This window comes from Diadema antillarum, unplaced genomic scaffold (genome assembly GCF_040938485.1).
Source record: "Diadema antillarum isolate AM-2024a unplaced genomic scaffold, OU_Dant_1.0 seq00001728_RagTag, whole genome shotgun sequence".
NCBI lineage: Eukaryota > Metazoa > Echinodermata > Echinoidea > Diadematoida > Diadematidae > Diadema > Diadema antillarum.
Window position 1 is genome coordinate 52,559 of NW_027272415.1, and position 144,179 is coordinate 196,737.

Here is a 144,179-nt window from a genome sequence, read left to right on the forward strand (position 1 = left end):
TATGGTTGCTTTCTCCGAAAAATGTTTCTTATATTTTATATTAATTAATTATTGTAATTTATGCATAAAATCAGTTTGGGGCTCTAAATCACTTATTAATGCTCTAATTAAGCTAATTTCTTCTTAAAAATGTTTCTTGTATCATTCTCCTGAGACATAGGATAAAAAAAAATCTGTATCGAAATTAATTTCTTATGTATTTGATTGTTTTTTTGAAGTTCTTATGTATTTCCTTGTTTTTCGATTTTTTGTTTTTGTTTGTTTTTTGGCCAAAATTTGTCACAGACATTTTTCGAAGCTTTATCATCCTAAAATAAATTAATTTCGTCCATTCTAAGTCAAGATATGAATTTTTATGTGAATTAATTGAAAAAACACAATTTGCATTGGATTTGTACACAAAATCACGTTTTGGAGCAATTTTGGGGTTGACAAATTTTTTTCGAACGGGCGTCGCGTCAAAACGGTACGCGCGGGCGCAACAATTTTGGTCTCAAAAGTTGCGCGATACTTGAAAGAAAAAAGTCATGAAACATCGCGGCGGGAGCTTATCGCGCTGCGAAGATATTGCGCGAAACGTCGGGGGGGGGGGGGGCGGATTCCGCCCCCCCCCCCCCCAGCCTGATTAGGGTTAAGCCATCGTACTCTTGTAGCGTCATTATCAGGTGATCGTTGTTTTTGTCATAATCATTGTCATTGTGAATATCATCAAAATTGGTACAATTATTGTTCTGCTTGTTTACGAATAATCAAAATATCCGGAATATTGAAAGCGAGAGAATATCAAGCAGAGGGGTGAAGTCTGAGGTGTGAATTTTCTTCAATTTGTCTCCCTCAATATCCGGAATATCATCTGGTAGTAATAACAAGCACGCTAAAATCTGTACAGTGTTGGTTTGGTGGCTAATTTTGACACAAGACACAACCAACAACGCGCTCGATATGTTTTCTTCCTTGGAAGACATCAGCTTAATTGATTCATGATACATGATTTAATGTTCACAGCACCGCTTGGCTGCTTGCTTGTTTTTGTTTCAGGCATACTTTTCCGTCACAGCGATATTTTCAGCTTCTACCAACCGGATGGGATCAAGTATTTTGAAGAAGAGGGTGTTGGATATATCATTACGGCAAATGAGGGCGATAGTTTCGAGTACGAGCTCGGTTCTGAAGACTGGGCCGAGAGCCAACGTGGAAACGACTTTTCAGCAGGTACAGGGTAGACATTTTCTATTGTGGCATAGTTATGAGGAAATGCAAAACATCTGTGTGAAATTTACGGAGGTATTAAAGGTAGAGATAAAGGGACCATGAAAAGGTAAGATTACAAATGTTGATATGTTTATATTTTGTTATTGATATAATAATATGATGATATGATGCTATATGATAAACTGGAGAATGAACCCAACCACAGGGGAGAATATCACGATCTGATGCGAGCAAAGAGAAAACGTTGAAAAAAGATAGATAGATAGATAGATAGATAGAGAGAGAGATAGATAGAGAGATAGATAGAGAGATAGATAGAGAGATAGATAGATATAGATAGATAGAGAGATAGATAGATAGATAGAGAGATAGATAGATAGATAGAGAGAGAGATAGATAGATAGAGATAGATAGATAGATAGATAGATATAGAGATAGATAGATAGATAGATAGATAGAGAGATAGATAGATAGATAGATAGAGAGATAGAGAGATAGATAGATAGAGAGATAGATAGAGAGATAGATAGAGAGATAGAGAGAGAGATAGATAGATAGAGAGAGAGATAGATAGATAGAGAGAGAGATAGATAGATAGATAGATAGATAGAGAGATAGATAGATAGAGAGAGGTAGAGAGATAGAGAGATAGAGAGATAGATAGAGAGAGAGATAGATAGATAGATAGAGAGATAGATAGAGAGAGAGATAGATAGATAGATAGAGAGAGAGATAGATAGACAGAGAGATAGATAGATAGATAGATAGATAGATAGATAGACAGACAGATAGATAAAGGGAGGGGCAGGGAGAGAGAGGGAGGGAGGGAGAGGGGGGAATTGAAATGACAAGAGAGAAAAGGAACAAATGTCGAAAAAGCCAAGATTCATAAATTGTTCGACATTTGGAAGAAGATGTTCGATAAATAATTTGATGTATTTTATCTTTATTATCACAATGTGAAATAAGCCACGACCTGAACAGGTACAGAAGCACATAGAAGAAGTATTATCACATTTAATGATTTCATACGTCAAATCAAACGTTTCTGTTTTCCGTATGAAAGTCGTCGTTTTTGCTTATTTTTTTTTCTTTTCATTTCCAGACGATTACGTTGCAGGCGTCGGAGCTGATCTCATTGCTAATGTCAGTGACAACGCTATTCTTGGTGAGAGCAGTTGCCGAGTTGTCAAGTGTTTGTTTAAAAATAGTGTGACACGATGAACCTGTGTTAAACTTTCATGTAAAATTTTGCTGGAATGATCGAAGTATGCACGATAATTGTTTTCAAGGGTTCGAGTGTGCACAGGAATTTCAGGGTTGTATTTTAGTGTCAAAGTTACTTCGAACAATTGTCACTGTTGATGAATTAGCTTGCCTTGCGTTTGGATTAGCAATTAATTAACTCGACCAACTGCAGAGCTAAATAACCGCCTGTTTGATGATGATGATGACGGTGATGATGTTGGTGGTCGTGGTGGTGGTGGTGATGATGATGATGATTCTGTTTGCCACTGTCGCCAATATGGTACCTTCAGCCAATCAGGGATTGATAATCAGATGAGGATTAACACTGACCACGTGACCGAGCGATGGTGATTAGCTCTTGCTCGCCCGTAAGAGCAGAAGAGGCTACGACCGTCCTCTCCAGTAGTCTTCTTTGTTAATCAAGTTGACAACATAAAACAAAATCTTACTCCATGACTTGTGTTTGTGCTTCTTCTAGGCCGCCTTGAATTCAGCACTGTCGATGGACTCAGTGAAAGCGAGCCTACTAAGTACGAGAAGCTCTACTTCTTCGGCGCTCGAGGCTTCTCCATCTTCCGCGCCGACAACTTGAGTCTCGTCTACGATAGTGGTGACGAGGTCGAGCGAACGATCGCCCAGTATTACCCCGACGTCTTCAACACGAACACTAAGCCAGATGACGCGGATGTAGACACCCCCGCCTCCCTCTTCGACAAGCGGTCGGACAATCTGGTAATCCACAATTCTCTAAAGTCTTTACCCCTTTTCCCACCCCATCTTTCTCCTCTATACGTCCTGAGCGGACCCACAAGACACAAGAACTAAACACCCGTTTTGAACTAATCACCCCTTCAAATGATATGAGTATGATTTGGTAGTCGTACATGTAACGTGTTCAATAAAGATTCCAAATCACATTTATCCTGCTATGGCAACCATCCCCGTTCAGTTTGTCTATTCGCTGATAGTTTGCAACATAGTATATCAATTAACTTTTCTATGCGTGTCCATTAGTAATAGTTTAAAGGACTTACGTGAAAGTATGGAATATGAGGAAACTGATCTAACACAATAACTTTAGAGTGCAAAACACACAAACAGATTTCTAGTAACGTATCTTTTTTTTTAGGCTGCGCCATAAAATATAGGTTTATTAGTTTTAGTTTTGCTTCTTTATGCAGTTGTGATGTTGATTATCGTGTCGTAGTATTTGTATGTGTGTTCGTGTGTGTATGCATAATAATATGAAGAGTTTGTTTGCAAAACCCGATAAGTCCATATTTGCCAAATGGAGATATTTGCGATTGAAGGTCAAGAAAAATAAAGAGAATAATAAGGACATTTTTGCTTCTTTTGTCCATAACTTCAAAAATGTACCTTTATGTAGTGACCAATATATCATTTAAAAGGTATTATTTTGTACTTTATAACAGAGACCGTACTTCAAAATCTTCCAAAATGGACTTATCGGTTTTTGCAAACAAACTCTTCATTTAGAGAATAACCCCTAATGTTCATCTCCACCTGACAAACATTTCCGCTCCCTCTTCTGTAGGGACCCGAATGCGAGTCTGTTGAGCTCGGCGAGATCGACGGCCGTCGCGTCCTTTTCATTGGCGTCGATCGCACGGCTGCCATTTTGATCTACAGCTTTCCCACCGGCGAGGTCCAACCGGCATTCGAAAGCGTGTACCGCGCCGGCGGTCGGACAGAGACGTTCCAGGAACTTCTCGACTCCAGAAACCTCGGCGATCTTGACCCGGAAGATCTTAAGTGAGTGACAACGCGGCCTATGGTGGCTATATGTGATGCGACGTGGTCTAGGCTGCAGTGCGACGCTGGCATGCGACAAATACAATGGATAAAGCATTTGAAAGAAGAAATCCACTCCAATATTTTACTCAATTATTTCGTAAGAAAGAGGAAAGGAACCCCTGCAGAACGGTGCAAAAATGATCAAAATCGGTTGAGAAATAAGGAAGTTATGACATTCTGAAATTTCGGTCTGTTTTTCCGGAAAACCTTCTAGACCAGTCGTTATGAATATTCAAATCCGAAAGTTAATGATGTCATGCTGTCACAATCTTTTATTCATTTCATATACGGAAATGACAAAAATCTCATATTTCAGCTGTATAGGTGTAAAAATTGCCTTAAAACCACCCAAAATAAAAAAGAACAAAATGTTAAGACTGATATATTTGGTATATGAATAATGTTTTTACTTGTATAAGCTATTCTTTGTAATTCATGTATAACATACATGAAAAGTTGTAAGGGCGTGACTTCATCATCTCCCTCATAAGAACTGGTCAAGAAATTATTTGTTGAAAAAAAATTGTGAAATTGCAAAATGTCATAGTATATCTTATTTTTCCGATTTTTTATTCTATTTTGGCAACGTTCTGTAGGGAATTCTTTTCTCTTCCTTTTGGAGTTTGTTTATTTTTGGGTGGATTTCATCTAAAGGATTAAGTATCGTAGAATAATCTGTCCTCCTCTAAAGGTCTTCTGGTTTAATTATGGTTTTTTCTTCCTCGTGTGCGAATACAAACGATGAACTAGCCCTTTTATCACTTCATTTCTTAAATCATGTCCAGATTCATTTCGGCTTCAGAAAGTGCCACCGGGAGACCAATGCTGATGGTTACGAGCACGGTGAGCGGCACCCTGTCCCTCTACGAGGTCTATGACGACGAAGTTACGACAGGTGAGAGCGAGAACATGTGAATTACGGAATATGAACTAATTACATGTAATACCATTTCCATCATTTATCTACTTAGCGTTTATATTAATTCTAACCTGGGAGGAGGTGGAAAATGGGGAGGGCATCCCTTTCATCAAAATGTAGGTGCCCATTGATCACATCACAGTATTGGCATTCGGACAGCCGGTGCCACTACGATTACACTTCGTTATTCTGAAGGATCCTCATTCCCAGGGTTCGTTCATCCGAAAAGAAAATAAGGTTAGAGAATTCCGAAGGTTCGTTCGGAATAACAAACCTTATCTAATTTTCGGACTAACGTACATTGGGAATAACTAACCAACGGAATAACGCCACAAATGTTCGGATTAACGATCCCTATTCCATGTTTTGTCAAACGAACAGCTATAGGAACACAGAATTCGATCGTGTGTTTCAGAATGCCGAACCTCTGGGATAACAAACCTTCGGAATCTCGAATATTACCCTGCACTGCAGTAGCAGTTATATATATATTTGTATTTATTCATATTTATTTGTATCTGAAACTTGTAGGAGTTGACTGAGAAATATGGGGTAGATGCAAGAATTAAGCCGCAAACTCATGATATATATTTCATAGATTGTGTTTCACTTTGTGTGTGTGTGTGTGTCTTAAAAATGATGAACAATGAAGAACACCTGAAGGACAACCAGGTTCGGGGAAAACCTTTTGATACACATCTCACATTGATAATACACATCTCACATTGATAGTGATTCTCTCACGTCTGTTCCATCCCATACACAGCGCCACCACCGGAAGTGACGACAGACAGCGAGGCACCAATCACAGTGGCTTCTTGCCTGGTCCTAATGCTGAGTCTCCTTGCAAGCCTGCTTGTTCAAATGTAGAGTGTGCATGCGCGTCGCCGCTACCCCTCGTTCCGAAAAAAAAACCAAAAAAACAAAAACAAAAACAAAACCCGGCACGCTGTGATATGATAAAGATGATAAGGAAAATTGAATAAGCTGAGAGAAGACATGAAGAGTACGTGCTCAGGTCATGCCGAGCAGACCTGTACAAGACAAGAAAACAAATCAGAAACACAAAGGGAGAAAATACCTTAATAATACATCATAATATATATGAGAGAAATTTCCTGCGTAACTGTCCATAATCATTATCTATTCTAGATCGTTGTGATTATATGATCTCGATTAATCAACAATCGTGGACAGTTACGCAGGGAATTATTTTCTCTCGTATGTACCCAACAGATTGCATGCGCAATACCTATGTGTCATTTAATCCTTTCTTATGATAAGAATCAAATTAATGTGCTTTTTGAAATTCATGAAATTCTTCCATCGAGACGTTTTATCGCAAATGATTGACATCAGTTATACTACATCGAGGATAAGGATTAGAACCGGCAATTGCTGTCGGGCGGAAGCTCGGTGGTCGAGTGGAGATGACGCCTGTCCGGAGATCAGGAGGTCGTAGGGTTCGAATCCTGCTAAAGATAGTATGTACGCCCATGATTTCTTTTATCATGGCTACTACTAAAACACTGATCAATGCAGTGCTTATATTTACGTCGATGTAGGGCAATTTGTCAATCAGTTGCAGTAAATGTGCTTGCCTTGTAATTCAAATTGTATAATAGAGTCCGGAATTATCGCACTATCTATACACTTATAGATATTTTTTTTTTTTCGAGAGATGTGGATTTCTTTGAATCCCATGCATGTATTATTTTGTTATCAATGATATCTAAGGCTGGATTCCAGGATAATGGAAGACAAAGTGATTTCTGATTTTTTTTTTTTTTTTTGATGCAGCTGTGAACAACTTTGATGACTGGTAATGATAAAAATAATAGTTATGATAGCAATGATAATTAAATAAAAATCGAGCTTTGTTTATTAAAATGATTCGCCTCATCGTTATTATATAAGTTATATTTCTGAAGATGGAGTAAATTGGAAATACAATTTTTAAAGATCATGCTAACGCCAGCATTTTAACAACTCGATGTTATAAGCTTATTTATTGAATAGGACTTACTGGTCTTGGAACTATAGTTACATTAACCATGTAATGGTTATTTGCGTTGACTTTTTATTTGGGAGAACTGGAGTTTTTTTTTTCTCTTTTTTTTTACATTATGAAAACAAGAGTGTTTGGTGGAAAAATGGCAACGCCAAATTTGACGTCTTTTAATGTCCTAGTGTGTAATACTGTTCCAACCCTGCCAGAACGGACTGTGGGGGACGAACGATTATGACGTAAGCTGCATTTATGTGATATGCTTGCTGATTAAAGGCCTTTTGGGCAATCTTATTACAAATAATGTTGACGGTATCAGTGTGTCGTTATTGCTAAATCTTTCACCTGTATTGTGCAACTTTCATATAGACCTACACCCTTCTTTTCCATAATCGTCAACTTTTATTCATCTTATTTAATTAGTGCTGAGAGTCTTAATATTGACAAAATGGCAAGATATCATCTATACGAAAGAGCAAAAGACATTTTTATAGTGTTCTGTGATTTTTAAGACGCTTGATAACAATCAACACGGATGCAGCACAAATACATTAACTGATAGCAAGTTCATGTTTAGTCAAGAATCGTTCATGTATATAATTTTAAAGCACTTCTACATTTCACGAATCGCTTCACATATCACGAAGGATCGTCTTCTCGATCCTTACATGCACGGATATCCCCGAAATGTTGACAGGTGACTTTTGCCTGTGCTTGTAGGCGCTTACTTGATAATGTATCTTCCTCGGGTGGCATGCCTTCAGTATGGCAAGCACACCAGAAAAATCTACAATACATAATCCTTACTGCTTGTCGACATCATAAAGATGATACTCTTTTGTGACAGAATCTCTCTTATTTTTAACTCTCAAAGCTTGGCTTCTCGGGCCATCACTTTATACGTACAGTATGAGAAATTAAAGGGTAAACTCTGATGGGGAAAGTGTGAGCAAATTTAAAGAACTTTACAAGTTTGTATTGGTGTAAATACCGGGTATTCAGTCCCGGATGGAGCCGGTGCTAATACCGACGTCCCAATGTCTTCAGGGAATGTTCCGGAATAAATATGGAGGCAACAGGGAGTAGACAGTGCCAACAAGGAAGAATACGGACTGTCTTATTCATGATGTCCGGGATGAAAAAAAAAAATTGAGTATATGAATATAAGAACGACCCAAGTCCATGGAAGACCATTTCGAATAAACTTAAAAAAACTTCATATCTTTTTTATTTGTCCAATAATATTCTATTTAACTGTGATGGGAAGGCAACATTTATACAAATTAGAACATATATTATCATGACAATTAACATTTACATCAATTGTGGAGAGGCCATTTTGTGTGATGGACCTGGGTCGTTCTTTGATTCATATGGACTTGGGTCGTTCTTTGATTCATATGCATGATATTCTGCTATAGAGATGAGAGAAGGACGAGAGAGGGCGCTATAATATGAATGTAAGAATGACCCAAGTCCTTCATTCTCACATTCATATAAGATTTAACTCATTTATTCCAGGCACTTCCGGGGGTAATTAGGATTTATCATTTATACACAAGATGAGTCCATGCATAAGCTACACTTTCCCATGTCAAACTGAATTTAGCCAAAAATTGGACTTGGGTCGTTCTTATATTCAGGTCTTCAATTATTATTGTGACCCTTCACAACAAAACCAGCAATAAGTCGCCAGACGTCAGGGGCGTCACCAGCTTTTTTTCAAGGGGGGTGCGTTTTGACAGTAAATTTAAACTGTGAGATTTTTTTTAAATTGATTTATTGGCTCCTGTGTCATCATGTACATTTACACATACTCTATAGTATATTGTACATATTATACATGTGATTGTATGTATACACGAATCTTTCGCTATGAAGGACTATACGGGGGTACATTATGTGACGGTGTGAGATCCTCGGCGATGATCCATTCCGCTCCTTCAGTGCGGAGGGTGTGGGAGGGGGATACCCCCTCCCACGATAGGAACTTTTTGTAAAAACAAGAGTGTAAAAGTCGCGTTTACAGAGCATAGTGAAAATAAAAATACTATGAAGGACTATTACGGAGGTATATGTGACGGTGTGAGATCCTCGGCGAGGGAGCGAAGCAACCGAGCGGGAGAGGGTGTAGGAGGGGGATACCCCTCCCACGGAGGGACTTTTTGTAAAAAGAAAAAAAAAAAGGAGAATTGCATAGCAATTAAATGCGAGCGAGCGGAGCGAGCGAGCTTGAAAATTGTGATACAATGTATTTTACAATCCCAAACTGCGGTTTGTAGCTATATTTTTTCGCTTTGGAAAATAATGAAGGGGGCGCACCGGGCGCAACTGCTGGCAATTACTGGCAGCAACATCAGGAGCATGGCACAATGATTAAATGCGAGCGAGCGAAGCGAGCGAGCTCGAAAATTTTGGCATTTCACAGTTTTAAAAATGCAGTTTTTAGCTACATTTTTTCGCTTTGAAAATTTAAGTGGGGGGGGGGGGGGGGGGCGCACCGGGCGCAACTGTTGGCAATTACTGGCAGTAACATCAGGAGAATGGCAAAGCGATTTATGCGAGCGAGCTTGAAAATGTTGACATTTTACATTAAAAAAAAATTAATTACCGTCTGTAGCTATATTTTTTCGTTTTCGAAATTAAAGGGGGTGGCGCACCGGGCACAACTGCTGGCAATTACTGGCAGCAATATCAGGAGAATGGCATAACGATTATATCGTCTGTATCACTTCAGTCAATCAATTTTCCATGCAACGTTTTTGTTACCCCAAAGTTCCGCAATTAAATTGGGTTTTTTTCAATTTACTTTGTTTTGATTATGCAACCTTATTCTATGTTACCAAAGAAAGTGAAATGTTTATGTTCTTTTCGAAAAATGAAATAAAGTTTGAATTGAATTGAATTGATTAAAATGCGAGCGAGCGGAGCGAGCGAGCTTGAAAATTTTGACATCTTACAGTCTAAAAACTGCCGTTTGTAGCTATTCCTTTTCGCTTTCGAAATTAAAGGGGGTGGCGCACCGGGCACAACTGCTGGCAATTACTGGCAGCAACATCAGGAGAATGGCATAACGATTATATCGTCTGTATCACTTCAGTCAATCAATTTTCCTTACAACGTTTTTGTTACCCCAAAGTTCCGCAATTAAATTGGGTTTTTTTCAATTTACTTTGTTTTGATTATGCAACCTTATTCTATGTTACCAAAGAAAGTGAAATGTTTATGTTCTTTTCGAAAAATGAAATAAAGTTTGAATTGAATTGAATTGATTAAAATGCGAGCGAGCGGAGCGAGCGAGCTTGAAAATTTTGACATCTTACAGTCTAAAAACTGCCGTTTGTAGCTATTCCTTTTCGCTTTCGAAATTAAAGGGGGTGACGCACCGGGCACAACTGCTGGCAATTACTGGCAGCAACATCAGGAGAATGGCATAACAATTATATCGTCTGTATCACTTCAGTCAATCAATTTTCCTTACAACGTTTTTGTTACCCCAAATTTCCGTAATTATGTTGGGTTTTTTTTTCAATTTACTTTGTTTTGATTATGCAACCTTATTCTATATGTTACCAAAGAAAGTGAAATGTTTATGTTCTTTTCGAAAAATGAAATAAAGTTTGAATTGAATTGAATTGATTAAAATGCGAGCGAGCGGAGCGAGCGAGCTTGAAAATTTTGACATCTTACAGTCTAAAAACTGCCGTTTGTAGCTGTTCCTTTTCGCTTTGGAAATCATTAAGGAGGGGTGGCGCACCGGGCGCAACTGCTGGCAATTGATTGAATACTGGCAGCAACATCAGGAGAATGGCATAGCGTTAAAATACGAGCGAGCGGAGCGAGCGAGCGTGAAAATTTTGACATTTTACAGTCCAAAAACTGCCGTTTGTAGCTATGTTTTTTTTTTCGCTTTGGAAATTAAGGGGGGGGGGGGGGGAGTGCGCCACTGGTAGTCAAGGATGTCGGTTTGTGTTCATGATTGGGGGAGGTATGACCAGCGAGGGGGCGTCGAAGTGACCAAGCGGGGGAAGGATGTCCAAAATCTGCACTTTAGAGCATCCCCTAATTGTTTGTGTTTGTGTGTGTGTGTGTTTTATACATGGAAAAGTTGGGAAATAGCCCAGGTCAAGTCTTATTATTGGCAATGCAAGGCATTTTTATATAGACTATAGTATGTAAAGCATCACTCAGTGACTGATCTAGCTTTGATATAACAAAGTGTGAGGTACAGAGGTGTACATTCTACATCACATTGCGCAACATTGCAGCGACTCTTTGCCGTTCGGATGTTCTGAGTACACTGCTCCATCCTGCTTATCATTCAGAATGACAACCAGGAATCACGCTGAATCACAATCTTTTTTCGGCTCCGAGCTTTTTGAACATTCTTTCACGCTATTGATGCCTTTTTAATTATGGTTAAAAGAAATCTTAGAGGAAAAAAAAAATGAATTTCTTGCTCACCCTTTTATGTCAATTTCAAAAGCAGTTTACCAACCCTTGAATTACCATTTTGATTTTTTTTAAACCAGCGGATGGGGGCGGGTGGGGGGGGGGGGGGGTACGTGCCCCCCCCCCCCCCCCCCCAGTTACGCCACTGATTGGAGACCTATAGCGGGGGAGGGTGTAGGCGGGTTATCTCCCTCCCATGCGACGGAGCTTGTGTATATTCTGAACTGATAATCCGTTGCACAATGAATGAAATATACCTTACGTATACAGTACGGGCGATAGATAGTAAACACGTGATGTATGTATAGCATCAGTGCTGCCAGAGCCGGGGTGCGATTGTTTTGTTTTTTGTATTTGTCTTTGTTTTGTTTTGTTTTTTGTTTTTTTTTTTTCCTCCTGGTGCAAAATAAAAAAAAAAATAAGAAGAAAAATTAAAAAAAGAACAATTATTTAGCGTCCGGCGTTGAGGTCGCTTGTTTTTTTGTTTTTTTTGTTTTTAGGTTCTGAAGGGGGGTGCGTTCGCACCCAGCGCACCCCCCCTGGTGACGCCCATGGACGTGGATTTTTAGTTAAGGGCAGATTATAGAAGCAATAAAAGCAGACTTTAAGCTTTAAAATGATGTATAACTTGACTAAAATGGACTCTCCTAACCTATTCTATTTAATGGAAAGAAAGTCAGCACTCTGGAAAGTGTGAACTGAAAAAAGAGGCTCTGAAGTACAGGGTCGATTCAAGCGTTTGATCTTTACCAAGCCGTGCTAGCAGTGCGATAAATGGAACAACCCCCCCCCCCAAAAAAAAAAAAAAAACAAAAACAAAAACAAAACAAAACAAAACAAAGACAAAAACAAAACAAAACAAAACAAAATACCCAACAACAACAACAACAAAACAAAACAAAAAAGGATGTAAACCACTGAAGTAACGATCTAGGAATTACTAGATTGAAGCTGAAATTGAACGTGTTTTATTTTACACATCCTGTCCATGATTACTGCCAACTTTCAAAGTAGTAGCATTGCCTTTTCTTAAGCAATTAGAGTTGAAAGTTAAGGGTGTGCATGGGGATTTTAAGAAATGAAAAGGGGACTCTTTATTGACACACCTTACACTATTACTCTACAAAAAAAAAGTGCTCAAGAAAAGCTGCTAAAAACGCAATTTCCTGTTTGTTTTATGATCCCAAACTTTAGCATAAAAAATAAGAAGATTTGCTCTTGCTTTCAATGAATATGGAACACTCAAAATCGGCTAGGTTGACCCGTTTCACCTATGTTTAGTCCTCATACAAAAACAGTGCGTACGACTTTTCGTTGGTTTTGTGATGTGCGGTCACAATTAAGCAAACTTAATTATTTTTTTTTCCACGGACATCCTAGAAGACCAAGGATTATGCCGTTTTGTATGCCGTATAGTACGAATGAACCCGGAATGACGATCCGTAATGATCGGTAGTGAGATCCGTGAAAGTGTAAATCTTACACTTAAGACTTTACACTTCAGGGGCGTCACCAGCTTTTTTTCAAGGGGGGTGCGTTTTGACACTAAATGTTTACGAGATTTTTTTGACAGACATTTGGAATATAGGAAGCTCTCAATCCCTAGACTTTTACTGTTTTTTGAGGGAAACCAAGCGGGGAAAGGGCACCGGCGCGCCGGTAGCTAGGATTTCATCTTAGGGGGGGGGGGGGGGGGGGGGGGAGGGGTTAGTATGCGAGGGAGCGAGCAAGGGTGGGGGGAGGGTGTGGAAGTGCCGGAGAGGGTTGTACCCCTTATAAATGGATTATGGAATGACGGTGTGAAACGACAAATTACTGGCAGCGATATCAGGAGAATGGCATCACGACTACGTGCGAGCGAGCGGATCGAGCGAGCTTGAAAAATTTGACATTAAACAGTTCCAAAACTGCCGTTTGTAGTCATATTTTTTGCTTTGTAAATTAAGGGGGGCGCACCGGGCGCAACTGCTGGCAATTACTGGCAGCAACATCAGGTGAATGGCATAATAATTAAATGCGAGCGAGCAAAGAGAGCGAGCTTGGAAATTTTGACATTTTACAGTCCAAAAACTGCCATTTGGAGCCATATTTTTTCGCTTTGGAAATAAAGGAGGGGTGGGGGCGCAACGGGCGCAACTGCCGGTAATTATTGGCAGCAACATCAGGAGAATTGCATAACAATTAAATGCGAGCGAGCTTGAAAATTTTGACATTTTACAGTCCCAAAACTGCCGTTTGTAGCCATATTTTTTTTTGCTTTGTAAATTAGGGGGGGCGCAACGGGCGCAACTGCTGGCAATTACTGGCAGCAACATCAGGTGAATGGCATAATAATTAGATGCGAGCGAGCAAAGAGAGCGAGCTTGGAAATTTTGACATTTTACAGTCCAAAAACTGCCATTTGGAGCCATCTTTTTTCGCTTTGGAAATAAAATAGGGGTGGGGGCGCAACGTGCGCAACTGACGGTAATTACTGGCAGCAACATCAGGAGAATTGCATAACAATTAAATGCGAGCGAGCGAGCGAGCTTGAAAATTTTGACATTTTACAGTCCAAAAACTGCCGTTTGTAGCCATATTTTTTTTGCTTTGGAAATTAAGGGGGTGGGGGTCGCACCGAGCGAAACTGCTGGCAATTACTGGCAGCAACATCAGGGGAATGGCATAACAATTAAATGCGAGCGAGCGAAGAGAGCGAGCTTGGAAATTTTGACATTTTACAGTCCAAAAACTGCCATTTGGAGCAATATTTTTCCGCTTCGGAGATAAAGGAAGGGTGGGGGCGCAACGTGCGCAACTGCCGGTAATTAGTGGCAGCAACATTGGGAGAATTGCATAACAATTAAATGCGAGCGAGTGAGCGAGCGAGCTTGAAAATTTTGACATTTTACAGTCCCAAAACTGCATTTTGTAGCCGTATCTTTTTTTTGCTTTGGAAATTAAGGGGGGGGGGGGGGCGCACCGGGCGCATCTTACTGCTGGCAATTACTGGCAGCAACATCAGGTGAATGGCATAACAATTAAATGCGAGCGAGCGAAGAGAGCGAGCTTGAAAATTTTACATTTTACAGTCCCAAAACTGCCGTTCTTAGCCATATTTTTTCATTTTGGAAGTTAAGGGGGGGGGGGGGCGCACCGGACGCACCTGCAGGCAATTACTGGCAGCAACATCAGAAGAATGGCATAAAGATTAAATGCGAGCTTGAAAGTTTTGACATTTTACAGTCCCAAAACTTCCATTTGGAGCCATATTTTTTCGCTTTGGAAATAAAGGAGGTGGGGGGGGGGGGCGCACCGGGCGCAACTGCCGGCAATTACTGGCAGCAACATCAGGAGAATTGCGTATAACAATAAAATGCGAGCGAGCGAGCGAGCTTGAAGATTTTGACATTTTACAGTAAAAAAAAACCAAACAAACAAACTGCCGTTTGTAGCTATATTTCTTCGCTTTAGAATTTAAGGGGGCGCATCGGGCGCAAGTGCTGGCAAATACTGGAATCAATATCAGGAGAGCATATTGATTACATTCGAGCGAGCGGAACGAGCGAGCTTGAAAATATTACATTTTACAGTCCAAAAACTGCCGGTCTTTTCTTAGCCATATTTTTCGCTTTGGAAATTAAGGGGGGAGGGGCACCGGGCGCAACTGCTGGCAATTACTGGCAGCAACATCCAGGTGAATTGCATAACAATTAAATGCGAGCTTGAAAATTTTACATTTTACAGTCCCAAAACTGCCGTTCTTAGCCATATTTTTTCATTTTGGAAGTTAGGGGGGGGGGGGCGCACCGGGCGCACCTGCAGGCAATTACTGGCAGCAACATCAGAAGAATGGCATAAAGATTAAATGCGAGCGAACGGAGCGAGCGATCTTGAAAATTTTGACATTTTACAGTCCCCAAATTGCCGTTTGTAGCTATATTTTTTTGCTTTGGAAATTAAGGAGAGGGGAGGGGGCGCACCAGGCGCAACTGCCGGCAATTACTGGCAGCAACTTCAGGAGAATGGCATTACGACTAATGCGAGCGAGAGGAACGAGCGAGCTTGAAAATTTTGACATTTTACTGTCCAAAAACTGCCGTTTGAAGCTATATTATTTTTTTTTTCGCTTTGGAAATTAAAGGGGGGGGGGGGGGACGCCCGGTGAGCCCGGTGCGCCCCTCTCCCTGGATCCGCCACTGGTAGTCAAGGGTGTGGGTTTATGTTCATGACTGGGGGAGGTATGACCAGCGAGGTGGCGTCGAAGTGACCAAGCGGGGAAAGGATGTCCAAAATCTGCACTTTAGAGCATCCCATAAACTAATTGTGCGTGTTTGTTTGTGTGTGTGTCTTATATGTACAAGGAAAAGTTAGGAATTAGCCCAGGGCAAGTCTTTTTATTGGCAATGCAAGACATTTTTACATAGACTAGTATGTATAAAGCAACACTGCAAAATCAATGATCTAGCTTTGATATAACGAAGAGTAAGGTACAAAAGTATACATTCTACATCACATTGCGCAACATTGTAGCGACTCTTCGTTCGGATGTACTGAGTACACTGCGCACATCCTGCTTATGATTATGCAGAATGCCAACCAGGAATCACGCTGAATCACAATCTTTTGTCGGGTCCGGGCTTTTTGAACAATGTTTCACACTATATACCTATCTAATTATGGTTAAAAGGAATCATAGAAAAATATCTTATTTCTTGATCACCCTTTCATTCAAAAGCAGTTTACTAACACTTGAATCACTATTTCGGTAAGTCTTTTTTTTTTTTGCCAGCGGATTGGGAGGGGGGCGCACCCCCCTCCGTAGTTACGCCACTGCTTTTGGGTGAACTAATTGGACAGATTTCTTGAATTCTAACAAAAAAGCAGAAAATCTTTTCATTGCGGGAATTATGATTATGTGGGATGGGGCAAACGTGTATAAGTGCTCCGTATCGTACGGATGTACAGTACGGTCGATAAATAGTAAACACTGTAGAATACTAATAGATATGTACAAAATCAGTGCTGCCAGGTGACCAGGGGTGCGAATTATTATTATTATTTGTGTGTGTGTGTGTGTGTGTGTCCCTGGTGCAAAATATAAAAACAAATTAGAAAAGAGTAATTATTTAGCGTCCGGCGTTGAGGTCGCTCGCAGCCTGTTTTTTTTTTTTTTTTTTTTTTTTTTTTTTTTTTTTTTAGATCTGAAGGGGGGTGCGTTCGCACCCAACGCACCCCCCCTGGTGACGCCCATGCACTTTCACAGATATGAGAGTCCACTTATTATTCAAAGTGCAGAGGTTTCCAGTTTCCAAAACAAATCGTGTATCATATTAATATAAGTAGACAAAAGTTCTTACACCATATGGATTTTTTTGGTCTGTGTGTGGTTACATTGCTTTCTACCTCATATTAAGATGGTAGGACTAGGAGATGAGAATTAGGCTTTTAACTTTTTGCGAGATACCAAGAAACCATTTATGAAATGATACAGAGCATACCATTCTACGAGGAATTCAAAGTTTATTTGATGAAAATCGGTTTTATAATGGCTGAAACATCCAAAAACAATGTAAACCAAAGTAATCGTAATAAAAGGCCTGTCCCACCTTTTATTCGAATCGCTCTTCCGTATTTTCGATATCTCAGCCATTTCAAAGCCAAATCCAAACCATATCAAATAAACGTTGTATTCCTCTTGGAATAACATGCTCTTTCATATTTCATAATAGGTTTCTTATCCATCACACACACACACAAACACGCACACACACACACACACACACACACACACACACACACAATAAAATGTTAAAAACCTGTAGTTACGTCTCAACCAAAAGTGTACGATCCTTTGAAATCATCTTACATTCAGATCTTCATTTTATAATCTTATGTGGATGACACAATTTATTGTTCGCCCGCATTTTTCTTTGACATGTCGATTGTTCAAACGCTAAACATTACATTATGACGCCATAATAGCAGTATATGTTCGAATCCCGTTGTGCCCTGGACCATTACAGAGAAAAGAAACCTCATCCCTCTCGTTGGTCTTGACACTTTAAGGATGGATTTGCTATGGCAAAAAAAAAAAAGCAAACAAACTTCTAAAAGCCTGATGTTTGGTAGATTGAAAATTATAGGAATAATAGCATTTGGTCAATCCATGTGTGCATGCCTGTATTTGGGTGTGAGCTTATTGGTGTGTGTGTTTGTGTGTGTGTGTGACAACAAAACATTATTCATAAAATGCAACGCAAGAGGCCACTCATCAGGGGCGGATTCAGGAATTCCGTAAAGGGGGGGGGGGGGGGGGAAGGGAGGGGGAGGAGGGGCGCAAAAAAAAAAATATGGGTGTCATTTCCCGGTTTAATCAGCTGGTGCCACTACTATCGAAAATTAAAGGGCGCAAGCGCCCACTTTCATTTTTTCAATTTTTCATATTTTGTAAAAAAAACAAACAAACAAACAAAGGGGGCACGCCCGGTGCCCCCCCCCCCCCCGGCCCGGAGCCACCACTGCTCACTGCATCCAACGTTTATAAGAAGGAATTTCAAAGAAGGTGGGACCCAGGGATGGGAGAGACTATAGTCGAGAAAAAAAAATCAGTGGCCCGAATGTAGGAAATTATTATTAGGTGTCCATTGTTCTTAGTACATCGGATATTTTCAGGGACAAAATATTCGTTTTCAGCGCCGAATCGTGGGTTTAAAACATTTTTTTAATTTATTCTTTATTTTGATTCTTTTGCGAACTTGTGATTGGTTTCAATTTTTCATACAAATGTGTAGGTCTAACGAGCAATGGGAAGTGCTTGAAAAAAAGTTTATAGTGTGATTAAAACTAACAATCGACATTTCTTAAACAAATAGGTGATCCGGCCGTAATCTGCCTTCTTGGCTGAGAACTATAATGGTTGTTGTTGTCGTCGTGATATTGTGCCTTGATCAAACTGTGTTTCAAACACTTGCTCTTAAATGAGTTGCTACGTGGCTCTACTAGGACATTCGATTCCACCCAGGAGAGACGCACAGCTCTGTTTACAGGTGTGATATTTTTTTTTTTTTTTCAGCCCAGCTTCCTCTTTTCACAAAGCAGACACACAATGCCATCGCCCGCACAATGGAAGTGCTGCTGCACGATGAGAGCTACTGCTATTATGACGTACACGTGAATATCACAAAGAGTATTGCACAGTCCGACTAATGTTAGCCTCTGCTAAAGTCACTTGGTTGTGGAAGCTAGCGCCCAAGATTACTTTAGTGAATTAAGCCAACTAACAGCTATTCAAGCTCTTTGCGCCCGTGTGGTCAATTGAGACAGACTCCCGCTTGCTACGCTGATTTTACTCTCTCACACATATCACTACTACAACGTCTTATTAAAGAGAATACAGAGCTGTAAAAGATTATTATCAATTAAGTATTAAAAAACAAACATTTTTAAAAGCCTTGTAAACAGGCTAGATTTATTACGGAGGCAACAACAACCTTTGGACTTGTCATGCACACTATGCCAGGGAGGTGGAACCGTGCAGGGAGGTGAGAACCGTGCAATGCACTCACCAATCTGCAAAGAACACATTTTACAGCTAACACGCCGAAGAACATCAATGCCCCCTTCATACCTGCAGATAATTAAATACACGTCAGACTCGTGTACAGACTCGCCGAGACTGCCTATACCAATCTACTTAGCTCACAAGCTGGTTTAGAGAGAAACAAATAGCAGTCATGGCTTCTCCTGCTTACGAAGTCATGAAAAATGAAGAAGACACCGACCAGAAAAGGGTGAGTTTGCGAAAGTCTGGACTCCCTTTCCAGATCAAATTAACATATGTCAATGTAGACATGTCAATCTAACTTCGACTGGATTTCGCGAACCTTGATCCTCCGCTCGAAGTGTCGCCATTATCAGATGTCACATATCATTATATTGTTCCCGTAGTCTCTGATAATTCTGTGTTTTTTCTTTTCTCCGTTTTTCTCCGTTTTCTTGTTTTGTGTATATCGCCGCAAGAGGGAAGTTCTCGGAATGTGTAGCTCGATCACAGGAGCGCTTAGACAAAATAAAAATTACATTTACAACTCTGTTAATATAAAACTGTTGCCATGGTTGTGCGAATGTCATAGCACTAGCTTCGACTGCAATTATCTTGTAGATATTAGTCATGTAGATCATAATATGCTATAACATGGGTCTTCGTAAAGTGACGAGTAACTTTTTCATTCAGTGATAGTATATGAATGTAAACATAATAGGCCCACATATCTAACGATATCAATTATCTTGCTCATAACCGATCTACTTATATGCAATCCAGTGTGCATCAGTGGTGATTCATTTTATATTGGTAAAAGTCCTCTCAGCCGGCTGAGGGTTGCTCATCACAATATACCAATATCCATGTGCCATTTTCGTTGCATGAAATCTTGAAATATCCAAAGTGTCAGGTGGTACAGGGGCGTGTCCGGGAATTCCGTAAAGGGGAGGCGCTTTGACGAATTTAAAGAGGGCGCGAGCGCCCCCATATTTTTCTTTTTATTTCTTTTGTTTTAATAAAAAAGATAAAGGGGGGGGGGGGGGCCTGTGCGCGCCCCACTCTGGATCTTCCACTGTGGTATAATGAATGCCTGGGAATTCCATTGCGCTCTTTTTCTGGAAGGTTCAGATAATTCAGCCGACACTCTTATAACGGACAGCAGCATGATAATAGTATAGGTCTACTAGGCCTATACATCTCTGATATATTTGCCTTCAATGACCCTTTGTAGTCTTTTTTTATAGTGTATACGCACAGCATTTCATTAGCTCAAGGTCCATGTATGTAATCTCACGACATATAGATACTGCATGTGCAGCACCGATGTCCCCCCATACGATACAAGTACATGAGTTTCGTCCGTCTATGATTTATAGATGCAATACTGCTTTCTTATCTCATATCATCCTGAGCTCTCAGGCAATTTATGAATAGCCAAATATTTACATTAGTTCATTGCCAATTCTCAACGTTTATGTTATCTATCTAGAGTTGTCGATTGATGCTTACATTGAACAGAGAGGTTATGGGTGAGAGAGAAGGGGGGGGCGAGGGGGATATCCTGATTATTCTCTTTGAGTTTTACTTTGTGAAAGTGAAAATAAAATAAAATAAAGTCGAGAAGAAAAGAGGAACACAAAGGTAAAAGTACTTGAAAAGAGATAGAGACAAACATGTCATACAGCCAAAGAAAGAAAAAGAGATATAGAGAAAGAAAGATATAATTGCAAACACGACTCATGAAGTTGATAAAGCTTTCCTTTAGCTGACGGACCTTCGCGAGTAATCTTCATGTAGCCACAATGCTTATCACTGTAACAAATCTTGACAACAGAAACTCAAGAAAGAAATCTTCACGTGATTATCTGTCTAAGTGAGTCCAAAAGGTCCAAATGCCTGACAAGGTCGTCATGTATCTCTTCACTAGTTCAGAGAACTTTTTAGGATTGTGATGTATTACGTCAATAGGTATATGCGATTAGATTGCAGCGGTAGAAACTAAAATACCATTGGAGAAGACGGCAATGTTGCATGTTATTATTTATTTTCCTTCATTTACCTATTGACCTCTTTATCGAGAAATGAAAGCAAATAAATTCGTTAACAGAACGTCTTAACTATTATCATTATTGCTGTTCATTTGGCAGTTCAACATAAAACACAAAACAAACAAAAAATCATATTACATGATATAAAAATTGTGGTGATTCTAGGTGCATACCGCTGGTATACCGCGGAAAAGGCAACTCGAGACGAGTACATGCCCCCAGAATCAGCTATCTCAATGTAACACAGTTACAAAAAATATAATGATAGATGATTACACCAAAATATTGCACTGAATTCAAATACAAGTAAATACAAATGTAAAATGTATAAGTATAAATGCAAATGAAATAGATACAAATGAGGTTACTTGAACTATCACTGAATGAGAATCGTTTTCTTACTGTTGAAAAGTAATAGTTATTCAACGTAAACTAGGTTTAGCACAATAAAAAAATTATAATCTGTTGAGAGTAAAATAAAAGTAAGAGGGGAAGAGTATCCAGAGACTAGAAGAACAAAATATATAATTGTAGAAGAAAAAAGAAGAAATTACAGGATAGAGGTTTTGTCATCATGTATGGCCTTCAGGGAGTGTTCCCTCAACCATTATTCCTCTGAGTTACCGTTTCAGAAGGTTGAAGAAAGGTTGATTTCTATTGGAGATCATTCCAATTACAGCTGTTCGGTCTATGTAAACATATATTGCTTTCTTGGCGAAGATGGATATGCAGAAGGTAAAATACGTCATTGCATATCGAGTAGGATAAGAATATGGATAAGACTATCTCATCTGTAATACATATCACAAGCAACTTATCTGAAACATCTCTGACATTCGGAATATTAGGTAAATGAAGTCGTATATGCTCGTCTTAATTTATTTCTAGCTCTTTCTTTCTCTCTCTCTCTATCTCTCTCTCTCTCTTTATAAGCTACAATGTATATGAAGTTTATGTACTACTTGTATTCATAAGAGGTCACAAAAATGTTTGCATACTATTTTTTAAGTATAAAGGTCATCATCAAAATATATTCTCATGGCTAATTTCATCTTCCATTATTGTATATGAAACGCATTCGACCTCATGAGTCGTAAAGTATTTACAAGCATTGCTTTTAGTTGGTTCCATCATATTTCACACTTTTATTTGTAACGAATTAAAGCTTTGACCTCGTCATTTACTCACAGATAGTCTTGTGTTATCGACTCGCCTGATATCATTGCATTTAGCTTTGTAGCAATACGTTTTTCCTTCTATGTTTTGGATTGTAATCTGATGATTTTGATATTTTTTTTTGTCCAGGGATATGTATTGTATTTGGTTTTGTTATGAAAAAAAAGAAAAAAGAAAAAAAATAATCTTACCAATACATTGTATAACTGCATTCATTTCATAACAAACAGTTTTGGAAATGCAATGTGATATTATCAATATCACCACAGAATAGTTCGAACGTTTACTTTATTTTCAGCGGGTCCATCTCAAATAATATCTCAAATTGATGAAAATGCATATTCTAATCAAGCTCTTCGTATCACAGTCTTATGCTGTCCATTGCGCTTTCCAACAATGACCACAGGACGCTACCACATCACCCGCAAACCCCAACGTGCAGGTTGCAGGTTCGATACCACCTGTTGCGTATGCGGGTCAAGGACAGCCAATGATGGTTCCGGGCCAATATCCGCAGCCGGGAGCAGCAGGTGTCCAGTCGCCTATGGTAGTCGGTCAGCAGCCGGGTGTACCCGTCCAACTAATGCCACGCCCTCCACCTGTACCGGGCTGCCCCCCTGGACTTGAGTACCTTTTGCAGCTAGACCAAGTCCTCATTCATCAGCAGATCGAACTTGCGGAAGGTAAAAAGGTCGATAGGTCTGCATGTATTATTTGTTATACGCACTGTAAATAGTTCATACTTTTTTCCCCTTTTTCTCAAGAGATCACGACGGCGGCGCCTGATGATCAATGCTCAATGATTGTGCATTGTACATTCAGCCGTCGAATGGAGTACAACCACGTACCATGTATAAGATTATTGGTTTTCATGGAACAGTCGACTTCCGTTATAACGAAGTCCTCGTGAATGGCACTTTTCTTTCGTTATATCGAAATTTCGTTATAACCGAATAAATAAACAATAAAGAATAAAGAGCGGACAATGTTGGGGCATGATTTTTTTTTTAGTTCGTTGTAACCGGAATTTCGTTATAACCATGTTCGTTATAACAGGAGTGCACTGAATTAGAACTACGATTAATGTATACTTTTTCACAGCTTAGACAACCTTAGGAATGTATATTGCATCATCGTCGTGATCAGTATCAATATCGAACAAATATGAGCAATTTTCTTCTTTGCAGTGTTCCTGAACATCGACTTTGCAAACAAGTACATCATCAAAAACAGCTTTGGCCAACAAGTGTTCTTTGCCGCTGAAGGTAAGAAACATTCTTTTTCTAACCAACTATGAAGTTGGTATCTATATGTTTGAAGTTTTGCATGGTGAAGTAAATGAGGAAGAGAGGTTTGCAGTAACGCCTATGGCCGGCGCCACGTTTTCAAAAGTGGGTGGGGGGGGGGGGGGGGAGGGGAGTCCACTTCAGACTTTTGGTGCCACTTCCGGGTTTCATCGGCTAAGAAGCAAAAAGAAAAAAAAAAGGAAAAAAAAAGTCTTCAGCGCAACTTCTTCCCTAGGGTGCCACTTCCGAGTTTCTTCAGCTGACAAGCCTGAGAAAAAGAGGTCTTCAGCCTCCCCCCCCCCAAAAAAAAAGCCTTACCGCGCTCACACTTCATGGTTTCTATCTATTTCTTTCTAGTGCCACTTACGCACTTCCTGGGTAAAAAAAAAAAAAAAAGGGGGGGGGGGGACCCCCCCGGCCAATCCCATTTCCGCCGGCCCTGACACCATGTGTAGGCCTAGTTAGTCCTTATCTGGACCGTTGCTTGGCACAAGAAGATTCCAGATCGAAAGAAGAGAGTTGAGGAGGGAAGCGGAATACGAAGAATACAAGTTGCGCTATCATAATGAAGACAGGAAAATAAAGGGACAGAGAGAGAGAGAGAGAGAGAGAGTTGTAATGGAGAATAGAGTGAAAATCCGGTAAAAGGTTCGGAAATGGTTGTGAAAAGAAAGGCGAAACAGAAAGGAGGAGGAAGAGACGAAGGTTGGAAGATTGGAAAATCATGGAGATAAGAGTTTGAGTTCAATGCTACAAATGCTTTGCATATTTATTATATTTCGATTATAGAACACGTTGATGTTGATGATTTTATGCACATGTATTAATTCATTTACCGTAAGAAATTAGTATCTATGTTTCTGTTGGGGGTTAAAATGAATGAATGAAAAGAAATGAAAAATCTGCAGTTAAGAACAAACGTGTTAATGATAATTTAAATCATGATGATGATTTATAATTGTTATTATTCATACTTGATTATTATCATTATCATTATTATTATCATTATTGTTAATGTTATTTTTAATCATCATCATATACTGTATGTTCTCCTGAATTATCTACAGAGTCAGACGCATGCCATCGCATTTGTTGTGGTTCGGCCCGCGGCTTTGTCTTTCACATCACAGACAACATGGGCCAGGTAGGTGAATGTGATATGTGTGGGAAAGGGTTGTTATACTTCGTGGTTATCTTAAAAGAAAGGGCTGATAAATGTGAAGTGGATAAGGTTTCTGAACATCAATTCCTGAGGACGGGCTGATTTTGCTGGAGCACGCATTTCCTACAGACATGCACTTGCCCAAGTATACTGCAGACTGATTTTCAACGGGTTGAAGATTATCAAATTCAATAGCAATTACATAGTACATAAACAGGGGTTTTGTTTCTTTGGGTTTTTATCGTCATTTTTTGCCTACAATGCCTTTCTCACGTAATTTTTTGGTTATCTGACAGTTTTGTGGACGGTTACAGTTCGTCATTTCGAAGGTTCGTTATTCCTAATGCTTGTTACTCAGAAGGTTTGTAATTTCGAAATTAGATATTTTTTTTTAATCCAAAAATGAAAAAAAAACAACAAAAAACAAAGGTTCGTTACTAGTATACAGAAGGGTGCATTAATCCAAAAATGGAATAAGGTTCGTTATCATCAAGGTTTGTCATTCCGAATGTTTGTTTTATTTTCGGACTAACAAACCTTTGGAATAACGAACAACGCCAGTTCTATAGCTTGCCTTAAAGAATATTGCCACTTTTTCAATGATTTTGCGAAAAATGAAAAAAAAAAGAAGGTCAAAACAAAACTTGAATTCCTAATACAGGAAGTGATGAGAGTGGTGCGTGAATTCAAGTGCTGCGCTGGTTGCTGCTGGTGCGCCGACAACGACCACTGCTCCTATTTCATCGCCGTAGAAAGCCCGCCGGGAAGCGTCATCGGCTACGTCAAACAGACGTGAGATTTCTTCCATTCAATTCATTTCAATTCAGTTCAGTTCAATTCAATTCAATTCAATCCAATCCAATTCAATTCAATTCAATTCAATTCAATTCAATTCAGTCCAATTCAATTCAACTCATTTCAACTCAACTCAATTAAATTCCATTCGATTCAATTCAATTCAATTCCACTCAACTCAATTCTATTCGATTCAATTCATTTCCATTCAATTCAGTTCAATTCAATGCATGTCTCTGTTTCTTCAACTTTACTTAAATCGGAAAATGAAATAAGGTTTGTTACTCCCATCCAGGGATTGTCATTCTAAATTACTTCACATAATACAGTTGTATATAGAAAACATAAACTCATCTCAAATGCTCAATGTTTGACTGCCTATGATAAAATTTGTAATGAACAAATTGAAAACATGTATATGCATAGTTTCAATTCAAACTTGTTACATTATCTATATGTCATGAGAAAAAAAATCAGAGGGTCCACTACAAAAGCATGGTACATGGTGTATATATTTCTCCTCTTCTCCGGGATAGGCAAAGCTTCATGTCTCCCCATTTTGACGTCCTGAACTCCGAGCGCGACTGTGTCCTCAAGATCCGTGGTCATTGGTGTCGATGTCAGACGGTGTGCTGTACAGACGATATCGACTTCAAGGTATCGATAGCGTTGTGGCTATTGCGCCATGTAGTCTTTGTTTGCGGGTCTTAAACGGTTATACATGTATACTGAAAAACGCAAACTTCTTACATCCCGAGCATACTACAGTCGCTGTACGTGGGTTCATAGTGTACTAAGATGTAGTCCTGATAATTTTGGCATTCTAAAACAAAAAGAAAAGAAAAAGGGAAATAAATGCGCGGACAAACTCGTATTCGCATGAAAGTACACAGATATTAACCATTTACTTTTGCTTTGCTATTGGCTTTCAAAAAGAAGAACTGCAATCCTTGTTTTTTTTTTTTTGTTTTTTTTTTTTTTAGGGGAAGGGGATCGACCGTAGCGATCTTCTTAATTTGCCCGCAATGCAATCGTATCATAACTGCTCAATACCTCAATACGTCAGAATCTCTTCCCTCCAAGTTCTGTCTATTGTATTCACACACAAGATCATCGAAGTAGTAAACTTTGAAGAATCAGACTCATGACATGTTTTACAACAATCCACATTTCTCTGTGACCGCTAAACCAAATCAAATTCGGTTTTATGCAAAATAGAGCTAAAATGTTATATTTTAACACCCTGAAGTAGCATTTAGACAGTTTAATCACATTGGGTGTTATCAATGCGAAAATTTGATTGTATTTTTTGCGGGGACATACTGCACAATATGTGAGTAGACGTTATTGAACTTTATACCAGCATACCTTTATTCGATTACAGTGGCTAGCGTCTTGAATCCCGGATGTCGATTTTATGTTTCCTTCACGTATATTTTGTCGTAATGTGTCTAGTCGTATACGATGGAAGGCTGTGGATTACGGAGCTTACTCTGTAAAATAATATCGCAAGTAATATGCAAGGAATATAAACATGAACTTAAATAAAGTCATAAGTTCATCAATATCTAGTTTGAGTTGTGTGATTCAATATGCTGCCAGTCTCTGTTTATGAAAGATTTAGATTTAAACATAAAACTTGAAATTCTTAAAAACACAGAAATTCTCATAGTGACCGGATTTTCTTACCCAACATATCCCATAGACGGTACTGTCAGAATGCATCATCCAGTAAACTGTTTATTAAAGTGGCAGTATTCTGTTCTAGACAAGGCTCTTGTCCTTTTTGTGTGTGTGTGTCCAATCCATAGAGATGTATACTAATATATACTAGAGCGCGGACTGCGTGTGGCGCGTACGCATTGCTCGTGTGCCGAGATGAAGAGGCCGCGCGCCATCTTTGTCCGGGCAAAAACAAACATCGCGTCCGGGCAGCGCAGTAGTGGTGGACACGTGAATACGTATACACAAGCGCTCAAACACGTATTGGCTTTCAGCAAGATGAGGGGGTCGGAGATGAGAGAAGGAAACAACTCAAAAATTTAAGTTGCTAGCAATCTCTTACTATTAGTGGTAAAGAAAATGAAAATCAAACAACATTTTACTTTATTCTCCACGAGGTAATACTTTCAAGCCGATCAACACGACCATGGCCCATGCAATACAAAGGGTTTTCTTGGTCTCTAGACAGCCGGGTGCCCCTTGTGATACAGTATACTGCGTCAATTTTTGTGTGTATATATATATATATATATATATATATTTTTTTTTTTTTGCAATTATATTTTTTTCTGTATGAGGGGACTGCATTCTATAGTCCTATCTGTGTATACGAGTGTTTCATTGAATTTCTTTTTTTTTGTGGAAATGAAATAAATCATTTTTATAAGTACGTGTAGGCATATTGGTTCCATGACATATCAAGTTCAAGCTCGAAATGCTAATGTTGAAGCTTACATAAACCCTAACCCAAATCATAACACCTAACCCTCATCCTAATCCTCACCCTGCCTTGAACCAAAAGACCAATCAGACCCCGGTGATGCTAATTCTATTTTCAGAAAGATATCAAAGCCGGAGCATAATATGTCCTGTTACCAGGCATATATTACGTATTTTCCCACACTATCACCATAGTAAAATTAACTGCTGGTATAGCAAAGGGTGGAAGAATGTTTTTTTTTTTTTTTTTTTTTTTTGGGGGGGGGGGGCTCAAGGGTCAAATAGGGCACTTAAAAAAAGGAGCACTTTTTAAGCTGAAAAAGGGGAGGTTGTTTTTTTAATGGGGCAAATGTCCCCCCCCCTCCCCCGTTCCGCCGACCCTACATATAGTTATGTACTGTATTAGCTATCTATATAGTAGCAATATAGATCGAAAATGGCTGAGGGAGGGCGGAGTGCCCCCTGACGAATTTTGCAAGACCTTTTCTTTTCTTTTTCTATTTTTTGTCTTTAATCAATCTGTTTAACACACACTACAAATGTAATTTTAGTTACTTGTGAAAGGAAACTCCGCTCCCCTTCTTTTCTCCTGTTTCTACATCCAAAAGCAGCACATGTATGAACCAGGCATTTTGCAACATAGATCCATGCTACTTTAAGTAGAATTTGCGAATTTAAGAACATTTTCGATTTCCAAACTCCTATGGAGACCTTGGCATAGATGCTAGCCTACTGCCGTTGCATCCCGTCGTCGATCTCCCTGCATGTTCCGCTAGCGCTACACGTTATCGGTACGGTCGCTAGTCGAAATTTGCCCGGACCAAAATGGCGAACGCCTCCTTCTATCGGTCACAGGGATTTTACGGAGTCCGCCCTCTAGTGTTCTTAGTATATATCTCTATGGTCCAATCCTATGTCGCCCTCTCGTGTTCGATAACCGCATAAGCATATCGCACCGCGCGGCGTACGAATCAATAATGACACCCCACAAATTGCTACCCCACGGGGTTGCCTCTGTCTACGAGCCCTTTCTGATATTGAGCTACAAAGGGCGGTTTACTGTTGATAATAATTGGGGGAAAAATACCACCCGGGCAGCGGGCTATATCTGTTCATGAATATCTCTATAGTCTTGTAGCATTCAAAACGCATGTATGCTATCGTGCGTTTGTCATTATGAAGGCCAATCAGCAATAGTAATTCAAATTTTGAAAATGAGTCGCCATATTATTCAAATATTCGTGATGTGAAAGATATATATTGACCATTTATGAAGTGCATTGTATCTCTGTAATATGTTCGCTCTCTATACAGATCCTTACAAACGATCTGGAGACTCAAATTGGCAAGGTTTCGAAGCAGTGGGGTGGCTGGGTGCGAGAGTCCTTCACCAAGGCAGATAACTTCGGCGCACAGTGTAAGTCTGTCTGTAAAGGAGGTAAAGAGTACCACACACAATACCTCCTTGGTCTGCGATAAGCAAGCTTTATAGATCTGCAACGAGAACGCTGAAGACGACGCTATTCATAGGCAAAAATGGTGTTCTGGATATGTGAGACAGCTGTTTCCTGGAGAGGAGGCGTCGTCTTAGCGTTCGCGTCGCAGATCTTAAGTTCCCTGGTAACATGCCATACTGTGGGATTTCTGTCTCCACTCTATCAGTCAGTCAGTCTTCTAACTTTGAGACACTGTTGTGCAAGCGGAAACTGCATTTGTGATTTTATATACGTGCAACATAAGAGAAGATGTAAACAAATTGAAGACCTGAATATAAGAACGACCCAAGTCCAATTTTTGGCCAAAGTCAGTTTGACATGGGAAATTGTAGCTTATGCATGGACTCATCTTGTGTATAAATGATAAATCCTAATACCCCTTGAAGTGCCTGAAATGAATGATTTAATGAAGAACTTGGGTCATTCTTACATTCATCTTATAGCGCCCTCTCTCATCCTTCTCTCATCTCTATAGCAGAATATCATGTACATATGATTCAAAGAACGACCCAAGTCCATATGATTCAAAGAACGACCCAAGTCCTTATGAATCAAAGAACGACCCAAGTCCACCACACAAAATGGCCTCTCCACAATTAATGTAAATATTAATTGTCATAATAATATATGTTCTAATTTGTACATACAATGTTGCCTTCCCATCACAATAAATAGAATATTATTGGACAAATAAAAGAAATAAGAAGGTTTTTTTTTTTTTTAAGTTTACTCGAAATGGTCTTCCATGGACTTGGGTCGTTCTTATATTCAGATACTCAATTAGATGTTCTCATGAGGTAATCAACTCCCAGCTCTCAAACCGACATATAAACGACAACATCTATAGGCAATGTTTTTATAGCCTGCAAACTGTATAAATCTAATATGTGCTCGTTTGTATTTTGATTCGATGCCTGTTTTCACAAGAATCAATCAGGATGTTACAAATGCACTTCTCTGCAGGCTAAACACAGGCTAAACAAAGACGTTCTCGGATTACGTAGACTAACTTGTTCTCACTATGTACGTAGCGAAAACGTAAAAAATGAAAACCTACCTCATAATTGATATCTTTCGACATTTTCCCCTATTTTTGATATCACAGTTCCCGTGGACTTGGACGTGAAAACGAAGGCAACAATTGTGGCAGCCACCTTTTTGATCGTAAGTTTTACCATGCTCATCCCCATTGAAAAGATATTTCATAAAAGAATTAATTACCCGCGCTGTGGACATTGCATTTAGTTGTTAAGCAAAACGTGTCAGTCACTCGTGTTGAATACTTTCCCAGTATTTTCTAGGAAATAATCACTTTTCTCTTCGCTCGTGCTTGACGAGCTCAATCTGGTACCGATATCAAATTGAAGCTGCAGCTGCTTGAATGAAAGAGAGAGAGAGAGAGAGAGAGAGAGAGAGGGGGGGGGGGAAGCTGGGAAGAGAGAGTCCGGAAATGTTTTTTTTTTTTGATAATAGGAAATACTTTTTCGTACAAGGATCCTTTGCTCATTCACTTAAAAAAACCCATACAAACAAACATATAGCAACAACAACAACAACAACAACAACACCCAAAACCCTCAACTCGTGCAGCTAGTGAAGACGACATTTAATGTAAAATGTCCTACATGTACATTCCAAACGTGAGTGTAACAGACTTTGCGGTCCGCTTGATGTAGGCGAATATAATCATTTTTGATTATCGGTATAATTTTAGGATTTATTACGTAATCAAGTTCTTTGTTATAAATTTGAATTTGTTTATCTAATCTAATTTCCATTTTCCTGCAGGACTTCATGTTTTTCGAGCACCAGAAGAAGAACAAACAGAGATATTAGAGGGGGAGTTCCAGTCTCGATATACTGCTCAACGATGAGCGACTTGAAAGAGTGATTGCTGTTCAACAAAAATTAATTGGCGAAATACGAAAGAAGAAATAGAAGAAGAAGAATGCGTTGTATCGATACGCAATCCGCACTTCAAACACTCCACAGCGGTACATCAAAGCGGTCAACTGGATATAGACAAGCTGCTGCCCTATAATGACTGTCAAAAGAACTACGAACACAAAAATAAAACACTGCCATTTTTATTGCCTTGATAAATCAAGAGAGTTTTATGGAACGTAAAATATCTGGTTGTATCTGGTAAGTTAGAAATAATGAATCCACATGTTTTATACTCATGTGCCCAGAGGTAGATCGCTGTCACATGGTATGCAAATCATTTAATGAGATGCTAAAATTGTGCGATTGAATTTCTTCCTTTCGCTTCCATCATGTCCATACACATTTAAACATTTACCTTCTCTCACCTTATTGGTTTTTAAATATCAATTCAAGAACACGAAATGATATCATAAAAGCAAATGTTTGTGGAGTAAATGTTGCGACGATTTGTAGCAATGGCTTTACAAGGAGAAGAGGGTTTGGTTGATAAACTTTCTACTGAAATAACTGTCATACAATATTATTATTCTATTTACGTAACATTCTTATCTTCGATGGAGTTTTTGTCTGTCTATCAAAGTCAGCTTGATCATGGAGAATAATGTCACTTAATGGTATATCATCATTTTGCTTTCAAAGAGGAAAATACTCTCTTTTGCAAGCCTCTTGATTAGATTTTGATGTTTATGCAAACACTTCATCTTTTCGTGTCGTGATATGCCGTAAGATGTGCATACTAGTATCAGAGTATGCCAACCTGTAACCATACCCATTCAGTATATGCAGCTATTTTTTTGTTGTTTTAGAATTGTTAGATTTAAAGTTTTTGTCTCTGTTTATATTCAGTGTTTCCGAAAATGTGCCAGTATTCTGTTAAACGAGATGATGTGTTTGTAGTTATCATGTACATTAACACTGTGTATATAAGAAACGAAAACATTACAAACATTAAGCGTAAACGTCAAAGAATATAATTGTTTCACCGTTGACAAGAAATACATTATCAAAATACAGTATCATGTATAGATGCCTCTGTTTTTCGTCATCATTGTGTGATATATCTAAATCCCAGTAGTTACTTTATTATGATGTTACACAATATGTGTGTCTAAGTTTATTCATAAACATTTCGTAGCTCATTGTAAATAGTTTGATATTCGCTGATAATCATAATAGGTAGTACAGTCCATCAGTGTTAACAAGCAAAGGGATATTTTCCATAAACATACAATGGGTCACTGACGTTAATACATTCAGGCTCATGTTAAGTTACATACTGAAATCAAGAGATTATTTGAGCAGAAGATGAAGATGTGCTACAGTAGGTTTTAATTAGTTGTCTCCCCCTGCCCAAAAAGAATTTTGTAAAATCTCAAATGCTGATATTATATTTTCAAACCAACAGAGTCTGGGTATTCGTTCCAAGTTCGTCGTGTCACTACCGGCAACGCAGGCACAGCCTGACAGTAGTGTCGCTGCCCAGAAAGCAGCAAATGACAGGTTCGAGTCCTACTGTTTCCTTTTCCTGACTTTGTTAAAATAATAGATCAGCAGTTGCGACCTTGCAAACACATTTGTACAGAGGGAGACAACATATTGATTAAATTCTTTCATAGCACATAAGCTATACATATTGTTTCTAAAGATATTCAATTCTTTTCATGTTTTATGTTGTTGGTTTTTTTTTCTGAGGAAATACTGATTTTTGCCTTGCTTGATAAGATTGGACGATTGGCTATTGTAACAATAGCAATAATGACGATGATGAGACGTGCTGTCTGTTTTGTCAAAGAAGAAAAGAGAAAAATTATGTCCTTGAATCCGTATAGTGAAGGTATCATTGTAATTATAGCTCCCAAAAGATTTTTGAAACTCAATTCAGAGTGAATATAATGGGCTATCTTGTTTTTCCTGGTCCTCTAACACCTCATTAGTTATGATAATTTCGCCTGCCCATACCATGTATACGGCGTTCACAAGCATAGTTAGGGATTTGAGGTTTTAACAGCTGTGCTTTCATGTTCATACAATTATCATTATCTTTTCACAATTAGCCAAGAGATTATTATCGACCTAAATATCAGGTAACTAACTGGTCAGTGGGCAGTTGAATTGTAGATAATTGAAGTGTGAGTGTATATGTGTAGTTGTGTGTGTGAGTATGTGTGTGTGTCTCGGATGTGTGTATGTGTGTGTATGGTATTAAAATCCCCCGTCATTGTTCAGATGCTTAATGTACTTGATATTCATTTGGTACGATCCTCATGTGCTTATGGATAGTCTGTTATTGCCAGGTAGTTTATGATACTTTTGCTGCAGTGCAAGTTACGTAACAGTACATACTCTTTATTCTAATGGTTTATCTCCTGTCTGTCTATCAAAAGGATCAGAACATTGCATTTGTTTTGTATATACATGTACTGCTCTTGCATAGCTTTGTTGATAACTTTGCTTGACCGGATATAATCACAGAAAGACTTCAAGATAAACAGGATACAACCGATGGGCCGCGATGTTGGCCAAATGTAGAATAAAGAAAGATTATTTTCAGATCCGACTATGGTCGAAGGTTGAGAAGCACGGATGTAGAATGTTTCCTGGAGATAGTGAGCCATATAAAACTTGAGTGTATGATCTGTGATGTATTCTGAACAGGAAAAGTGAAAGTAAACATTAAAATGTGATGCTGAAGACATAATTATCATTATAAATCAATTATGCACATATTGATAAAAAGGTGACGACAAAGAGACAAACCACGTGTACGGCTATAATGCTCCCTTTTAGAGACAAGATCATCCTTGTATGGCGTAATGGGAACCAGATGAAATTCCGACAAAATGATTTTCACCACCATTGACAAGAAATAAGAACGTTATAGATTCTATTGAGAAAAAAATAATCTTAGTTTTGTGAGCTATAATGGGATCTTTGATAGTTGTCAAGTCAAATACGCGAATTGAAGGAACGATAATGTTAACAACACTGAGAAGTCTCAAATTGATTAGTGCCAAAAAAGATGTTCACAATAGACTAGAATCGACATCAAAGGGGTGACCCGGGACCACCAAATATCGATGTCTGGCCGCCGATATCCATATTAGAGACTATAATGATGGCCCGATCGGGCACTAACTATTCACAATGGAGTGTTAGTTTCCGTTTATATCGGACCACTATTTCTTTTTTTTTCACAACAAAATTTTTAGTTTAAAACATTTTGAATGGCTCAAACGAAACACAGTGTCCAGCTCTGGTACAGATATCCGTTTTGAGAACAGACGAGCTTGTTTCCTGTGTATATTATGAAATGATTGAATAGTACATTGTAATAGTGTTATAACAACAACAACAGCATTTAACACGTTGTTTAAGATCGCTCTCTTTTGTGTGAAAGGGAATTGCAGCTGATGATTTATCGACTATACATCGTATTTGATATCATTATAAAAAAAAATCTTCACAATGCTTCAAGTTTGGTCACGTAACAGGCTATGCGCCATTTCAACTAAAAAGCATCTTAAAGGGGACCTCCGGATGATTATTTTCAGACTTTTACATTTGAACAAATATAAATCAGTTAAACTGAGTACAGAGTTTCAGAATTCACAGCGACTGGGTGAGTGTTTTCAAAATAATTGCAATGAACAAGGATGATGACATGGCAGCCTCACCACAAGAATGCATGAGTTGGGGCTCAATGAAGCAGAACAAAAGAAGAAGGCATGCATAGATTCTTCACAGGTGAACTTGTTGAGCAAGTGGTATGGTAATGGATTTGCACTGCTACATTTCTGAAATATATGAGGCTGTGATGTCATCGACACTGTTCAGTGTAATTTGTTAAAGATTTTCAATTTTTTGGTTTCTCTGCTCTAGGACCACAATAAATTCCACGAATCTATACATGGAGCTGTTGATTTATGTACTACATGATGTGAAATTATAAAAATCGTCCGGAATGTCCCTCTAAAAGTTCATCTTCAGCTAAAGCAGAATGCAACCAAAACAAGGCAATCCTAATAAAAGGTGGTACCCACCTTTTATTACAATCACTTTGTTTTACCTTGATTTTGGATGTTTCAGCAATTTCAAAACCAAATTTCGTCAAAAAAAAACTTTGAACTCCTCTTAAAATGGTATGATCAATACCATTTAACGAGTGGTTTCTTGGTATCTCGCAAAAAGTTAGAGGCCCAATCCTTATCTCCACCAATACTATAACATCCCTTTAAGCACGTACATCCGTTTTCCTGCCATCATTCACGTTTTGTCCCTCAAGTTGGACGAATTTGCCACAAAAGTGGTTAGGAATAACAATTAAGGATAAATATCGTCACGCAATTTCTAGGAAACATTGAACCATTAATGGTTAGGTTCTCTGATATATAACTGTTTTGTTTATTCATCCAATAAAAACACGAAAAGTATGGACTGAAAATTTCCAAATTATTATGCAGTAGTCTCCGTATTATTGGGTATATAGTGTTGGACAGAGCCTTTCTTTTACCCCCAATTAAGCCATTTACCAGATATACGGAGAGTATGTTTCATTCATGTGACAGATAACCACGTTAGAAAGTGAAAGTAAGGGTTCTATCTCTTCTCGACACCTCAAGGGTTTCTTCAGAATGTGTACACACCCATTTCACTTCTGCGGGGAACTATGAAAATGGATCAGTGTCTGAAAAATTTCTACTCATTTGACCGCAATGCCTACCCGATTATTATTCAAAACCAAAACGTAGTTCTCGGAAGGGCTCAAAATTCATCTTTAATCACTTGGAGGTTACTTCCAATACATCGAAATGTTCTACCAGGAAACTTGCCTGGCTGAAGCGATTTGGCAAGATGATTAGTTAGTTGCTCGGAGTGTTTTGAGAGCAAAATTAAGTCCAGAATAATATCGGTCGAAGTATATACGAATTTTACAGTAGGACAGCCTTCCTCGTTATCAAAGCCCGCGTTCAGCATTGCGGGAAGGTAGAACGTAACATGATGATCAATCGTGCCCTTGAAATCATATTTCCAACTTCACTCTTTTTTTGTTTTAAAGAATATTTTGTTGTTGCTGTTCATCAAAAAAGAAAAATCTGTACAAAACAATGTATTTTACAGTATTGACATTAATTTCAAGTTATCACACTCTGTCGAATTATATCCTATAATAGTGTAGCCTTATCTCATTGTTACAGCATTATCACAAACAGAACACCTCATTATATTTTACTTATTCTAATCACTTTTATTGAATACTTATTACGATACAAACTATGTAAATAATAAACCTTTAGGCCTACACTCACATTCATTTGACTTAATTCTAAATTTCAGTTTCGTAACCATGAAGTTTATGTCTTAAAAAATAGGGAAAACAGATATGGTTGATATCGCCGCTGTGGCCAGTCGATTCGTCAATCACAATAATTAATCCATTATGAAAAATCACGTAGCAACCAGGATGGGGTAAGCTCTGAGATATAGACTTCATGCAAACCTTTTCGGGTAATATTTCATATTTTTGTTGTTATAGCCAACGGAAACCCTGTTCTTACAGCGTTATTTCACACATTTCTTATGGAAACGAGTACATTTTTAAGAACATTAATCGACAGTTCTACTGGCATAAGAGAGCTATAATTTAGCTTTTTAAAGTATAACATTCATCGGAATAGTTTGCTCAATCTGTACGTCAATTATAGGGTCTACCAAGTACCCGATAAAGAGGTACCCATTATCCGGAGACTACTGTATTACGCGTTCTTCTTTCTCAAACGTATTTGTACAATGAACAACTACTCGTACGGATGACTCCCAAAGCATGATTCTACACCCATCTATTGGCTGGCACGCCCTGGGTTATTTGTCATGTGAACACACAAAAATGAATCCTCAGTATGCGTGTCACACGCAAACACAGCCAAGCGATACACACATAGCTACGGCGATTGTTATGTAAAATACTGTTGACTGGTACCACCGTAGTCACACCTTCACACTTTCCAGGGAAGCTGCTGCGGGACAGACTATCGTTAATACGCGCTCACCGTGGCGACACACACACACAAGCATTGCGTACACACACTGTCACCATCGTGTACGTTCATTCACTTGTGTCCTGTTTTCTGCAGAGTATACGGTGTTATTTTCTTCATTGTTCCAGGTAAGAAAACAGATCTTACTTAATATCTTACTTGCAATGATTGGTCATACTCTCTGGAGAGTGTTTTATAATCATCCTTTGTCCCGCCAAGTTGGCATGAGAGTAGAAGCATTTACGCGAAAAAGTCCTAGCAGAAGGTATAGGTGCGGCTCAGAACAACACTGGTTACAAAGGTGATGACATCGTTATATAGCGTGTAGTACTATCTGTTGTTGAAAGCATTCCGGCTACATTGATTACGTAATGAAAGATTCTCAGGCGTGGGGACCTGTGAAAGTTCATTTTATGTAACGATGTTGTATTATAATATAGGCGTATGCTCAGCTCAGCTTTCCGCTGTTTTAGATTTTAGAACTAATGCACATTTAGGGCGGTGGAATTATAGAGAAAACCTCCCTTGCGAACAGAAAATGCGTGTTTTGATGTTGTGGATTGCATAATATTATCGGACTTCCCCTTGACGTAAAAACTGCGATTGATATTATCAACATCGCTTCGTAGTAGAGGGTTACTATCATTCCAGACTGCAATAACAGACATTGAGATGTAGACATATCACTTTGAACTGAAGCACTTCACATATCAGCATCTCCTCGTCAATGTAACATGATTTGCATATCAAAACATCATTTGAAGAATGTAAAACCAGAGGATTGTCCTTACAATGTATTTCTAATTTTTTAACTTTGTATATTCATTAAACATTAATCCTGCATGAATGCAAATAAGATGTAGGGTTGAGGTTTACTCTTCAAACAATAACCGGACTGTATAATCTTTTGTATGTTTGAAATAGTATTTGTATCTCTGAAATAATATTACACTCCATATTCATCACTCACAGGATGTCAGCTCAATAAGTATAATTTGAACAAGTCAAGAAAAGGTCTGCTTGAGTCGAGGGACTTTATAAGAACTGTATTTGTAAAATTGTACATAGATATAATATACTTTTTCATCAAACAATAAATTTGTCGCATATTATGCCGCAAATGATGATGATGATGATGATGAAACAGCATTTGTATGGCTCCATTTATCTGTTAGAAACATTCAAAGGCGCCCAGCTCCCAAATGCGTGTATCCCCACGCAAACTAGATGAATCGATGATGTCATCAACTCGCAACCTGATTGGTTCAAATTAAATGTTTCTTGTCTTAGCAGACAATTGAACTCTTTCCCTTCTATACTTTTACTATTTACATCCATCGTATTTCAATACGACGCAAAATTTGATGAAAATTGTGCAAGTGATTTTTTTTTAAAGTTTTCACTCCAAATGAGAGGGAATTAGTGACGGTTTTCGTCAAATGGAGATTCGCCATCCAATCTGCACACCCGATTTCGACTAGTCGGATCTAACACCATTTCTTACCAACAGTTTAGAATTTGATTAATTGGTGTACATGTACATTGTAAGTTGAAAATCTAAAAACCTACCGATTTTGCCCTACTTTATATACTCCACTGGCTATACCAAATGTCAGCTTGAACAAGCTGGTTATTGCACTTTAATTCCAGTCAGTCCATCTACAGTGTACATACACTTAAAATGTCCATCATTGGAGTCCTAATATGACGTAGACACGGTAAGGATTTGCATTGCTCTCTACAAGTCGGTGCCATGACAAACATTATGGGCAGCATTATTGTCGCTATAGTCACGATAGTCATATAATGCTGTAGTCGCTCTCTCTCTCTCTCTCTCTCTCTCTCTTTGGTTAATTCTCCTCGTTTCCTTATGAAAGTTGTGTCAATATTATCGCAATGCTTATCATTGTCAGAATTTGGATGATAATCAACCTTCATTACTGTTTCATTTTTCTCTGTCTTCTACACTGAGGACGTAAAAAAGAAAAGTCATAACGGCCTCCGGGGAGCGAGGTGCACAAGAGGCAATATGGCTTGACGCAGTCCTTTTATGTTTTTCCCTCAGTCAATATTTCAACTGGAGCTTGTTTGCATTCTCTAATTGTGAATGTTTATACTTCCATGACAAGACTCCTGTGAAGTTACAATTAGACAAGCTTTGCCATGCTATTCGGGGCAAGGGAACATGGACTAAAGCTATAGCCGTGTCGAAATGAGGGAATTGTGAATATATAATGAATGCAAACATGGAGTGAACGGTGAAATAGTTTATAACAAGGTTTGCACGTACATAAGGTAGCTGTGCGTATAGGTCTGGTTTAATGCGAGTGTGATTATATCATACAGGGCGACATACTGTATCGAAAACATTATTGTGAGGTCAGACACAAAGGCATGTATCATTCATTATATTGGTATAGGGGCCTATAATGTCACAAATATTGCGTGTATATTACGTACATTAGCATGTCACCACTATATTCATAACAGATAGATATTTCACGGTTAAAAATAGCACGGAATACCATCGGTTTTGTTTAGGTTCGCATTCATCATGTTTATTTTGCCATAACGACTGAAACGGCGAATATCATGTGGAAAAAAAAACCAGAGAATTCACCCTGCCATCTAAATTTTGGCGCCGCCGCGAAGTTGTAACAGCTTGCGCACAGGAGCATAGATGCCCCGTTAAACACAGACACACACATACATTAAACACAGTTTATACGTGCACACATGTTTATGCATACCAGCATGCATACATTTATGTTATGACCCTCTTGTAAAATTACTGACACAACATAAACCCGCATTACGCATTATCTCCTTTTTGTTTTATCGTGCAGAATATGTAACAGCCTTCTCTTTTATCTTCTATCATTTCGAAAGCTAAAACTATAAAGACTTATTAGGTAACATTTTTCTCTAGCTCATAAACACCATTTGAGATAAACGGGGGGACAGCAAGGAAATACATACCACTCTTTCTTTCGTCAAGTTCTTTCTTATATAGGCTAGTGTAGAAAGCACGCAATCCACTTTCGTAGAGTGCATATACACAGTGATGTTTTTCGCAACAGTGTATGGCAACCACGAACTCACACAGACCAACACACGCACACATTATACGCACACATACACACAGTAGTCTCACCAAACTATTAAAATAACCTTTGTACCACGGACTGCATAATATGAGTGACAATAGGCGCCAAAGCCCTTGATAATGGCATAATTTGTGTATATGGTCAAGTCTGACGTCAACTTCACACCAATAAGCAATCATTCCAAGTGAATAGAATGTGACAGTTCGTCTCATATTTTACTCTGTTCTGCTCTGTAGATTAACAAGTGTACTTATAGGTAAAGGTAAAGTGTATACAAAGTCATCATTAGCAATAAAGGTAAAGGTATTAAAGTAAAACGATTAATTGATACAAAGACGTGTTGCGGGAAAAGTAGATGAAATACGCATGTAGATATTATAGCAGATAGGTTGACGGGTGTATGGAGGGATCGATTGCAGCATAATGATGAATGCAATGTCATTAGACGGAGGGCGCTATTTATCCTAACAATTCCATTGATTTTTCCGGGCCTCATGAAGACTTACTTCCGGTCTTTGAATACGGTTAATTACGAGTTTAATCTACGAACAAATTCAATGAATTATCAGTATATATGAACCAGGTGTATGTAGCGGTAACAATGTACACTGTATCTGTCCTGATTAAAGATATGGCAAAAGATTTTAAAGTGCATGTATCTCCACAATCTTGAACATGATAGATAGATATACTGATGTGACCAGTACCCAGCAACATTAATGGAGAGTCCTCGAATATTACGATGCCATGATGATTATTATCATGTGCTAACATCAAAGAGGACACTTGCGATTCTTGCGTGTTTATGATTGAAAATTAAAACTATGATCGTTTCAAAACAAACATGTAACAAAAGATGGAAAATAATTGTTTCTAATTAATCTCCCAAAAGGAGGGAACTCATCCCATTTTGTTTTATTGTCAATCTGTATAAGCAATGAAATGACATGTATAGCCAATTAAAAAAAATGGCCACTTGTGGACCTCACTATCATAGAAACGTGATATGTGTGCTTTCTAGGCCATAGTATGCCTTGTGCATACACTGTATGCAGCGTACACTGTATGACTTCTTGTATAGTTACATGAGTTCCATTTCTCGTAACAACCATGCATGCATCCTCTTTGAAAAGAAGGTTTGACTTTTGGAGCAGAACGACGCACCTAACAGGCACACTATAGGGTATTTCTTCAGTTTCTCATCATTGTGTGTGTGGTAGGCCCTCAGTATAATTGTCGTGGTATGAATATTTGTGTGGCAGATAATATAAATCCATTTTTATGTTTTTTTTTTCGACTTCTTGTCGGAACTGCGTATTACATACCTTTGCTATTAATGCTTCAGCATTGTGAATAGTAATATCTGAACTGAAGGGGAAGATCGCTAGCGGGCATTTTCCATTGATATGAGAACTATATGCACACAGGGCTGGGCCTTCCTTTTCACACCCCTCACAGTTGAGCTACCACATTGCATGTGTGTTTGATATGTGGTGCTCACGCAATCAGTAAAATTGTAATTTGATGTAAACCCATAAGGTAAATAACATTGACGGTGCGTGATTGATGTGAGTGTGTTGGGGGGGGGGGGGGTCGGGGTGGAGTCAATTTGAAGAGCAAAATAAAGGGCATGTGGAGAGAAAGAGATGAGTCACATTATGATATTTCTAATGCCTTTCATGAGTGGTTATCGTGCCTTTCGCCCTCACATTCCAGATACGGTGTGATTTACCGCCTATTGGAAGTTTGTCCCACAAAGGTATATGAATTTAATGAATTCATGCAGCCAAATTAGTGAAAACCCTTAAATTAGAAATTAAAAAAAAAAACAACCGAGTATAGAATCAGGCTGTTTGATCAAAAGTCGAAAGCATTTTAAATCCGCTATCACTATTATTAACGCCACACGCCTTCTACTTGTCTACTCTGGATACGAAGTCTACTTTGGTGTATACAGCTAAGTGCTTATGTAGCACTTTCACGTATCCAAATCAAGTCGAGAGAAGGTACATACCTTTCAAGAAATGACAATTCAGCAAAGTACGTAACGTTCTGATGTTTGTACACTTTTTAGGTAATATGGTATAGGCCCAGGTCAAGCTATACCGTTGTAGCATTATCATTTTTAAGGGGATATTTAGCCTTTTTGATCGCTATTACGGCAGTCATCCCGCATGTGTCGTACGCATTTCATTTCAGATTTTTCTTTATTGTAATAGTAATAAACCAACATGACTAATAATCATGAATAGTCTCCAGAAAGACAGAGAATATGTGTGTGAGAGTGTAAGTGTTTGTGTGCCAGTTTGTATTATTTGTACTATTGTAATTCAGTCATTTTAGCTTATCAAGTCAAGGGTTAAAATTGCTGCTGAAATGATCATCTGATCCTCAAATTGCCAACTCTGAATTTTACTGCATATTTCATGTCGGTGAAAATTACATAGAAATGATAAGGTTAATTTCATCTCCACAGAATATAAGAAAAAATGTTTGCGCCAAATTTAGAGAAAAGTAGGATATCAATCTTCCATGCACTGACAGCTTCAGAATCGGTTGACACTGAAGTATTTGAGAGACCTTTAGCAATTCTGCAGTCGAAAGAATGATATTTGAATAACAAAAGCCTAATATGTACGTAAATCTGATTCTACGAAACACTAACAATGACTAACGAAAGTCTTGATAAAAAAGTAAAACAGCCCACGTCATCAAACTCTTGAATGCGTTTTATTATTATTATTATTTTTTTTTTGCTTTTTTGCAATTAGATTTGTCAACCCTATAATTAAGTATTACCACTACCACTTTTCAATGTGTGGAATGTCAATGGGTTGTTCAGTGACGCCGGACCTTGAGGGTTCAAAGAGACTTCCGGATGATTTTCAGACTGTAGTATTTGAACATAAATATTGGTCATCATTATACTGGATACAATAGTGATTGAGATGAGGGGTAAGAACGTATTCAAAATTCAAAACAAATCACAATAAACGAGGATGACGATATAATAGCAGCTTCACATGACTTGGTTCCCAGGGAAGCCAAAAAAAAAAGAAAAAGAAAAGAAGAAATCATGCACAGACTTTACAAAGATTAAGTTGTTAAGCAAGTAGTATTGTAGTGGAATTACATTGCTAGAATTATGTTAGTCCCTAGAGCTCTGTCATATTTATTCAGTGGGTTACTTTTTAAGTTTTTTCAGAGTATTTGATCATCACATTCTGCTCAAGAGCACAATTTAAAATTCCACAAATCTACGCATGGCGCTACTTATTTCGATATCGATCATGATGTGAAATTATCTTAAAAATCGTATGGAATTATCCCTTTAATAGCCAGAGCAACATACACTGACTCGCTTGTCCATCTCCATTGATATTACAATAATGTCCATTCGTACTACAAAAGTAGAATGAAGAGATGTCAGCATAGCCTTGGTTGATGTAGATTTTAGTATAATTTCTCAAAATTGCAAGGACCAATATACCATTGGCAGGGGCTATAAATTTGTTTGATTGCTATCGGATGTCACCTTCATGAAGTATCTGCTGAATCCAAGCGTAGAAACAAACAAAAAAAGGCAAACAAACAAATATCGAAACTATTCCAAATGATAGGGCCATAAAAAAGCTTAAAAGTATAGTGCAAAGAAGTCGTCTGTAATGCGCATACTATTATACTGCACCAGATCAATTAATGTGTGTGTCCGCATCAAAAGATGAATTGTTCGCCCGACTGCACTGCCGGAAAGAATTATCCACACTGAATACCTTTTTTCCATTTTACTGACTATCTAAAATTAGCCCTGACGGTTTGCTATCCTAGTTTACTTTCGCAGACCCCTTACAACAATGAACACAGCTCTGCTGTGCCATTGCTCATTATACCTTTTGAAACATGTTTTATATTTCAATCTCTTACTAATATAGCTTTTTTTTTTAAACTTCAGAAGGTCTAGGCCTACTAGATATTTGATGTCGCATTATGATTTGTGATGATATAATTTGCATATCCATATATATACATACCACTCTCCACTCTCAATCCTATATTTTTTTCTCTTTCTATAGTTCTAACATTCCTGTTCCTAAACACCGAAACAATGGGCTTTCTTGGAGGTTTGAAAAGCGAGTTGTTTAAACTGATTTGTCTCATGTTGTATTCTATGCATTTCGGCAGGAATCTTACTGATTCATTTTTCACTTGTAAGTGAAGAGAATGACCGATGTGCTATAGAAGATAAATCCAAATTACAGGCAACATTGGTGTTAAAATCTTATATTTTCTTGAATCATCCATGAATTAAGATACCATTAATCTGTTGTTTTGCCAAGCAATGTGTATCCATACAGATTTACATCATGCGAAAAATAAATCTGAAGAATATTGCCCTTCACATTATGAATATGAAAGCGATTGAGGTAAAAGGGAAATTCATATAATTTATTGCGTTCAGATGATTATGTGGACAGCATGAATGTATTGTATACTAATTTATTTTCCTGGTGTAGAATGCCAAGTGTCCTAAAGTTGATAGATCGCAACAAATGTGAATACTTTTGTAGCATAATATTGTCTTATAAGTGTCTCAAGTGGTCAACTGGCATTGTTTTGTTTTCGGTTTTGCAATATTCGATGGCTTTGTTAGTGCGCTGTATATGTGTTGTTTGTTTTTAACCCAGGTTATACTATTTGGTATGACACGATTTTTAACAGAAAATTCATTTAAACAGCATGGGTTGATTATTAAATTAATTTAACAAATCCTTCTGTAAAATCAAACCAGATTGTTGGTTGAATTTTTAACCAGGTAGTTAGATTTTTTCTTAGCGTGTATTTGTATTCATACTTAAATGTTATAACGTTGGAGTCTGTACTTGCATGTTTCCACGTGTAATGATTTCACAAAGACAATACAGGGAAATATGCAAGTTTATGCTCGGTGTTTATAGGGAAAGGTGTATTCCAATGTCTTTTGTTAATCGTATTAGCGCTTTAGCAATGACTGACAGATAATATTACTCGCAGAATCTTGGTTTTTCTTGGTTTAGAGGATCTTTGTGGGCGCATCTTAGTAATCTGAAGGAAAAAAAGGAGAAATACTACAGTAGAGCATAATACGTTATGGCACATAAATTATTCAGCTAGTATTCTTTCTTCCACATAAGTGATGATCAGGGTTATGAATCAATAAAAGTCAACTTGTATTTTCACTAGATGTTCCCTTTCAGACGATAATCTATTTTCTGTTTATAATCTAACTGTTCGCCTTCCATTTCTCACATGGAAATTTCTTTGCAGAGATTAGCGAGCCTTGGTAACGTCGACCATGTCTCAGCCCCCGCCTGCTCCGGCGAACACGGAGCAAGTCATGATGAACCCCGTAGCGACCGCTCAGCCTGCTGCGGCGCCACCGCCCGGAAAGGCGCCAGTCAATTGGATGCCAGCACCCGCAGCCGTAACGGGCGTCCCGCCGGGGCTTGAGTACCTAAGCCAGATAGACCAACTGCTCGTCCACCAGATCATCGAGCTCTTTGAAAGTATGAAACGGTTGTTGACTGAAGGAAATTTGTCTTTTTGTGTGTGTGTGTTTTTTTTTTCAGAAGATGGAAGTTACAGAGGGTTAGTTTTGTTTTGTTTTGTTTTGTTTTGTTTGTTTGTTTGTATGTTTGTTTTTTGTTTGTTATTGGTGTTACTCTCCGTGAATAAGATCGTGTGCTCGATGTAAAAACCAAGTTAGTGATAAAGAGGGAACTATACGTGGGATTTGAACCCATATCACCTACTGCTTACCGTGCAGTGGCACTACCACTGAGCCTAACTGGCATGATGAACTGGCTCCAGCTATGTGGTACTTCAACCGAGGTGTATGCAGTTAGGTGACGCCGGTTCAAATTCGAGGCTAGTTCCTTCTTTTTCACATGGTCCTTTTCACACAATCTTTTTCACTGAGAGTAATAGCGACAAGAAAAAAAAAAACAACAAAAAACTCTTTATGGCTAATTGCTGAAAAAAAAATCTGGATAGAAGATTTTACTTACTTTCCAGTACACTTCGCCAAATGTAGACTACAGAAGAGAATTTTATGTTAGGCCAACACATTGCTTCTATGTTTGCTTCAAAGTTCGTATAATTTAATCAAAGTCATGAGGACAGTGGCAAAGAAAAAGAGTGAAAAAACGAAGGGCAAACTGCATAATCATTATTCCCTCAAATCCTCAATATTGTCGTCAAACTTTTATTGGCGTTTGCACCTGTTACCTTGACAGTAATTATAGTCTTATCTATCTGAGGTAACATCTTCGATTTTGCTACTGTTTTATATCATCAGGGGACACTGTCGTAATAGTCACCTTTTTTATATGAAAGGACATTTTTGAGCCAAAATATCTTGTCCAAGAATGACGCAAAACGATGAGATATCAACCCAGAGTCATGTCTCTTATAAAGAGTTGCGATTCTTACGCTCGATTTATTGAGTGTGAGATCAATCCTGATCGTTAGTCTGTTTTATAAAGACACTTCGCTTGATTTAAAGCACAGATTCTATAAGCAGATCGAGCGTAACTTTTTTTTTTTATCGCATTAATGTCTGATCCACTTGACTACTGTGCTTATGCAATGACAACGGCTATTCCAAAGCTTATTTCGCATTCACGTGACTAATCGGAACTAAACATAATCATGATGTTCTTTCTCTGTGTCTCTCTGTCTCTCTCTCTCTCATTCTTTCACAAAGTGTTTACCGGCTTTGAGATGCAGAACAAATACGCCATCAAAAACAGTCTGGGCCAACAAGTCTACTTCGCTGTCGAAGGTAAGCCCCATCCCCCGTCATTAGTCACTCAGCCAAAATGGTATTTGTACTTGATTAATACCTGCATGTTGTAAAAACTCGATGTATCGATCAAAATGCGTGTTATTTACTCCTCATAATTGCGATCGCACTTTGAGTACACGGCACTTATGTTACACTATTTACATCTTTTCATTGAATTTTAGGGTATTTTCATGAAAATGAGAACTGTGCAAGCTGCTGAGAGCTAAGAAAAAAAAGTGCCTTCTGATTTCGTCTTATTAACACGATGGACCACATGAGGCTATGAAATGCGCCAAAATGAGTATCAACTTCACCAACTTGTTAATGTCTCTGTATAACAACAACAATACAATCTGAATATTCCATAGATACCAATTTTTTCCTAATCTTGAATGCATTTTTATACGTGTGTATACTTTCCATTTTTAGCATATGTTGTTCATTTTCCAAATTGAGTGTTGAAAACAAGTACTTTGTTGAATGCAAATATTTACTATTTTGAATAGGGCTATCATCCAGACTGCCAGATAGTTCTTCCTAGTCAAGTTTGCTATAACAACGTAGAATAATACTAAGTACCATACTTTCACGCAAGCGTCAATATCATATAGAATATCGTATTCATAAAAATGATAAAAGTACTTTAATACATTCAGAGGAGTTGATTCAAGCAAAGTCTTGTTTTTATTTCATCTCTCTTCATTGAGATAAAATCAGCTTAATTCATGTTTTTTTTCTGTTTGTATTGATTTTTGTCTTTTGAAGAATCCGACTTCTGTATGCGCCAATGCTGTGGACCCGGACGTGGATTTACCATGCACATCATGGACAATACACAAAGGGTATGCCCAAAAAGACATTACAGTATACACTTTGATCGTGCATGCGTGTGAGTATGATGTAGTGCTATCTGGTATTGCGTTATTAAAGGCACACGCGACATATTCCAAGGTAAAATACAAAATTATTCCAAGTGAAATATTTAACGAACACAAAGGTAGAGGATGAAAGATATCGCGTGAGTGCTTATTCGCCCTCTCCTGTAAATCTTGTCTAGAATGATGTACATCATAGAGGAACGGACCTAGAAGTCAAGAGGGTGTTTAACATGGACCGTCGGTATACTCATGTGCCATGTTTCAAGCGTCCGAATAAAACCAATTCGTATAAATCGTTGGATAAGTCGAAAATGGTCGAAATAATGTGAGTCTCAGTTCGTCTCTTGATTCAGTCGTTGTTCTTGGGTGGTTTGGCATGCTTCATTGCTTGCTAGCTCGACAAAGAAACTCACTTGTATGTATATATTAAGTATTTGTTAAAATACGTATAACAGCAACGTAGACTGACTCAGTTGTATAAAGTGTAGGAGTAGATCTTGATCTGGAGAAGATCGGTATATGGTAGATGGTCCAGTCCAGCATGCACGTGCCACACTCACATCTACCTATAGCTAATCGTGAATGATTATTAATCGTGAATGATTATTGAATAATTATGCAAATAAGAGAGTACACGCAATATGCCCCGTGGTCTATACTCTGATTGACAGTAACAAAAACGTTACACCGTTAGTCCTCCTTTCGGAAATTAAATAATGGCTATCGTCATGCCATCCAGCAAAGTACTCAGGATTCCTTGATCTGTGTCATTATAACGTCACAACTACTTTTACAATGTACACCTAAGGTTAATGCCATTACTTCTACGCATCGCCATTATCACTGTAACAACAAATACATCTGTTGACTATCGCCAAAAGCTCCCAGAGGACCATAACTGTAATGCCATCGCTCTTACAACTATATATCGCTATACCACTTCACTAATAGGAAAATCTCTGTGCTTGCCTCCCCCTCCTCCTCCCCTTCCTCTTCTCCTCTTCTTCTTCTTCTCCCTCCTCCTCCTCCTCCTCTTCCTCCTCCTCCTCCTCCTTCTCCTCCTCCTTTTTACGCCGATACACCCTATGCCCCGAACGCGCTACAGGAGGTGATCCGACTGGTCCGGCCGTTCATGTGCTGCGCCGGCTGCCCTTGGTGCGCGCATATGGATTCGTGTGGATTCGTCGTTCAGGTTGAAGCCCCGGTGGGCACCGTCATTGGATACGTCCGTCAGCAGTAAGACCCTTTGAACCCCTTTCAGACTTTTTGATCTTTTTGTCGACATCAGATGAATTTTAGTCCGCGGTTTGAACGAGAAATAAGAGGAAAGAGTTGGCCCATAGGAGTCGACTCTCATTTGATTACAGAATTAACTGAAAGGTAGTTTACATTAATTTCTTATCAGAGTGATATGTTGTAAAAGTGAAATAGGGCTAGAGGTGATTTCTTGCTTTTGTGAATGGGAAATTTGATTTAATCACAGAATTACGATATATACAAAAATCCCACTATGGAGCTTGGTAAAGTGTCAGTGAATAATCACATGGGAATTAAAGTACGGGCTTCTGATTCTCAAGTGCAATTGTGTGTGTGTGTGTGTGTGGGGGGGGGGGGGGGTGCCAGGGGTAAATCATACCACCCCTCCCAAGCTCCGCTGCCCCTGTGTAGTGTGTGTTGTGTTTGTATATTTCGGGAGTGCTTGTTAGTGATAGAATTGAGAAATTTGGCTTTAGCGTTTGAGGAAGTCGTGGTAAGACATTATCTTTCTCTTCTTTTTCAAATATTTTTTTTCTTCAAATTTCGTATGACATTTGCTTTATATCAGCCTTATACACTAAGGTATCAATCTACTTATCCTTATCAATCAGAAATGATTCATTCATATATTTGTTTATTATGAGTTTAGATCTTGTATAAACCCTCTTCTTTTCCTAATTGTCCTCCATGATGTCATCGCTATAGGCAATACTTCCTTGGACCGCGTATCGACATCCTGGACCAGGACAAGAACTGCGTGCTGAAGATTAAAGGACCGTACTGCATGTGTCAGGATATCTGCTGCCAGGACGACATTGTATTTGATGTGAGTGCATTATAATTCAAAATTATTGAATACCATAACTACTAAAACACTGATCAATTCGGTGCTTTTTTACGTCGATGTAAGGCAATTTGTCGATCTGTTGCAATGAAAAACATCTCGACGGAAGAGTTTCATGCATGTATTTGAATAATTACGCAGTACCCGCTTCATGATGTAAGGATTAGCAACCAACACGCCTGTCCGGAGATCAGGAGGTCGTAGGTTCGAATCCTGCTCGAGTACGTACGCCCGTGATTTCTTATCATGGCTACTACTAAAACACTGATCAATTCAGTGCTTATTTACGTCGATGTAGGGCAATTTGTCAATCAGTTGCCGTGAGTGCACTACTCATAATCAACGCCATGATATTGACAATGATAGCAATAATAACGATGATAAAAATGATAATGATAATAAGAATTATCTTCAAATCAAAGTTTTTGATAAGTCTAGTAATTATACGATGATAATGATAATGATATTAACAATAATGATAATAATGATATTAACAATAATGATAGTAAAAATAAAATGATAGCATTAATAACTATAATAATGACAATAGTAACAACAACCATGCAAATCTTAAGCCATGTTGTCGGTGTCTTTTCTTATTTTCCATTAATTGCATTTTGTTAGCTTGCATACTACAGCAGCACCTTGAATGATGATATCTGAATAGGTAAAGAAGCAATGAATATACTTAAAGGTATTATTTACCATTTGCAGATGAAAAAAAAAGCTTCAGTGATTCAAAATAGTTTTAAAATGTAAGTTAGGATATAGAAACAACCATTGTATAAATGTTAATCAGTATAATGAATGTTTAATATTGTTAAATGTATAAAATGTGAACAATAGTTATGATAGAATTGTTTCTATAGAACAACCGTCTACAGTTATGGTTTATTGAGAAAAAAAAATAGTGATATCTCCTTATATTCTATACTTATGCCTTGTGATACAACTGACCTACACATATATAGATCATAATTATGTGATAACTTGAACATTTTGTAAATCACTGCTCCCAATGGTAAACGATACCTTTAATACACTTGCAAATCAATAATCAAGAGAATTACTACACATAAGTACATAAATGAATATGCTATAGTGCATTATAAAGAGTGAGGAGACAGTGAAACAAGCAAGCAAAGAAGAACGACAAAGTCACCTACAAGACAACACTAAGACAGTACACTATTACAACGTATTTTTCTTTTGAAGTATTGATACTACCCCCGAAACTACATGAGAATGCTAAGATAACGACTGTGTATACTTGCCCTAGTAAATGATGGGTTTGAGTCCTACATAGTGCGTGCGTCCATGGACCAGACGTATCATGTATGGTGTTCCTCATCGATAGTAATTCATTTATTAAACATATGAAGAGTTTGTTTGCAAAAACCGATAAGTCCATATTTGCCAAATGGAGATATTTGCGATTAAAGGTCAATAAAAATAAAGAGATTATATAAGAAAATTTGTGCTTCTTTTGACCATAACTTCAAAAATGTACCTTTATATGTAGTGACCAATATAAAAAGGTATTATTTTGTACTTTATGACAGAGACCGTACTTCAAAATCTTCAAAAATGGACTTATCGGTTTTTGCAAACAAACTCTTCAAATGATTAGCAAATATGTTCTTTATGTTTGTAGTTATGTCTTGGTATTTCTGTGCATTTTATAAATGATGAGTGAAATAAACTGGATTAAAATGAAATGGGATAAAGTAGGTGTGTACCAATGCTAGCATGATGGTAATGGTAGGGTCCTCTGCAGGATCGGTAATAACACTTCTGAGTGATAGAAATGTTTATGCAAATAAGATTGCATTCTACTTTGCATCATGTTTTATTTGGCATCATGTTTATTCTGTTGTCGTGTTCAGGTTCTTACTGCGGACAAGGCGACGCAAGTCGGTAAGGTATCCAAGCAATGGCCCGGATGTTTCAAGGCCTCCTTCACCGATGCAGACAACTTCGGGATAACATGTGAGTGCCTGAATGTTTAACTAAAATAAGATATGACTGATAAAAATTATGGATATCGCGTTAAGCCTCTGGCCTCACAAACTGAAGGTGCGGTGTTCAATTTCCAATAGGTGCACGATGTAACTGTCAACCTCGTTATATGACGTTACCACCAATAAAGATAATAGTAATGGTGATTACTACTTCTACTTTTACTACTACTACTACATATTACTACTATATACTACTACTACTACTACATATTACTACTATATACTACTACTACTACCGCTGCTACTACTATTACTACTACTACTACTATACTATACTATTACAACTACTACTACCATTGCTACTACTACTACTGAAATAATAGTAATAATTATAATGGTGAAAATAATGAAATGATCATCACAGTGGTGGTAATATCCTCATGACAGAACGAGATGAACACCGTGATTTCATCTTCAGCAATCGTAGTATTCAAACTATTGAAAACGATAGGAATAGAAAAAGTATTGTAAAGAAGAAGAAGGGGAAGACGGAGAAGAAATTTTGGAAGAACATGAAGAAGCAGCTGGCAGTGTAAACGATTTGTAATAATCGTCTCAGCACAAGAACCATACGTTTTCATTTTCTGTTCTTGTATTTGCCTTTAATAGTGCTGTGCTCTACCTTTTTGCATTCCTGCATCATAGTACGTGTTTCTATTATTCTGATTTCCCTCTAGTCCCCGCTGACCTCCACGTTAATGTCAAGGCGACCCTCCTGGCAGCTGTATTCCTTATCGTGAGTTCTTTTTTTTATGGTTCGGTGGGGCTGAAGAGGGAAGAGATTGTGGAATATATTATGATATACAAAGCTTTATGTTTCATCTCCCATCGCTCAATTGCTTCTATTCATGTTATCATTTTTCCCATTTTGAGCGAAAAGAGAATGTAAAAGCTTCATCGGTATTCCCTTTCCAAGACGTGACGCATGGTACATGAAAAGGGCATACTGTTTCTCCTTTGATGGAAAATAAAATAGAATTATATCAACATGTCTGCAAGATTGACCCTAAAATGCACATAAACGTCTCTCTTTCATCAATAGATAGACGTTCTCTCTTTGATGAAATGAATGATGACGAAATCAATTGCAAGTATTTATTTCGTTTCACGATAAGGCGATTTACGTGAATACGCGTCTATCTTAAAATAAACAAACAAACAAGTAAGATTTTCGTGGAATTATGATTATCAGTTAATGAGGGTAACACGGCAATAGCAGAATAGACAATACATTCCCAGAATGAAACACGATTAGAGAACAATGTGAGAAAAAAAAAACACTACAAAGACAAAGAACGCGAAGTGATAAACGACGAAAGAGATCGTGAAAACTGAAGTGTAAAATATATATCTTAAGGTTTGCATCCACAGTTTCGTTGCTATTTTTTTGTGTTTTTGTTATTCCCTTTCTCTGAGACATACTGCGAGTATATCTTCAATTTTATTTTTTTTTCTGGTTGTTGTTGAAAGTGTTACATAATTCGAGGCACTTATATTGTCACTCTTTGGCAACATACATTTTGGTGCACGCATATATTTGTTGTTGTGATATTTCAGATCCATGTTCCTATAGCAGCTGCACAGTGTAAGAATTTTTTTTTCAACATTCCAATTGCGCAGTTATTTACCCGCTTTATTATCTCTCTCCTTTGCAGGACTTCATGTTTTTCGAGGATCAACAAAACAATAATCAATAATTATGGTGACTCAAATTGGCCACGTCTTCGCACACTGACGTTGGAATATTATGCTTGCGTCATTACATCATGACACTTCATCCAATGTGTCATTACAGTCTTTATTCGCTTGACCGTTTAACGTGACACCTCGGTTCTCTGTCACAGTACTACGAATGTTGGATCATCACATACTAGTAATCTCTACCTTAAACTCTATCAATGGCTGAATGTAGTACTACAAGGCTGACCTGCTAATACAAGGTAAAATGATCAGGGACTATTCGTGCTTCATGTGAGGGAGGTACTTTATATTATGGTGTGCATTACAATTGTATTAAAAGAAACATGATTGTTTTGTATGCATAGTTCAGAATAGGATATGAGCGTGACACATGTCTTTCATTGTTTGGTCTTTAGTCGACTTATGTAAGGAATACCAAATATTTTATACACATAATTATATTTCTATTGTCACGTACTATGATAAGACATAATTCACGAGGGAAGAATCGTGTAGTAAGTGAGTTACTTCAGAAGTCGAGAAAGTTAGAACAGTGGTTATGATGATGTCATGACACTGTTTAGTGTCATGCACTTTGTGAATGTAGTTACTAAAAACTAATGTATCCGATATTCGAATTGTCTTTGAGCGTTGTTGAAAAGTGTCCATACCAAGTTAGGACTTACCATGCCGGTTGGTGGAAGTTATAGTGGAAGAATTACATGTGTGATCTGTAACTTTAAATACCATTCTTTATATATATTTTTTGTGAGAATCTTTAAGTATCGTAAAACTTCTTTTTATTTGCCTTCAAACATTTTTTTTTGTCTTCCATTTGCCTTGCATTGGAACATAATTTATGCAAACAAGTGATAAACTTCAACTTGGATAATCAAATTGTATTCAAGAGACCATATACTCGGCCCTGATATCGTTTTACAAATGGATGTTGTAATATCTTGTAAGTATTCAGTGATATGAAGTGCTGTACAATGGTACGTACGCTATCATTTTGCAGGAGTATAGGCGGGATATAAGATCTTCTAACGCCCATCAACAGTCAACACGTAAATATGGGGTCATCCCAATAGACCGACACCCACGAGTTCGACATTGAAAACAGGTCCATGAGTCATACAGCCCATGAGTTTGACACTAGGCAAATAAAGCCCATGAGTTCGACACTAGATAAAAACAGCCCACGAGTTCGACAAATGCAACACGGGGCTTAATGTGTCGGTCTCGTGGGCCTTGTTAGCTTAGTGTAGAACTACTGGGCTGTATGACTCGTGAGCTGTATAACTCATGGGCTGTTTAAAAGACTCTTATGCTGTTTAGATGACTCGTGGGTGTCGGTCTCGTGACGTGCACCCATAATTGATACTTGCGCTGTTGATTACGTCGTCAAATCTAAATTAACGATCTAAGCTAATTTCGCTTTCACTTATGAAAAGCACAAACCGAAGAAAAACACAAAAAGCAAGCAAACAACCAAAAAATAATCAACAGGTGTGATATGCAACTTATCTTTCCATTCACTAAGGATGACTAAGTTCCCACAATGGCATTGTCATCGGTTATTTCATTATGAACAGTTTTCATAAATAATAGATTTGTAATCATTTTGCTACTCTTCTCATGTTAAGGTGTGTGTGTGTGTGTGTGTGTGTGTGTGTGTGTGTGTGTGTGTGAGTGTTGTTTTTTGTTGTTGTTGTTGAGCAGCTGTCTATTACTTCGGATTGCAACAATTTCGTTGATTATTAGACAACAGTAATGGATAATGTATTTCAACAGCACAGTTTTTCCCCCTTCAGGATATTGTAATAATCACAAGTACTTTTTACTGATTTGTTATGTGATGACTCTGTGTTTTTTTGTTACGACGAAATCTTGTTTAACCCCCAAATTACAAACCTGATGAGCAGTTTTGCGATACTGACAGGAATCATACACAGTGTATACCGTCGAATCATGCACAGGAATCATAAGTTTACCCTGGAAACTAATCCTAAACAGTCGAGTGAACCAGACGAGATATATTTGAGAATGCATCACTGTTCCCTTGTTAACACTCTTATGAAGAAGATGATGATGATTATGATTACTATCACCAGTCTTATTAGCCTATATTCCATACTAGTAGTATACATTTTTTCTTCTATTATTGTTATGGTTATTATCATTTATAGTACAGAAGTATCTTGGTTTATCTCAAATATAGTTTAAATCCATCGATTAATTTCTTGTATGAACTGACAGGTTTAGATATTGGTGAAGGGAGATAAGACATTATTGTAAATAGAGGTGCCTCAGTGTGGAAAGTGATGGGGTATTGTGATAAATTATTAAGTGACACGTATAGGATGTGCGAAATTGATGTAAGGATATAGCATGCAATCATAATTTCACAGTAACTATATATTCAACAGCCCATGTCATAGTGGGCAAAGGCACTCAGGAACAAACGTCGAATTAATGCTTGCAACATTGTCGATCACAGCACTTCCAAAGTTTGAAATAGTAGATTAATCTTTTTGGGGGCAACTTTACTCACCCGAAAGTAGATGGCGCCATTCTTGACTGTACAAAGTGTATCATAGTCCGTACGTAGTCCTCTTTCCCCGAAATGCGTGCGAGCAATTATTGATGTATAAATGATACAACGTTGTACCAGTCTTCAGCAAAAGCTGTTATGATTGTTCTTATTATACAGATTTTTAAAATATTTCATATGATTTATTTATTTTCATGAATTTATTGATTCCACTTTTTAAGTGCTTATGTATTAATTTCATTTATTTATTAATTTGTTTCTGTAATTCTATATCTATCATTTTATTCATTTATTTCATTAATTAATTCTTTGTTGGGGGGGGGGTAGCTTTGACCAATGATCCCCCCCCCCCGAAAATAGAACGTTCCATGCCCCTTGGGTTCAAAGGTTTGTTTGGTTTTGGTTTTCCCTCGTTATCATTAAGGTCATATGGGCGAGTAAGCGAGTATGCGCGCCGTTCACCCTGAACAGAATAAGAATATCATGAACTATTAGGAGTTGTTTGCTTGAGACGATGGCAGCAATTATTCTCTGGCTTCCGCATTTCTCAACTTGAACGTTGCACTCATAGTTCTTGCTTGTCGAAAGCACGGAAGCAGCGGGTTGCCGTTATACAACGTTATAGTAGCTGGCTTCCGTGATACCACAGGCCTCTAAACGGATGTTTATTTTCGTCTCGAGTACAACGTATGCGGCAAATACAAGACAAAGTTATACTTTATGTACCTGTTCGTATTCTGGTTGTACTATGTTTTCTGTCAAAATGATTGTTTTCTTATCCGTGTCCCTACACAGCGATTTTGTTTTCATTATAGTACATTATCATAAATAAATCTGCTTTAGCCAGATTGCTACGGGACTGTCATGACGCTTTTGCTTTTATGTACAGTGTACTTGCCCAAACAATGAGCGGAAATTCGGTATGAGGGTAAGATAGTATCTGTTTCCTTCTTGAGGTAATTTCGCATAATTAGATGTGCCCGCTTTTTTTTTTTTATGGGGAGAAGGAATTGGGTACCAGGTGTGGCAAGGGATTTTAGGGATCATTCGTGTGTGTTGTGTGGTAGTTGGGCGTGTGTGGTTGAGGGGCAGGGATGTTGGTGGGCGTGGAAATGGAATGTCAATGTTGAGTTGGCATTGTGCTGCTGGTGGTGCTTGTGGTGTGTGTTTGCGTGTGTTGTGTGGTAGGTAGACAATTTGGAATTGATATTTGGAATGATAATTATTCACAATGTGTGTGGATGTGTTGTAGTTGTAGTTTTGCGGGGCGGGGATTTGGAATAGCAATGTTGAGTTGGCATTGTGCTGCGTGGTGGTGGTGGTGGTGGTGGTGTTGGTGGTGGTGGTGGTGGTGTGTGTGTATGTGTGTGTGTGTGTGTGTGTGTGTGTGTGTGTGTGTGTGTGTGTGTGTGTGTGTGTGTGTTGTGTGTGTTGGTTGGAAAATTTGGAATTGATATTTGGAAGGATATTCATAATGTGTATGCGTACGTGTGTTGTAAAGTGGTTGGGCATGTGGATGCTGGACGGGGGTGTGGATGGGTTTTGTTGGTGGTGTGTGCGCGCGTGTGTGTGTTGTGTGGTAGTTTGGCGTGTTATTAATCGACTGTACGTGTCTGTACACTAATCTGACATATTAATTTATAAAGTTTACTATACGTGAAGATGATACTATAGTTTCATTTTGCGGAAATAATCAGAAAAGTGATAAAACCGGCTTTCCATGAGGGTAAAATTTCAAACACTTTCACAAAATACAGCTCAGATTTCCACTTTTGCACATATTTTCGAACGGAATTGACTTTTTGTTTTATATGCTTTCTAATATCATTAGGTGAAATTTCATTGCATTTGATAAATAAACGAGCAGCATATACCAGATATTATGTGAGCGTTAAAAATGAATCTTCAGATTGCTCAGAAAGATGGCGGCTTCATCAAGCATCGAACATCAAAGGCACAAATGCACCTATGGAATTCTTTTGTCCATCCATAGAAAACTGACAGGTGATTGAATAATCATAGTCAGTTGTTATGTCCATCTCTCGAACCTCCTTGGTTGAATGGAGGTATATTGGTCATGATAGTAATTTAGTCGTTATTACAGTTTTCTCTCGAGATGAACACAAAGTATAGTCTGCTTTTTTTTACCTATGATTTATACTAACGTACCGTATATACGTGTTCTGCTCAATTGACGAATACGTTGATTCGAATTAGACTCACTCTCGCAAGTATTCATATTCCATGGAATTGTGTCTGCTTGAGAGAAACAAAGTTCAAGTTCGTGCATAATTATAACAACTTTTATGAGCTTTGAACTTTTATGATCTAATCGTATCATACGTCATAAGAATTTTCTAAAAACGATGACAAAGTAACAGCTAATATAACGACCATGACTGTGACCCGGACGTGACTGCTATCTAAAACAATCTCATCTTACCGTAGTGGTACACTGTACTCAATAATGTAATACGTTCCAGCGTGGCATTTCTGACTAGTCCAGTCTAAGTTCTTACAGTGCACGTGAATAAGACGTCATATAACAAGATCGTCTGGTATGCAGGAAATAACAGAAACCGCTAAGGTTTACGTTACACGCACTCTCTAAAAAAAATCGAGTGAAAATTTTCACTCTAAAAAGAGTGAATACAAAAAAGAGTGAATTTCGAGTGAAATTGGAGTGAATTTTGAGTGAAAATGCTCATTTTCACTCATTTTGGAGTGACGTCAGGGATCACTCGAAGATTTTGGAGTGATCCCTGACGTCACTCCAAAATGAGTGAAAATGAAAATTTTCACTCAAAATTCACTCCAATTTCACTCGGAATTCAATCTTTTTTGTATTCACTCTTTTTAGAGTGAAAATTTTCACTCGATTTTTTTTAGAGAGCACATCCGTATAAAAAGAAGCAGAATGTGTTTGAATCATTATTAAAGTATCTCGTACAGTCGACGGATGAATTGTGCATATACCCGGACTGTAGTAGCATAATATCACGTACATTATCTACTCATTTGTACCTGATAACAATTTGTATACAAGCACCGTCTCCTGATCCGGAGTTTCGACCTTCAACCTTCGAATTTTGACGAACGATGGGGGCCAAAACGAGTGTGCAGAGAATTAGAGGTATTGTAGCTACTGTATATAATATAAAAATTTAATGTCTGTTAAGCTCACGAAAATCACGTTGAATTCACTAATTATGCCTATATACGGCCTATTATAGGCTTATCATTTCTCTAATGTGTTTGCGTGTGTGTATGTGTAATTCTGATAGGGATACATGCATATACCTTGTGATTATGCATGATTATGTTTGTGGATGCTATAGTTAATCAAAAGAGATTGTATTCTCCGTTATGACTACGAGATCTCTTGACAAAAGAACAAACCGGTCGCAGATCGGAATGAAACAACATTTCGGTAGTTTTCTTGCACGGGCGTTAATAATAGGCTAGCTATTAACATGATGTGTGATTATGAGTTACATGTACTAGTACCCAGTATACAAATCGACATTCCTTATGGGCAACACTAATGATAGTGTGTGTTTGTGTGCGTATAATTTACTTCATAGTTTATAAAGCAATAAGATATATACACATATAATACAGATTAACGGGGCAGATCTTTTTGCATGATAAAAAATCATAAATAGAGAGAATTTTTTTTTTCCAACCATGACCGTCTTTCAACTACATCAGAATGATAATTCTATAGTTTGTCCTCCATTTTAGAATCTGGTATCAATATAGCAAGAATAGCAGGCCAGCGCACATTCAGTTTCAGATTATTGTAGTCTTACTTTGAAACAATAATACATGCATTTTAACTGCTGCTGAGTAGACATAATTATTTTGCACCGTAGACTTGTTCGCACTCACATGAGGATCACTGAACTGTTCACCCTTATTCCCCTCCCGTTCTCCTTTTTAGGTCCTGAATTGTTGTTGTAATAATAATAATAATGTTGTTGTTGTTGTTGTTGTTGTTGTTGTTGTTGTTGTTGTTGTTGATCTTTGGTGGTGATGGGGGGGGGGGGGTTCCCTTGCATGCATGACTATAGCTCACCAGTGGAAGTCATGATGTACAGGCGGCGTATCAAGGCAATTACACCCCGGTTATGAAAATACTACTCACAGTGATAAACAATATATATATATATATATATTTTTTTTTAAATAACAAAAAAATATATATATATTTAAGATAAAGTGAACAATAATTTAGTACCCTACATGTATGGGTTTAGGGTTAGAGTTTCCAAGGGTTAAGGTTAGGATTAAGTTCAGGATTAGGAAAATGCCCAGGCCTGGGGTAAATAGCCCTGTACAAGATGGTAGGTCATGCATGGGTGACAGGGAGAGGGGGGGGGGGGGGGGGTGGCTTGTGTGTCAGTAAATCGCAAAACGATCACCATCGAACGAACGATCGATAGATCGATCGATGGGGTCCCAGAAACTACAAGTAGTTCCGAGGTGCAGCTATGAATAGAGGTACGTAGACAACTGTAGCCTCCTATGTAGCTTTCGTGATTACTTGTCTTTTATTTTCTCATTTTCTTTCATTTTATTCCGAGCCGTGTATATGATTTTCGCCCCCCAAATCGTCAAATAAGTGGAAACGTAGGCCTTCTCTCCGAGGGCCCTGCGCCCGAGTACCAACCCCCAATCAATCGACAATGCAGTCCCACACGATAATATTTGTGTTTGTTATTTGACCATGTTTAACGTGACCGTCTACAACATCATGCATCACTGTACCGTAGACCCGGTACCCGACAAACGTTTGTAATATACTAACACCATGGAGCTTTGCTAACAGTTACACTCACAGTTAGGTAGATACAGCAGTTTCTTGCGGAACGCGGAGTCGCACTAACAAAAGTTAGAATAACAGTGAATTTAATTTGATGTAAAAAACACGCAACTGGTACTGCTACTGGTAATGACGATAGATCTATAAAGTTTAGCTTTCATCGGGTGTTCATTTGTCTGAAGATTGTTGTTTTTGTTTGTTTAATTTTGCATGATGTTGGTTTAGTTTACGCAAGCTAACATAGAGCTATAGGAGATCTAATACAATTTGTATCCAACGTGAAATGATCATGATGTGCATAGCAGGGCTGCCAACTCTCACTCATTGAGAGTGAGACTCACTCATTTTGGTCCTTTCTCACTCTAAAACTTTATTTCATTTGCATGCATTTCTAGTGATCTCACTCATTTTGACTCCTAAATTACAGCATTGGCCTATGGGAGTCTCACTCTCAACTTGTTTCCAATGTTGGCAGCCTAGCCCTTGGCATAGTCTGACTACTCCATGCAATTATACTACAAAGTGTAGTAGATTTTTTAGATCTACCTGCAGGCTGCAGTACCTATGATGATGCCCACATGTATAAATTGATTTCCACCATACCCACTGCCGGTCTGAGTTTATATCAATGGATCGCGGTCTACATTAACATCACTCATCAGCATCAGCAAAACACACACACGCATGCACACATACACACAAACAGCAACGACAACAAACAACAAACAACAAACAAAAACAAAAAACACAACAACAGGGTCTGACATCACTATAATCATCAGTAAGATTTGATGTCTACAAGAAGTTGGTTTCAGTAAAAAATTTAATTTATCTTGTAGTGCTCGTTTGTGCTGTGAGCAGAGTCCCAGAGAAAGCCTTGACCTTTGCTACCCATTATATAGAAGAGTAGTTGCGACCTACCCAGCCCCTGTGAAACCATCATTCCTCCTTTTCAATTTTATGGCGTAGCAACTTTGTAAAAACAGTATTCACTTTTAGAAGTGCTACATCTGGCATCCTACATGATGTTGGATACAGGTATGATGATAGAATGAGTCTTGCAGCCCTGAAGTCATCCTGAGGTGCACTGATTTATTCTGAGGCTGCTTGTCCTCTCAGCAAAGTTCACCATGGTGGACATAATTTGCATAAAGAACATCTGCATCTTTGCATATATATTCAAATTAACCAAGAGAACCAACTTAGAGGTACATTGTAAGAGTAACTGAGGAGAGTAAATGGACTGTAAGAATCTAATTCACCCTAAGTACCAATGAAAGCAAGTGGAATGAAGACGGCCCAACCATCTGAGGTAAATACCTACCACAGAATGTTGAAAAGGATGCACTGAATGAACACATCTGAATAGGAAAGGATTGAAGGCGGTCAGAGAAAAAGAGAAGGTACTGTAGTCAAATGAGAAGCATGACAACCTAAAGACCTATTGATGCAAACTGAACTAATTACCAAACTGGATTGGGAAAGGAGTCAACCTTCAACTTAACTGTTTTACACAAGCATCATGGCATGAAGGCTAACTGTAAGTGAACTTGAGAGGACAGTTATGCAAGTTTGAACGATTCACATGCAAAGGAGTAAAATGGCGGATGTGTGACGTGGACACGGTATGAGGGAGCTCTCTTAAAACATTACTTTTCAACACAAATATTTGGTTCAAACCCTAGTAGCCAAAATGTCGGAGTTTGAACAATTCACAAAGTGACTTGAACAAGATCGTTAAACAGTACACTATTCCAATCTTTGTGGTCACTGTAGTTATTTTCACCTCTTATATTTCCAATTTGATAATGCATACAGTATTGGATGGGACCCTTAGTCTGTGACATACAAAGGGTTGATGACTAAATAGATGTATACACATTGCCTAAAATGCCTTGCAGAAACAGCACCTAGCACAGAAACACCGAGCAGCCAAGGGGAGACAGAAGAGAAAATGGCCGACGGCAGCGAGGAAAATGCAAAATCAGAGAAGCTGGTCACGGCGATTGTCATCGGGGCCGGCAACAGAGGTCAGACGTATGCCAGCTATGCTCTTGACCTTCCAGACAGACTAAAGGTCAGTGATGTGAAAGGAAATGCCTACCTGTCTCGTGATGGTATATTTAAAAAAAAAAATCTCTGAATGGGTTTTCATCTCATGAGCATTCTGATTTTATCAAATAAATGTGAAATAAAACAAAGCAAAACAGAACAAAATGACTGTGAATGTGCAGAGGATTAGGCCTGATTGATTGACCTTCCTTGGGCTGAAGTTTAATGGAATCATTTATCAATCTGCTGTATTCAATACCTTAGAAATGACTTTTTGCTCCCCAGTTGGTTTGTTGTCCAGCTCCTGACATTCACTGAAAACAGAAGAACTGTTGCATGCTTTGGCTATGGAGTATACATATTCCATTAACCCTAAAAAGACTGGGGGGGGGGGGGGCCTAAAAGGCCCCCCCTCAACATTTTGTGCGAATACTCGGCAACGCGCATTGCTTTCACCGCGATGCTCTATGACTTTTTTTCTTTTGAGTTTCCCACACATTTTGACACCAAATTTGTGACGCTCGGGGTTATGGTTCTGATATTATGTAACTTTTTGTACATGCACATCGGACTGAAAATGGCTCCAAAACGTGATTTTGTGTACAAAGTGAATGCAAATTGATATTTTTCACATGGTTCATATGAATATGCTTATTTTTACTCATTATGGCTGAAATCAATTTGTTTTAGCAGTATTGTTCTTCAAAAACGTCTGACATAAAATTTTGCTGAAAAAAAGACAAAAACAAAAGGTCAAAAAACAAGGAAATACATAAGAAATTGAATTTGATACCGAATTTTTTTCCAAGTACATTTGCTAAGAATGCCACAAAGAGTATTTGGACCAAAAATTTGCACTTTTGGAACTTTATTTACTGATTAATACCAAAAAGTCTGATTTTTGCATAAATTAGCATAATTAATTGATATATAATAAAAGAAGATTATTTTGAAAAATCTGATTATGTGATCTTGCAGAATACGTCGCACACTACCATTGTGCAAATTTTCGCGGTGATCGCGGGATCCACGGCCGAGATCTCAGGGGGGCCCTTTAAAGGCCCTCCCCCCAGTCTTTCCAGCTACCAAAATACCCCAGTCTTTTTAGGGTTAAGAGCTTTTGGATGAGACACAATGATATTACCAATCATGTACATTACTGCTGTAGGCATTTTATTCTTTTCATTCTTTTTTTTTTTCAGATCGTTGGTGTGGCAGACCCCAGAAAATTTGTGAGGACACACATGCAGAAAGTCTTAGACATTCCTCCAGAAAATGTATTTGAAGGTAAGCATGTAATTGAACAAACAAACTGACAACCATACATATAAGGGGGTAAAGAAGTAAAACGTGAGGAAATTCCTTGATATAAAGCATTTCTTTGCTAAAACCTGGCCTTGGTATTTGCATTGTGTGTTGGATATTGTGTTTGCTTCCATCCAAGCATCATAAACTAGAAAATGAGTGAGAGAAGTACTGTAAACATGACCAGCTACATGTAGATCTTAATTGTTGTAAGTATTCTGCAGACAATCAAGTGAATTTGCTGGATTTGCATTTGCTAAAATGGACAATCCCCTAATAGTGGTCTTGGAATTAGCTGAAGACTTTTTTTTTTTTTTATATAGCATTCTCTAATTTTGTCATAGCCATATTAGCTTGTTGAAGACTAGTCCTGTGTATACTCGGGCTGGTGTCTATGGGAAATGCGTGCTAAAGCAGATCAGCTCATCGTCACAAGTTAAAGAGTAAATTGAATCATGGCATGCCTTTGACATGATAGAGACTTTTATCAATACATGTACTGTCAATTTTATTTATTTATTTTTTGTTGGGGGGGGGGGGGAGGTAGTGTGAAAAAAAGGAGCATACACATTAATGTGTGAATTTGTTACCTCTGCCTTATCAATGTTTACTTGCAAATAAATCCAATTCATTGATGAGTGGGATTTTAGCTGTGTTTTCATGCCAAGTGCAAACACTTGCATGCTTTGCTTTGTTGTGAGGAATTATGTGCTTGCATCTGGATTCATATTTTCTTTGTCTGCAGTGTGTGCCAGTGAATGCCCTCTTGTACATTGTTTAGTATTCCTTGTATCTCTATTCTCTCGCTCTCTCTGTCTATTTTGCCCTCTATCTCTTTCTATCTCAAACTTCCTAGACTGGAGGGAGCTTTTGGCTCAGAGCAAATTTGCCAATGCTGCAATCATTGCTACTCCAGACAGACATCATAAAGTAAGTGACCAAAAAAAAAATTGTTACTTTATCATTTGTTATCAAATCTGTGTTGTTTTGTGGGACACCATTGTCAGCATAAGCCTGGACATAATTATGATGAGATACTGGACAGTTGATATCTAATGTTCAATGTCACATGCAGTAATGTGAGAAATGAGACTACATTGAGGCAATGGAATTAATTAATGCTCAGTGCTAATCCACCTTGCCTATGTAATGGTTAACAATGTAGACATTATTGAAAATACATGAGGTTTTGTGATTTCATAATTTGTTTCATTTTCACCATATTTCATGACTTTCATCCAACTTTAATTGATATTGTCGTTCGACTGTTCTTTATTTCTCAACATGGATTGTAAAAAAAATTCTATAGTTGTTATGCCTCTGCCCAAAAGGGTGCAAGGACATTATATCTTTGAGTTACATTTTCATTATCATAATTTTTCTATTTTCTTCTCTTTCCAGGAAACCTGCTATAGCGTGTGCTGCAAAGGGTTATCATGTTCTACTGGAAAAGCCCATGGCAGTAAGTGAGGCTTCAAATTTCCTCTGTTACTATTTTTTTTTTCTTATTTGAACCAGAGCAACAGAGGCAATGAACCCTTTTATTATCAACTCTGGAACAAAAGTTATCTGAAATTGTAACGAAGTGTCGTCATTACTACCCCTTGTTATGTTTCTCGTAAGAACTCATATATTTTTGCATGTATCTAGCCCTTAGTAATTGTATGTCATTAGTATATCGATTTTTGTTGGGGTTGACAATCAGTGCAGATACATTGTAGGGTCCAAAGGGGAAACGAAAAATACTATTGATATGTGACAAGCCATCTGACAGTTATCAGATATCAGGAGATCATCAAATAATTACCAGATACCAACCAATCATCAAACCCTTGAGGATGCAATGGCCTGAAGCAGAAAAGATTTGGAAATTATGACAGATTTCATTTTTTTTTATACCAAAGGGGAATCTTGTTTTCCATCTAATTAACCCGTTGAGGCCGAGTCCTGAGTATACTCGGGCAAGCGTCTGTGGAAAATGCGTGTTGCAGCAAAATTAAACCGTCCTCAACTGCTCAAAATAGTTTTAAATGCAAGACTTAACCTGATTCTAAGATTGTTTCTTAGAGAATACAAGCTTTGAATGTAAAATTGATGGGTCTGTGCCAATTTGTACCATGAAACTATCTTTTCTGATCCCATTGATGGTAAGACCACTTGCAAAGTCCCTCATCCCACATTTTGCTTGACATGTCACTTAACAATTTGTATGTCATGCAGTGAGCTAAAAGCCTTATGAAGTATATTTAAGTTCTAGAAGTAGCCGCCAGTACAGACACACAGACATATTCTTAGTGAACATATACGATACTGTCACCTCGCCACATGCAATGACAACAGACCACATGAGATAACTAGAGAAGCACTCTGAGAGCACAGACCTCCACCAAGCAGCTCATTTCCACCACTGATCTTGTTCATGCATAGAGACCAGTGATTTCCACTCATACGTATGCATGCTGAAAGTCGCCCGATTTCCCAGTCTTTTGTATAATACATCATCATCTTCCAGGTGTGCAGCGCGCCTCACCCTAGCAGAGACTAGAGCATGCACTTTAGTGTGCTATGAAAACCTCAAATGCTACTGTATGCAGCTTGAACTCCCAAGTTCATTGACCCTACCTCCCAAAATATTGAAAATTCATGTTGAACTTTATGAAATTCAAAAAAAATTCCCAGATCACTACCAAAATTTAATCATATGTTCCTTTGTATCATTCTCAACCTTCCCTGTGAGGTTCATCCAAATCCGTACACCACTTTTTGAGTTATTTTGCACACGGACAAACAAACGGCAATGAAAACATAACCTCCTCCCTTGGCGGAGGTTATTAGAACCTGGTGAACTCTTCCTCAGCTGACCCTCTCATTCTCTCACCTTTGACCTACAGGTCACGGAGGAGGACTGTAGAGAGATTGTCAGGACGTGTAAGGAGAACAACGTCATCCTAGCAGTGTGCCACGTCCTTAGACACTTCCCACCCACCAAGAAGATCAAGGAACTCATAACATCGGGGGCCATCGGTGAAGTCGTTAACATCCAGCATCTAGAACCTGTGAGCACCTGAGGGTCACTCTAGTCTTGCATGACTCATCATCCCGAAGGCTAGATATAATCAGTTTTCTGATTTCAGCATCTTCCTGCTTTGAAGAGTATCAAGCTTTCTTTGGAAATATGATTTGCTGCACTTCATGCTGGATGGCCTACCTTGAAATAAAATAAAATCTTGAGAAATTGCGAGAGGAACAGGTTAATGCATTATTTTGTCCAGTTTGGCTCAAGTTACTACCTGTAAGCATTTACAGAAAAAGATTTTGCCATTGAATGCATTTTACACTTTAATAGAAGACAAGAATGAGAAAGATGGTAGTCATCATTGTGATAGCATTTTAAAAAAGATGGGGTTTTAGATGGAGATATCCCCATATATGTGTGCATTGCATATTGTGTCTTATCATGATCATTTTCATTTCCTTTTATGTGTCTATTCTGTGATTCTTTAATCTGTTATGTAAGCATCATGCTTTGTACTCTGTCGAAAAGTACCCTGGGCTTTACTGTTCATGTTATGTAAAAGATAACTGAAATGAAAAAAAAAAAGAGTGAAGAGAGGGATTGTATGAAAGATCATTGAAATAAAGAGAATGATAGAATAAAACCTTGTTGAATGACAAAAGATGCCCAAAAATATTGATTATTTGCCAGTCACAAAGGATATTAAACTTATGAAAAGGATATTAAACTTATGAAAAGGACATACTATTTTCCCAGCTGTACAAAACATCTAATTGCACCTTTTACCATTTGCAGTGAAGAAGTACATGTATTATTAAGCTGAGTGCCCATTGATGGTATTTCATGCAGTGTCTCTGTTTTCACATTTGCATTGCTACCGTCGATGTCAGGTTGGTTTCTACCACTTTGCACACTCGTACGTCCGTGGCAACTGGCGCAGGGAAGATGACTCGACTTTCTCGTTGCTCGCAAAATGCTGCCACGACGTCGACCTCATACACTGGTGGATGGGGGAAAATAAGTATGTTGCAGCGAGTTTTTTTTTATGCCTCCACCACAAAGTGTCATTGGAGGCATAATGTTTTCAGGTTATCTGTCCATCCTTCTGTCCATCATTCTATTTACTTTTCTTTTTGCCATTGAAGTGAAACTATCATCTCAACATTGTTGACGTGCATAGACCGATAGGGAGAACTATGCATTATGGCGGAGGCATACCAGTCACCATAGCAGGGTTTCTAGTTGTGTTTTGTTTTTGTTTTCATGTGCACACTTAAAGATTAACCTGTGGTTATGGAATTCATCCCTCTCAGCTTGTTATGCTTCCATTATCAGAGTGAATGACAGACATGGTCTGACAGTTTTTTTATAAAATCTTTTTACTTCCCATAATTATGAATTATAAAATGCAATGTGATGATGATGATTTGGATGTTGTTTAATGTTAATTTTGATGGTATAGGTGTGCTTGAGTGTGATACATTTCAAACTAGCAAGTAATCAAACTTTTTTATGAAATTACAAAATTGACTACAATGTTTATCAATTAAACACTTGTTTTCTTTCTCACCCATAAATTACCCCTTTCTCACTAAAGTTGAAGACAGTTGTAGAGTTTTTTAAAATTATAATTATTGCTTGAATGTTGTTTGATTATTGTTCATCTCTTCTTGTGTTTCCACTTTTAGATGTCAACAAGTTTCTTCATTTGGGTCATTACAGCATTTCAGGCGAGAAAACAAGGTAAGGTTCGTGGAACCACTTAAAGGACAAGTTCACCTTCATAGACATGTGGGTTGAGTGAATGCAGCAATATTAGTAGAGCACATCAGTGAGAGTTTGAGGAAAATCCGAGAATCCGTTCAAAAGTTATGAATTTTTGAAGTTTCTGCTCACACAAGGCTGGATGAGAAGACTACTATAGCTTGTGATGTCACATGAGTACAACGATATCAAGAAAGAATAAAGAAAATTCAACATATTCTCACTTTTCTCGCATAACAAAAGAACACTTGACTTCTCTCTTTCAGAAGGCAGGGGGAATAATATTACTCTTAACATATGTCAGTAACAAGTCGAAGAAATGTTCACTTCATTCAAAAAGTAAAGTTTTGTGAAATTCTCGTTTGATTTTCTTTATATGGTTGTACGCATATGACATCATACACTATAGTAGTCTTCTCATCCAGCAGTGACTACGCAGATACTTTAAAAATTCATAACTTTTGAACGGATTGTCGGATTTTCCTCAAACTTTCACTGATGTGTTCTACTAATATTGCTGCATTCACTCAATCCACATGTCTATGAAGGTGAACTTGTCCTTTAAGAGTCAAGACTAACTAGTCAAACTAATTAGTGTAGGACAAAACTTAGCCTTATTGTAACTGTGAACCCAGTTATTACATTCCATACTCATTAGTATTTGTTTCGGTTCTTATTCTGCAGTGAAATATTGTATTTCTGTTAAATGTCCAGTGACTATATACTTACTAAATCACAGTCACAGAAAATATCTGTTTTTGTTTTGTTTTCTGTCGCTTGTATTTTTCCCGTGCAAGATTCAAATGTTAGTATAAACTGTATAATCTATCACATTGTTTCTTTGGTGTAGTATATTATTCCTTGAATTCTTGGTTAATTCCATCTTTTAATCTTGCACAGCCAGCGGGTGCCGGATCGAGATGTACAGACTGTAGTATCGAGACATCATGTCCATACTCAGCGAAGAAACTCTACCTTGGAAATGTACTAATGGTAGGTGTATCATGTACTTGCAAATTATTATCTGTGCATCACATTGAACAGTTCGTATCTATACAGTTACATGTATAGAAAGAGCAGGGTACCTTTGCAGATATTAGACCAGTTCAACATCCAACACTACTGCAATATTTAGGAAGAAACATTTTTGAAGATGCTGATAGATCAGAAATTCATCATACTTGGGCCTCTGTGGTACAGTTTGTAATTCTCAAAACCACAAGTATGAAAAGAACCCGACTTTCAATGCAGCCGAGTGCAAGCAACCTCATTACAGTGTGGCATGATGCTTAACCTTACATCTCTCTGGTCAGGGGAGTAAAAATGGTTACCTCCCATCGCATTAATGATAATGAGACCAAAAGTGGCAGTAGGAGCAGTGGTAATACTAGAAAAATATTTCAGATTTTATGGGGGAGGGGGGGGGGATGTATAACACCAATTGAATTGAGCTGAAATAATTTATTATGACTTGTTTAACATGAAAGCAATGGATGCCTGTTTGCAAATAACCACAGTGCAGACAGCTTCAAGTCCTCTCAGAAGGCCTGGGTGATGGGGATAAAGTGCCTTTGATATTAAGGACACAGCTGCTGCTGCTAGAGATCTCAAACAAGGGACCTCAGGACTGAAAGTCTGTGGTCTTATCTACCCCAAGTCAAAACTGCTCCTCTTCCAAGCAGCTCATTTTCTCCCATATACACGCAGTCGTCATCTGCTAAAAATGGCCCTATTGCCCAACGATACAGAATCCTTTCTAGTGTTTACCCTAGCTTCTTGATGTACCTCGAGTGCTCACTCAGATATGCGCGCCCCACATACAGGCAGCTTGAATCATCTCATTTGTTGGCCCTATTTCCCAGTGATAAAAGATCCTTCAAAAATGAAAAAAAAAAAATCAAGGAGCAAGACAGTGTTCCACATCATTGCCAAAATTCAATCATTTCTTACTTGTGTCATTATCAACTTTTCCTGAAAATGTCATCCAAATGTCATCGAAATACATTTGTAACTCTGAGTTATTTTGCAAAACAGGCAAATATTAAAAGCAAACAGCTAGACAGACTAAAATGTAACCTCCTTGGTAGAGGTAGAAATGGATTTCCCACATGGCTTCATATTATTTGTACATCACTCAAGACAGTGACAATAAGAGAAATGTTTAATATTGTCATAAAGATATACCAGTAGTCTTGTGAATTGCATTTCTGTTGACACTGCGTAGAAGTGACAGAGAGATGTACAGAAGATTTTAACCAGAGATCTCTTAAATATCTTCAATGTCTCTGATTCCATATAGGGCAATGTAGGGTGGCCTGTGTCGATTATTACAGACGTCCCAACACCAGAATCGGTCAAGGAGGCTCTGGAGACCGGGCCGTACGGAAGATGCGTGTACGAAAGCGACAACGACGTGTGTGACAACCAGGTGAGTATGATGTATGCAGAGAGGAGTCAATCTACTGCAGAATTGTCAGTTTCTCTGACTCACCGGTATGCTTTATTTGACATTTAAATTGCCACATTCTTGTTTTCTTACAAATGTTTGTACAGTCGTCATGTCTGTGTCCATTGATCTTATAGTGAAGCCTAGCAAATTTTACTCTTTTCACAAAAAGTGAACCCATTGTTTGGATAATCTTGCACTGTACCCAATGTACTTTTTCCTTCTGAAGAAATCTTTTGCTAGAATCAACTACTGAGTACTTGAATATATTTGTAAGGACCTTTTACACTGGTTGTAGATAAATTCTCTGCTTCAGCATGAGATAGTTTCAATCAAATAGGCCAAATAGTCAAATATCTCCATAAAACCGAGCATAAAAGACTATAATGAAATGTAATATTTCACTTATTTTCAAGAAAGATTGATACTAGTATTGTTCCTTGATTATGCAGATCAGATGCAGTAAAGATTTGCATGGAATTATTATGAAAAACAGGGCTACTAAGTTCCTGAAAAGTAATTGTCTTGTCCTGTCAAGAAAGTGATATAAACTCTCTTTCATGTAGAAATCATTTTTCTTCACTTAAATGTATGCAAAGAAAATTATTATAATTTCCCTATTGCACTTGGGAACCTCTTTTTCTTCATGTGTTCGTTTGTGTTTTGTAAGATGGTTGACTCTACTCTTTTACTCTCTCTTATTCCAAGGTTGTGAATATGTTTTTCGAAGGCGGGAGAACAGCATCGCTGACGATGGTAGCATTCACCGAGAAAATTTGCGAGAGACAAGTCCGGATATTCGGCACAAAGGTATGAAAGGGTGACGCTACTTCACTACGAGGCCAACAAACTTCACACTGTGAGAGTTAAAACAGACTATATTGCTTCTCAGAGTACAGTGCACTCCTCTTATAAACAAAGACTTTCATAACAAAATTCCTGTTACCACAAAAGAAAAATTTCAGGTCCCAAAATCATCATATGTATAATCACCTTAATATACTTTACTGTTCGGCTGTGGCGAAATTTTAATGTAATGAAAGAAAATTGCCAGTCCCGAGGACTTTGTTGTAATAGGAATTGCCAGTATATTGTTATTTCCAAATTTTCTTAATCCTCAGTGCCCCCCATTTGCCTGTCCTCATTAGTGTCCTAATACCTATTGCCAATAAAAAGGCTTTACCTAGATTGTAGTCATCCCAATCTCTGTTAATTGACAGTGGCCTTTGTTATGGGACTGGCCACCTTTGCACCCTTTATAAGTTGTCTCATTAGAATGGCAGACACATTATAAGCAGAATTTCCCAGACGCCAATTGACCTGAAGAAAACGAGCAGATTTGATATAACACACATTTTGTATATTCAGAAAGATGAATTTCTCAGTTGCCAGTCAACCTGTACAGTATGTCCCCCAAAAAACTTACAATCAGATTTTCGCATTGATAACATCCAATATGATTAAACTGTGTTAATGCTACATCAGGGTCTTAAAATATAACATCTTAGCTCTGTTTTGCAGAAAACCCCATTTAATTTGGTTAAGCGGTCACAGAGAAATGTAGATTGTTGTAAAGCATGTCATGAGTCTGATTCTTCCAAGTTTAGCACTTCGATCATCTTGTGTGTGAACACAATAGACAGAACTTAGAGGGAAGAGATTCCTGACATGCTCTACAAAATTCTTAATTTCTCTTTGACCACTGAAGCAAATCGAATGGGGTTTTCTGTAAGATGTGGGCAATGAGTTTCGTACCCTGAAATTGTACTTGGATTGATTCACTATTTTTAAAGTTATCGTTGTGAAGGGTCCCGCTGTATTTTTTTTTGGACGTATGGTAGAAAACGAGCAGATTTGTTATAACACACATTTTGTATAGACACCTCCCCGAGTTTACTTGAAACTAGTCTCCAACGGGATAAAGTAGCTGAGCAAGAGAAAGACAGAGGAAAGAGAAAGAATGGAGTGAGATAGAAAGATAAAAGAAGAAGGAAGAAGATGAATAGCCAGGTAGAGGAAAGAACAAGAGATGGAAGACTTGAATAAAATGTTCGTACCATTATGAGTGCTTCCATTTAACCCGTTGAGGATGAGTCCCGAGTATACTCGGGCAGGTGTCTAAGGGAAATGCGTGTTGTAGCAAACTCAAACCGTCCTCTACGGGTTAAGAATGATTACTGGAAGGACAGGGTCCCCACATTGTTATTAGTAATGATAATGACAATACAGGGTATTTGCAGTGCCCCTTTAATACCACTCTGTCTGAGTGCTCTAAGGGTACAAGGAATTCCTCACACAAAATAAACAGAAACGATTTAAAGGAAAGGAAAGAAAGAAAGAAAGACGAAAGAAGTTATCAAATAATCATATGTTAAATTTTATTTAGTGTAAGTGTTTTCAGTGCTGTCCTAAAAGGTTCAACTGAGAAGATAGCACAAATATGGAAAGGAAGCTTGTTCTAGAGAGAGGATCCAGTGTTAACAAATGTTGTCACCCCCACATGGTTTGGTTTGAGGCTTGATGTAATTATTTGCATATAGCTAAGGGATTAGAAATAATGATGAACTTCTTCCATTTTTTTTCCCATTTGGTCAGGGAGAGCTGACATACTCTGGCGGTTCGTCCATTCATCTGTTTGACTTCACGACAAGACTGACCAAAGAGATCTATCCCTGGTCCATCGCCCCCATGAGAACAAGACTGACCGGTCATGGCTGCGCCGACTTCTTCCTCATGCACAACTTTATCGAAGCTGTCGCTGTAAGTATGCACAGGATTGATGTTCTCAAACGCACATTTATTATACACACAAAGCAAAAGTCCCGAGTAATATTCTTGAGCCAATAATATTTTTGTTTTGTGTGTTGTTGTTTGGATTTTGTAATCCCGATATTGAAAATGTTGTGAATGAGATCTACTGTTTGGTAAATGATGTGAAGAGTCAGTTTGTTTTGCTTTCTTTGTCTTATGAGTTCTGTTCATTTTTTTGTTTGTTTCTTGTATGACAATAATGGTTGTTGTCTTCCTCATTTGTGGCACATTGGAATAAAGGAGGGTTACGATTTCTCAGCCTCAGTGCTAAGCCATGAGAAAAATGTGGCACTGTATCTCTCCAAGAAAGCAAACAATTCTCGCTATCGCCAATGACGTAAAAAGTACCTGGATGTGGCTTTTTCGTCAAGATTTAGTGCACTTCCGGGACTCGGGCACTTCCGGTGAGGGGCATATTTTGCACAGCGCTAGCGTGCACGTACGTGTACCTTACCTAGCGCCGCGCTGGCCACGGATACTAGTAGGCGGCTGTACCCAAGCCAGCCAGGCGTGTGATACATACTGTAGCTATAGCCCCCGCATTGCCCTAGGCCTTGCATATAGCATGCAGCGCACGCATACAATCTAACGTTAGACATACTGGTACTGTTTGATCATTGCAATCGACTTGCACATCAGTCATCTCGGCATATGCTGAAAATAATATCGGTACTGGAAAATATTCACCCACCTGGATATCGTCATGGAATGCCCATCTTTTTATTATTTGTTCTCTGTTGAAGTGCCGCGAACACTATTGGGAACGAACCGTGATCTCGAACTTATCCTGTCTCTAAAGCATCTAGCAATTTCTTCCAAGCAAGTTCCACGCGCTGTGGAGTCACCCAAAAACTTCACCCACGTCACATCTCGCATGCCGGGGATATTTCTGTAGATTTGTTCGTTTATATTCGTATTTACAAGAATTTCTCTAGAATGGAGAAATTTCAAATCACCTGGATATCGTCATGGAATGCCCATCTTTTTATTATTTGTTCTCTGTTGAAGTGCCGCGAACACTATTGGGAACGAACCGTGATCTCGAACTTATCCTGTCTCCGAAGCATCTAGCAATTTCTTCAAAGCAAGTCGCACGCGCTCTGGAGTCACCCGAAAACTCCACCCACGTCACATCTCGCATGCCGGGGATATTTGTGTAGATTTGTTCGTTTATATTCGTATTTACAAGAATTTCTCTAGAATGGAGAAATTTCAAATCATATGAAAGCTAAAATTCAAGTTGTGGAAACAGTAATTACACGTAAGAATACAGTCGGTTGTATGTAAAGAGCATTAGTCGCGTATCACGCGCGTACGAACGGAAGTGACTTGGCTCCCGAACTATCCCATAATGCACCGTAAATGATGCTTAAATCAACATCCGGGTACTTTTTACGTCATTGGCGATAGCGAGAATTGCTAAAACGTGAAAAACGAAATATGTAAAAGGAAGATAATGGTGGAAATGTGCAGGAGTTAACAGAAAAGTAAAGTTGCTCAGCACTGCTGTGAAGTTTGAAGTAGTAATTTTGTACTCGCTGAAAATGAAGCAGCTTTTTAATTCTAAGAACATAAGAGTTTTAATTGTCACGTTTCTGTCAAATCATAATGGCCAGATTTTGATGTCTTGTCATTACTTTCCTTTTACATTGTACATGTATATATTGTAGGATACTACTGTCACTGTTTGCCATTAAGTACTGATTGTCTTACTTATTCGATCGTTTTTTTGTTAACTGTCGTTGTTTGCTTTATGAAGTTCATTATATGTACATAGTATATATATGCTTTCTGTATTACATCTTTATTTATGGCTTTGTTTAGCCATAAAACATTTACTTGTTTGTTATTCTTCCATGCCCCCTGGCGGGGCCGTTCAAGAATAAAATTCATTGTCATTGTCATTGTCATTGTCATTGTCATTGTCATTGTCATTGTCATTGTCATTGCTGAATTGAAGGCTTTGTTCTGTCAGTGCAAAGAGGTTGCTGCGACACCGTAGCAATCTTTGGCATCTCTCTCTATCTCTGGTACTGTCAGAATGGTGATTCCACAGTCAGTAAGCTAAAATATATCATTATTTGGCATCTCTCTACCTCTCAGAACGATGATCCCACGATGATCCTAACTGGTCCAGATGACACGCTCGAGAGCCACCTCATCACGTTTGCAGCCGAGAGGGCAAGAAAACAGAACAGAGTCGTTTCCATGGAGCCCCCAATGGATTGGTGATGTTTTCGCTCTTTGCGAAAGATAAGGACTCCATGAACCATGAAATACCTTGACCGTCAGGTGTAGAAAACAATGGATCACTGCAGCTCACGTCACATACAGTGTACGAGGAGTTGCGGATGAATATGTCTATAGATTGAGGAAATATACAATGAACATCTCTTGTACAGAGGTCAACAAATGCTTGCTTTGATATCAATTGCCACTTTTTTAGAAAAAATTCAATGCCACTCTTTTAAATCAGTGCTCAATTAATAAAGTGCAAACACGTGTTATCATGAAGATTGAAGCAATTATAAACTTTTATATGAAACTGATAGTATTTCTCTGTGAGTAAGCCATTGGTACATGCAGTATTACAATTTGGGTGTGCTAGAGGGAAGGATAGAAAAAAAAAATGAATTGCATTGAATTTAGTGCAGAGGTCTGGTTTGTTGAGACTTTCCCTCTTTCACCCCATGAGTATCCAATAGGACTGTGAAATATTTATCCCTTAACGGGTTGAAGACGAGTCCAGAATACACTCGGGCAGGTGTTTATGGAAAATGGGTGTTATTGCAAAATAAGCTCGTCGTCAACAGGTTAAAAGAGAGAGAGAGAGAGAGAGAAGAGAGAAGAGATACTGTATACGCCATAAGAATAGCGAGTCTACATTTTCGCAAATCGGGACTTCCCGACAATATAGCGAGTGATTAAATTCGCAATCGTGGAGTGCTGTACTGAATGGAGAAAATGTATACGTGTGCATCACATTCATACTGGGATCAGAGTAATTCTTTTGGCTTGTCTTTAATTTCGCGAATAGCACCTGACCCGCGACATCCGCAAAAATGATAACCTCGCAAAATAGTTGGGGTATACAGTAGTATATGTATATGATCACAGGGGGACTGGCTTGCTATAGTACATTGTGTCAGAGAAATGAAGCATGAACTATGATAAATATGTTTCCATTGGTGCAGTTTCATGTATAGGAGGATTTTTATGATGGAGATAAATGCAAGTGTTCTTGTGATAGTCATAATTCCGTATATTTATAAAAAAGGAATACTGTGTATGCAACATTAACCATTCATTGTTTGTATCATTTCCATATCATTTTCATTTCCCAATATATCATTCTCATATCATTTACTTTCATTTCAGTGCATATCATTAGGAGATAGACCAGTCCACTGTTAACATATTTCACCTTTTCTGTATCATGATAGTGACTGCATTTTATCCGTACTGAGTAGTTCATACTTTTATTCCACGTGCATAATAATTTATGAGTTAAAGCGCAGACTGACATGTGAACCAACTCTCTGCGATGTACAGATGTATTACGCATTTACTCCATCTTCACTATCTGATTGGCATATCATGATTTCGGATTTCAGTCTTAAAGGACAAGTTCACCTTCATAAACATAAGGATTGAGAGAATGTAGCAATATTAGTAGAACGCATCATTGAAAGTTTGAGGAAAATCAGACAATCCGTTCAAAAGTTATGAATTTTTGAAGTTTTTGTGCAGTACCCGCTGGATGAGAAGACTACTGCAGTGTATGAACAACTTTGAAAAAAGTACACATTCCCCTGAATCATTACCGACAAATGTTATGGGTAATATTATTCCCCCTGCCTTTAGAAAGAGGCAAGTCAAGTGCTCTTTTATTATGCGAAAAAAGTGAAAATATGTTGAATTTTCTTTTACATTTTCTTTATACTGTTGTACGCATATGACTCACAAGCTGTAGTAGTCTCCTCATCCAGCGGTTCCAACACAAAAATTTAAAAAATTCATAACTTTTGCATCGATTGTCCAATTTTCTTCAAACTTTCACTGATGTGTTCTACTAATATTGTTGCATGTTCTCGATCCTTATGTTTATGAAGGTGAACTTGTCCTTTAAAATGCAAATATGTCTCAATCATTATTTCCCCATCAGCCTTTGATTTAATTCTAAGGTACAGTGTATACATTTGTAGTGTGCTATGTGAAATTCACTTTTTTGTTGGCCTACATGTATGAGTTTGTTTAAAATTATCGGTAACCAGCTGATATATTCCCCACACGGTTCTATCGTGCTGGAGACTATTCACTTTAAAATACAGTTCCCTTTAATTTGTTGCAATACTTTTAAAAGCCTCCCTCTTGTGCATTTTATTTTCGCTCGTTGAGGTGCATTCATGACCCAGACACACACAATATACTCTATTTCCCTGGGTTGTTAAGAATCTTACTGATTTTCATACAAAATAATATGGATTGTAGCCCTGCTGTACCACCCTACCGTGTAGCATGGTATGATGATAAAGGAATAGTGTGCTGTAAAAGGTTTTCAATCCATGTTAACAATGCTGTGCTACTATTGCTGGGCAGGGAGACGCAAATAGCCTCTTGTAACGCTGAAAATTACCTTTGGTGAAATCCGTCTGTAGAAGGAATGCAACTCGAATAAAGGTAATGAAGTAATTGCATCAAATGATGAAGGACAAATTAAGAACTGAAAGTTGATGATGAATTTAATGTATGTCAAATGTTCCTATTTTAAATTAACTTTTTAATGTCTATTTTCAATTTCAAAATTACCAAATGTATTACCAAATGGAACTATAGCATCAGCATGAATATTCATATTCCCTGTAGTGCGTTTGTGCCATTGCATTTTATCAACATTGAAACATAATGGAGACACACACGTCTCCTCTAGGTAAGTGTCTCCTAAAGGTACTATGTTTACAATATGCATATTATGTAAAAATGTTCCTCTCGTCATAAACACACTCATCCTGCCCTCAAACTCATGATGACGTAATGGGACAGGTTGACTTGCTAGATGGACCGATTATGTAAATGTTTTATGGTAGAGGTCAAGATCTGAAATATCATTTTCTCGCAACTCAAGATATACTAGATTGATGTTGACCAATTGAGAACAAGTATCAACAACTGCGAGTAATGTCTGTGCATTTGTATAAGTTTATTCGCTGTGTGAAAGGACAGAGGTTAAATGTCAGGCAGTAACTATAAAGGGCCGGTCATACGCAAAAGTATAATACATGTACGCAAGGTCAAGTCAGTACGCACTGATGATGCCGAAGTTGAAAAGTCACACTCATGATGTAATGCGAGTGAATTTCAATTTTTTATTTATTTATTTTTTTTATTTATTTATTTATTCATTTTTTTTTTGGGGGGGGGATGGCCTTGGTCAAAATTGTCCCAGTTTATGTATTGTTTATAGCCTTTATTCCTTTGACTCCTACAAGGTTGATAGTGATTGACTGCATATAAGTGGCACACATACCTACTGCGATGAACGGAATGCAATATTGGATCTCTGTCTTTTTTTTAATATGCTGGTACATGTATGTGGAATTCAGATAATCACACCTGTTGTACAGCTGTTCTCTAATAAAACATACAAAAATGGATAGTAATCAGCAACCATCATGGGTACATACGTTAAATTTTCAGCAATTTATTGTGGGTAATGTCACGATAACTCGTATTCTGTTTACATACGATCAGAAGTGAGGTTAATTGAAAATTCTGCCTCGTCCGGGTAAACGTCTCATGTAATTCTTCCCATCTGACATGGGAGAAAAAGCAATCACGTGTGTGGATATCCTCACTGTATTGACGTCATTATCATCCTTGTTTTTCATTTAATGATGTTGCTGATTTGTTGTCCTTTTTTTTTGGAGGGGGGAGGGGGCGCAGTATGTCTTGAATTGTTTTCTCCACGTTAATGTTGCTGTGCACTGATTTGTCATTTATTCGTCGTTATCGTGACTTTGATCATGCTGAGCTCGTGTTGAGCTCTTGTTGGAAATTAGCCAATCGACTGATCTGCATTACGGGTATAAATCAACAGGAGTAAGTAGCACTTTGCAGTGTTGTCCATGCTAAGCTATTCAATGTCCAGTTTGTTCCCTGGTTACCCTGTCTTTCGCCGTATTCGTCCTTTAAAATTTATGTGGGTTTGTCTTAATGGGAAGGTGGAGGGGAGGGGGGAGGGGGTAGGGAGTTCGTCACGATCAGAGAGAAAATGATTTTGTGTAATGAGTATTGCTAAGAAAAAAATGTCAGTACATTCGCTTTCAATAAACTATATATTTTACATATCTATATGATAATCATTTGTGCATTTGTGATATTCATTTTGTAATCTCATTATCCATGCTATTTTATTTTCATACCCTGAATGACGTATTACTGAAAAAAAACGTTATCAAAGTTTTAATTTTTGTTTCGGAATCCATTGATAAAAATCACTGGTAGCCAACCTTTTGTACGTTCTGCTTTGATTCTTGTAAAATTGTAAGTGTTGTTTGGTATCGCGTCATCGTCCACAGCCGATCTTGCATCTACAGAGTCATTACTATATATATAGTATATATATATATATATATATATATATATATATATATATATATATATATACATATATATATATATATATATATACTATATATATATATATATATATATATATATATATATATATATATATATATATATATTTATGTATTTATATATTTATATACACCACATATATATATACACACACATATTATACATATACATAATGGGTCTAGGACTTGTCCCCCGGAGGACAACTCCCCGGGGACTACTCCCACCTGACAACTCCCCCGGAGGACGTCTCCCCCGGAGGACTACTCCCCCGGAGGACGTCTCCCCCGGAGGACGACTCCCCCGGGGGACGTCTCCCCCGGGGGACCACTCCCCCGGGGGACCACTCCCCCGGGGGACCACTCCCCCGGGGACGTCTCCTGGGGGACAATCCCATACTGAACAGAGATTTTTTTGTGTGTTTGTGTCCTAGAAATTAGAATTAAATTATCTTTGTAGAAACAGTATTCTTTTTAAACAAAATTCAAATTAAAGTTGGCGTTACCTAAGACACGTCCATCTTTATAACAAAGTTTTTGAAATCTCAGCACAAAGTTTTTACTTTTCACAGTACACGCTACATGTAATGTCGAAAAAAGTAGAAACGCAGGTCCATTTTATCACTGGAAATTGGTCAAGAGATAAACACATTGACGGATACACGCTTTTGAGGGGAGAGTTCATTCCTTAGCATGTACCTGTTATTCTTCATTATTTTATAATATTTTAAGAAGTCCATTCTTTGATGATTTTCTTTTTCTTTTTGCAATTCATGATTATGATAAGGAATATGTTAAATGAAAGAAAGATATCATTCAGAGGGGTGAAGGCTCAAGTTTTTGAGTTTCTTCAGTTTGTCTCCCTCTACAAAGGAATATGTTGTTAGAAATATACCCTTTTAATGGGGTTATGATTTTTATCTTAGATTCTTATGATAGTTACTATCCTGTATGTCACTGTCAGTAATTTCATTGTGCAATTTTCGTTTGTTATGTTGACTGTGAATTTATCTGAACATCGTTACAATTCTTAGTGTCGGAGAAATGATTGACAGAAAAAAATATGAATATTCTGTTCCTGAAAAGACTTGAACGTGTAAAAAGGTAATATCTTCCAACCGGCATTAGGCACTATAATGCAGAAACAGTATTAGCACTGGTTGCACAGTTACCATGCATCCTGAATGCACCAGCCACATACCGGTATCTGCATGACACACGTATAACATAACCCTTGCTGTACTATTGTTGGTAGAAAACACCAGATTGATAGCTAGAACTTGTTATTAAGAGTATGGTAGTCAATACTACTTGAAAAAATACAGAAAAAATGGAAAAAAAAATGGCAGTTGGGGTAGGGGTAAAAGGCAAGGAAATTTTATGCCTAAATATGGGCAAAAGGTTAGTATCATGTGGAAGATTAGGTTTTACACTAAAATTATCATTATAATCCATTTCCTTGACCCCCAAAATATGGGGTTAGACACCAAAACCATCACAATTGACCAAAAAATAGCCGAGTTATAACCAGTAATGTCTTTTTAAAGCCGAAACGGCGACCAGCTTTTCGGCTGGGGCACCCTGGATTTCGCATTTTTCGTTCTATTTTTTCAAAAATGGTGTCAGTAGGCACAAACTCATCAAACTAAGGTGTGATGAGCATGTTCTGAAAATGTCATCCTCTTTAGCCCATCTCTAAGAGATATCAAGGGATGACGACTGTAATATTTAGCCTGTTATTTAGAGAGTTCCTTAGTTGTTTCTTTAATCGGTCAGAATAAGCACACGATCTTGGCAGTAATTTGTTGTATTACAATCATGACGAGTATGAACAATGCAAATACTTTAGCGATATCGATTGCATCGGATGCCCAAGGGAAGAAACGGACACTGGTCAAAAAGTATATGTGCACATTTTGTTAACACGCAGGTGATAGGTTGATATGTTTTTATTCTTCTAGGTCTTGGGTGCAAGTAAGGAAGTTTGCTGAGGTAGTACATCTACCTCCGGGGTTTCTCGAGAGGGGTAACTATAGAGCATAGCAACAGCATCATCTCTGTGGGGATTGGTTGGTGCTGCATAGCTAGGCACTAGTCTCTGCGTTCAAAGTGTACTAATTTCAAACATTTGGCATCTCCCTTTTTTTTAGAAAAGTAAAGTTTCTCTTTTTCACACAGATTTTTTCATTTATCAACTACCACTGAAACTTAATTAATAAGCCATTGTCTTTTTAGGATTATCATGGCAATTATTTGATACGTTGTTCACACAATATACTTGTCCTATTTGAGTAATAATGGAAATACGTCTTGTATGGGCGTGTTTGACTTGCCATATCTTATATCTTACATTCAACTTTACTACATGTGTAATCATAGCAACACATCTTATAAACACAAACATTACTGATACTTGTAAAGTGAGTAACACTTCACTTCAATATTGAGATATCACGGCTTTGTATGACACATTACAACGCACTCTTATAACGACGTAAGTTCAATCTCGCTCTTCACACTTGGAGGAATACTTGTGATTGTTTTGTAAACTGTACTTTTGTTCACTTTTAGAAATGTGTTATTTTTGTCTTTGAAGAAACGTTAATCATTGTTTCTCTTATAATAATCGACAAAGCTGTTACTTTTGATAAGTTAGATGAAACACTTTTATTGCACTCAAAATGTAACCAACTCTACTCTCCAGATGAATAGTTCAACATCTAAACATTATCACAATCCCGTGATCATTGTCATTTCATTTCCCGTCAAATTCCGGTATCTATCCTATAAAATAGATAAGTTTTTACACTGGTCCATATTTTTGACCTGATCTTGTGATACGATATTATGTGAGTCATCTAGCTTTGTTGCATTAAGGATTGTTTTCCGCTGTACCTCTTCTGATGTCAATTCTATTTTGACAGGAGCATTTTTCCTTCACATTCCACTATGCAACTTCTTGGAAACTTTGTCTTTGAAACAACAACGCTTTTCGCTTCGATCAAAGTAATTTTACTGCACTTTTGTTTCTTGGTCAGCTTTGTTTGCACATTCTTTATTACTTTTGGTTTCAGCAGCTGACTAGCTGTTGGCAGGGTGGTCCTTGTCCTCCTCTGCATCAACAATTGTGCAGGACTAGCATCTAGCCCATCGATCGGTGTGTTCCGATAGTCAAGAAATGCCAAACCTGGATCTGTTCCATCTCTCATTGCCTTTTTCATTAGACATTGCGAGTTGTACTGTCTTTTCAACTTTCCCATTGCTATGTAGAAAGTGATGAAGACGTGACATGCTTGAATTGGTACTGACAAGCAAACTCTTTGAACTGGTCACTTGTAAACTGTGTACCATTATCTGATACCACAATCTCCGGTATACCATTACGTGCAAAAGTGTTGTTTGCATACTAACTTTAATTACTCTTACGCTAGACATTTTTTTTTGTTTTTGTTTTCCATGTTCAAACGTTATCAAATAAAACTGTGTGAAACAAAACTCAATTTTCAATTAATTGAAACTCGAATCATCCCATCTTTGTGGTTGAGAGATTTGTGTTGGTCGTGCGGGTGTGCTTTCCCAGGGCTGTTGGAAGATATTACCTTTTTACACGTTCAAGTCTTTTCAGGCACAGAATATTCATATTTTTTTCTGTCAATTATTTCTCCGACATTAAGAATTGTAATGATGTTCAGATAAATTCACAGTCAACATAACAAACGAAAATTGCACAATAAAGTATTACTGACAGTGACATATAGGATAGTAAGTATCATAAGAATCTAAGATGAAAATCATAACCCCATTAAAAGGGTATTTCTAACAACATATTCCTTTGTAGAGGGAGACAAACTGAAGAAACTCAAAAATTTGAGCCTTCACAACTCTGAATAATATCTTTCTTTCATTTAACATATTCCTTATCATAATCATGAACTGCAAAAAGAAAAGGAAAATCATCAAGGAATGGACTTCTTAAAATATTATAAAATAATGAAGAATAACAGGTACATGCTAAGGAATGAACTCTCCCCTCAAAAGCGTGTTTCCATCAATGTCTTTATCTCTTGACCAACTTTCAGTGATAAAATGGACCTGCGTTTCTACTTTTTTCGACATTACATGTAGCGTGTACTGTGAAAAGTAAAAACTTTGTGCTGAGATTTCAAAAACTTTGTTATAAAGATGGACGTGTCTTAGGTAACGTTAACTTTAATTTAAATTCTGTATAAAAAGAATACTGTTTTTACACAGATGAATTCAATTTTAATTTCTAGGACACGAATAAGAAACATCTCTGTTCAGTTATGGGATTGTCCCCCAGGAGACGTCCCCGGGGCAGTAGTTGTCCTCCGGGGGAGTTGTCCTCCGGGGGAGTTGTCCCCCGGGGGAGTTGTCTCCCGGGGGAGTTGTCCTCCGGGGGAGTTGTCCCCCGGGGGAGTTGTCCCCCGGGGGAGTAGTCCCCCGGGGGAGTTGTCCCCCGGGGGAGACGTCCTCCGGGGGAGTAGTCCTCCGGGGGAGACGTCCTCCGGGGGAGTGGTCCTCCGGGGGAGCTGCCAGGTGGGAGTAGTCACCGGGGGACTAGTCCTCCGGGGGAGTTGTCCTGATACGCATCATAATATTATAAGAAGACTTTTATAAATATGTATATATTAAATTTTCACATATCTTAGTTATTTTCTTTGCTTTTTTTTTCAACAACTGTAATATCAAACTAAGATTTCAAAAAAATGTGTAAGTGGATATCCATGAAATAATATGAAATCCCAATACGATGCTGAGCTGTGGACACTTTGAATTTTTGTTTCAGATCAAACACCTAGAACCATATAGTGCCATTTTGTGTGATTGAAGAGAAGCACGTTCATTTTTATTAATCTGTCAATCCTGGGTAAACGGTTATCACTCACGTTTGTTTAATCCAAGGTGTTATCGTGCTAAACCCCGAATTTGATTTCATGAAAAAAAAACAGTAGCAAGGAGTACATGTACAAAACAAGTAAACAAAATGCGCTATGTGTTTAACTGAATGCCATGAGAGTTTAAATTGTTATTATCATTGTCATTCCAATAATTGTTACCATTAATCATTCCTGAATGTGGCCACGTACCGTGTAATCATTCATAATGGGAGAGATATAGTATCACATCACCAGCAACTATACACTTGTACTTGTATGTACAAATTAGACCTCTACTTATGCGTAGCACAGATAGACCGTATAATTGCACCTGCAATCTCATATGCAGCTTTATTTCAACAGGTCGGATCGAGGCTACAAGCCAGGATGGCCGATGAGGCGGTATAAAGGTCAATGAAATTAAGCAATACATATCATACTTCATCTGGAAAGCTTTTAACCCATATAGAAATAGACCAGACATCGAAATGCCCTTGTCCCTTTACCGGTTGTAGCGATCAGGGAGTGAAAAGTTGAATTCAACGGCGGGCATTCCATTTGAATTGAACTTAATTGAATCAACTGGCACATTATTTCTCTTGCTCACATGTCAAGTTGACTGATCGTGCGTATTGAATAGAAACCGCGGGTGAGTTCCTCCTCTGTTCACTCTATTCATGCCCTTTGACCCGGAACAGCTGAAATAATGACTTCTTATTTTTTAATCGGTATCAGTATAGTTTTGGTTCTTGAATACAATACCTATGATTATATAGAATTTCCATAATACTCAAATTTCTTACGCAGAGCAATATACATACATTTTATGGAACCTTTCGGTCGAAATAATTTTGGTCATGCCCCTTTGTTCAATCTCCTTCTGCTAGGAAAGAAGGGAAATTCCTGAAATTAACTTTTTATTTTCATTTCATTTATTTCAACTTCATCGTAAGCTTCACAAAGTTGGCATTTAAAGAGACAAACAGAGAAACAAAAATGAACTTTTAATGTAATTTTAGACTTTTATACTACCCCTGTAATAAATGTCCTTTTGGTCCAGAACCAGTGATACCTCTCTGAACGGTCTGGGCCCCGTTGCTAGAAACTTTGCGTTTAAACGCAACTTGCAACTGATTGTCACTGGCCAATCAAAATCATTTTTACATGCATGTCTTCTTAATAGGGCAGACCCTGAGCCAATCAGAATGGTTGTTTCAAAATTAGCAATTATTTGCAATTGATTGCAACTTTCTTGCAACGGGGCCCATATGGTAAGTTTTGTAAGAATATTGCAAATTTTATCATTTTAGATATAGTTTTAGACGCAAATGACACCAATGATAGCTTCCTTATCCACAATAGTTACACGGGTTTTTTTTTTTCTTTTTGTCATCAAATTTCTGGTTTCTTTTCGATTCCTTAATTCTCCCCTTGTATGTTTCACTTTCTATTTTTCTGTATATGTTGTAACATGCGTGTATTTACATTTCATATATTTGCGAGACAAAAAGGAGCCACTTCTTATGAATTATAATTATGAAAGAGCATACAATTATTAGTGATATCAAAGATCATTTGATGAAAATCATTTTTGAAATGGCTTAGATATAAAAAAAGAAAACAAAGTGGTCCTAATAAAAGATTGGTACCGTCTATTGTCAGGACTTCTTTGTTTCTGGATATCTCAGCCATTTCAAAACCAAGTTTTGATAAACAAACTTTAAATTCCTCTGGTATCATGTGTATGCTCTTTCATTTATATTTCACAAGATGTTTCTTATCTCGTAGAAAAACCTGAAAACCCGTCTCTAAAAAAACTTTATCATCTCTTGTAAGCACTGCAGAGTCTGAAAAAGAAGAAAGAAAGAAAGAAAGATGAAAAGAAAGAAAGAAACGAACTATCATCACAACATCTTGACAGTGATGAAGGTTCTGACGAGGCCATGGGAGGCCTCATATGAACTGTGTAGCCTATGATGGAGCTTTTAAAATAAGATGACACGGTATTAGTGAAGGAAACTGTGCCAGTTTGGAGTCTAACTGCATGGCAATTGCAAACACGAAGTCCATGAACATTGGAGAAATACATAAGAATCTTGGGACACGACACTGGCGTGAAATAAGCAGATATTTCTCTACAAACGTTTACAAGGTCGCCAGTAACAATATCTAGCGCTTTTTAAAACCGAACCAGTGCCCTTTATACCGTCATTCCGTGGAGGTCAGAGATTTAGCAAGCTCGATCAGTTCTGTCACATGACAAACCACTCAGGCTGGTGGAGCTTGACGAGACAGGGAATAAAACATTATTCAGTACAAACCCGCAGAAACAGCAGCCTATACAATAGACCTAATAGACAGACCCTGCATCTATCTATACGAGAAAATCACAGCGATAGAAAAGAAAATATGGCAGACGACAGCGTGGAGAAAGCGAAAGCAGAAAAGTTGGTCACGGCTATCGTGATCGGTGCTGGCGTCCGAGGTCAGGTATACGCTGGTTATGCGCTTGACTTCCCCGACAAACTTAAGGTAAGTCACATTCTTTATCTATTTTGTAAGTAATGTTGTGCGGATATAAAAGGGAGTACAGTTATTCCAACTCCTTTGCAAATGCATTGTAACTAGAAAAAAGCCCATCTTTGGCGTTTTCTTTTACGATCAAGCACTAGTATTTTGTACTAGTTTGGCTGTCTTAAAAAAATACGTGGAATATTCAATATTATATCACGACTCCTGTCAACAAAGGTCAACAAATTCTATATACAGGTGAAATCTTTACTCAGAGCAATATTCTGTGAGTGAAAAAAAAAAATCTGAAAGAGACACAGTCGGTGAAAAACTAACAATGATACGTTGTTTTTTTGTTGTTTTTTTGTCAAGGGTTTTCCCTTCAGTATTGCCATCACAAGTCAGTACCAGAACGCCCTGCCATTATTACCCTATAGCATTGCCAGGTATCCATTTATACACTTGAGTCGAGAGGAATATGGTGGGTAAAAACATCTTGTCCAAGGGGGTAAGCACTGGGCGGGAATCGAAGTCGGGTCCTCCGACATTGTCCGATTTGGAGTTGGGAGTCGATATCCACTATGCACAGCGAGCACATTGATGTTTAGAATTATTAGCTCTTTACATCTCTTCTCTTCAGATCGTCGGGGTGGCAGACCCAAGAAAATTTGTACGAAGGCATATGCAAAGAGTCTTCAACATTTGTCAAGAAAATGTGTTTGAAGGTCAGTCAGTCAAAAAAAAGAAAATAATCAAACCTTAAGTTTTTGATTAAGAGCGTGAATTACAACCTTTTCTCTGGAATTAAATGTAGATTTTGTGCCTTTCATTTGCTTTTACGATTAAAGCAGCTGAAACTAGAAATTGAGCCTTGAAAAGTTTTAGACGTGACCAGTCGAGTCTAATATCTCTTCCATCGCTACAAACAAATAGCTTTGATAGTTTTACATGATTGTGCTGACATGGAGAAAAAAAAAGAGAATTCGAAAAAAAAACTACATTGTTGATTTCTCTGTATTTGACGCAATCTCTTCTTCGATCTGTTATGAAGTAATTTTATAGATTAACTTTTCAAATAATTTCCATCCTATTTCATTTCCCCCAAGATGGCTGGATAGCCGATATTCAGCTGCAATAGCTGGTCTTTCGTTGGGTCCAGTTGGATATTAGGTTTTGTCCATGACATTACGTAGATTTCATGGTTTATGGCAAGCAAATGTCTACATACTTATCCCTTTCTTCATGTTCATAGATGTTTGTTGGAGTAAACAATTAAATTGATTGTGGGTTTTACCTTTTTTCGACGCTACTTGGGAAGACAACAAATGCACTTATAACTGCTGCAGGGAACACGCAGAAACCTCCACGTGCAGGGAACATGCAGAAACCTCCCACGCAGTGAGATGCCTTTGTCATCTTTAAGTGGAAAATCTGCTATTGAATACTTCATTTCTTTACACTATTATACTCATTACTTTACCTCTCTCCTTATATCTCTATACCTCACACTGTTCAGACTGGAGTCAAATTGTAGCAAAGAGTAAATTTGCTAATGCTGCTATCATTGCGACTCCAGACAGACATCATAAAGTAAGTCACAGAACATGTTTTCCTTATTTTTATTTTGTCAGTTTTATGCGTGATTCAATGTTTTATGCGTGATTCAATGCGATGCTACAGCAGAGAATTTAAGCGACCGACTAAAGTCATGATATGTGATGCAATGTTGGATATAATCATATACACCATCATCGACAATCTCCAGATTGTATGTGACTGAGGCATCGGCCAGTCAACCTGTTCCATACTGAATTCTGAAATTCCCATAGATAAATTAATACACAGGCCACCAGGTTCCCGTATGGAACAGGTTAACGTAAAGTGTATTTGGGAATTGCAAAAACAAACAAACAAACAAACAAGCAACCAAATGTAACCTTTGCACTAGGAGTTTCGATCATCAGAGTTCATTAGAATTTACATTAATCTTCTGCTCGTTGTTGTTCTTGTCATTTTGTTTTGTTTTTGTTTCAGGAGCCAGCAGTGGCTTGTGCTGTGAAGGGATATCATATTCTACTGGAAAAACCCATGGCAGTAAGTACGGTAAAATAATAAGGAAAAAAAATCGCTTGTTGCTTTTATTGGTATTTTGAGCAGCAGACGCAGTGGAACCGTGGAGTAAACTTGAGAGCACTTTTCTGGATGTCTTATCGATGGTTGGTCCCCATTCAGATAGGTCCGTAGTGTCTAATTCCATACTTTCAGGTCACAGTTTACAATGATCATGAAAAGATTGGAATGAGAACCTCGCGAAAAAAACAAAACCAGAGCTCGTGAAGTAGCGGGAAGATGTTTTCTATTCCGAAAGTTGGTTAATTCGAAGATCGTATTTCGTATTTTTTTTTCAAATATTGTTTTTTTTTTTATTGTTCGTTTTTTATTGTTCCATATTCCACATTTCAACAAATACATAAAACATAGACATCACAATACAAAAGCCTGGGTGAATTGTCACGTACAGCTTATAAGACAATAAAACATGTGAAATATGTGACCGTGCACCTCAAAACGAACATAAAGTCGCACACACTGATTTTGCGTGAGGACTGAAAATAAGTGAAGTGGGTCAACCTAACCGAACTTGACTTTTTCATATTTTCTGAAAGAGAGGGTCTTCCTTTACATTATGCTAAAATTTGGTATCATAAAATGGGCAGGAATTACTGTGTTTTTTAGCAGTTTATCTCGAACATTTTTTTGGTAGAATAGTGTGGTTAGGTGTGTCTTTAGAATCCCTTTTTCATTTCTGAAAAACCTTGTCCACACTCTTCACTTTCAACTGATAACTTTTGAAAAGATAGTGTTACCGCTTTGAAAGTTGGCATTGATTATGGACAGAATGTGTTAATGAGGCATGCTTAATTTCAGTTTAATCTGATAATCCCTTCATTGTTGTTACTCTGGTGGTTTACTTCCTGTTTTTTTGTCTCATTCATCGCACAGCCAGCACGGTTTGGTAAAGATTAAGCGCTTGAATAGACACTGTACTTTAATAAGAGCCTCTTTTCTCAGTTCACACTTTTCCTGAGTTTGTGCTTTCTTTCCAATATTTAGATAGGTTAGGAGAGTCCATTTGATTTGAGTTATACATCATTTTAAAGCTTAAAGTGTGCTCTTTCAGAATATGGTCTTAACTAAAAATTCATGTCTGGCGACTTTTTGTTTGTTTTGAGGTGCAGGGTCACATATGAGGAATCTACATAGAAGCATTGCTTGTAAGATGAAATGAAGTTCGTAATTCCGAAGGTTCGTTAATCTGAAAATGAAAAGAATTAAAGGTGCTGCGTACACACGAACCTTCAGAATAACCTTACTTCATTTTCGGATAAATGAACCTTCCGTAGCCCAAAAGTAGAGATGCACAGAGAACGCGCTTGGTGAATAAATGTTTCAATACGTCACTAATGGCGTGAGCAATGTGACCTATTTCCTCAACTTCTGACCCTCTCATCCTTTCACCTTTGACCCAGGTCACGGAGGAGGATTGTCGGGAGATCGTACGGACCTGTAAGGAGAACAAGGTCATCCTAGCGGTGTGCCACGTTCTTAGATACTTCCCGCCTACCAAGAAGATCAAAGAACTCATAACATCGGGGGTCATCGGCGAAGTCGTCAACATCCAGCATCTAGAACCTGTGAGCACTGAGCATACGTAGAATAAGGACATAATCTTTCATGACCTGTCAAAATAACGGTTTACACTTTGGTTCATTTGCATAACATTTGCATAACAAAGTCAAGCTGAGGCACTTTTCCGATTTAATGGTGTCTATAACAATTTATTGTAAAGACTCAGTGAAAGACAATGAAATTCCCTAGTGTATTTTTCTTTCTTTGTTTTGATGTTGTAGTGCTCCTTCAAGTTTATCAAAGTTTAATCAGTTTCGCATGGTAATCATTTTTTTTTCATATGTATTCGTCCACTTTCTCCTAAATCATTACCTGTGCGAATTAAAAGACACACATCTGTACAGTTGTATATAATTGTTTTTTTTTTTAATACAAAATAGTAACATTGATGATTGATATCAAAGATCGAAAATGTTTCCTCTCGTCGAAAATAAGAGTCGGTAGGCAGGGCTCGACACTAACGGTGGCCCGGTGGCCCGGGGCCACCAAAAATGAAAGTCGGGCCACCAAATTTCAAAAAAGGGCAAATTTGGTGGCCCGCCTCGGGCCACCAAAATTTTTTGAAAAGTAAGTCAATAAATTCGTAACTTTTTGCGCCGGAAATTAGCAGTTAAATTTGTTCAAAGGATGGATGAAAAGAACTGAATGAATGCCTGAGAGTGAGTGTTGCAAGTTTGTTGAAGTTTATTTATGAGTAGATATGTCCAACTTCTAATTCTTACTATCATAAATCTTAAATATTTGACTCATAAAAAAAAAGGACTTTAAATGTTTTTTATTGGTTTTTTTTTTCGGACACCAAATTTTTCTCTCGGGCCACCAAAAATTTGAAATTTAGGATTTTGGTGGCCCCATCGGGCCACCAAACAAAAAGTTAGTGTCGAGCCATGCGGTAGGATATCTTTTTTATCTCTCGTCAATGATTTCAAGCCTGGTTTAAGACCTGAAACACCTCTCTGATTTGAAATTTGATACCCTCCAAACAGAAACATGTAACACAAAGGTAAATCTTTGAACATCCATGAGTTTGATGTAGCCAATGAAGGCTACCATCCCCGTGAATGCTAAACGAACAGTTCACACTTCATAACAATAAAAGGAGACTATGAGGCCTGTTTTTAGAGAGTTACGATTGATCCTATACTCGATTTATTGATCGTAGCTCGGTGAATGGAGCTTAAAATCAATGCAGATGGTAAACTCTGTTTCATAAAGAAACTTACAGTTTATTAAAAGCACATGATAAATAGATCCAGCGTAACTATTTTGAATCGCATCATTTGTAAGATCAATATTACAATCAATCTTTATGAAGCAGGCCCCATTTCATAGTAGGATAGCAACTCTTGCTGGAATGGCAACTTCCCATACCAACCAACAGTCAGGAAACTGGATTCCTGTCATTACCGTGACTATTGCCTGTCCAGAAAGAGTTACGTCACATCATTTTTTTTTTTTTTATTAAATTGGGCCCTGATATTCCCTTTTGCCACCTTCCATGCAAGATCGGGTTCTACCACTTCGCACACTCCTTCGTCCGCGGCAACTGGCGGAGGGAAGATGACTCGACTTTTTCGCTGCTCGCGAAATGTTGGCACGACATAGACCTCATTCACTGGTGGATGGGCGAAAAGAAGTAGGCCTACATCAGTGGCGGATCCAGAAGGGGGGGGGGGCGCACCGGGCACGCGCCCCCTCTTAATTTGTTGTTAAATCAAAAGAAATACAAAGAAAAAATGAGATGAAGCCCGGAAGTAACACCAGAAATATTGTTTGCACCCCCCCCCCTTTACGGGATTCTTGGATCCGCCCCTGTACATAATAGCAGGTTTCACGTTTTGCCCGTTTCATTCTGTGCTTAACCCGTTGAGGACGGGTTGATTTTGCTTCAACACACATTTTCCATAGACACTTGCCCGAATATACTCGGGACTCGTCCACCACGGGTTAAGCTTTGTATGTGTGTATCCAGAAAAACAGCGGTTATGCAATTCAACCAACTTTCCCGTGGGATGTACTGTTTCCATCAACTTAGGCCTACGTTTTGTAAGAAATTTTGGAAGACGCAGTCGCTGGAATTATAATGAAAAGTGTAATGCAAGGTGAAACTGAAATATTTGGACACAATTTGACATCAAATGCAATCTTAGGGTCTACAGGTTTTCTTAAGTGCCATGCATCGTACCGTACGAACTTGGTCAGATTTATAGTCAGATTTTGTCAAATTGTGAGGCTTAATTCAATGCACGGGAGACTGTTTAAACAACCAGTTTGACACTGGTTTTGCAGTGGTATATGTTAAGTATTTTCTGCACACCGAATAAAATGATTCCCTTAACAAACTTCATTTCTTCCAGCTACTATTTGAAAACAATGATATATATTTGGTAATTGATGAATATCTGAAATCTTATATATTTTTGTCTGTTCGTTTTGTTTGTTTGCTTGTTTGTTTTATTCCACCTGTAGGTGTCAGCGGGTTTCTTCCTTTGGGTCCTTACAACACTTCCGGCGGGAAAACAAGGTTTGATACATGTACCTCTCAGGGCAGGCGGGACGGGGTGGGGGGGGGGGGGGCGGTGGGGGCTTGGGTCCCCCCTTTTTTTGGCACCATACAAAGGAATACATAAGGTGTCACCACTTTGGCCCTCACTTTTTGTTTTGTTTTTTTACCCCGGAAGTGTGCAAGTGGCACTAGAAAGAAATAGATAGAAACCTTGAAGTGTGAGGGTGGTAAGGCTTTGTTTTTGCGCTGAATACTTTTTTTTCTTTCTTTTTGCTTGTCAGCTGAAGAAACCCGGAAGTGGCAACTGAAGTTGCGCTGAAGGCCTATTTTTCTTTTGCTTGTAAGCTCATGAAACCTGGAAGTAGGCCCCCACTTTTGAAAACGTGGCGCCGCCGGTGCCTCTGAATCATTAATAACTAAATAGGCTGTTCATACTGATTCAACACGTTCCGGGAAGCGAAAGGGCATGAGTGGTACAAAAATGGTTGCCTGTTTAAAATTTGAATAATGAATGCTGGTTTTTTTTTTCTTTTTGGCTCTGGCTCATCCGAAACGTCAAGTGACTATGCTAACTATATAATGCAAAAGAAGTATACAACTTTGTATCTTTAATTTCTTTCCATTGAGATATCATTGCCCAGTAGAATAAAAATACAAACACAAATTGCCTTAAAAATTTATTTTTTTTACAACGCCGGACCTCCCTCATGTATTTTACTTTCTTCGTTTTTATGTTTGTAGTGTTCCTTTGATACTCGATCGATTCCTTATTTTAATCATGCACAGCCAGCGGGTGCCGGATCGAGATGTACAGACTGTAGTATCGAGACGTCGTGTCCTTACTCAGCGAAGAAACTCTATCTTGGAAATGTGCTCACGGTAGGTATATTATTCATTAGGTAATGTTCACTCATGTATTGTTCACTCATGACATGTAATTTGTATTGATTTATTATATTTATATATGTATGTTACGTTCATTCCATAAGTTATGATTTAAAATGTGTACTGTGTTTCATCTTACTATCTACTCCATGACTGAATTTCTCCTTTCTAATTTTTCTCCGAGACGCTTAGCGCTTAGAAACGTTGTAATAAGCGCTTTATGAATGATATTTATTATAATTCATATACGAAAATAAAAGTGAAGTAGGACAAGAACTCCATGAATCATTAGGTGTCCTTTAAGATGTCTCTGGCAGAAGCGCCTACACTACATTGCAGCATGCATGCAAATGAACATTAACAGGGCCACCACAACTTTTTGGTCAAGCGTGATTTTCCGTGCTGTTCTCCTGTCTATTTTACTGCTTGTGCTTTCGGTTGTTGCTGTTGTTGTTGTTGTTGTTGTTGGTGGTGGTGGTGGTGTTTTTTTTTTTTTTTTTGGGGGGGGGGTATTATCTGGAGAATGCAATGAATGGATTGATTGCACTAGACAATGACAGAAATGTTTGATTCTGTTGGCAAACATCTGTTTGGTTATGACAATAACAGCAGCAACAACAACAAAGAGATGGAAATTAGAGCAAGATATAACTCCTCAATATTTTTCGTACATGTAATTTAGAGCCAATCGACTATTTTCATTGACTCGGATCACGATCAAAATATGTCTCTAATCGGATATCCACCTTGACTCTTTTGCAAGAACTGCAGACCCAGATATAAGAACAACAATTATAACATTTAATGGACTAAAACAGCAATGTTTGCATTGACTATAATTGATTTCAGGGTAATGTTGGACCGCCGGTGTCGGTCATAACAGACGTCCCAACACCAGAATCGGTCAAGGAGGCTCTGGAGACCGGGCCGTACGGGAGATGCGTGTACGAAAGCGACAATGACGTGTGTGACAACCAGGTGAATATGATGTGTGTAGAGGAGTTAATCTAATGCAGATGTTGAACTGCCAGCTCCTCTTATGACATGTATGAGACTGTATCACATTAGGCAACACATTCTTTCTGTTGTGGACGATTTGTGCGTTTGTTTATTTGCCTGACTGTTTTGTAATTTTATTCCCCACGTTGGTCAACTTCACATTTAGAAGTCTTTCCCTCTTTAATTGTTTCCCCAAGGTTGTGAATATGTTTTTCGAAGGCGGGAGGACAGCATCACTGACAATGGTAGCATTCACGGAGAAGATTGGTGAGAGACAAGTCCGGATATTCGGCACGAAGGTATTTGATAAGGGTGACACCGGAGTTTTCCCGGACAATTACCCCCTTGGCATTTACCCCCAGACCCTTCCCCTAACTCTAGTCCTAATCCTGAACCTAATTCTGACCATAACATGCCTAACCCAAATGCTAACCTTAGTCTTTTTTCTAACCCTGTCACTAACCGGTATTTAGCAGGGATGAGGGGAGGGTGGTTGTCCTGAGCAAACAGTGCAGCCAGCAAACAGCGCCACTGGGTGAGCTGAAGCAGATTCAACTCCTTAGTTGTCTTACTGAGACCTTATTCATGACATTGTGCACAATTTTCCATAGACCGTAGTGGGCTGTCTAATTGGAATTTTACGCATTTTTGGCATTACGTGCTTTAGTGCAAGTACTATGGGGATTTCTGTGTAGGATCACGAAAGGAAGCAGTAATTGCAGTCTATACAATGCAATAGACCTACTCGGGACTGCGAGAATTTTCGTTGAAACGAAGTCTCGTTAAAGCAAACACGCATAAAGTTACTACATGAACGCCAATAGGACTACTGACAAATTGTTACACATCAAATATTCGTGCAGGTGAGAAATTCTTGTTTATAGCGGGTTTTTTTTTTGTTGTTGTTCGAATATAGAATATATTGGAAAGTCTTTTTTGAAGGCATGTACGTATTTGTCAAATCATAAACTCGCTGCTACTCATCAGAGACATTCGGTCTGTTGGTCTACACAATATAACATTGAGTGGAGAAAAAAAGAGGATGGAGCGTTATTGTCGCTCCAAACGACAAGCTCTTTTTGACTGCCCACCATCTTCACGTCTAATTATGGAAAGGACCGCTAATGATATCGAAAGTATCAGTCACATAATTATGTTGTCACAGACTAGCCATCCATTCTTGAGTATGATGAGCCTGCAACTTGCGCCACATGTATCATGTTCGGGTCTGTAATTTGTGTTATTAAAGTAGAATATGACTGCCTAATCCTGAATCTCTGTAGCGTGGTTGGAAAGTTAGTATTATGATTCTTCCATTTTTTTTTCAATCTCGTTATAACAAACAGAGCGAGAAAGCCAACAAAGACTAATTTCCCGTCAAAACGTGTCCATATCAAGAAATCATCGTTATTTACATACAAAATTAGCTCGCTGTATTGACGTGTGCCGTGTAATATCACAAAATCATCAGAGTTTTGATTTTATCTGTAAAAGAGGGAGAGAACAAGAGACTGTCAGGCAGAGAGAGAGAGAGAGAGAGATGAGGAGGGGGGTGGAGAATTGGAAATAGGCAGCTTTGATAAATACACGTTACTTTGCCAGGATTTAACGATAAAAATCGGCCTGCTGAAATGGAAAAGCAATGGGATTTTATCCAGCGAAACATTAAGATTAAATTCTATTTCAGTGAGTAGATATTAGGGAGCAAATTTAACAAGCTCCCTTTTATTTATTCATTTATTGATTTATTGATTTATTTGTTTGTTTATTTATTTATTCATGTATATATTTATCTATCTTTCATTTCTATTTTATATATGTATGTTTGTATGTATGTATGTATGTATGTATCTATCTATTTGTATCTACCTATTTGTCATAAATATATTTTCTTCTTCTATTTGGTCAGGGAGAGCTAACATACTCTGGTGGTTCGTCCATTTATCTGTTTGACTTCACGACGAGACTGACCAAAGAGATCTATCCCTGGTCCATCGCCCCCATGAGAACAAGACTAACCGGTCATGGCTGCGCCGACTTCTTCCTCATGCACAACTTTGTTGAAGCTGTCGCTGTAAGCATAGATACGCCATGATTGGCGAACACACATTTTATACACTTAAAGGGGAAAGTCCCAGTGATGTTGCAGATCCCAAAATGATTCTGTTTGTCATCGTTGTTGTTGCTGTTTTTGTGTTTTTCTGTCTTTGTGCTTTGTGATACCTTCACCTCCCCCCGTGATCGATAATGTTGTTCTTGTGAATCATCATTAAATGATATGAAAAATCAAGCTCATCACTCTGAAACTTCGTAAAATATGTGCATGTCAAAGAGTACCGGTATGTATAACAGTTTGTGGATGAACTTAAAATAAAATTATTGCATTCATGTGGGTTTGTTTTTGTTTTGTTTTGCGTTTTTGCTTTTTTTTTAAATATCAGACTCTTTGGTAATTTTTGTTATTGCTTGAAGGATACGTTTGGTGCCGTGCTCGTGGAGGCCTGTACGACAAACCCCAAAAAAGTTTCACGTGCATTAAAGGCAGCCGATCGCCATCCCTAATGGTAAGCCCCCGTTCCACTATGCCGTTCTCGCTACGATTTGACAATTTTCTCAGGTCGGGAAGGATCGGGTAAAACCTCAGCCGATCTGGACACAGTACGATGTTAGAACGCTCTAAGTACGCTGCAGTTACGACTACCAAGTGCTTGCTACGCTCTTACTACGATGATCGGGAATGAGACATTACGATCTCTGCCGCTGCCGGTACGCTTTAGAACGATGTAGCTACGCTGTTAGTGCGATGTTGCCGATGTTATCCGATCGATGCACGCTGCATCTACGCTCCGAACGATCTATACGATCTTATCACGCTCTTACCCCGTTCAGAGAGCTGAAAAGTGCCCGATGTGCCCCGATGTACCCCGATTCGACTGTCGGTCTGCAGTCAGTCAACTTTTATTAGCATGCAGAACCGAAGAAATATACTGTGGACCTCGAAGAGGCTCCTTAACTCACGGTTCTTTTGCAGCAATGCATTGTATAAACAAAGACGTGCTGATTTTTCCAAGGCTTTTTCTTGATGTCCTTGCTTTTATAGTCCGTCTTCCTCCAGTTGTAGATGATTTCATATTCTACTGAATTCTGCTATGTCCTCTTCCTCCTCTTTCAGCATCACGTGGAGTCTCTCTTTCTTCGCCTTTTGGGGCTGCTTCGCTGCTTTCTTCTCTTCTTTTTCTTCATCTCTTCTTCTTCTTCGAAAATTACAGCTAAAATTACTTCCCGTTCTTGTGCCGATGTTACTACGCTCAGAAAGACCTTGTTACGCTCATCCCGCTGCGTTTACGCCGTCACTACACTCTCCCCGCTGCGTTTACGCTGTCACTACGCTCTCCCCGCTTGCCGTATGATTAAAAATATGTCAATTTTGATCGGGGAGAACGGGAAGAAATTTTGAACCGGTTCAAAATTTCTTCCCGATCTGAAAAAATGCCCGCTCCAACCCCGACCTCCACACGCTGCTGCTACGATGCTTCCGATCTGCGTACGCTCTTGCCGCTCTCTCCCGATCTGCTAGATCGGGACAGATCGGGGTCCAAAATCGTGATAGTGGAACGGGGGCTGTACGTAAACTCCGAACGACCGAAGTTTGTGCATGCAATTGCGCAATGCTACCACTGAGACATGTGTGTGTGTGTGTGCGTGTGTGTGTAAGCATCATACACAAACATTGTCACCGCGAGCTACGGTGATTGGAGGAGAGAGGCCAGAAGACGCTGCGGCGTGTGTGTGTGTGTGTGTGTGTGTGTGCGTGTACGCATCATACACAAATATTGTCACCGCGAGCTGCGGTGATTGGAGGAGAGAGGCCAGAAGACGCGTGGCTCTTTCGGCCTCTCTTCATGTGCATGCGCACTGAGAGTGTGCGTCCATTCGGAAGCTCTCGTGGCTCGCTTTGACCGCCATTTTGGGTTGGGAGATAAGCACAGGGAGCCCTCTTGTAGCCTATCGTACTTTCGCTGACCCATTGAGCCATCGCTATTCTCATTCGGGGGTCACTACATTTGATACAGAATGGGGGAGGCAGCGTGTTGCGTTCGTCTCCGTGCCGCACAAACCACTCGCCACGACTGAGTGTCTTTAAATTGTCGCGATTTCGCGTGGAGCCAAGATTCGCGATATGCACGCAATCGCTAAAGTTTCATGCAGCGAAAAACACCGTCAGCTACAAGACGCGAAAGTTTCATGGTTCAACAGTATTAGGGAAGCAGGAAAGAAACCATTTCTCAGCGGGAGTGCTACGCTTTCGAAGGATAGTGTGGGACTTATAAAAAGCAATAAAAATCAACAACAACAGAGAATGCTGCACTCATGTGACTCCATAATTAGAACTAAAACTAAGTATCAATAATTGTCACATTTTCTCGTCCTCTTCCTCTCCATTACCCCTCCTTCTCTCTCTCACTTCCCTCTCACTGTTTGTCTGTCGTTCAGAATGATGATCCTTCCATGATCCTAACTAGCCCGGATGACACCCTTGCGAGCCACCTCCTCACGTTCGCGGCCGAGAGGGCAAGGCGTCAGAACAGAGTCGTTTCCATGGAGACGCCAATAGACTGGTGATGCATTTATGTAACCTAGGATTAAAGGACATCACCATGAGGTTAAAAAAGAAAGAAAGAAAGAAAGAGAAAACATATTCGAAGTCCGTATCTTACCTCGCATAAACTGTGTGAAGAGCTTTGGAGGGAATGTAATTTATGAAATAATAAACATTAACATAGTCTCCGTTTCTTCTTTAAAATTATATTTCCCTCAATATCATTGTCATGTCATTTACTTATTTCAGCAGGCGTCTGGGAATAGACTGGTGAATATTAGGCATAAAGTCACATTTCTGTAACCATCAAAATAAAGTGTAAAGAACCTGTCCTTTAATAGTATGTGCTTCAATAAAAGATGACATCAGATCCCTGCTTCACCATTAAACGTAGGATCCATATCAATCCAAACACTGAACCTAAGGTTGGGACAGATTGAGGTAAGATCTAGTTTGGAAGAATACCTGGAAATTTTAAATATATTCTAGAAAGTGACAAGTGGGCGCAAGATATTGTTCCTCAATGGCTCAGTGAAACAGATCCTAAAATCTGAGGACTGATTGATCCCCAAATTTTCCCTGACATGAGTTAAATTCAACTTCAGGATTGATTTTTATAGTGAAACACCCCATGGTAACCATTTGATATTACAACTCATTGAATACTTGCTGATCTTGACTTTATTCGTGTGGATACTGAGTCATTCTGTCTGCTGGTGGGACTTTGTATTATATCTATCATATTAGTGTAAAACCACGCTACCACATAAATCATCAATATTTACATATTGTATGATGAAAAATATACAAACGACACACACAGACACACACACACACAGACACACACGCACACACACACACACACACACAAAGTAAAGATATATAGATAGAGAGAGAAGACGGACATAATTCTTTTAATTTATTCATGACGAGGGATAAATCATTAGTCGATTTTCTGTGCAGTAAGTATTTTCTTTGAGGTCAGTGAATAATCATAATTTCTTTCTTCTTATGAGATATTGTTTTACGCTTCAATTATTAAGAAATAGGATATCGGGCATATCTAATTTTGGAATCGTTTTTCCCAATCGAGATGTACATTGTATGTATATTTACAACTTAACAATCTCATTGATCGCTTTTAAATATATATATATAATCAGTGAGCCGTGACGCGAGAAAAGGGCCCTTAGCGCCGCTACGCGCAAACGCCGGAAAACGGCGCGGAAGTTTAACATAGCAATTCGCGCAAAAAAGATCAACTAGCTAACTACGCGCACATGCATAGACGCATCAAAAAGTGACAGGATTTTGACAAAACATGCTGTTTATAATGTCGTAATTGGGGCATTTAGGAGTGGAATTTCAGAAACAGGTTTGCATATCCAAATACGTCAGACTTCCTTCTACAATATGGACGTGAAAACTCATTTTCGGTGTTTAATGCCCTAAGGGCCCTTTTCTCGCGTCATGGCCCATATATATATACATATATATATATATATATATATATATATATATATATATTATGTGTGTGTGTGAGCGTGTACGTGTGTGTGTGTGTGTGTGTGTGTGTGTGAACACATTGTCAACAGCCATTATGTCGGATATAGCAATTGTTAACAATGCAACCCCTCCCTCCTTGGTTGGGGGGGGGGGGGCTGTCAGTTACCATCCCTTCATGTTGTAATTGGTGTAATTCTTCCTCCTCAATATGAATTCAGGGAACTATGTAGAAAAGAAATGCTGTCTTATAATAGACCGACTTGTTGCGAAAACGTCTTTCCATTGCATTTGCAATGATAATGACATTCTATGATTTATTAACATGTCGCGAAAACGTCCTCCCATTACACTCGTTGTAATAGTAACATTCTTTGATTCATTACATAAATTAATTCGCAATAATCAGTTGCGATGTTTCTGTTCCCTTGTCATATCGAAGTGGACTCACCAATTTCTCAAGCGTTTTCGACGATGTAGTTCTCCAATCCCGCCATCATCCCTCATAAATGTTCCTTTTCAGGTTCAATACAAACACGGTCGGGTTTGATTGGACAGTTCATTATTGCGTCCGCCTCACAACACTTGGAATACGTCTGCGGTGTATTAGACGAATGCACTCAGGAGCTTTGGGGTGATATATAGCACCGACGCTCGAAGCATGACAAACGTTTGCAACAGACGTGGATAGCTCCAGTGATGTCCGTTTTTTCTTTGTGGGAATTTTTGCAACGCGTCACTCTTCTTTGCCTTGAACAGCTAGAGGACTTTTCTCTTTGCCCAGAACACTAGAATCTGTCAATCTTTTGATTGAGATCATTTCATCAGTTAACAAAGATACACTCTATCATCTCCGCTTTTTAGACTTTGAAACACTAACGACCACCTGTACAACACAATTTACCATCTTGTGATAGATATGTATTAGAGATCGTTAGAGGTTGATATTACATGAACATTGACTCACACTTATTATTTCACGCCCCTTGACTAAGACAAAGCGATTATTTTATTGGAAAACTTACTATTGCATTTTATCTCGAGAGAAGTTTTATGCTATTTGCTCATCATGTCAGATGTCTCACAAATGTCGAGTACATCAGATAGCGCTTTCTTTGAGATCTCTAATAATCTCGATATTTTCGAGAATATTACAGAAGAGAGTGGGCAATCGAACGTTACCTCCTGGTTCTCGTCCCTTTTCGGCACCCTGTCAGTTGCGATTGCCCTGACTGCAATCCTAGGAAACTCTCTCGTCCTCGCCACCATTCTGACCAACCGTCAACTGATGACGTACACGAACAGCTTCGTCGTCGGCTTGGCGATGGCGGATCTCTGCAACGGTATTGAGATCACTTTCCGAAGCGTGAACACGTTCCTGGGGTACTGGCCGTTTGGCAAGGTTGGCTGTGAGCTATTTCTCTTCTTCGCTAACTACACCGTGCTGGTCATTTACATTCTCACACTCGTCATCGCAATCGATCGCTTTCGCTCGATCAGGAGCCCGCTACATCACCTTCGGATGAAGCGTCTGACGTACGCCGTCCGGCAAATAGTGGCGACCTACATCAGCCAGGTGCTGGTCATCTCATTCTACTTATATGCGTTGCCATTGATGCTCGGCAGGGGGTTCGATATTCCAGATAAAGTGTGCCTGTCTCGATTCAGCATCAACGAAAATACTGGCCTTTACATTATGTTGATAACTCGCTACATTCCTATTCTGACAACAGGCATGTTGTATATAATAATATACGGAATCATTACTCGTCGAAAATTGTTCAAGAAGACATCGACAGCAGAAGCGACGTCAACTAATCCCGGTAAGGAATATTGTATATTTTTGTTATTCTTAACGTGATTTTGCATTTCAATTTTTCAAATTTTGCCCAAAAAATTGTAAACACAGCTTAATGTTCCCTTTATCTACGTAGAAATGCACTTACAACTTACTTAGATGTTTAACAGTGAAATAGTTTCAACAAAAAAAGAAAGTAAACACTTTTTCAAATTTATCTTTCTCATAGACTATTTGGTTAAAAATGGTGTTTTATATACCATGTTAAAGGTAATTTAATTAGCTATCATTCTAGTAGGTCAATGAAAATGTTAACTTTACGCATGCGTAAACACATTCGTTTTTCTCTTCCAAGGCACAAAAGTAAAAATTGCAAAATGGACAAGCTGTTATTCACGCGTATTTGCTCTTCCATATAGTAAAGAGAACAAAATACAAATTCAACACAATAGAAATGCAAATTAATTTGCAAAAAGCAACCTATGATTTCAATAATGTCTCTGTAAGCCTCCTGTGATAAAAAAAGGCAAAAATAATGGAGGAAAATGAAGAATTTTCGGTCAAATCCGCAGTCAATAAGCATAAGAGAAAAATTATGGTAACAAAGAAGTTTAAAGGGACTGTACAGTACTGGGTGAGGTAGGAATTCATGTTTTGAACATTCCTAAATGAGATAATGAAAAGCCTCTTATGAAATATAAAAGAGCATGTCATTTTAAAAAGGATTCAACGTTTATTTGATGAAAATTGGTTTTCATATGGCTGAGATATCCAAAAAAGTGCTAATAATAAAAGGCGACATACCCCAACTTTATTAGTATCTCTTTGTTTCACCTTGTTTTTGGATATCTCAGCCATTTCAAAACCGATTTTCATCGAATAAACTTTTGATACCCCTTAGAACTGCATGCTCTTTGACATCTCATAGAGTGGTTTCTGAATATCTCACAAAACGTTAAAAGCTAAATCTTCACCTCGACCAGAACTGTACACACCCTTTAAGTTTGAAACGTCATTCCAAATTTAGAAAATTTGAAATTATACTTGGTTCTTAAATTTTTCTCGTGCATTCTTAAATTCCTTAATCAAAGGTAGAATGAAGAAATTCTGTCGAATCAAGGGAACTGATACTTATTTCTGCTGTTTAATTCATGTCTGTCATCACCGCTCATTGCGTTAGATTGGTCTTTTGTTGTCACTGCTATCTTGGAGGGCATTTGCAGATGAATTTCAATATGTGCAATTTTTCATTTTCTGCTTTGGAGGACAAAAACGAATGTATTCACTCACGCGTAACATTTCCGTTTGTATATACCTACCAGGTTGATAGCCAATGAAATAATCTTTGATAATTTTATGGTATATGACACATTGATTTTTATCAAAATCTTCTATGAAAAATATTAACTTGAAAAAGTGTTTACTTTCTTTTTTTGTTCAGTTTACATTCAAACTCCCCTTTTTAGAAAAGAAGAAGAAGTACCATGAAATATTTCTCAATTCCAAGAAATTTCGCAGTATTATGGTCCTTGATACTGTGCATTCGATTTGAATTTCATGCGATTAAATGGCACTTGATCAACAGCGTTTAAAGCGTACGTTAAAAATTGTACTGCTCATGCCATTGAGTGAAAACATTCATGATGAATAAGATAAAGCATATTTTTCATAGAAGTAACTTATTTAGCGACAACATCAATTTCAATATCATTAATTTTCCCAAAAGGATTGAATAGAATGATCAGCGGCAGGTGTTGATACATATCAAACTGATCTAACTCTATAGTTTTGGCAATTATTGTTCACTTGATATTATTTTTATGTTTCCTTAAATTTGATTCGGTTATTGTACAACATGAATTGATAACCACTTTTCTCACAAACAAGAACCGTGCAAAAAGAGGAACAGAAATCTGTATTTTCAAAGCCATTTTTCACCAATCCCTGTAGGCGTATATGTAACCCAAAACTTTTACCCTGGATCAGGGTTTCTTTTGTTCAACCGGACAGCTTCTATATAATATAAAACCGAGAAAACTAACAAACGTCAAATCTTGTAAATTATACCTAATAACAATCTATACAAGCATTTTCATGGGGCCATTTCGTTACAAATTTTCTTTTAGAATATTTCAAACATTTATGTGGGCCCATATCACATTCACAGCATTGCATGAAAAGCAAATAATATTTTATTGTCGAAATAAATCATTGTTAAGCAAGAGGATAAAGTCTGAAAACCGATAAACGTCTCAATATCTACGATATTAGTATGATCGTAGCAGGGCAACTGGAATGAAGAGGAGAATGCTTCGAAAAGGCTTTTCTATAGTGTTTAATCTATGTTCATAAATGTGCGGAGTAAAATGACAGTCCTTAAGAAGTTAATCAGGTTTCCAATTAAGAATGGGTATTATCATTATTTGATGTCATTCGTTGTCATTGTTTTCAACGTTCATTAAGTCTAGTCAAATTATTGAGTTTACAAAATACGGTCTTAAGAAAAAAGCCGGGGTATGAATTCAACCTTTACAACGTTTCTTTATAAAGGACACGTAAGTAGTGGGCACAAACTGGCCTGAACGCTTGAGATTACAATGAGACGGGAGTAAGGAAGAAGATTAAACAAAAATAAATCCTTTTAAGACTGTTCAAAATGACCTCTTCATATAGTCCTCTGAAATAACCTTCAAATTGTCCTGAAATATGCATATCTACATCATATTTACACGAAATAGCAACGTCTTGAGATTTCAAGGCCTCGCTAAAGATGCATGATGTGTACAATGTTTCATCTTTCATTGTCATTAACAAGTAATATTGATTTTCACATAATGCCTACTACACAAAACAAGCTCAATCTAACCCAGATTACCATTGCCATTAGCATTGAGTGTTTGACCTGATCTGACTTCTTCACTTCGATTTGATTACAATGTCACATCTACGATTGAAGATCGACCCTACAACAATAATGATTTACGAAGTGACGGCATCAATTTTTTTTTATTATGTTTTTTATTTACATTCATGATAATATTATGACATCGGCCCAGCAAAAAAATGTCTTAAGCTTTTTTAACACTTTTGTCCTAACTATCTCTAATAGTGTCAGCTGTTCTACGGACAGGGAACTCTCGAGAAAGTCGCAGTGTGGCTACAGTGTCGGTAAAGTTTGACAGGTCAACCGAGGATGAAGGGCATCTTGAGACCGCTTCCCACCAGCACCCCTCGGCAGGTGGGAAGAAAAGGAGCTACCACCGGGCGGAACGAACTCTAACCATGATCTTCTTCATTCTCCTCGTCTCTAGTCTGCCGTTTATAATAGCTTACAGCGTTCACGTGTTGTGCAACCATTGCGTGTCCATCGGAGTCTTCAACGTATGTCCACATTCCTCTGACAAAGATTCAAACTTAGTATGGTGTACACAAGTCAAAGTAACAACGCTTATTATCCTTATAAACTTCAGAAACTTATCAACCTTGCACATAATGATTCAGCAAGACGAAAGGTCATATTCCTTTTGTTTCAAAACAGAAATAGAAAAAACAAACACACGATCTACACGAATAATATAGGAAGAAAATAATTATCTCAACGCGTAAGCAAAGTTTACCATTTCTCTGTACTGTTTCCGAATGTTGTCTGCCATTACATCCTATAGCACAGAGGCATGTTAGTTTTTTTCTCAGGGAACTTAATTGAATATAATTTTTTTTTAAAGTCATTCGTGTCAAATTGTCGTTATAACGTTCGTTTTCATTGCCATATGATAGAACACCTAATGATCTTGATTGAATTTTCATCAATCCCCCCCCCCCCCCAAATAAAAGAGCACAATTCATTGCACGGTTACGATTTTGCTGCCAGCTAATTTACACACAATCGTTGGAGATCTGTACACGCACAGATGACATAATTTTGTTCTTGATCAGACTTATTAAAACGGCCAATGTCTGACATGCTATGATGAAGAAGCCAAGGATAGAAAGAACAAGATGCGATTGATCTTTCTTAACAAAGGAAATTATGTAACGTATTTGACCCGTCTGTGTCTATACTCAGACCCTGGAAAACAGCTATAGGCACATCATACTGACCTATAGGTCCTTATTGTTTGCTATGGGATATTGACAATAGATCACATAATGTTCAACCAAGTGTCAGATGTTCAGAACTTCCTTAACCTATTGAGAATGGACCGGTTTGCTACAACACGCATTTCCCATAGACACCTGCCCAAGTATACTCGGGACTCGTCCTCAACGGGTTAAATACAAATCGAGTAAGTCAGGTTATGAGATGTATGAAAGAGATCTGAAGAAAAATAAAATCCCTTTGGCAATCAATGTTCCAACATCACATTGTCATGATTGTAGTCTACTGAGGAACGCCTTTTCCGAAAAACGCAAGAGACATGTCGGATGAGTGGATCGATATGGCATGCCCTCATTTTCTGACCGAAAGTGATAATTTAGGGAACTTTTGGAAACTTTAGAGTTCAAATTTTAAAACAACCAAATGAGTTTTTTTTTTCTTTTTGGAATTAACTCAATATTCTTCAAGTTGTTAATGTTTAACTAAACCAAGTTTATCTGTATTAATGCATAATGGCATAACCACCCTCAGAGACGGCGACCGTCTCTGAAGTTTTTTTTTTTGAATTATTGTTCATCATCTATGATAAAAGAAAAGTTGATACGTTCATTTATGACCACGCTGGTGTATAATATCTTTCTATTTTCTATGTTCCTTCATTCAGACATCAAAGGAAAACATACATCACTACACGAATCAACGCATTATAATAACGTTAAGTGTACGTAGGCCATATCCAATGTATCTCGTCTTTGTCGTTTTGGGATAGAATTTCTACATGTCTTATGATTGCAATACATCTTGTTAGTGACTGATTTAATCACAGCTTTAAGGCTAGCTGCATAACACCGATAGGAATGAGAAGAGGGATGCTAATTCGGATCAAAATGAAGTTAATTCCTTTATTAACATGCATAAATATTTGTAACCAACAAGACAATACGAAGAATAACAATTCTATTATGGGGCGTTGTGGCATATAGTGGATAAGACTCCCGTTCGGAGGACACGAGTTCGAATCCCGCCCAGTGCTTACGTCCTTGGACAAGATGTTTTTACCCACTAAGTCCCTCTCGACCCAGGTGTATGAATGGGTACCTGGCAGCGCTAGGGTAATATTTTTTTGTTTGTCCTCAAACTGAGGGACTTTGTTTAAATCAATTGTTCAGATTCATGCAAAAGTCAATACAAGCATAAAACAATTGCAATCATAGTTCAATTTACATCAAATGAACATTCTGTATGTAATGGATTTTATCATCGATTGCTGGAATACTTCTCTTTTGGGAAATATCATTACAATGTAACAGAAAGTCATATTTGAGCTGGGGTAATAATAATAGCAGGACCCTCTGGTAGAGCAGTGGCAACACTGAAGAGGCTACCTTTGGTAAATAAGACCTACCCTTGGTATTATAGTGGAAGCAGCTGGTGTATAGGAGTAATAATCATAATGAATGGAATAGTGACTTTTCTAACTTTCCCTCGCCATCTCTCACATTCTATTCTATCAGGCCGTTGTGGTGGTTAGCCACATGAGTTTCGCCATCAACCCAATCTGCTACGCTGCGGGGAACCCCCTGATCAGAGCTGGGATCATTAATCTGATCTGTACACCACCACGAGCGGGAAAATATTAAGGAATTCGTCGCCAAATGATCAACAGCAGGAAACGAAAGCCAGCTTATATACCGACCACACACACCAACAATGATTGCACTAACAGCTATAAATCTGCGTCGAAATTTTCTCCCCTTTTCATGCCTTCTATTTACAGTGATGTTCTATCAATCTTGTATCCTCCCATGCGTCGGAATGGCTTGCCTTACAAAACATAGGGACATTTGCGTATCACTCTCATTTTGAGAGCACTGCACAATAGGATACCTACATACAAGCAAAACAAAATTTCCTGGGACTTAGACGCATAGCAAGCAAACTCGGCCGGAAATTCGTCTTATCTTTAGCCACTAGCCTTTGCATCAGCTTTCACGTTTCACTAATGTCTGATGTACATACACTCAGCAAAAAAAAAAGAAAGTAAACGCTTTTTCAAGTTTATATTTCTCATAGAATATTTGGCTGAAAGGTAATGTATTATATACCATATCAAAGGTAATTTAATTGGCTATCAACCTGGTGGGCCAACAAAAAGGGGAATTTTACGCATGAGTAAACACCTTTGTTTATCTCTTCCAGGGCAGAAAAGTAAAAATTGCAAAACTGAACAAGTTGTCATTCTTGCGTATGTGCTCTCCCATAGAACAATAAGAACAAACATCAAATTTCACACAAAAGGAAACATGAATTAGGTTGCAAAAATAAATCTTTGATCTGTATGATATCTTTTAAGACCAAATGATCAATGAAGGCTAAATATAAAGGAGGAAAGCAAAGAATCTTATGTCAAATTTGAATTCAAATGAAATAAAAAAATGTAATAATCAACAAATATGGTAGAAATTTGAGGGTTTTTTTTCAAATTAGGAAATTGTAGGCCTATATAAGATTTGGTTCTTGAGTTTGTCTCATGAATTCTTAAACCACTAGATTAAAAGAAATAAATAAAGAAATTCTGCTCATTTTATCATCTGTATGCTTATTATTCCCTATGTTATTTGAAGTTTGATTTGACAGAAAATTTTTATTTCCCCCTTTAATTTCCCATTTTGCTTTTCTTAGAGGTCATAAAGAGATAAAGAGAATGAAAACTTGTTTTTGCTATTTCACTCATGTCTCTCATTGTGTTAAACTGGTCTTTTGTTGCCAACGTTATTGTGAAGGGCATTTGCCAATGAAAGAGAACATGCCAATTTTTGCAACTTTTAATTTTGTGCTTTGAAGGACAAAAACGAATGTGCTCACTCATGCGTAAAGTTTTCTTTTTTATCAACCTATGAGCTTAATAGCCAATTAAATTACCTTTAATATGGTACATAATACATTGATTTTCATCACAATCGTCTATGTAAAATATGACCTCGAAAAAGTGTTTACTTTCTTTTTTTGCTGAGTGTATATTGTTTTTTTTTTAGTTGTCCGTTTTGTGCATACACCAATGATATTTTGTTTTTTATGCAGACACATTCACTCATTATGGTGTATATCATATCTATCATTTGAGTGACTGTAATTTGTACATCACTTTTTTTTTCTGTTAACTTTTGCTATACAATTTAGTGATCTTTTTTTAATCGACCTTGTAAAATCTTACGTGCTCTTTGGTATATGGCAGAACTGTAGTTTCCAAAGTTCATTGCACAAAGACATATCAAGAACATTGTACGAGAATGTTGTCAGGAAGGTATAATTCTGTTCAGTTTCTGAAAATGTACTGTAACTTTTTTTTTCATTTAGTTTACTTTTTTTATTTCCTTTCAATTTCTTCTTTCTATTGTATGAGTCGAGGGATAGTCCACTTTGCGATCGATACAACTTACTCAAAATGCTCCTCCATTTTTTTCCTGCAGTATGGTATAGTATTCATGATGAATAGAGGCGACGTACAAAGCGCCATTACCTCCTGACCCGCTACAAGTAACGATTTTAAAGGAGTGCAAAATATGCATCGATTTCCACTTACATTTCATTTGAGAGTAAGCTGATTTTACATCGCAGGGTCTCGATCAATATTGTTCCAAAAGCTATGAATCCAGGGAAGAACCTTAAAACCACATCTTTCTTTTATCTCCCAGTCTGTCTGTATTCAGTTTGTAATCGATACAAGCAGTCGCAGCGGAAATGTTGGTCGAAAAAAAAGAATTCAAGAGAAATAATAAAAAAATATAGCCCAGCAAAGTAATACTAATGGAGATGATTGATAGAAAATAGAATAATAATTCAAGAAATTTTTTGATTTTTTTTCTGTTTTGATCTTTTTATTTATTTAACAGAAATCAATAGAAGAGAAGGGGTTTGCTTAGATTAGAAAGTAAGGCTTCTTATATCTTCGTTAAAAAAAAGTTTCTTTTTCTGGTATTTATGTTGGTGTTCATGCTTTGAAGCCTTTTTTTTTTGCGCGATTGACGTGTTTGATGATAACTTTTTGGTTGGCGTTCTAGAATTGCTATTTTTCCTTTCCTTTTTAGTGCTTTTCATTTAGAATGATAAATTCAGAATATTCAGCAAAGCAAGTAGTGATTATCGAAATGGCTTGTAATCAAGGATGGATGATGAAATCGAAATAGAATATTGTTTGAAATATTTGTAAGACACTCAAGCCGATTGGAATTTATGTTTTCATCATTCATATCACCATTTCATTATGATTTCCTCGTATCGGGGCAAGTTTATAATCATTGTCATATCTTATTACTACTGTCATATCTAGAAGAAAAATGAGTAAATATCATTATTACATTAGTAATACCATTTAATAAGTTATAAAACTGAGTCAAAGGGCACTACTTGGGTAAACCACCTTCTTGGATTTAAACCTGGATTTCTCTCTTAATGAGTGAAGAGCTGTAGCCTTTGGTGGCTTGAATGCGTGTGTGTGTGTGTGTGTGTGTGTGTGCGTGTGTGTGTGCGTGTGCGTGTGTGTGTGCGCGTATGTGCGTGTGTGTGTGTGTGTGTGGGGGGGGGTGGGTGTGGGTGGGTGTGTTTGTGTGATCATCCATTTGTTCGCCACTTCGACGTAGCTTAGATTTTTTTACAATGTTTTTACATTGAACAGACAATCCTAGACAATTTCCAAAAGCTTTAGTAATGAATATTCATTATATTCATGTGTGTGTGCTTGTGTTGTGTATCTACTTATGATTTTATCAATCTGAAAACCATCTCATAGATTATATCGTCAACACAGTCTATAATGTTTTCACATGGAAGAACATAAAATGTTAGCCTATTTCCTAAAGAATTCGCACTTTAATAGTCAAGACTTCTCCTTCAACATGTTCACGAGTGATTGCGTTTGGACTTTGAAACAGTGTTTTTCTGAAGCTGTTCTTTGGAAAGATTAGAAAGCTGAGAGTCTGGAAGGTATATGTCGAATTTGATGCTAAAACTCAGGAAATTGCCACTCATTCATTCATTTATTTTGCAAAATATAAAACAATATACAACTTACAGGTCATTACAAAGAAACAAATACATGCCAGGACTCCTAAGAAGCAATTGTGTGTTTGTTGCTGGAGCCCTCAAACCAAAAAAAAAAAAATAATAAAGAAGATAAAATACTGTACATACAATCAACCAACACTTATTGTGACATGGACCAATATATACAGAAGATTAGTCCAAACTGAAATAACACATGTACTTACATCATCTTGTTGCCATTCAACAACTTGTACAGGGCGTATAATAAAAAAGGCAATCCAACTTTTAGAGGGTTACTATTTCATAATTGTCAACTACAGAGAGCACAATATGTTGGTTGTGAGGAAAGAGGAACTCTTCTGCTTGCCACTGAGACCTAATTGCGTTACAAATGTCATGAATGACTAAGCGCTTTAACTTTAAAGAAAACAGTGAGAAACTGCACTTTTTCCAAGTTTGACTGTGATCATGAAAGAACATTGAATGTCTTACTGAAATTAATGAGATCTGACAATGAAAGTGGTCAATAAAAAGTCCACAACTGATATTTTGTGTTTAGGGTTTCTCCCATCCTTGTATAATGGTCCATAACCTTCAACATGGCCACGTGTTCGATTACTTGGTCACTCCCACAAAGGCCAACCCACGCAATCCATTTTTTCTCTCTTCATATAATCAAGGCATAGTCTGTCTCTGCGAGCTATGTGTTGAAAATGAACAGAGAAAAAAAATACCCAATTATTCTAACTTGGGTAAAATATCGAAAATGAGTGATAATGTTGGAAAACTAAGACTACTTTAAAACATACGTACATAGGTTTCTCTTCAGACCATCTCTCTCTCTCTCTCTCTCTCTCCCTCTCTGTGTTCCTCTCTCTCCGTCTCTATACACAAGTGTTTAATGTCTCTTATGTCATCACTTTTGAAAGTTGTTGGAGAAGTATAAGGATTTGTGTATATTTTGTGTATATTTTATATATTTTAGTCTATAAGTTTGTGTATGCATATATAATTGTGACATGAAAACTATGTTTAATTTTCATTGCAGTTCTTCCAATGTGTATGTACAAGTGTATTTGATTAATTTTGATATTTTGGTCATCAGGTGTCCTTTATAAATATATATATTTACATGTATATATATATATATATATATATATATATATGTATATATATATATATATATATATATATATTTACTTATTTATTTATTAATATATATATATATATATATATATGTATGTATATATATATATATAAATATATATATATATATATATATATACATATATATTTGTTTGCAAAAACCGATAAGTCCATTTTTGAAGATTTTGAAGTACGGTCTCTATTATAAAGAACAAAATAATACCTTTTAAGTGATATATTGGTCACTACATATAAAGGTATATTTTTGAAAGTATTGTCAAAAGAAGCAAAAATTTTCTTATTGTTCTCTATATTTTTCTTGACCTTTAATCGCAAATATCTCCATTTGACAATTTTGGACTTATCGGTTTTTGCGAACAAACGCTTCATTTATATATAATTGTGTAGTTTTATATTTTAACCGAAGAATGATTGTATGATTATGTATGTTATTACAAAATGAAATATGATACTGTACAACATTTTGCAATTCAGCCATCTCCATGGCAGCAAATGAATTTTTAAATAAACCATTACCATTCCATCAGCATATAGGAACAGAAAGTGAATACACTGTAGGCCAAGGAAAAGATAACTCACGGCGGGACATGCAGGGCCCTCACACTGCCCTAGCGAGATGTCAGATATCTCTGTCACACAATGGCTGTGAACAAAATAATAAGCAATATCATGAATATATTATTTGGAATACAAGTGGTAAAATGTACACTTGTTTGGAAACCGGGTCTGTTGGAGCAATAATAATAATAATTGACAGTGCTTATACAGCGCATAACACAAGGTCATAATGTCCCTATGCGCTCAAAAATGAAAATTTTATACAAAAAAAAAATACAATTCCAATTACAGTAATGTAAACAAATGCGTTTTCAAGGCAGACTTGAAACTATTTATATCTGTGATTTGTCTTAATTTCTGAGGTAAATTATTCCATAAGGTAGGGTACCAATAGCAAATGTTCGTTCTCCGTAAAATTTGGTTCTTCTATTTGAATTAACAAAATCTTTACTTTTTAAACGAAGTTTCCTCACTGGTGTGCAGACTCGAAGTAGCTCCCTTTAATAAATAATGTGGAGCAAACATAATAAAAACATTCAAATGCTGATAACAATGTCTTAAATTGACTCCGATTTTTCACTGGAAGCCAGTGTAAGCTTCCTAAAACTGGTGAAATTTGTTCATGTTTCTTGAGTTTGGATACTACTCGTGCAGCAGAGTTTTGGATTCAAGAAGAAAGAAGAAGAAGAAGAGGAGGAGAAAGGTAGAGGAAGAAAACAAAAACAAAAAACAAAAACAAAAACAACTCACGTATACAGTAGACACATGTAGGTAACACGCGATCAGACCACAGACTATGTTCCTCTCATGTGTGCTACAAGGCCACGTCACCCCTGTGTTGAATACATGAAACTTGAGGAACATGATGAAACTAAGAGTGCATTACAATGTACATGGCAAAACTTTCACTAAAAAACAAAAATAGTGTGCATCAATGCTCATTAATGCTCAGGAAACACTGTAAACCTCATACATGCTGTATTGTGTGACAAGAGGTATGCAACTTGTAAGATAATCGAGAAATTGTGGTAACAGGATAGAAGGAAAGCTTGGCTATATCTATGTTCACAAAATGCCAAATGAAATGAAATGCCAAAATTAAAGACTTGAATGGATCTAGGCTATACATAAATCGCAGACAAATCAGTATTGTTGCCATGTTAGTAATAGAAGGGTCATGCACTTTGTACTGATATATCAATTTTTGTTTGTATCATATTATTATGTGTAAGTAAGTGTATGTATGAGTAGTTTTATTGTATGGAGTTTCGACTATTATACTTTTTCATGTGAAGTTGGACCCCTCGGAAGACCAGCACGGCCACGAAGGCCTAGCTGAGCAGGGCAATCCATCCGTTTTCCTTCAGTTATATATCCCAGTTTTATTGTATCTTTGTTATTTTTGTGATTTTACGGTGAATAAATAAACAAACAAACAAACTCTGAACATGATGATGAGAAATTCACTTCATTAGGTTTGACTGTTGTTTTTTTTTTGTGTGTGACCTGTGTCTTTGTTGTATTGTACCACTTCTGTTTCCTTGTGCTGGAGTGACAGTGATCTTATAGCACGTTCAACAGAGGACACAAGAGCTTTCACCTGTGAACTCTGACTACAAGTTCGAGGAGGTGGGGGGGGGGGGGCGCTTCAACTCTCCTTGTGGCACCACTCTCCTCATGACACCACTCCCCGCATCTCCCCTGCAGCGAATCGAACAGTTTTGGTATGTGGGTATGATACTGCTATGACATTATAGACGGGGGTTTCCTGTCAAGTTCTGCAAGTATTCAACCCTTAATTCCGTTGAGGAAAAACTTCAATAATTTAGAGCCACTGCATTTATCAAATATCAGTTAAAGAGGAAGTACATTTAACTCTTTATGTGCCACGTTCGCACGTCCGACTCAGTCGACGGCGTGCCAACTTCGCATATTCTACTCAAACCCACGTACCCTTCAAAACCGATTGATAAATCGCCAAATGCCGCGGTGCAATTACAGCTTTTCTCGCACTTCCATTTGACTCACATACAAACTGTAGGGCTAACACCTGTAAATAAAATGGAATGTCCCCGACTGCTTCACAATATTGTACCAAAGATACCGAAATAAATGAAGAAAAAAATTAATCAAAAATCAGAAATGCAATTTGGCATAAAACTAGCTGCAGATATTGAGTAGGAATTCCTCTAAAAACTGCATTTTGGTGCGAAGATGAAAGCTTTACTCATGGGGCTATATTTAATGGAGTGCATGAACAGAAAATGGGTGTTTTTTCTTTTGTTGTTGTTGTTTGGTTTTTTTTTGTGTGTGTGAAAAGAACTCGTAGTCTGGCTTTGCGGACCCTTGGACAAAGTTTGAGCTGAAGAACCCGCCTTGGAAATTTGATGGAAGAAAGGGTATAGCTCACTTATCCAGGTGAGTGAAGATGAAACACCTCATTTCTCCCAGCTATTTCACAGAATTTCTTGAATTTTGAATTTTAACAGAAGTCTCTTTGGGGAATTATTTACCCGAGTGAGCCCTATAGAGTATACATGTAATGCACACAAGTCAATCATTATGGGAAGTATTCATCCCGTACAAGCTCTGCTGATTTATGTTAATCTATTCTGTCAAATCCCTCCTCCCCCGTCTACTCCGCCTACCCCCACCCCCTAACTCTGCCTAACTACAATTTGTTTTGTTACTATGTTCTTGTGGTGCTAGATCTTAGTACATAGTAGTCATCAGGGTGAGTATCACACAACTTTGAATAAGGTGATGACGATACCCCCTTTAATAATCAAGGTTAACTGCCTGTATGTCGATATTCATCTTATGAAGAACTAATCAAGTTCAAGTTTCAAGTTTGTATAACATTTATTTTCCATCTTTTTTTCATGTAGGAAATCACACGCATGAAATTATTGTACAGGAAGGCAGAACCTCAAAAAAGCAAAGCTTGTGGTGAGCTGCCTTACAAAAAATACATTACATCACAAACACAAACACAAAAAACAAACAAACAACGAAAACATGATAATAGTTCCCATGACAACATCAAAATGAAATATTCCTCAAAGGGAGTAGTACAGAGAGGCAACAATGAGTATGAAAATACAATTGTAGTGACAAGCTACAGGCTATGGCAAATGGTGCATATACCTGGGTACAGCAAACCTCGCACGAGCCGAAGCTCTAGGGACTGAAAAAGAAAAAAAGAAAATGCGACTTTCGCGAGAGTCGATTTTTTTTTTGACTCACAGTTTATGTACATGTATAGTATATTTGCATGCATGCATGTGTGTGTGTGTGTGTGTGTGTGTGTGTGCATACATGTGCTGTGTCTATAGTGCAACATAGGTAGCCACTGCTGGCAGACATTCTCTCAGCTGTGTGCTTTCATCCCTGCCGACCCTGAAACAAAACACTCTCCGAGACCCCCGGTACCCAAACTATACAGCCAGCCGGTCATGCACAAACAAGCAAGCTCCGCCCACTTGACCTGTGTGTGTGTGTGTGTGTGTGTGTGTGTGTGTGTGTGTGTGTGTGTGTGTGTGTGTACATGTGTTATGTCTACAGAGCAACACAGGTAGCCACCACTGGCGGACACCCTCCCAGCCTCGTGCCCCCATAATTATCTCCGCCAACCCCGAGACAAGTGATCCCAGGCCCATCCCACTTCATTGCAGTCACGCACAAATAAGCTCCGCCCTTTTGGCCTGTCACTAAAAATACTAAGTAATGAAACAGCGATTGACTTGAACAAGGAGTTCTGGCTTGACATACATGGATAAAGTATAGATGTGCTGTGTAAATGGACAAAGTATGGATCAATATACTGTGTGTATGTGTTCGACATGCATGCAGAGCAGTACGGCACTCCTCTAATGTAATGAGAATGCCAGACAAAAAATCTTCTTCGGCTCAAGTAATGTAAATAAAGTGTATTTTTTTTTTACAAAAGGGACCGACTGTTTAACTTCGACACAGCCGAAATTCGACTCTCACACTTCAGTTTATGCATATATTTCTTAGAGAAAGTACATAAAGAAAAAAAAATCAGAACTTTTTATTTAACTTCGAATTAAGTGATTTTCAACTCACCCAACGTCGACTTATCCGAGGTTTACTGCATCTGAATTATCCTTTGCATATTTAATTACTACCAATAATATGAAACACTAATCAACACTGCAAGATATATTTTTGGAAAAAAACCTAAAGGGCATCATTTTCAAAAGTGTCATTTTAAAATTTTCCAAAGTGAGAAGCTTTACAACCCTTCAATGTGCAATTTCTCATTTGATGTAGGGGCAACTATCATCAAAAACACATTTATGATGTTAAAAAATCAATTAAGAAATATGACCTCTGATATAGGGCTCACATGTTATAATGCAACAATAGTTCATAGTATATATACCAAAGTAGGCTGTATAATAATGATGGCTCGGTCACAGTAAGTTCATATTAATGTATAGTTTGTTTGTTTTTCTTCATCTTCTTTTTCTTTTTCTTTTTTATTACATAAAATTGGCAACCTTACATCATCATTCTGGTCTTATCTTCTATCCGTTCTCCGTTTCTTTTTCACAAACACTGATTACTCGGGGCTTACAGCCAAACAAGCTAGCTTTCATGTAGGTCCCGTCATACTTCTCTTTGATCAACCCCATTTCGATTTCGATTTTGACCAGTTATCATTACATGTAATTACTGTGTTATCACCATGTATATTGTTTGTTTTCTGCACATTGTTCACAAGGTAAGAGAACTTGTCTGGTTTCTGTTGTAATGTTCATAAATGAGAAGTATGAAAATAAAATGAATTGAATTGAATTGACATCTGTAAATAAAATGGAATGTCCCTGACTGCTTCACAAAATCGTACCAAAGATACTAAAATAAATGAAGGAAAACAATTAATCAAAAATCAGAAATGCAGTTTGGCAAAAAAACTGAATAGCTGCAGATATTGAGTATGAATTCCTCTTCAAACTGCATTTTTGTTGGCAAATGAAAGCTTTTCTCATGGAATTTGAAGGGACTATACGACTCTAATTGAAAAGTTTGTTTGCAAAAACCGATAAGTCCATATTTGCCAAATGGAGATGTTTGTGATTAAAGGTCAAGAAAAATAAAGAGAATAATAAGAAAAATTTTGCTTCTTTTGACCATTACTTCAACAATATACCTTTTTATACGTAGTGACCAATATATCCTTTAAAAGGTATTATTTTGTACTTTATGACAGAGACCGTACTTCAAAATCTTCAAAAATGGACTTATCGGTTTTTGCGAACAAACTCTTTATTTGATTGGGTGCATGTACAGAAATAGGTGAATTTTTGAGTGAAAAGAACTCGTAATCTGGCTTTGCGGACCCTTGCTTGGACAGAGTTTGAGCTGAAGAACCCGCCTTGGAAATTTGATGGAAGAAAGGGTATATCTCACTTATCCAGGTTAGTGAAGATGAAATACCTCATTTCTCCCAGCTATTTTACAGAATTTTTTTTGAATTTTGAATTGTAAAACACGTCTCTATGGCGAAATAGTTACCCGAGTGAGCCCAATAGCTTGAGTTTTATGTGGTGATTGACTATCAAGCGATGTGGCACCATCTCCTCATTGCACCACTCCCCGCATCTCCCCTGCTGCTACCCGAGCCGCAGTCATGCTGTGTTATGGTATGATACTGCTGTATAGATGGGGCTTTCCCGTCAAGTCCTGCAAGATATCACGCCAACTTTAATCCCGTTGAGGAAAACTTCAATAATTTAGAGCCACTGCTCTTATCAAATATCAGTCAAAGAGGAAGTATATTTAAAAAAGTTCCTCACTTTCAAAAGTATAGGACATTAACCTATCACATCATGTTCATCATTGATACTATTGGCACCTGTTTAGGCCAATTTTTGATGGGATTTTCCCTATTTCTGCCAAAAGATGGTGCGTTTTATTTCAAATAATATCTCTTTAATGGGATGGGGGAGTTTTTGTGCAATGCATATTCTTTACGTAAACTGGGATAATAAAACAAGAACAAAGAAATATATAACTCTCTGACATTGTATGACCAAGGAGATTGGTATGACTTCATAAATAAGGCAATGTTGAAATAAACTGGAATGGACTACTATCGAGATACCCTGCACCGTCACACAAAGCAGAATCTTACAATACAATACAATACAATACAATACAATACAATACAATACAATACAATACAATACAATACAATACAATGCAATCTACATAGAACACAATAAGCCAGTTCGAAGTTAGCTCACGGGCACATTCGTCCGAATGACCTTTCTTTTTTTTCAGTCGGTTAGGGGTAATTCACTCGTTTTCAGAACGATTAATAAGCTTTACGTAACAATTGATGGAATTCATCAATCGTTTTCAAACAAAGAATGAACTTACGTAGATCAGAAGACCAGAATGATCCGCCAATGAACACTTGGGAGAGCACCCATTTCATTATCTCTTTCTATTGATATTGCCAAATACCACTTTTGCTGTCAGGTGGATATGATGGTAAGCAGCATTTATAAGGATTGTATGATTAATCATTACAACACAGATGCTTATCTCAGTGAATTTAAAAACCAACATGCCTGTTGGTACGAATGACCTTTTTTTTTTCTGCTCATGCGCAAAGTGGAACTCCGAACACGCTTATACTATATAATACAATGCAGTGAATGTTTAATACGCTCTTTCGTGAGGCTCAGGGCGCTTACAATAAAAAAAAAAGCAAGAGATTAAATCTTTCAGGTTTTATGTAGAAAGAAAAGTAAGGCTCTGTTAACAAGTGATATGATTTGATTTGATTTATTGTTACCTGTTGATCCGAGGAGCGTATTTGTGTATTTGGCCCTATATCAACATGGTCTTTTATTGAGGACTGGTGTCCCCGCGAGCTGATCGCGCGAAGCATCTGCACAATCTGTGTATTTACACATAGGGAAATGGCTCTAGTTTCACGTATACATTGCAGTTAATTATCCCCTTTATTGCGGACAAATGATTTGACAATGGTAGGTAATGGCAGAATGATACTTATCTAAACCTAACTAGTTCAATCTTGTGCTAAGAAAAAAGATATTAATCCCTAGGTATAGTTAATTATGGTGCTGTTTGGCCTGGCTGACTGGAGAGATCTGTGTTGCTTGTATCCAGATTCGGAATAGTAGTAGGATTCAAGAGGAAATAAAGATAATGATAGGTATAATGATAATAGTAATGATGATGATAATGATAATGATAATGATCATGGTCTTGATAATAATAATAATGATAATAATGATAATGATGATAGTGAAACCAATAAGGATAACATTGATAATGATAATAATATCTTTTTTTTTAATCCAGGGAAGCCTCTATGTACAGTGTTGACACCGCTTTACCCAAGGAACCTACCATTACATTTAATACTTTATAGCTTTGCCAAATACCCATTCATACATTTAGGTTGAGGGGGAATATGGAGAGTAAAACATCATGTCCAAGGACGGATTTTAGTGAAACTTGAGATCATATTGAACGAAAGCCAGATTTAGATATGCGCTCCATTGATTTGGTTCCAACCAATCAGAGCACGAAGAATTTGAGTGAAATTTGAGTTTTTACAAGGCCACGCCCAAGCGTTTTGTTATAAATCAAGCGAACTTGCAGTGTCGTTTCATCAGGCAGCTGATGACCGTGAGCAGAACTACAACCAACTCCTTCAACTGTCGACCTTGCAACTTTCTTCCACTGACGGCCTTTCATCAACTACGATTTCACCATGGAGAAATCAGGATCACAGGCAAGCTTTTAATCTGACTTAACGTCACAGAAATGATTTGATAGCATTATTTGCATCTGCTTTATTTGTGTTTTGGAGAGCAGTTTTTTTTTTCTCTCTCTCCATTCTGCTAAATTAAACGTGTATACGTAGAAAGGTTTCCTGGGCTGCCATGTGTTCAAGCATTCACTTATATTGGCTGTCCTTCCACTGCATAATTTCTTAGGTAATTATTTGTAAGTTTGGTAGTGCAATATATTTTGGTAATGGAATATATGTATATATCTATCTTTTCCGACTTCTGTTGATGATGATTTTTCGAGACAATGTGAAAACTTACGAAATATGAAAGTGCATATAATTACAAGTTGAATTCAGAGTTTATTATTGATGCTTGATGATTTATAGTAAACCTTGTTTTCCTCTTAAAATTGATTATGCTATCTAACATTTTATTTGAAGTGGATTATAAGTATCTCGCGGAAAATTAAAGGCGGAATCATCACGTTAACAAACATACGATACCTTCCCTTTAAAGCCTCCAGGGTTCACTTCTCTTCATTCAAACTTAAACGCCTAAATACCTCAAACTTACCCCTCTTCTCCACTCCTCCTCCCCCTTCTTTTGCCTACCTTAGTGCGACATTCCCTCGGCTCTGCCACCATACGCCAAGATGGGGGCAGATACGGCGCCACCCAGAGGCTCGCGTTTCGCCTTGTGGAGGATCCCCTGTACCGCTGTACTCATCACAGCTCTGCTAGTAGCCGGTGCCATCACAATCACTGCAATGGCTCACAAGGGGAGTGCTCACTGTCAGCAACCAACCAACAATAGTCGCCCTGCTGGGGCACGCGATCAAGTCCTGGATCATGATTCTGTGAGTTCAAAGACACTATAGTTCATAAATTTCATTTTGATTATGGTCATGGTGAAAATGATCATAATATTTTTCCCAAATATTTCGTAGCATTAATTCAACCTTAGATTAATATTGTTTTATTTTTTTCCGCTGTGGTTTGAGGCCACATTTTGGAAACTCACATTACGCAGATAATCATATTTCACGGATGGCACGAAATTTCGTAAATGCAGATTACATTTACAAACGTTTGACGAAGACCAAGAAAGCGAAAAAGACAAAATAGGTAGAGAAAGTGAGACTATTGTTTTCCTCTGAAATAAATTAACATCTACTCAATTTTTTTTTTGCCAAATTAATCAATTAGGAACTTCATTTTTATATGATCAAACTGCATGACTTGATTTATTTTCATGTCGTCATAACAAGTTTGTTAAAGAAACAGTTTACCGATCTGCACTCAGCAAAAAAGAATGTAAACACTTTTTCTTACACACAATAGTTTTCATAGAATATTTTGATCAAAACCATTGTGTTATATACCATATCAAAGGTTATCTAATTGACTGTCAAATTGGTAGGTTAATACAAAGGGAAATATCATGCATGAGTGAACACATTTTGATTTTTGTGCTTCAAGACACGAAAGTAAAAATGGCAAAAAATGACATTTTCTTGTGCATTTGCAAACGCCCTTCAAGATAGCTATGCTAAAAAAATCCAATTTGACATAATGAGAGACATGAATGAAATAGAATGAAATGAAAAAAAAAAGAGTTTTCTGTCAAATCAAACTTCAAATGAACAGGGAGAAAGCCGCAAAGGTGAAAAAATGGACAGACTTTCTTTATTTCATTCTTTTGATTTAGGAATTTAAGAATTTCATGAGACAAATTCAAGAACCAAATATCATTTTTTTTAATCAGTTCTTAATTTGAAATAACCAGTGATAACATTTTGAAATTTCTTCCATTTTTATTACTATTGCCTCTTTCATGCCATTTACATTTGGATTTGACACAAGATTCTTATCATTCTCTCTCATTTTTTCGCCTTTCTTTGTCTTTGCGGAATACAAAGTTATTACAGAGATCGTAGGATGACTTTTGAAACTTAATATTTTCTTTTGTTTTGATTTGTATTTTGCTGTTATTGTGACATGGAAGAGCACATACGCATGAATGAAAACTTGTCATGCGTAGAGTTTGCCTTTTTTTATTGACCTACCAGGTTGAAAGCCAATTGAATTATCTTTAACATGGTATATAAGATATTAATATTCAGCCGAAATTTCTATGAGAAATGTAAACTTGAAAGAGTGTTCATTTTCTTTCTATTTTGCTGAGTGTATATTGATGTAGGACGGTTTCTTATATGTTAAGACTGTGCCTCTCAGTCCTCTCTGTAGTAGCATCTTATCTGATAAACGTTTCAAATAAACTGATTTTTGAAAAGAATGAGAATATTGGCTGAACCTTCTAATATAGTGCTCAAACACAAGTCGCTACGTCATGATAACAGACCAACCCTGTAGAGTCAAGGCTGTCTTTACAAACTTGGAGTTGATGGTCGTTTCAATAGAGAAGCTCTGTATAGTACCACCGATGTCAAACCATTGAAAAATCGACGGGAGATCCAGGCCCTGACAATCATCTTTAATTTGTTCCATAACCTCGTCCCTGATTCACTGTCTTTCAGGATTCAGTTTAGATCTCAATCTTATTACAATCTCCGAAATGAAAACACCACTGTTGTTCTTCCAAAACTACGAACCAATTTTCTAAGAAAAAGTATATTATTAAACGTTTCTCAGCTTTTTAATAATCTCCCTATAACTCTTAGGACAATTCATAATATTATATTATTTATAACAGAAATAAAGAAAAGATTTGTATGATTGCAATAATGTATATTCAACTTATATCCAAGTGTTGATTTTGTATATCTAAATATTTTGTCATAGACCGGTCTGTCGTTAAAAGCTCGTCTGTTATCTTAGAACGTCTAAATTTGTTTGCATAGTAATGGTAGTGATGGTATTTTTCTAATCTTCGTATATTTCTGTATAATTATTTTCCTTTGTTATCGTTTTGATTTCTTTTGTTCATTATATATACTTTTCATGTTATACTTTGTATACTGTGTGACTTTGTGACTTCGTGACTTTTTCTTTTTTGGCGTTCGTTTGCAATGATTATTTCATATTCTTATTTGCAGTTTCTTCATTATATGATTTCTATGTTTTGTTATCATTTCACGTAACTTTTAGCTGATTGCAAGCTTTTAACGGTGGTTAAATAAATAAACTCAAACTCATACTGGTCACGTGATTTGCAGACTGGGCACGTGGAGCTGAGGGGTAGAAACGGGGAGTCCGCCTCCGAAACCATGACCTACAACAGCGCCCTCAACACTGTTCTCATCAACGCTCCTGGGAACTTCAGCGGCAGCTCGCCGGCCACGATCGCGATCGACTTCGGTCGGGTGAGTTCGATTTCGGGCTGCTACCTCTATATTTTCATTGTTGTTGTTTTTTTCATGATGTGCAAAGTCCAACATGATAAAGTACTTTATGTGATACAAATAACAATGGAATTGTCCACTTCAGGCGCTACTCGGTGGCAACTGTACGGTCTCCATTTTTCGTCTCATCTTTCGACTCATTCTTTTTTTTAATTCCTTATTCTTTGAGTCGACTTTTTCAAGATTTTTTCGATTTGGTACAATTTGTGCATTGTGGAAATTTTGGGTTCGTTGCGGCTATTTTTCTGTTGGATGTGTGGTGGATGTGTTGGTGATAGGTTCTCAGTCTATGCGTGTTGTCTTTATTCTCGCTGTATTTGACGAATTGTTAAAATCAGAATTGTTTGAAACAGAACACACATGCAGGGGGACAAAGTGCAATATTCAGTGAGTTGATTTATGTATTTTTGTCAACGTGTATTGGTCATTTAGTTATATTGTTCTGTTTTCTTTTCCATAGTTGTATGACGATTTTTATGCCTGAGTGCATGACAATAAAATGACATGAATCTTGGATCTTGAATTTTCGCAAGATGTTTTTCACACTCTTGACGTGTCTATAAATTGAATGGAATGAAATATATGAGAGCTTTTAGACCACCATCCCAGGAAAAAAACAAACAAACAAACAAAAAAAATACATGGGAGGGGGATACTCCACACCTTCCGACCCACCTGTTGCAGTTCCACCGGTCCTCCTCATAGGTTCATATTAATCAATAGTCGCGACTCTTTGGGTGTAATAACAATATCATCGATTTACCTTGAAAATTACATGCTTTTGTTTTTTTAAGTCATATGCAAGGACAGTTTTGTTCACTGATAAGTATGTAAGGTTTTCCCCACCCCCATTGATATTCCGAGATAACTAGACAAATCATCATGTTGCAGGAAAAAGGCTGCGAGTTCGTCCTGTTGTGTTGGTGTTTTTTTTTTCTGACGCATCCTCATGAAGTCTCTATAAACTTTTTAACTAAATATATCAAAATTCTTTCTATAAATCCTTCCGGCAGAATGTGGTGTTCATGAATATTCATGATCAAAATACGTGCGCGGGTTTCGCCCTTGAAGACAAACTGGCACAGACGGCAAAGAACTTCACCAGGAATAAGGAACACAATCAGGTATCATTAAAAACTTCATGTGTGCTATTGTAAATACTCGTGCATGTAAGTGTGTGTGCATGTCTAATAATAGGCGTACCTATGCTTTGGCGTCTTGTCCCCCACCGGGGGTTCACGCAGTTGGGCGATCTTCAAGCAGACTTTCTTTCACCGTGTATGTGTTTATGTGGCGCGGTGGATGGACTTGACGCACAGAACTCTTACTCTGTGTGTAGAGTTCTGTGGCTTGACGGTTTGATGATTTTCCTGTTCTTGTTGTCTACATTTTGATAATGACTTCGGACCTTTTGTTGAGCGGTTTTTGTTTCGAATGATTATGACCTCGTCGACGCAGAGATTGCACAGGCCACTCTTAGAGTTATGTTTGACTTTTTTTTTTATGTCCCACGTTTATAGCGTGAAGCTTGCATGTTTGTCTTTCACGCTCGAGATGTACTTTGAGAGCTGGGTCTCATTTTTGTACTTTTCATGCTGAATCGATTTGACATGGTTCCTATATCTATCTTTAAAAGTGCATTATGATGAAATGTAAAATGTTTGTGTGCATGTGTGTGTGAAGTAATTCAATTGAAGAGGCTCGAGAGCCCAAATCACATGGTTACGGGAAGTGGAGTTGTCGTTGTGTGTGTGGGCGTGTCCTCCATGCTATCTGCCGTTACTGCTTTTGAAACTAAATGGCCCGAATTCACGAAGGTGGAACAATGGTCGTACCGTGGACAAAGGCCGTAGTTTCGTTACGAAATGATCATTTCGTCGACGTAATGTTAACATTTTGTTACGAAATGAGCCTAAATTATCGTCGACGAAATCGACGAAATGACTGATTACGTAATGAAATAGGTCGTGCAACACTTTGCGCCCCATACAGAACTACGGTCTTTGTCCATGGTTTAACCCTACCAGATTTTCATTCGCCACTCCTTCGCCCTTAATCCAATTTCAACCAACTTTGGTGACTTTTCCTAAAATTTTATTCCAAACATTTTGATATATAAATTAGCTATATTTGATATTACTGGTTGCCATGGCAACCATAAACTGACAACCATGTCAGTCAGATTTTGCGTATTTTTCTGTTCCAATTCCAATTAACAATATTATAGTGTATGAAGTGGGCGTTTCTTGGCTCATTTGCTGAAGAAGTAAAATGTGAAGTAATTATGGCCCTGAAATGTTTTTCCTAGTATTTCCTTTGTTTTTTATGTGACAATGGCATCGGCAATAGATATAATGGAGATACTTGAAAATAACAGTATTTTCCAAAGATTACCGTTCCATCTTGTGTCATTTTGATTCTTTCACCCAAGATATACCTCTAATATCATTTGTTTATCACATTATCAATCTGAAAACTTAAAATTCCAATATTATGGGAATATGAAATGTGATAACTATGCATGCACCTACCCCAAACAATACATCACAGGTCTCATAATGTATGTCTTTATTTTGTTATGAATAGCGCCCCCATGTGGTGACCTTGAGGAATTTTTTCAATAACAAATAATGAGCTTTGACTTTCACATCATTTGTGGCAAATATGAAAATGATTGGTCTAAAAGACATAATATATAGTGGGGATAAAGAAATTAAACAGAAAAATCATGTTTTTTAGCATATTTTCTATTTATTTCTTTATATTTTGGTAAATCGCGCCCTCTATGGGTGACCTTGAGAAAATTGAGATGTGCGGTCATGTAGAATATGAGTTGCTCTATCCATGTGCCAAATATGACGATAAAACATCAAACAATAACAAAGTTATATAGGGGGACACAATGTGCCCCCCCCCCCCCCCCCCCCTTGGGCCTGGGAAGGGTTAAAATAGCTTGGGCTTTATAGGGTTAACCCATGGTTTCATTATTGTACCGTCGGACCAGTCAGTGTTTGCAATTTACGTTGAAAAGGAAGATCCAACTTGACGTCCTGTTTGATGTGTGGAGAATCTTTTATACTTCAAATGCCTGTTGATCCGTTGGCCTCTCAACACAAGCACTGTCTCTCAAAGTTCTGCCCCCATCCATTACTCGCATGTCGAGTTGTTCTCTTTTCACCATTATTCAAATCATATTATTACACTATTGTCAACATTGCTAAATCAACTGTTCTTACATCTGCAGAATGTGGTTGTCTGTATATCACTATTAATGTATTGAGACGATTCTGTTAGTGCCCCAGGTATTTTTGCCTTTCATTTTTGTTTCTCTTTATTTTGGTCCTACGTTGCATCCGTGCTACTCATCTTTACACTCTGTTCAGAATTTTGGACCTATGCTTAACAAGCTCGCTTTTAAGTAGGTTCCAGCATATTTCTTTGGCGTTATACATAGAACCAAACGTACGATGATTGACCGCTATATGTTTTACATGCCTACATTAATTTACTGTACATCCAAGCCGGATATTATGATTCACTATGTTTTTATCATAGTTATTTGATGTACATTCCTTCATTGAGAAGTATGAAAATAAATTGAATTGAATTGAATTGAATTGAATTGAATTACACATGCCTGCTTCTAATTTGTGTGTGTGTGTTCCGTATAGTTGATCTTGATTTGAGTTTATTGAATTAATCTAACAGAGAAATTTATTTTTTTCCCTCGCATCGACTGCTTGTTCATCCAGGTCATCGACTTGGTCTCGGACAAGATGGAGACAGAGAATTACCGTGTCGCAGGAATAATTCCGGCTGGCTACGTCCAGGCCGCCAACGGACCTATCATCCGCGGGATGTGCAGCGGCCGAATCTCTCAGTGGCTGGAGGTGGGGACCGATGGAGCCGCGATGTCAGGAAGGCAGAAGAGACTCTGGTGCTTTAACGTGTGCACTCATGTTTATGGCATCCCTATATGCTTCCGTCCGTGTCTCTAAAGTTTAGACAAAGACGGTCTCATTTGCTCGTATCGCTGTGTACTGTCTCAGTTCTTAAAGTCTGTGAATTAAAGTCCATGATTGCGTCACCTTTGGTCACGCCTGAAAATCGGATTACTTTCCTAAGCTGGTAAAGGGAATACAAACCTTTCCTCAGAATGATAAAACTGGAAACTTTTTTTTTTCGTGATGGAACGAAAAACAATAGATTACCACCAAAATTATTCGGACCCCGAAAGATTCCAAAATTCTCTGTTTAAAAGGAAAGCGTATTTTCGAATGACATGATGTTATTTTTTCATTTATTTCCCCAAAAGTGCGAGATGTATCATCGTAAGATTTCTTACAAGACGTTAGGGGACAATCATGTTAATTATTTTGTAAACCATGACATTTTGGAACAGGGATATAAGACACTCAAGTGAGATTGAAATTGAGAAACTGAAGATCCAGAAAGATCTGATTTGCCAAAATATACTACCAGACCTTTGTTTGTTTGTGTGATTTTCATAAGTAAAAGAGAGTTGATGTACACTACCGATATCAAATATTGGGTTGTAATACCACTAGGGCTACTCCTTCTATTTCTATAAGAATGATAGTATATTGCATTACACAGATTTTGAACGATGTTCCTGTGGGAACAAGGCTTTGTTATCAATACTCACAATTACATCATAATCCATCAGGTATATCATTTGCCTATTAGCTGACTTAAGATGATTGCACTTTCACGTTTCGCTTTTAAGATTAGCAAAGCTAGGATTAGTAGGATCGGATTGGTATAGTGAAAGTGATCTATACAATTATTTGCACAACCTCTGGTCTGTGCATATGTCAAATATTTCGATGATAACTCAGATCCATAATCGGCAGAAGATAATTCTGTTGAGGCAATTGCATTCGACAGAAATATCCTGGCTAAAGTAGCCGTGTGCCAAACGATTGGGAAAAAAATAGAGCGTAGATTTGTGTACATGTACATTGTTGAAATCGAACGCATGAAACTTTTTTTCAAATGCGTTTCATAACTTTGTGAGATATATCAGCCATATAACATTTTAGGATTGGTCAGTAACTTTGATAGTGCTAATAGGATTACCTAATTCATGTGTTTTTGCTAAAATTAATCGGAGTGTTAATGTTGCAATGTTTGCCACAAAAGAAAAAGAGCAGTATGAGATTGTAATTTCCCGAATAAATGGCTAGAACTTAAGTGCATCATTTTTCTCGGTTGTTATTTGTTGTGCTTACCCGTCATTATTTGGCACTTGACCATGAGGGCGAGCCGTATCAACAAATTCCTTTTCACGAATGGATAAATTCTAGCAAGTACAATAGCCACACCACTCATCTCCCAACTTTTGTGGACATTGATAATAGGGAGCTCTAGATCCGGAAGTCCAGAGGAAAAAAAAATATTCAGCGCATGAGCAAAATTGCTTATCAAAATCGATTTATTTATAGCTCGCGTCGTCTGAGTTTTCAAGACGCGTTGTAGGCCATTTTCAGTCCGCTCATTGTTCTGAGAGGAGCACGCATTGCAATCGTTGTCTCAACCGTTCGCGTCGCAACTCTAGAGCTTCCTATTCTCCTCGAAGGACAGCGACTAATCGTCCCGATTTCATGAAGATGGTTTGGATTTAGACCATAGTGTAAACTTGTACCATAGTCTGAGATAACTACGCGCGTTTGTTACTTGATGCATGTTGACGTACGCAATGATGTCGGCCGTTGTTTATGCAGAAAAAAAAAAGGCGTAAACCATGGTATATTAGTCTAAACCACCTTCGTGAATCGGGGCCATGGAGTTTCGACGATAACTAGGTTTTTAGTCCAGTCAAAGTAGGAAACGACCCGACGAAAATTGCAATGAAAACAAGTCTACTTGCAGCTATCATGGCCATAGATCTTCGTAACTACCAAGACGATATACAGGAGTACTAAAAATTGAAGAAAATTGAATGATAGATAAGTGCCTAAATTCCAAAGAAAAAAAATCCAAGCAAGTTTCTTATGTATATATAAACTTGTCTATATTTTATGATCTTGACCGTGTAGAAAGTGAACATCTGTGTCTACAAAAATATTTTCCTAAATGTGTCAGTTTAGAATAATATAAAGAGAGTCTGGTCAACTCGTTTTTCGATTTATGCGTTTTGAGACCTGTGATTGGTCAAAACTGGTCCCGTAATCTTCGTGGAGCTATTATGACGTTTGAGCGTACACGCTATAATATAACCCACGAACGCGTAATACGCTGAGTACATGGCGTATAATTTAGTATATAGTTAGCAAGACTCTCTTCGGGATACGGCACTGCGAAGTGTTTTAAAGCGCAGTGTTTACTTTTTACAACCTATTCTTATAACCAGTCTGTCGTGCCTAATATTCACGCATTGGAATCAAAAAGAAAAATGCATTTTAAATGAAATTCATACAAAGAATCAGCCTATATTCTTTAATTTGCATTATGTATAATTCAATATGGTTCGAAACATCTCGAAATGGCTTTGCACTTGCAATGAAATCGCTATAAATCGCATCTTTTGGTACATTATCATAACCCTTTGTGACAAATACAAAACATATTCTCTCTGTCTTAGAAAGGGGCTTGAACAAAACGGAAGATAAAGATATCTGAAATAAAAGATAATGCATATTTTGATATGAAGATGTAAAAACATACAAGTAAAAAGACATAACGAATGAGTGTAAACATAAATCAAAGACAATCATGATACTACAATCTATTGACAAGACTCAGATTTTTTTTTTATTTGAAATACATTAACATGCACATGTCTATAGGAGCATATTCGGCTAGTCTGACATATCAATACACAGAACGGAAAAACACAAAAGGGATAAGCTTAAATGTACATGCCAAAGGCAATTAGAATCTGTAATCTACTGACAAAACTTAAAAATGTCTTTACATAAGTTAAGCAATATTTTTCGAGCGAGTGGTTAACAAAATCAAAGACATTAGATTAGTACTTTGACCACTTCTTCCCCCCCCCCCCAAAAAAAATAGAATTACCTTTGTTTTTTCTATGTTCGATGTAATATACATAGTTAAACTTCGGATTGTACATCACAGTCCTTTCCCAAGTCATAACAAAGATGTTTATTTCGTAAAAGCAAAACATTCTTATGGTCAGAGACTAGTAAAATGATTATACACATTTTATCGTTACGTGTTTTACGAAGAAAAAACACAGGTAGTAATTATGTTAGAACAATGTTTAGTAAAGTCAGGAGAAATATATTAACGTTACGTCCGTGACAGCAGTGGAACAACAGTCCATGGCATGGTTCCTGCATTTACGAAACAATGACTGAGGCTCCATCTCTCTCATCCTCTATCTATCTATCTATCTATCTACCTATCTATCTATAAATTCAATTCAATTCAAATAATTGATCTTCATTCTTCTTTTTCCAAAAAAAAACATAACACATTATAAACAACGATCAGGAATTTCATCATAAACATAAACCATCGACTATCCATCTGTCTATCTATATATCGATCTATCCATCCATCTATCTATCAATTCAATTCATTAATTTTCATTTTTCTTTTTCAAACAAAACATAGCACATAATAAACAACAATTAGGAATTACATCATAAACATAAACCATCGTCTATCCATCTATCTCTCTATCTATCTTTCTATATATCCCTATCTTTATCTAAAGTGTGAAATTGGGATATTGTTGTTGTTTGCTTGGTTTTTTTTTTTTTTTTTTTTTTTAGGGGAACACTTGTCGCTTATGTTAAAGCAAGAAGATTTATTTCCATGACAGGGGGCCAAACAAAGCTGATCCCTTAGTACAAGCAGGAGAGGGTGGCATAGCGCTGCGAGTTAGCGTTCTCATCCCGGCGTGATACCTCAATGCGTTACAGACCATGAAAGTGTAACCAACATAAACAAGGAAAAGTTGAAATTACGCGATGCGTAATATATGTCCCCGCCGGAAGTAGCATTTTGTAGTAAAATGTACAATATAGGTAAAAAATCAAGGTCAACGGTCAAAGAAGTCAAAGGTCAAAATTCTGTGTAGAAGTTTTGAAGCCCTCACCTAGTGCCATCACATAAAGCAAACAGAATCGAAATCGGGTTAGAAATGCCGAAGGAGTAGCATTATGTAGCCAATGTACAATGTAGGTCGAAAATTAAGGTCAAAGGTCAAAGAAGTCAAAGGTCTAAATTCTGTGTAGAAGTTTTGAAGCCCTCACCTAGTGCCATCACATAAAGCAAACGGAATCGAAATCGGGTTAGAAATGGAGGAGTAGCATTTTGTAGCAAAATGTACAATACAGGTCAAAAGTCAAGGTCAAAGGTCAAAGAAGTCAAAGGTCAAAATTCTGTGTAGAAGTTTTGAAGCCCTCACCTAGTGCCATCACATAAAGCAAACGGAATCGAAATCGGGTTAGAAATGGCGAAGGAGCAGCATTTTGTAGCCAATGTACAATATAGGTAAAAAATTAAGGTCAAAGGTCAAAGAAGTCAAAGGTCAAAATTCTGTGTAGAAGTTTTGAAGCCCTCACCTAGTGCCATCACATAAAGCAAACGGAATCGAAATCGGGTTAGAAATGGCGAAGGAGACGCATTTTGTAGCCAATGTACAATATAGGTCGAAAATTAAGGTCAAAGGTCAAAGAAGTCAAAGGTCAAAATTCTGTGTAGAAGTTTTGAAGCCCTCACCTAGTGCCATCACATAAAGCAAACGGAATCGAAATCGGGTTAGAAATGGCGAAGGAGACGCATTTTGTAGCAAAATGTACAATATAGGTAAAAAATCAAGGTCAAAGGTCAAAGAAGTAAAAGGTCAAAATTCTGTGTAGAGGTTTAGAAGCCCTCACCTAGTGCCATCACATAAAGCAACGGAATCGAAATCGGGTTAGAAATGGCGAAGGAGTAGCATTTTGTAGCATTTTGATCACACACGGACAAACACACGGACACACGGACACACGGACACCCACATGGACACACGGACACACACACGGACACACACACGTACGGAGCCCGTTTCATAGTCCCCTGCTCGAACTCGTTCGGCGGGGACAAAAATGGAGTCAAAAGGGGCCTGAGCTTTCGATCCCAGCAGAATCTTCGTCAGAGGCAAAATGACAAACAAGCAGGCACTGGCGTAGCCAAGGGGGGGGGGGGGGGGGGGCGATGGGGGCGGTCGCCCCCCCCCCCCCTAAGATTTGGACCGGGGATTTGGGAGGCGGAAAAAAAAAATGCGTGTATGCTATATGCATGCACATGAAGCGGGTCTCCTTTGCAACCTTTCATCAAATAAGATATTTTTTTTTGAATATTTCACTCAAAGTGTGCACCAGATCGTTGAATTTCAATTCAAAATATGCAAAATCTCTCGTGCTTGGGAGGGGGTATCCCCCTCCCAAACCCTCCCCCTCTGTGCCTCTTTCCCTAGCTATGTACACTTTTTAGATTTACAAAAAATTATAATTCTGAGTGCACAAGACTTATCACTTATATTCCGAAAACTCAAGGTTCCCTCATGTATAAGGGGAATTCCCCCTTTTAATCGACCCTTTCCTCCCTCAGCCCCCCCCCCAAAAAATCAGGTTCTTTTTTTTTTTTTTTTTTTTTTTGGTGATTTCCCAAATGTTGATTCCATCAAATATGCGTATACGAGATATCTCAATTTCAACCTTAAAAAGGCAAAAGCTCCATCGGAAGGGAAGGGTAGAGATAACACTCGCCCACGCCTTCTCCCTGCTCGTCCCCCCCCCCCCCCCCCGCCATGCATAGAAGTAGACTGTGGCTATACCCAGATCGCTTTATTTCAATTCTAACTAGAAATGTCGCTATGGCGACTGGTATGCCTCCGCCATAATGCATGATTCTCCTAATAGGTCTATAGTACATGTGGACAATGTGTGATTACATTTTCACAAAATTGGCAAAATATTAAAATGACATGTTTGTCACAAATGTATTGAATGTTTACCTTCCTTGACCTATGTTTAGTTGGATGAATAGGAGAGCATGTACTTTGGGGATTTAAGAACTTTAACTTGACTTTGACCATTTCATAAGTTTATGCACTGAGTAATTTTCAAGGTATGGAGAAAAAGCGCAATTTCTGTATTGAACAGTAAATTGTTATCATTTTCATCTGGCCTTTGATTTAAAAGAGAAGCATTGTCAGGCAGAACATACATAAATTCAGCATGTACTAAGTTTCAAGATAACTTGAGCCACTTCCGAGATATGGAGAAAAAAGTAAGTTCAGCACTTTCACTTGATCTTTGACCTTTTGACTTTTGACCTTCTTGGCAAAAAAAAAAATCCCAGAGAATCTCTATTGGGTTAGACATGCATACATCAAGTTAAAAAAAAAAAATATCCTGCTGGCATTGCATAAATATAAGGAAAATAGTAAGATTTTGAAGTATTGCCCTTGACCTTTGACCCCTGACCTTTGACCCCATGATCCCTAAATTCCCTAGATAACCACTGCCAGTCAGTAGATGCATATACACTATGTTCCATGAAGATACCTTGAACAATTTCCAAGATACAGAGAAAAAAGTGAAATTTTTACATTTTACTTGACCTTTTGACCTTTGACCTTTTGACCTCATGACCCCAAACTTTCATCAGAGAATCTTAATTGGGTAGTACATGTATACACTAAGTTTCAAGAAAATATCTTCAGGCATTGCATAGATATGGGGGAAATAGTAAAATTTTCAGCATTTGACCTTGACCTTTTGACCTTTGACCTTGAGCATGTGCACCCAAAAGTTGATAGGCACAACTTCACCCCCTAATACACATACATGCCAAGTTTCATTAGGATACCTCAAAAGGTTTTGGTAGTTACCCTGTCCACAAAATTCATTACGGACGGACGGACGGACGGACGGACGGACGGACAACCCGAAAACATAATGCCTCCGGCACCACTTCGTGGCGGAGGCATAAAAACGCAAAAGCTCCACGAGCGGGAGGGGGAATCCCCCTTCCCCTAAGCTCTACCTCACTAGACTTTATACATACACACAGATGGTGCACATTCGGAATAAGAGCTAAATTCCGTGATTTTAACACTTCGATGAAAAAGTATTGCACCAAAAATTTGCACCAGATCGCTGAATTTCAGGTCTGAAAACGCAAAATCACCTTCGTGTGGCAGGGGATATGCCCCTATCTACACCCTCGTGTGCATGCTTTTTCTGTTTGTAGATTGCTGAACAGACAGCGTTGATGATATTCAGTGTAAGAATTAATACAAGAAGACTAGTGTATTTAAATTATACCATTTTATAGGCAAATTGTTCAATAATAATCTGCACTAAAATATACTGCAACCTTAAACAAGTGGGACTGTTTCAACTCGTTAAAACACGCAAAAACATGCATCAAATTGCACCATATGCAACATCAAAATGCAAAAAGTTCTCACCGTGGGAGGGGGGACACCCCCTCCCACACCCTCCCCATAGGGCCTTCCCCCTCGCTCGCTCCACTCGCTCGGGTTCAGTCGCGTTCATGATATTCAGTGAAAAGAATTAATACAAGAAGTGTATTTAAATTATATCATTTTATAGGCAAATTGTTCAATAAATTAATAATCTACACTAAAATATACTGCAACCTTAAACAAGTGGCACTGTTTCAACTCGTTAAAATACGCAAAAACATGCATCAAATTGCACCATTTGCAACATCAAAATGCAAAAAGTTCTCACCGTGGGAGGGGGACACCCCCTCCCACACCCTCCCCCCCCCCCCATCGCTCACTCCACTCGCTCGGGTTCAGTCGCGTTCATGATATTCAGTGAAAAGAATTAATACAAGAAGTGTATTTAAATTATATCATTTTATAGACAAATTGTTCAATAATAATCTACACTAAAATATACTGCTATTAATATATACCTTTAACAAGTGGGACTGTTTCACGTCGATAAAACGCGCAAAAACATGCATCAAATTGCACCATTTACAACATCAAAATGCAAAAAGTTTTTACCGTGGGAGGGGGGACACCCCCCTCCCACACCCTCCCCTACCCCCTCGCTCGCTCCGCTCGCTCGGGTTCAGTCGCGTTCATGATATTCAGTGAAAAGAATTAATACAAGAAGTGTATCTAAACTATACCCTTTTATAGACAAATTGTTCAATAATAATCTACATCAAAATAAACTGCTACCATAAACAAGTGGGACTGTTTCACGTCGATAAAACGCGCAAAAACATGCATCAAATTGCACCATTTACAACATCAAAATGCAAAAAGTTTTTACCGTGGGAGGGGGGACACCCCCCTCCCACACCCTTCCCTCCCCCCCCCCCCCTCGCTCGCTCCGCTCGCTCGGGTTCAGTCGCGTTCATGATATTCAGTGAAAAGAATTAATACAAGAAGTGTATCTAAATTATACCCTTTTATAGGCAAATTGTTCAATAATAATCTACATCAAAATAAACTGCTACCATAAACAAGTGGGACTGTTTCACGTCGATAAAACGCGCAAAAACATGCATCAAATTGCACCATTTACAACATCAAAATGCAAAAAGTTCTTACCGTGGGAGGGGGGACACCCCCCTCCAACACCCTCCCCTACCCCCCTCGCTCGCTCCGCTCGCTCGGGTTCAGTCGCGTTCATGATATTCAGTGAAAAGAATTAATACAAGAAGTGTATCTAAATTATACCCTTTTATAGGCAAATTGTTCAATAATAATCTACATTAAAATAAACTGCTACCATAAACAAGTGGGACTGTTTCACGTCGATAAAACGCGCAAAAACATGCGTCAAATTGCACCATTTACAACATCAAAATGCAAAAAGTTTTTACCGTGGGAGGGGGGACACCCCCCTCCCACACCCTCCCCCCCCCCCCTCGCTCGCTCCGCTCGCTCGGGTTCAATGATATTCAGTGAAAAGAATTAATACAAGAAGTGTATCTAAATTATACCCTTTTATAGGAAAATTGTTCCATAATAATCTACATTAAAATAAACTGCTACCATAAACAAGTGGGACTGTTTCACGTCGATAAAACGCGCAAAAACATGCATCAAATTGCACCATTTACAACATCAAAATGCAAAAAGTTTTTACCGTGGGAGGGGGGACAGCCCCCTCCCACACCCTCCCCTACCCCCTCGGTCGCTCCGCTCGCTCGGGTTCAGTCGCGTTCATGATATTCAGTGAAAAGAATTAATACAAGAAGTGTATCTAAACTATACCCTTTTATAGACAAATTGTTCAATAATAATCTACATCAAAATAAACTGCTACCATAAACAAGTGGGACTGTTTCACGTCGATAAAACGCGCAAAAACATGCATCAAATTGCACCATTTACAACATCAAAATGCAAAAAGTTTTTACCGTGGGAGGGGGGACACCCCCCTCCCACACCCTTCCCTCCCCCCCCCCCTCGCTCGCTCCGCTCGCTCGGGTTCAGTCGCGTTCATGATATTCAGTGAAAAGAATTAATACAAGAAGTGTATCTAAATTATACCCTTTTATAGGCAAATTGTTCAATAATAATCTACATCAAAATAAACTGCTACCATAAACAAGTGGGACTGTTTCACGTCGATAAAACGCGCAAAAACATGCATCAAATTGCACCATTTACAACATCAAAATGCAAAAAGTTCTTACCGTGGGAGGGGGGACACCCCCCTCCCACACCCTCCCCTACCCCCCTCGCTCGCTCCGCTCGCTCGGGTTCAGTCGCGTTCATGATATTCAGTGAAAAGAATTAATACAAGAAGTGTATCTAAATCATACCCTTTTATAGGCAAATTGTTCAATAATAATCTACATTAAAATAAACTGCTACCATAAACAAGTGGGACTGTTTCACGTCGATAAAACGCGCAAAAACATGCGTCAAATTGCACCATTTACAACATCAAAATGCAAAAAGTTTTTACCGTGGGAGGGGGGACACCCCCCTCCCACACCCTCCCCCCCCCCCTCGCTCGCTCCGCTCGCTCGGGTTCAGTCGCGTTCATGATATTCAGTGAAAAGAATTAATACAAGAAGTGTATCTAAATTATACCCTTTTATAGGAAAATTGTTCCATAATAATCTACATTAAAATAAACTGCTACCATAAACAAGTGGGACTGTTTCACGTCGATAAAACGCGCAAAAACAAGCATCAAATTGCACCATTTACAACATCAAAATGCAAAAAGTTTTTACCGTGGGAGGGGGGACACCCCCCTCCCACACCCTCCCCTACCCCCTCGCTCGCTCCGCTCGCTCGGGTTCAGTCGCGTTCATGATATTCAGTGAAAAGAATTAATACAAGAAGTGTATCTAAACTATACCCTTTTATAGACAAATTGTTCAATAATAATCTACATCAAAATAAACTGCTACCATAAACAAGTGGGACTGTTTCACGTCGATAAAACGCGCAAAAACATGCATCAAATTGCACCATTTACAACATCAAAATGCAAAAAAGTTTTTACCGTGGGAGGGGGGACACCCCCCTCCCACACCCTTCCCTCCCCCCCCCCTCGCTCGCTCCGCTCGCTCGGGTTCAGTCGCGTTCATGATATTCAGTGAAAAGAATTAATACAAGAAGTGTATCTAAATTATACCCTTTTATAGGCAAATTGTTCAATAATAATCTACATCAAAATAAACTGCTACCATAAACAAGTGGGACTGTTTCACGTCGATAAAACGCGCAAAAAACATGCATCAAATTGCACCATTTACAACATCAAAATGCAAAAAGTTCTTACCGTGGGAGGGGGGACACCCCCCTCCCACACCCTCCCCTACCCCCCTCGCTCGCTCCGCTCGCTCGGGTTCAGTCGCGTTCATGATATTCAGTGAAAAGAATTAATACAAGAAGTGTATCTAAATTATACCCTTTTATAGGCAAATTGTTCAATAATAATCTACATTAAAATAAACTGCTACCATAAACAAGTGGGACTGTTTCACGTCGATAAAACGCGCAAAAACATGCATCAAATTGCACCATTTACAACATCAAAATGCAAAAAGTTTTTACCGTGGGAGGGGGGACACCCCCCTCCCACACCCTCCCCCCCCCCCCCTCGCTCGCTCCGCTCGCTCGGGTTCAGTCGCGTTCATGATATTCAGTGAAAAGAATTAATACAAGAAGTGTATCTAAATTATACCCTTTTATAGGAAAATTGTTCCATAATAATCTACATTAAAATAAACTGCTACCATAAACAAGTGGGACTGTTTCACGTCGATAAAACGCGCAAAAAACATGCATCAAATTGCACCATTTACAACATCAAAATGCAAAAAGTTTTTACCGTGGGAGGGGGGACACCCCCCTCCCACACCCTCCCCTACCCCCTCGCTCGCTCCGCTCGCTCGGGTTCAGTCGCGTTCATGATATTCAGTGAAAAGAATTAATACAAGAAGTGTATCTAAATTATACCCTTTTATAGACAAATTGTTCAATACTAATCTACATCAAAATAAACTGCTACCATAAACAAGTGGGACTGTTTCACGTCGATAAAACGCGCAAAAAGATGCATCAAATTGCACCATTTACAACATCAAAATGCAAAAAGTTTTTACCGTGGGAGGGGGGACACCCCCCTCCCACAACCTTCCCTCTCCCCCCCCCCCCCTCGCTCGCTCCGCTCGCTCGGGTTCAGTCGCGTTCATGATATTCAGTGAAAAGAATTAATACAAGAAGTGTATCTAAAATTATACCCTTTTATAGGCAAATTGTTCAATAATAATCTACATCAAAATAAACTGCTACCATAAACAAGTGGGACTGTTTCACGTCGATAAAACGCGCAAAAAACATGCATCAAATTGCACCATTTACAACATCAAAATGCAAAAAGTTCTTACCGTGGGAGGGGGGACACCCCCCTCCCACACCCTCCCCTACCCCCTCGCTCGCTCCGCTCGCTCGGGTTCAGTCGCGTTCATGATATTCAGTGAAAAGAATTAATACAAGAAGTGTATCTAAATTATACCCTTTTATAGGCAAATTGTTCAATAATAATCTACATCAAAATAAACTGCTACCATAAACAAGTGGGACTGTTTCACGTCGATAAAACGCGCAAAAACATGCATCAAATTGCACCATTTACAACATCAAAATGCAAAAAATTCTTACCGTGGGAGGGGGGACACCCCCCTCCCACACCCCTCCCCCCCCCCCCCCCCCTGGCTCGCTCCGCTCGCTCGGGTTCAGTCGCGTTCATGATATTCAGTGAAAAGAATTAATACAAGAAGTGTATCTAAATTATACCCTTTTATAGGCAAATTGTTCCATAATAATCTACATTAAAATAAACTGCTACCATAAACAAGTGGGACTGTTTCACGTCGATAAAACGCGCAAAAACATGCATTAAATTGCACCATTTACAACATCAAAATGCAAAAAGTTTTTACCGTGGGAGGGGGGACACCCCCCTCCCACACCCTCCCCCCCCCCCCTCGCTCGCTCCGCTCGCTCGGGTTCAGTCGCGTTCATGATATTCAGTGAAAAGAATTAATACAAGAAGTGTATCTAAATTATACCCTTTTATAATTGTTCCATAATAATCTACATCAAAATAAACTGCTACCATTAACAAGTGGTACTGTTTCACGTCGATAAAACGCGCAAAAAACATGCATCAAATTACACCATTTACAACATCAAAATGCTAAAAGTTTTTACCGTCGGAGGGGGGACAACCCCCTCCCACACCCTCCCCCCCCCCCCTCGCTCGCTCCGCTCGCTCGGGTTCAGTCGCGTTCATGATATTCAGTGAAAAGAATTAATACAAGAAGTGTTTCTAAATTATACCCTTTTATAGGCAAATTGTTCCATAATAATCTACATTAAAATAAATTGCTACCATAAACAAGTGGGACTGTTTCACGTCGATAAAACGCGCAAAAACATGCATCAAATTGCACCATTTACAACATCAAAATGCAAAAAGTTTTTACCGTGGGAGGGGGGACACCCCCCTCCCACACCCTCCCCTACCCCCTCGCTCGCTCCGCTCGTTCGGGTTCAGTCGCGTTCATGATATTCAGTGAAAAGAATTAATACAAGAAGTGTATCTAAATTATACCCTTTTATAGACAAATTGTTCAATAATAATCTACATCAAAATAAACTGCTACCATAAA

General features: G+C 38.1%; 6 protein-coding genes across 6 annotated transcripts in view; all 6 read left to right on the top strand.

Moving 5' to 3' along the window:
• Positions 1 to 7,693, top strand: part of LOC139711904 (mesenchyme-specific cell surface glycoprotein-like) — a 13,022-nt gene extending 5,329 nt beyond the window's left edge. The window contains exons 6-11 of the mRNA XM_071623749.1: positions 1,039 to 1,212; positions 2,318 to 2,380; positions 2,939 to 3,192; positions 4,016 to 4,233; positions 5,061 to 5,170; positions 5,961 to 7,693. Of these exons, the coding sequence (XP_071479850.1) occupies positions 1,039 to 1,212; positions 2,318 to 2,380; positions 2,939 to 3,192; positions 4,016 to 4,233; positions 5,061 to 5,170; positions 5,961 to 6,064 (923 nt within the window). The 3' untranslated portion in view covers positions 6,065 to 7,693. The remainder of the gene's footprint in view (positions 1 to 1,038; positions 1,213 to 2,317; positions 2,381 to 2,938; positions 3,193 to 4,015; positions 4,234 to 5,060; positions 5,171 to 5,960) is intronic.
• An 11,676-nt stretch (positions 7,694 to 19,369) lies between these two features.
• Positions 19,370 to 32,312, top strand: LOC139711905 (phospholipid scramblase 1-like). The gene is made up of 9 exons (XM_071623751.1): positions 19,370 to 19,426; positions 22,810 to 23,086; positions 23,591 to 23,668; positions 24,757 to 24,833; positions 25,513 to 25,643; positions 26,183 to 26,303; positions 29,403 to 29,505; positions 30,690 to 30,748; positions 31,373 to 32,312. Exons 1-9 carry the CDS (start codon positions 19,370 to 19,372, stop codon positions 31,418 to 31,420), a joined length of 951 nt encoding a protein of 316 aa, XP_071479852.1. The 3' UTR covers positions 31,421 to 32,312.
• Positions 32,313 to 37,547: 5,235 nt separating this feature from the next.
• Positions 37,548 to 54,298, top strand: LOC139711903 (phospholipid scramblase 1-like). The gene is made up of 9 exons (XM_071623748.1): positions 37,548 to 37,694; positions 45,978 to 46,216; positions 47,416 to 47,493; positions 48,262 to 48,338; positions 49,480 to 49,610; positions 50,337 to 50,457; positions 52,362 to 52,464; positions 53,174 to 53,232; positions 54,152 to 54,298. The coding sequence occupies exons 2-9, from the start codon at positions 46,006 to 46,008 to the stop codon at positions 54,191 to 54,193; spliced, it is 822 nt and encodes a 273-aa protein (XP_071479849.1). The 5' UTR covers positions 37,548 to 37,694; positions 45,978 to 46,005; the 3' UTR covers positions 54,194 to 54,298.
• A 6,886-nt stretch (positions 54,299 to 61,184) lies between these two features.
• On the top strand, positions 61,185 to 72,954 carry LOC139711906 (2,7-anhydro-N-acetylneuraminate hydratase-like). Its single transcript, XM_071623752.1, has 11 exons — positions 61,185 to 61,233; positions 63,457 to 63,632; positions 64,810 to 64,894; positions 65,769 to 65,838; positions 66,311 to 66,374; positions 67,804 to 67,968; positions 68,819 to 68,949; positions 69,617 to 69,671; positions 70,593 to 70,685; positions 71,992 to 72,120; positions 72,847 to 72,954. The coding sequence occupies exons 1-11, from the start codon at positions 61,224 to 61,226 to the stop codon at positions 72,952 to 72,954; spliced, it is 1,086 nt and encodes a 361-aa protein (XP_071479853.1). The 5' UTR covers positions 61,185 to 61,223.
• A 10,020-nt stretch (positions 72,955 to 82,974) lies between these two features.
• LOC139711907 (putative oxidoreductase YteT) lies at positions 82,975 to 101,696 on the top strand. Its single transcript, XM_071623753.1, has 13 exons — positions 82,975 to 82,985; positions 88,876 to 89,014; positions 89,634 to 89,718; positions 90,510 to 90,583; positions 91,028 to 91,087; positions 92,524 to 92,688; positions 94,189 to 94,319; positions 95,153 to 95,207; positions 95,976 to 96,068; positions 96,924 to 97,052; positions 97,271 to 97,372; positions 98,983 to 99,147; positions 101,568 to 101,696. The coding sequence occupies exons 1-13, from the start codon at positions 82,975 to 82,977 to the stop codon at positions 101,694 to 101,696; spliced, it is 1,338 nt and encodes a 445-aa protein (XP_071479854.1).
• A 2,549-nt stretch (positions 101,697 to 104,245) lies between these two features.
• Positions 104,246 to 110,713, top strand: LOC139711908 (beta-4C adrenergic receptor-like). Its single transcript, XM_071623754.1, has 3 exons — positions 104,246 to 104,909; positions 108,084 to 108,355; positions 110,588 to 110,713. The coding sequence occupies exons 1-3, from the start codon at positions 104,246 to 104,248 to the stop codon at positions 110,711 to 110,713; spliced, it is 1,062 nt and encodes a 353-aa protein (XP_071479855.1).
• Positions 110,714 to 144,179: the final 33,466 nt, after the last annotated feature.

Excerpts from the sequence above, each read along its gene's own strand:
- LOC139711905 (XM_071623751.1), top strand. The coding sequence starts at position 19,370 with ATGGCTTCTCCTGCTTACGAAGTCATGAAAAATGAAGAAGACACCGAC. Across the intron at positions 23,087-23,590 it reads GCAGATCGAACTTGCGGAAG|TGTTCCTGAACATCGACTTT; the intron begins GTAAAAAGGTCG and ends TCTTCTTTGCAG. Across the intron at positions 29,506-30,689 it reads AGATAACTTCGGCGCACAGT|TTCCCGTGGACTTGGACGTG; the intron begins GTAAGTCTGTCT and ends TTGATATCACAG.
- LOC139711903 (XM_071623748.1), top strand. The coding sequence starts at position 46,006 with ATGTCTCAGCCCCCGCCTGCTCCGGCGAACACGGAGCAAGTCATGATG. Across the intron at positions 49,611-50,336 it reads ATTGGATACGTCCGTCAGCA|GCAATACTTCCTTGGACCGC; the intron begins GTAAGACCCTTT and ends TCATCGCTATAG. Across the intron at positions 52,465-53,173 it reads AGACAACTTCGGGATAACAT|TCCCCGCTGACCTCCACGTT; the intron begins GTGAGTGCCTGA and ends ATTTCCCTCTAG.
- LOC139711906 (XM_071623752.1), top strand. Across the intron at positions 69,672-70,592 it reads ATTTCAGGCGAGAAAACAAG|CCAGCGGGTGCCGGATCGAG; the intron begins GTAAGGTTCGTG and ends AATCTTGCACAG. Across the intron at positions 72,121-72,846 it reads ACGACGTGTGTGACAACCAG|GTTGTGAATATGTTTTTCGA; the intron begins GTGAGTATGATG and ends TCTTATTCCAAG.
- LOC139711907 (XM_071623753.1), top strand. Across the intron at positions 95,208-95,975 it reads ACTTCCGGCGGGAAAACAAG|CCAGCGGGTGCCGGATCGAG; the intron begins GTTTGATACATG and ends AATCATGCACAG. Across the intron at positions 99,148-101,567 it reads ACTTTGTTGAAGCTGTCGCT|AATGATGATCCTTCCATGAT; the intron begins GTAAGCATAGAT and ends TCTGTCGTTCAG.
- LOC139711908 (XM_071623754.1), top strand. The coding sequence starts at position 104,246 with ATGTCAGATGTCTCACAAATGTCGAGTACATCAGATAGCGCTTTCTTT. Across the intron at positions 104,910-108,083 it reads CATTCCTATTCTGACAACAG|TGTCAGCTGTTCTACGGACA; the intron begins GCATGTTGTATA and ends TATCTCTAATAG. Across the intron at positions 108,356-110,587 it reads TGTCCATCGGAGTCTTCAAC|GCCGTTGTGGTGGTTAGCCA; the intron begins GTATGTCCACAT and ends CTATTCTATCAG.